This window comes from Ochlerotatus camptorhynchus, unplaced genomic scaffold, assembly GCF_037179485.1.
Source record: "Ochlerotatus camptorhynchus isolate MF236.1 unplaced genomic scaffold, CSIRO-AGI_Acam_v1.1 ptg000361l, whole genome shotgun sequence".
Lineage (NCBI taxonomy): Eukaryota > Metazoa > Arthropoda > Insecta > Diptera > Culicidae > Ochlerotatus > Ochlerotatus camptorhynchus.
In genome coordinates, this window is record NW_027040849.1 from 3,500,500 (window position 1) to 3,622,395 (window position 121,896).

The 121,896-nt window shown below is 39.4% G+C and overlaps 2 protein-coding genes and 1 pseudogene across 5 annotated transcripts; 1 reads left to right on the forward strand and 2 right to left on the reverse strand.

Annotated features, from left to right (window-relative positions):
* The first annotated feature begins 1,449 nt into the window (after positions 1 to 1,449).
* On the forward strand, positions 1,450 to 68,860 carry LOC135709445 (uncharacterized). Of its 4 annotated transcripts, none has more exons than XR_010518350.1 (7): positions 1,450 to 2,507; positions 42,271 to 42,618; positions 42,681 to 42,871; positions 52,075 to 52,241; positions 52,312 to 52,374; positions 58,098 to 60,755; positions 67,653 to 68,860. XR_010518350.1 is itself a non-coding variant. In XM_065231782.1 (7 exons), exons 2-7 carry the CDS (start codon positions 42,329 to 42,331, stop codon positions 60,642 to 60,644), a joined length of 3,192 nt encoding a protein of 1,063 aa, XP_065087854.1. In that variant the 5' UTR covers positions 1,450 to 2,507; positions 42,271 to 42,328; the 3' UTR covers positions 60,645 to 60,795. The 4 variants fall into 4 exon arrangements, 3 of the variants coding, with proteins under 3 accessions (XP_065087854.1, XP_065087852.1, XP_065087855.1); XM_065231782.1 differs by lacking the exon at positions 67,653 to 68,860 and having other exon boundaries at positions 58,098 to 60,137; positions 60,204 to 60,795; XM_065231780.1 differs by lacking the exon at positions 67,653 to 68,860 and having other exon boundaries at positions 58,098 to 60,795.
* Positions 68,861 to 80,409: 11,549 nt separating this feature from the next.
* On the reverse strand, positions 80,410 to 118,948 carry Cht2 (Chitinase 2). The gene is made up of 4 exons (XM_065231851.1): positions 118,435 to 118,948; positions 91,906 to 92,070; positions 81,565 to 81,760; positions 80,410 to 81,495 (listed from the first exon to the last, which is right to left on the reverse strand). Exons 1-4 carry the CDS (start codon positions 118,529 to 118,531, stop codon positions 80,505 to 80,507), a joined length of 1,449 nt encoding a protein of 482 aa, XP_065087923.1. The 5' UTR covers positions 118,532 to 118,948; the 3' UTR covers positions 80,410 to 80,504.
* LOC135709537 (heterogeneous nuclear ribonucleoprotein L-like) lies at positions 89,257 to 90,894 on the reverse strand (annotated as a pseudogene).
* Positions 118,949 to 121,896: the final 2,948 nt, after the last annotated feature.

Here is a 121,896-nt window from a genome sequence, read left to right on the forward strand (position 1 = left end):
GTTTTATGCTCGATAGGCCCAAAATAGGCGATTAGGCCGAAGTAGTTCTCTACCTTATGGCTTATAATAGAAATTCAGTTGTAGTTTGTATAAGGCATGGAATAATCTGGGAAATACAGCAAACTACTTAGAAGTTGAAAGAATTTCCCAGGAGTTCATCGAACTTCCCACAAGTTCAGGAAACATCATATGGGCTCAGTGAAGTTCGGATGCGGTCAATGGATTGGAAAGACGTTCAGAAGTTTCCATCGATTTCACGGAACTGACTTTAGGCTTACGAAACTTTGTGAAAGTACATAAAACTTCAGAGAAGATCAGGAAGCTTTATAGAATTTTAGATAGATTTGATGAAAAGCACGGATTTTTTATAAAATATAAATAATGTTCTCTGGATGTTTTTCAAGACCAATTACTGCTCTGAAGATCTAAAACTGTTCAAAATTCAAATGTCGCCTATCAGATATTCTTCCAAGACGGCAAGTTGATCATAAAATATTAAAAGAGATCTCCAGCTAATAAGAGATTAAAAAAAGTCTTCTGGGTATTTTTTTCAAGACGTTAATCTTAAATTTTAAGAATCTTAAGAAATTTGTTTTACGATGCTTGGTTCATTTGTTACGACTTTTCAAACTACACGATGTCCGGGAAAATCCAAAAACTTCAACTTAAGTTTTCCGGGAAAATTGTCGAAATTTCATAGCATTCTGCGAACCTTCGGCCAATTTTGTCCCTTAATAAAATGAAAAAAATCCTGGATCTGGGAGAGTTGGGCTAAATGCCCCCATATCAATCTGCAAAGGATCCAGCACAAGATCGTGAGAATGATCCTCAACAGTCCTCCGTGGAATTATCCGGAAATTCTGAGGCCCACTAGCTTTAGAATTCTATGTTCGCAAGTTCATATTGCGATCTCGACTGAAGGTTGCTAGCTTCTGCAAAATTGGTCAATAATTCGCTAAGTAGACGTACAACTGGGATAAAAGATAGGTAGTTCAGTCCAGATTTCTCTCATAAGTGGTGCCAGTATATCATTTGTTCTCTTATATTTTGCTCTAACTCGATATCTCGACTAGATATCTGCCTCTGAATTATGTGCATTAAATAAACAATCTTTGTTGATGTACATTGGCCGTATTTATGTTCCTACCAACATAATGTTCCTCCTCAATTTTCGGCACAGTGCTCGTGCCGTGCCTCTCTCAAACCATCAGCAAACCACCAGCAGCACCACTAAAACATCAACCATCAACAGTCACCTCAACACCATCAGCAGTACCGCCCGCCAGAGAGATAGAGAGAGAGCGAAACCCATGCAACGGGCAAAGGAATGTCTGCTGGCCTGGCAGTTAGTAGTTAGCTTCAGGAAACCAGTTTTCAGTTTAGCTCGGATCGTTGCTCGGAATGGAGTTGTAATGAGAACGAAGTTCAGCCATTTCGTTGTTTGTGAAGGTTCGTCGTCGTCGGAATATCGATTCGTGTGAAAAAGGCCTACAGCTTATGATCTATGCGGTGCTCTAAAGGGAGCTATGGGTCCCGGTAGAAGCTATGTGTGATCGATGCTGTTCTAGATTCGTACGGGTGCGATTCATCCAACGCCAATATGCCCAGTGAGAGTGGGGTTGCTTTAAATAATTTCGTCTATGTAGGGAAAGATCACTGTCGCCGTTGCCGTCGGTCGGATAGTAGTTCCTAGTCGTCGTGATCGTGTTCTTTTTTAGCATTTTCATTGCTTAATTATAGTTGTATGACGGGAGGTGCTGCTGCTCTCCTATAAACCTGACTTCTTTCGCGGGAACTTCCTGCACGGCCCATCGGCTGCTCTCTTCTGGTTCCAGATTCGTTAATAGTTTACGGCCTTTCAACTTCAAACGACGACCATGGAATGAATGAGAATATTTTAACGTATTTCCATCGAGTGCTCGCCATTAGTTGGTCAGTTTTGAAACGGTTATAGTTTATGAGTTTGAGAAGATCCCACAGTGTGTCGTGTGTCAGTCCGTTTTCCTAGAGAAGATATTCAATTAAGCCTATTAGTGAAGTGAGGAATGAAGAGCAAACGGAGTGCGAAAAGTATGCGTGTTTGGAATGGTTATTAAATCACTTAATTAAGATAGAAGAGTCTCGTGCTTAGCTAGAGATTGTGCGATCATTCCAAGAAGCCCCTGAAGATCTCGATCCAACTATATACAGTGTGTTGTGACCGTTGGTGTAAAATAAACCAGTTTGGTCATCAAGAGAGGCAGCATCCAGCCACCCGGCTGCGCACCCTGAGAGAGCGGAATGTCGCAGAACAAACGAGAAGAAATTTATCATTAAAAGTTCAGAAAAGGAAATTGAATACGTCCCTAAAAATAAGACAGGAATTTTGTCATTTTTCTGGCCTGGCCACGAAGCACTACTGTTACAATGTAGTGTCCGGATGGTGTCCAGCAGCAGCAGCAGCACATACAGTGATTGGAAGTCCCACGAGACGGTCCCTTCGAAAATCCGGAGAACGAGGATAAAACGTAAGTGAAAGATGTTGAAGAAAAGAAAAATTTCCAATCTATACAAAACGAATGACGACAACGGTCGATCTTCATCACGGAAAAAGGTCTTCTTTACCGAAACTATGCTTTAATGTGTGTATGATGTATGATGCTGCAGGTACCGGACCGACGAGAGTAAACACAGGACACAGAGAAATTGATGTAAAATCGGCCATCGGCCACAATGACGGGCATTTTGCTCGATCCAAACTATCGGCTTGACCCTAAATGTAGGTAGGTACGTGTGCTTTGGACAGCGGACGAAGTGAAGATAAATGCAAATTGCATTTTGTTGCCTTACACAACATTTTGGAAGCCAGCTTGAAGGAGCCGGTTTTTACTTGGATAAAACTGAGTTTGCGGAAGTATGTTTGAGTTTTTCCAGTAATTCTAACGTTATAAATTCCAGAACTTTGCGACGATTGTTATCAAATTTGTCACTATGTTGTTTTCGCTTCATCTCTCGTGCATTAACTCGTACCTATCCATCCGGGCTTATCAGTTCACCCATTTTTAGCCTTTATAAATGAACAGCCTGGGTACATTCATTTCAGAAGACACGATCCTTTTTGACAGTTTTTATGAACAATATTGGGATGTTTTTTTATGTATAAAGATCTATCTTTTGAGATTGTTTTCAACTCATTAACGCCCAGTGATATATTTATAGATAAGTTACATTTTTGGATACTGTCGAAAAACTTGAGCTCTCTGGAATATTCCGTTGTAACTGATTAATAATTTAATTCGGAATTCATTTATTAGGTGGAGCTAGTGGGTATGGAAAACATCGTTTAATTAATTTTTATAGCATATAGCTTTCGGTTGTATAGAAAGTTGCGGTCTTCGGAAATGTTGTTATGGTTACAAAGGCCATAATTTTAGTGGATTGTCTAGGTCAGAATTCTCTGACTTGATGACTCTAGTGCTCAGGTGAACTTAGTGTACATACGTTATCTCTAGACCAGTGCGCAAAACAGTCAGGTTCAATGAGTAATTTTCATATGAATAAGAACAGTCATCCGCCTCATTATTCACTGCCTCGTGAGAGTTAGAATGATTGGGAAGCAAACGAGTCACTGACAGCAGAGCACCCAGTCAGTAGCTCAGTCAACACGTTTATTGTTCCGTGATGGTACCCAATCCTTGTTTTGAATGACTGGGCGTACATTTTCTATGGAAAAATGCCTCAATTACATGCTGTGTGAGCGAAGGCAAGCGATGTGAGTCGCCCCTTCGTGAGTGACAGAATGTTTTTGTTGGCTCTTTCATTGCCTCGTCCTTGACCATTTGGTACACAGGGGAAATGTATGTAATGTCGGCCCAAGTGTCCCTAATTTGGGCCCATACATAAATTCAGCAATCGACTTAATTTTCAATAGCAACCAAAAATATCCATTAGCACCGTCCAATTATTAAATAGCAGATTTTTAGCGATGGGCCCAATCTTACATCCATAGGCCAGTATTAGAGCCATTTCCCCTACGGTCTGGATAGAGCAATAAATTGAATAGAGCAGTGCCTTCACAGTCAGCCTATGCAGTCAATAATTTTACGCTTTGCTCTAGACCCTGGCTATATACATGGTTGCTGTTTTCTGCAATGTTGTGCAAGAGGCCAATACCTTTTGGACTGTGGATAGTTTAGTTCGAATCTCTCTCACTAGGTGGCTCTAGTGTACCGGTAAACTTCTTGTACATACACGGAGAAAAACACAACCCAAAATTTGAGTTTCTTTTACTTAATATTGAGTTCAGCCTCTCACTTGCACTCCTTATTGTTGTCAAAAAAGGAATGAGAGATTCGACCCAACGATATAGTTCCGCCCAATTAGTGACTTTTGAGTAAATTGCATATTCTCAAATTTATGTGAATTAAACTTAATTTTGGGTAGAATATACTCAAGAGTAGGTATTTTTTTTTGCTAGTGTTAAATGGAAACTACTATATGCAATTTACTCAAATTTGGGTTATTAGGGTGAACCCCGGAATTGAGGGAAGAGTACTTAATTTTTGGCAGTTTTTCACCTCCGTGCACAAGATTGACAACTCTAGATCCTAGCGGCACCGGTGGTGTAGTGGTAAGCGTGGTTGCCTCCCACCCCAAAGGGCCTGGGTTCAATCCCAGTCGGCGCCGCCGGGATTATTTTTGATGCATAAAATCTCTGATCACGGGGAAGTAAAGCCGTTGGTCCCAAGTCCATGAGTTGATGTGTCGTTAAGTAGGGCCCAGGTGTGGGTACTGCCTCCCTGGCGTTGGTAGCATTGGTGCTCAGTACAAAAAACAACATCGTCGGAAAACAAATCAAGAAAAAACTCTAGACCCTTGCTATATACAAAGGTGCTAGATTTTGCAATGCTGTTCACTAGACTAAGACCTTCTGAATGGATAGTTTATTTCGGAAATGTTCTGATAGACTTCGTGTACTTGCAGGATCGACATCTCAAGATCAAAGTTGATTTTTTTTGACTTCGTGAGGCTAAGAGCTTTTGAATGGTGGACAGTTTAGTTCGGAATCCTTTCAATATGTGGCACTAGTGTTCTGGTAAACTTCTTATACATGCAGGATCGATATCTCAAGACCCTGACTGTGTCCAAAGTTGCTGTTTTCAGCCATTTTATTCAGAGTGCTTAGAGCTTTTGAATGGTGATCAGTAGGGTGGGTCAACTTTATATGGCGAATCAATACCCCCAGCACCCCGCAGCTCTTTCGATTCCCAGAACTTTTTGCACAGAAGTCGAATCGATTTTCAATCTTCAATGAAGTTGTTCTGTATAAATTTCTAAATCTAAGTGCCAGGTTTGGTAAAAATTGTGTGATTTTTGGTTTTTTAACAAACAATTGAACAGTTTCGGACCGTTTCCCATACAATCGAAAGAGCTGTGGGGGAGTAGGGGATTGTTAAGTTTACCCACCCTAGTGGGTAATTTGTTTCGGAAATATCTCACTACACACTTAATCTAGCTCGGTAAAATCTCCAACAGCCGATTAACTCGGCATTTACGTTACTGATATCTCTGCAAAATCTTAATTGTTAGCTGAGTCTCGGCAATTGTTTTAATGAATCTCAGCAAAAAAAATGGTAGGACTACTCGGCTGTTCGAATCTCGGCGAAAATTTTCAAGTGTGTAGGTGACTCATCAAGATCATGGCTGTATACAAGGTTGCTGTTTTCAGCAATGCGAAGGCCTTTTGAGTTTCGGATTTGGAACTATCTCACTATAAGTGACACTAGTGCTCTGGAAAACTTCGTGTGCTTGCCAAACTGTTTTCTACAATGTTGTTCAGGGGACTAAGAGCTGTTGAATTATGGAAGTAGTTTGAATTTATCTGACTAGGTGGCTCTAGTGTTTATATGAACTACATGTACATGCATTTTTGACAACTTAAGATCCTGGATATGTACAAGGTTGTTATTCTCTGCAATTTTGCTCAACAGCAGAAGGCTCTAATTAAAAACATAGAATACGATTTGAACCACCGTTATACTGAAAGCCGATATTTGAAAACGCAGCTCAAGTTCCAGTCATTTTCCAATTAGTAAGCATGGACCAACAGATCTCATTCCTCTATTTTGTTTGATAATGCTTTAAAATAAAACCACACACACACACACACACACACAAAATAAATAAACAATTATATTACATATTTGATCATAAAATCATAAATTATGAACATTTTCAATACTGATATTTAGAGTTGGTTGGAAATGCTATCTTACATGCAGCTTTAGTGTGGTGATTTATTAGCCAGAGAATGGTCTGAAGAGGATAGGTAGATAGTTCCGCTAGAGTATGGCAGTATGAAATTGAATAGAAGTTGAAAATAAGCGAAAGGCCATTAATGCGACAGTGCTAGTCAAACGCACACTTCTTTAACGCACACTTCTTTACCTAACTCATACATCAATTGTTGAGCAGACATGAAGTATTTCTTCAAATCTACAGGCAAAAAAGTGCACGTTTGACTTCTATTCAATTTTCATCATGCTTGGCATGCACAGTTGTACACACCAACTTTTCCCTCAATTGTTGAAATTTGTTTTTCTTTAAAGTAATTGATAGATAGGATCATAGTTTACTATAAATATGCAAAGAGTAGGTAAATCTTAACATTTGAATCAACATCAATGAATTTTTACACTTAAAGTCCGAGATGTGCAGCGAGCATTTCTCACTTCATTTTTACAACGCAAAAACAAATACAGTTTATTACTAGAATTAAAATTAACTTTTTCTTACGTACCAATTACAAGCTTAAACCACAGACAAACAGACATAACACATTGAATATTTTTCACTGTAGAACATCGTCGCTAAATCATTACTGCCATCTGTTGAGTATCCTATGGTGGGTAGTACGCAGAACAGATGGCGGTAGAGTGTAAACGTCAAACGCAAGGGAATTGACTATGCGCGCCACAGGTGGTGGTACTACCAACTACGATACTTTTAAATTGACCGTTAAATGCTTGTTCGATGAACAACTTGCGAGTGTTATGTCTGTTTGTCTGTGCTTAAACTTTATTCTATCTACTGCTTCAAACAGAACTATGTTTTGTCAACTGTGTGCAAAGTTATTAGCAAATGAGCAGTTCGTGACCAAAACTGTGTATGCCAAGCATGTCCGTATCTATTATGCATGACGAACCAAAGCAAATAGAATCACCTATTGTTTAGTAACGAGTTCTGCCCGCTCTAATTCGTGATGCATACGAGATACAGATTTGAATTATGATCAAAACTTGTAGCTAATAACAAAACCTACTAAAGCTCTATGCATCATTTTGCGGAATACTGCTGATGAAAAAAGTTAGAGGCAAATGAATGTAAATGAATGCATGAAATGAATGTAAATGATTTTCCATGCCTGGTTGTAACCACCGTGTGGTTTTGAGTGATCCAACCACAGCACATTCGAATCGAACGTTATAAATTTTCGACTAAAAGAGAGATTTAGGGTTCATGTCGACTTGTCGCTGAATCAATACCGCATGTCTTGACACTACACACACACACACACACACCATTCGTTAGCCATGAACTAGACCTTTCAATATAACGGAGTTGTAGCTGCGCATTGTTTTGGGGTTTCGAGAAAAGGTATGTGTTAGTGGCGTCAATCTCTTGTCCTGCCATCTGTAGTTCGAACAGGTCTAAAAACTCTCGGCCTATAAGAGCTCTTTTGTAGTCTGGGCGCAGATTTCGCCGCACCGCTTGTGCAATGTCCTCCTCTGATACTGGTTTTGCCAAACTTTTAAACTTCCTTTCAACGTCCAAGAAAAACTCCAGAAAACTTTCGTTCCTCTGCTGTCTTCTTTGATGAATTTCTAACAGTACGAAGTGGTCTAGGTCGGGATGCCGAAATGTGGCTTTGAGGCTTTCAATAAGTTCTGAATAGGTTGTGAACCTGTGTTTATTACTCATAAACCACATCTTACCTTTTTCCCTCAGGGGCTGCCTACTCTGTCGATCGGGAGATTACGTTGGGCCCGCGCCGTCGCTCGCTGCTCTCTGCGTCGTCGCAGGCGTCGGGGCAATTGCGGCAGGGATTCTCCTAGGAATCCTGCGAGCACACGTGGTTAGGCGTACTTCTTTTGGTTGCGGCGCACTTTTCGGACAGAGGTACGAAATTTGATTTCACCACTCGCGCACTAATGTGGACCGTTCTAACGGCCTGTTCTTTTCCGGCTTCTCGGACCAACACTAGGAGCTCGAAGGAGGCAATTATTCACTCCTTCGGCTACCACACAACCGACGGACACCCGCGAACTTAGGACTGTGCACCAGCTCGGTGGCAAATACTACGCATGCCACGTGTAGGTTTCGGCACACTTCGTCCGAACACCAGAGTTATGCACTACCGAGACTGGTTTTAGGATCTTCTGGCCAGGTTACAGGCCGTTTCACTCGCCACACTCGGCGTTACACACGCGAAAGGTAAAAATCCGTATTATACTTTCTATCTCGACTGTATAATTTTGCGCGTCCGTACGGTCACAAGGTTTTCCACAAAAGAGGCCTCCTCAAGCGGTCGGGAGCCTATTTATCTCCTCCCTCGCTCGCAATGGGAGGACTGAACTTCCTTCCACACACGTTTGCCAACCGTTGAGAAGGGGTGGTAGTCGTCTACTCGAGCAGTTTTGGTAGCGGACGGCGCTCAAATAGGCGAGTTTATTTTAAATATTCTAACAATTTCTAGATCTAGCTCCTATCTTACAAACAATTACAATAACAAGTATATTTTAATTTAATGGGACATGCTCTAATGTTACACATTGTCTTCCCTAGAACCTCTTCATTTCATGTATTTTGTCTTCGATGCGTTGATGGCAAGTTCAATCCGCCTAGCTTCAGCCTTCAGTCTGATATACGTTTCCGCGATCGTCTCAAAGCTCCGTGTCATGATGTCGATGTCATCGGTGAAGCTAAGAAGCTGGATGGACTTCCTGAAGGTCGTGCCGCTCGTGTCTATCCCAGCTCTTCTGATCACACCTTCTAACGCTATGTTGAATAGCAGACATGAAAGTCCATCACCTTGCCGTAACCCCTTGGAAATTTAAAGAGACTCGAGAGTGTCACTCCCCGATACTCTAACAACGCACATCACTCGATCCATCGTCACCTTGACCAATCCCGTCAGTTTATCCGGAAATCCGTACTCGTGCAAAACCTGCCGAATCGCGAATATGAACCCATGAATCCCGCCTGGTATTGCCCCACGAACTCTCTTGCAAATGGTGACAGGCGGCGACATAGAATTTGGGAGAGTACCTTGTAGGCGGTGCTCAGCAGTGTGATCGCGCAGTAGTTGCAGCAATCCAACTTGTCGCCCTTTTTGTAGATTGGGCATACGACACCTTCCTTCCACTCCTCCGGTAATATCTTCTCCTCCCAAATATTGGCAATTACCCAGTGCAGCGCTCTAGCCAGTGCTTCACCACCGTATTTTAATAGCTCACCAGTTGCTTTGTTGTTCTTCAGCCGACCGATCTCCTTCTCAACCACCTTCGTTTTCTGCTGCATCACCGTTGAGATGCTCGTCATAGTACTGCTTCCACCTCTTAATTTTATGGAGTGACCATTTTACGGATGTTTTTGATCTGCCGGACGACGGTCCCATGGCTATCTAGGTACATGTTTATGTCACTACCCCAAATTAATGCTTATATCACAGTTCCTAATGTTTTTTGAAAAAAACTGCGGAGCTTTAGGATCAGTTTCATTGGATCCATTACCAGAACCATTTGGGTCCATGTTTATGTCATTACCCCAAATTCTTTCTTATATCACAGTTCCACATGCTTTCGAAAACAACCGTAGAACTCTAGGATCAGTTTCAAGGATTGACCATTTTTAAAGATGTTCTAGATTTTGCGGAGGACGGTCTCATGGTCTTCTAGGTACATGTTTATGTCACGGCCGCAAATTAATTTATATATGACAGTTCCAAGTGTTTTCGAAAAAAACCGTGGAGCTCTAGGATCAGTTCCATACATTGACCACTTTTACGGATTTTTCCGATCTTCCAGAGGACGGTTCGATGGCCATCTGGGTCCATGTTTATGTCACGATCCTAAATTTATTCTAATTTCACAGTTCCTAACGTTTTCAAGAAAACCACGGAGTTTTCACGGATGTTCCGGATCTTGCGACGGACGGTCTCATGGTCATCAAGTCATCAATTTATGTCACAATCCCAAATTTATTTTATCATCTCAGTTCTTAGTGTTTTTCAAAAACTGCGGAGCTCTAGAATCAGTTTCATGGATTGACCACTTTTACGGATGTTCCGGATCTTGCGGAGGACGGTCCCATGGACATCCAGGTCCATGTTTATGTCGAAACCCCAAATTCTTTCTATCATTATTATTATTATTTAGCTTTATTAAGGAGGCTTTCAGCCTTTCAGCTGGTTCGCCTCCATTTCTATCATCACAGTTCCTAATGTTTAAAAAAACGCGGAGCTCTAGGATCAAGATAGTGGATTGTCCACTTTTACGGATGTTCCGGATCTTCCGGAGGACGGTCCGATGGCCATCTGGGTCCATGACGCAAATTTATTCTTATATCACAGTTTTTAATGTTAAAAAAACGCGGAGCCCTATGATCAATTTCGTGGATTGTCCACTTTTACGGATGTCCCGGATCTTCCATGTTTATGTCACGACCAAAATACCTGTTTATATCACATTCCTAATGTTTTCAAAATAAAAACCGCTGGGCTCTAGGATCAGATTCATGAATTGACCACTTTTACGGATGTTCCTGATTTTTCCAGGATCGTTCCGTTGTCTCATGGATCCATTTATGGGAACTATGACTGTATTCTGGCTAATTGTGAACATTTGTTTCCATTTATCTAAATTATAGATCTTGCGCCACTTGCAAAACCCTATAAACACACCTTTAAAAAAAACGTGTAACAAATCTTTTCGCTTTTAAAAAAAGTAGAACACTCTATTTTCATTTTACAATAAAAATCATCTACAGACCCTAGGAATTATAAAAGTACCACTATTTTTTAAATGCATTAAGAAATGGCTGAACGGCGCCGGTGGTGTAGTGGTAAGCGTGATTACCTCTCACCCCAGCAGGCCTGGGTTCAATCCCAGTCGGCGCCGCCGGGATGTTCTGAGGCATAACATCTCTGATCACGCCTTCCTTCGGATGGGAAGTAAAGCCGTTGGTCCCCGGTTCATGAGTTGATGGGTCGATAGTTAGGGTCCAGGTGTGGGAGCTGCCTTCCTGGCGTCGGTAGCATTGGTGCTCAGCACGGAAAACAAGATCGACGGAAAAAACAAACCAAAGGAAAAAAAAAAAGAAATGGCTAAGTTATGCCGTTACACGTTTTTCCGAGGCTTCGTAGTCCGCGTAAAGTTTTTTACCCACCGTATTCGAAATATTAATAGCCCCCTGGTTAATTGGAATGTCCTGGAGGGACCTCAGAAGCCTAGTCAGTAAAGGGCAAAGGGGGGAAGTGACTGTCAAATACGAACAATCTTCGCCTAGCTCACATAACTGTTTCCAAACGACAAAATAAAAATGCAAAAAAAGTAGACATTCCCACACTAATTTCAAACGCAATACGGAAAGCCGGGTTTCAACCAATCGTCCCCAAATTTGGTTTGGGACAAATGCACACGCTTGACGAGGTCAAATTTGCGTTTTTCCGTACAACGGTGACCCACCGTGCTTATGTTTGTTGTATTAGTATTGCCATCCACTGATGCATGGACAGTAATAACAACGAATAACGCCAAAATATAAAGCAATGAATTTTCGAACCTGAAAACTCATCGGTGATTTTTGCGCAGTTGGATTTTACCGAAGACAACAAATCAAGAAGACTGGCAACTCTTCCATTTTCTCATACACGGTTAGAAAAAAGTACCCAAAATTAAGTTCTTTTCACTCATCTCGGCACTATAGTGCAGGAACCCAAAAGTAGGTAAAGCGTAAAGCAAAAGTAAGTTAGTTGTACCCAACAGTAGGTAAATATGATTATACTCCACGTTGGGTTCCCACACTTTACTATCCCTATTGGGTGGTTTTGCTCCTCCGTTTTTGACAACATTGGAAGGAGAAAAGGAGACAAACTACCCAAAAGTAAGTAAAAGTGAACTGGCCGTTGGGTACTTTTTTCTTATCGTGTACGAACGCTATGGGACAGGTACAATCGCGTCATCTGCCGCTTAAAGGTAAATGCTTCGAACGAATGTGATAGCAAAGGTTACATCCTCAGAAGATAGGTTTGCGTATTTGCTCATTTTTCTATGCGTTTCTTCCACCTTCACTCAAGCGCAGCGCTATTGTGTCTGTCGCATGGATTCTGACAAAGTTGCCAGTCTTCTTGATATGATGTCTTCGATTTTACACAAGCATGAGATTTGAGTATTTGAGTTTTTCCGAACACTGCCCCCGGGGCAATATGACTTTTTGGCGTTTAAAATGCCTTTATAACTTCTTTTCCGAGGATCTGTTAAGGAACATTGCTAGTTCAATGTCTGAACTAGCAAACCTGCATGATAAATCCACGAAAATGTATTCAACATTTGTAAAAAGTCACGTTGGCCCGGCGGTGCTTCTTACCCCATCTTACCCTAATACCAACGAAACAGCGCAATCTGTGTGAAAAACAGCCCTAACTAAATGGTTAATTGGAAAATTCTGATCGTACAGTCATCTCACATTCGGTAGGAGGTTTTTCTTTTGACTAATCATTGACTACCTTGAGTGGTTCTAATCTGCGTGGAAGCAAGAAAATTTCAGCCTTTTACCCTATGGACCTACATAGGATCATAAAAATCTCCAAGGGAGAACCGACGACGGTGGTGTAAGCTATTGGAAAGCGAAAACAGGTTGAAAAAAAAATGCAAATCAAGTTTCCCGTCCATGTGCGCGAGGAGTGGAGTTGGTTGAGTCGAGCGAGCGGGCGCACGCACATGCGATGTGGTGTTAATGACTTGTGATCAGGAAACCTGTTCGGGATAAGCTCTCTCTGCTCGCTCTGTTGTTGGATTGCCTTTATCTCGTCTGCCCATGTGATTGAGATGATGGGATATGTATATCGGGCCGGTAAAGAACAAACGTCAAGGGCAATGAAAGCCTACATATTACTTCATAGGTTGGAATATGAGAACACTGACTGTAACGGTCACCATTTGAGTGCTTAGTGCGGTCGGCTCTGAATAACGAACACCTGCTGTAGGGTGGATCGAATGGGGAGCTTTTGTAAAGAGGAGTATCTCAATCTCCATGAAGAGCAATAAAAGATTGTTCATGAAAGTCGTTCGACGGAGGGCACTGTGGGGTTTTTAAGATAACAATAACCGTAGCACTAGGCGAAGCATTCATTGTTGTCGTAAATCAACAGTCATTAGGATTGAAGGTTGGATTTTTCCGTGAAAGAAAGAACGAAATTCAATCGAAGGCAGCTTTTTCATCAGGCAGCAATCACCCTAGCGTTTGTACTTAATTATTTTCTCTGATCCTATTTAAATCCAGAATGAATCCAACATGAAGGAGGAAGGGCAAATTGCAGCAAAAGCGCAATGAAATTTGATGCTCTGATGGTTTTCTTATGGTTTATTTTTTAAAGAGTACATTGCCGTCAAGCTGCGGTCTTACATGAAACATTCGGACGTCTCACATTCAGCCGAGTCGCCGATCAGTTCATGGTAGCATCTCATAATAGTTGGGCTGTTGTAAGTTCCATTTGAATGTGTGGGATGTGGGATAGGTATTTGAATATTCACACATTTTTGGCTTATTTTGATTCAGAACCTATTAAAAGAAAAAGAAAAATTATCGTCGTGTGATGTTTAATTGGAATTTCCATATCATCTTGAGAAAAAAAAAACAACTTAAAACTATCGGACAGTTCTAAGTCCTTGTCAAACATTTTTCTTCTTCAATCCCCGAAGTTCTAAGTGCAACTGAAAAAACATTCTAACTACGTCACCCGATTCCGGATCATGCCATCCACGCTTTGGTCAGACAACATGAACAATGCCAGATCTTCAAACGAAGGGTGAACTGAGCAACACTTGCAAATGCTACCACATCAGCACCCGGCTGTTGCATATATAATGCAAAAAAAAAATACTGCGAAAAGTCATGCAATGGTGCGGGCAGAATGAATTAATTTGCGAATTAAATGAACGTATTTTCTCGAGGAAGCGCAGATGGTTACGCACATATGTTGCCTCTCCGGTTGCCGTCTCTCGTTGGGCTTGTCAGTCACCATCGAGAAGAACGTTTGCCGTCGGCTTCGTCGGCTGGGTGCAGGTTGACTCTTTTTTCTGCAACAATTTCTGTTCCGTTTGCAAACCGGGAGAAGGAGGGGGCAAGAAAAGTTTTTCTCTAATTTGCGGTCTTTGACAAAGACGACTTTCCGAGAGCCCCTTCGCCGTCGTGGTAATACGCATTGCGTGACGAACGATTACTATTATCGCGGTAAATTGCTGTGAAGAGAAGATCATTGTTCTCGGAAGATCGGTGGAGTGCTGCCGAAGAATGATAATGCCACATTATGCCGGTCTAATGATTTTTAGAAAGTGAGCAGAACAACTCAACTGTAAACAATGATGCATGTGTCGGGTTTCTGGCTGCTAATTGTGCGACAATTAGAAGAGAACATTTCCTAACATTTTGCTACGAGATCTAAAGATCTCGAGTATCGTGAACCTTGATAGGTAGGTGTATTACTATTTGTGAATGGACAAATGGAATCTTGGTGCTGATCCGAGTGCTGATCTATGAATGCGACACTGTGACACTCCCTTCGTGGAATCAGGAACTGATCGTTGCAGGAGAAGTAGTAGGATTTTTTACGTTGAGAATAATTATACATTACCACACATTAACATCGCCAACGCCCATGTTAACATGCCGTTTGATCTGTAAAACGCGAGCTCTTACGAGCATGCTGGCTGCCACATTGCTTCCATTTATCTCACGTCTACAGACGTCTGGCATACACTCCTTGGTGCTTTGAGCAAGCGTAACGTAAAATACAACAAATTGGCAACAGGTAACGACTTTTCCAATTGGGTTTAACATGCGGATTCCTTGGGTAAGATAGTTTTGCTAATCGCATGAATGTCGAACGAACTTATAAATTAAGACTGTCAAAAAACACATTGCTATGGGTGAGTCAGAATATTTTTGAATTTTATTAATAAATTAAAAAAAAACTCTAACTAATCCTACCGCTATTCCTACCGGTGCTTTCCGGATAAATCTTAAATATATAACCAGCCCTTTTTGATCTATAAAGAACGGTCGCGAAATGTCAAACATTAAATTTGACGTTCGATGGATTTTATTGAATGAAACCAAAAAAATGTGTGTTGCAAAAATCGCGAAGGCACTGTATAAAAGCATATAACCTTGCTTTATGTCATTGAAAAGGCTAATACTCGTGGTCAACACTTTCTGAGTTCACATAACCTTGGCCAAGCCATGGTGAGTCCCTACGTAAATGTACATTTTTCTTATAACATTTTCATGACAATTACCGATGAGCCTGCAGTATCGAAGGCAATGTCTAGAGTCAGTGAAATACCCAAGGTTGCAAATACTCATTTCAGCTAAAACAATGTTTTTTTTTTAATTATGAAATAATTAGATGCCATGATCATATTTTGAATTGGTAGGATACAAGAAGAGGTTGTAAAGAATGTGTTTGACATATTAAACCTGTTTATTTCACTTCATGAGAGTCACAATCAGCGAGTTTTCACACACACACTCACTCACTCACTCACTCACTCAGTGATCAGCAAATCTCTGATTGTGACTCATAGAACGCAAAATTTATAGGTTTTATGTTTCAAACGCATACTTTGTAACCTCTTCTTGTAAGTTACAAGTAAAACATGCCATCATACCATCTTTAGGTTTTATTTTTCCGAAAAACATTATTTTAGCTGAAATGAGTATTTACAACCTTGGAAATACCCATAGTTGTCCCTGATGATACAACAATATCGGCTGATGTGGTGATAGCAGCCATCAAATCCAGCAAAAATATCAAGGCCGCTGGTGTCGATGGAGTGGTCAACCTTGAGTTTAAAACTTGAATGTTGTCTTCTTCGAGCCCCTCGCAGCAGTCTTCAACAAGTGATTGGAACTTGGCTACCTCCCGGCATACTGGAAGTTATCCAAAGTCATACCAATCTACAAGCCTGGTAAAGACCCTACCAGCGCCAAAAGCTATCACCCCATCAGCCCCATGTCCTTCATCTCGAAGCTATTTGAAAAGTTAACATTTTCCTCAATAAGCAATTCGTGTCTAGGAAAATTCACTCTACCATACACCAACTCGCACGGGTTGGCGGAACAAGTCTGTTTGCAAGACATCTGCCATGGCATTGTTGGGCGTTGAGCAGGCATTCGACAATGTCTGGCATGATGGCCTTGCTTACAATGTCCTTGTTAAGATCATCAAACACTACTTGTCGGATAGATCATTTCAGGACTATCTGATCTCCCTTTCTGTACCCCGTTGACGCTGGTGTTCCCCAGGCTAGTACCTAGGAGACTATCCTCTTTAACATCTTCACGTCAGCTGTTCCCAAGCAGAGAATGAAAACAAAATGAAAACTAAATTTGATATTTTGATATAAGCAAGTTCGTGATAACATATTTTGCCTACCGTGTGGTCGAGTTAACAGTAATCATAACAAAAATTAGATCTAAATGGTAAATGAAGAATATTAAAAAGATAACAAATTATGTTTTTTTGATAACAAATCTATGTATGCGTTTTAATAATTAATATTAGTAATTTCGTCAATAATAAACAAAATAAGTAATCAATATGTTATCATAACTATGGTAGGAAACAAAAAAAACTGAATTAGTTATTATTTTGATATCATGATATCAAATTTAGTAATCTGAATGTTTTGAAGTCTATTGGTTGATATCAAAACAAAACAAAGTGCGAAATATATTAAAGTACAGAACTGGAAATAATCATCCAGTGGTACAAATTACAAGAAAATATATAATGAATCGCTTTTGTCATTATAGACAAATAACAAAAGTTAAAATATGACGAACGATTGAAGTTTATTAGATCCAATAGCATAGAAATAAACGATGTGGAGTTGAGTTAGCAATAGCATAGAAATAAACGATGTGTTAGAGTTTTGTTTTCATGACAAATTCAAGTGGAATTATATTCAATAAAGGAATAGGACACACGAATCATGTAAAAAATTAGTCTACGAATCCTTTAAATTTGTCGAACCTCTTAACGGAATCCCTGTATGAAGAGCTTTGAGTGGGTTGGTTTATTTCCTTTAAATTCCTTTATAATTGCTTATCTTTTGACAGATACGTGTATTTCGTCTACTACTTGCAGACTTCATCAGTGCCAAGTACTCAACACCAACTTCAGTCAACAAGTCGAAATACGCGTATCTGTCAAAATATAAGCAATTACAACAGAATTTAGTCTACGAAGATTCTTATATTATTATGAATGATCAGTTCCTTCGCATCGAACGTATTTTAACAGACATGAATGACCATATTTATTTAGTTGGGAGAGAACTGATACTTAATGAGTTTTATGACAACATGTTTAAATATGAGCCTATGAAAATTAAATTACAATATTCGACAATGTATTAGTATAAGTATTACAGACAAACAGGACGAAATAAATTTAATATCGATTTGTAAATTCAATTTGCTGGTAGATTCATATTAATAAATGATGTAAATAAACACTGTAAAAATCATAATTGTCTTTGTGATGTTCATAAAGAAAACAGCAAGTATCCTGATTGACTCGTAAGAAGAAAAAATAAAAATAAATGTAGATTTCAGTGATAAATGTGAATGCTCTTTTTATAAAATATCAAATTTTGTTTTTAATTATATTTTTTAGAAATATCAAAATAATTTCAAAGTATGAATTCAACCGAAATTAAAAAATAGCATATCAAAATATGTTATCAACATAATTTCTAAAACTATTCGGCCCAACTCCTACTAGACATATAATTAAGTGAATTTTGTTACAAACAAAGAACAATGAACTAACGGCTCCGTAAAGCTAACGCGATTGAGCCTTCTAAAATCAGCCAAACAAATCGACATGTACCGTTTATTGGATCCATCTTATAATATAGCAATGTCAGCAGATTTATGCATTCTATGTGATGATTGATAGATTCCATCGGATTATCACTTAAAAACTATGACTGCGATGTGGAATGATTTATATCGTAATTTCAAATACTTAGTACTTGATAAAACTTTGCTTCGAACGTGGTTAGCGATAGGTAAAATGTATATGAATATTGTCTGATATATTTCATGGTAAAAAACTGGTGATATATAATGAGTGGGAACATACATCTAGAAACTAATGGAAAATCATATAAGTTTGCACTATGAGAAAATTCATTAAAATATGCCTGTTTTCATGATGAATATTGCTCACTAAAATATATATCTTATAAGATAATCATGTATATTTTATTGGAGTAGCTTCCTTTGATTTTTGATGTTCAAAGATTGTAAACAGATCTATCCCAATCATTATATAGTCATATAGATTTGCCTTTTAAGAAATCCACCAGCAAACATTTGTTTTGGCATGGTTTTCCGGGATGAATATCGCTCCCAATAAAAAACATCTTACATGATCGTTCTTTATGAATTATTGAAACAATTTTCAACGATGTTATCGTACACTCATTAAAATGATTAGTCGAACTAAATATTGCTAACAACAATGATACTGTATTGAAAAATCTTTGTTTGTTATTGCTCCATAAGATAAGGGGTTCCGGAAAAGAATGATTGAAAAAAATGATTCTACTGCAATATTTACTTTGCTAAAATTCTAATTGTAAGCCTTCTACACGGCTAATTCAGATTCCAGCACTAGTACTCGAACTTCATGAACCAGTTCCAGGAACTCATATAATGTAGTCGTTGTTTTATTGCACACAGGAGCATTAAGATTTGAATACACGACACCACCGAAACGGAGCATAAATTTGTCAGTGTAATTTTTTTCACTCTAGCAAAACGAGCTTAACGTTGCACTACATGGCATGTCGGGAGAACTGTTCTTACTTCATGCTAATTGAACGAGCTCAATCTTGAAGTCAGCCGTGGCCCAGTGGAATCGAGCGTTGACACCGAAAGCATCACACCTCAACAGTTCTTGATCGAATCCCAAATCAGCTACAATAAATAAGACACAGCTGTGAAAGCTGCCTGATGTTTATTTTTCGATTTATTTTTAGAAATCGATTAAAAATATGTGTCAAAAGAAAAAGAAAATATCATGTGATTTTCACATAAACTTTACCTCAATTGATTTATGACACATATATTATATTGTGGTGAAAAGTAAAGCTTATGCTTATGGGTTTCAAATCCATTTCAGTTAATTATTATAATTTGACCGATTTTCATTTAATTTGACCGATTTATATGACGATCATATAAATGTTACCAAATTATCAGCATTGTAAACGTATCAGATATTCATATAGAATTTACCTGTTACATTTTCAATCATATCATTTTCATTTGATTATCTTATAGCGCAAATTAATTAGACTTCCACATAACAGGAATATGTCATATTGGTTCAGTGTTGTCAATGCTTGCGGATAACCCTGCCATCATCTGTAAGGGTCGAGTGATCCGTGCTCTAACAAGTAAACTCCAGGCAGGCCTGGATGTTCTGCCTGAATATTTCAATAATAGGTGGAAGATTTGTATCAATGCAGCTAAAACACAGTCCATACCGTGTCAGAAATCTAGAAAAAGAAACGTCGAAGGTCACCTTAGTAATACCAACCGGTCAGCACTCTATTTTTTTGCAGAGCATTTCACGATACGTTTCTGATTCAACTCATGAATGAATTTTGACAGTATACTAACGGGTGTTCAATAAAAAATGAGAGCTTTTTCAGTCATATAGCTAGTGTAAAAAACATTTCAACGAATTCAGTATTTTTTTTATCAAAAACATAATGTTTATTCTTCAAAAAAAAAACGTCAATGAATATTGGAAAAGTGGCCCTGGTCAACCGTACGACACAACTTAGTCGCGATGCTCTTACTAGAGCGCTGGACGGCACTGAAATCATTCTTATTTTTTATTGAACACCCGTTATAGGCGGTATAAACACTCATAAAATAAATCACATAACCAGTGGAAAATATCCATGTGAATTTCACATAACTTTCATGTGATCCCATAATTGGAAATTGCACCACTATTTCACATGAACGTTATGTGTCCAATGAAATCTATGTGATTTCTCGTATAGAATTTCTAATGCTATGTGATATTCAGGTAAAAATCATTGTTTTTGTTTTTGGAAAAATACTATGTGCGTTCCTAATAGAAACTAAGTGAAAACCTTTTTTCAGTGTAGTCTAACGACTGTAAGAACCATTATCAATGTCATTAAATTCTGTCAGGCAATCCAACTCCTGTTATTTCGTAAAATGGACTATTTGGCTCATTATTAATGGCAGAGCCCCTAAACAGTGAAGATAAGATTTATTTGAAACGTGATATATTTGAAACCCATCGAATTTAGATCTGAAAACACTGCCACTATATGCTAAATGCACGATTCAACGACCTAATTTGTTTTAAGAACATCTAATGTATTAATTTATTATTCAAATTGTATGACAAACGTTGAGTGACATTTTATGACAAAAGGTCGAAAGGTACAAAAGGTTGAATGGTTCCAATGATGAGAAGCGGGACAAAAGATCGAATGGAGAAAAGGTCGAATGGTTAATTGTTCGAATGGACAAAAGGTCGACTGATGAAATGGGGGACAAAAGTTCGAATGTACAAAAAGTCGAATGATGAGAAGGTCGACAAAAGATCGAATGAACACAAGGTCGAATTATTAAAATAGGGACAAAAAGTTGAACAATTCAATGAGGGACAAAATAAAAAAGATTAATGGACAAAAGTTCGATTGATTCACAGAGGGACAAAAGGTCGAATGGTGGTAAATTTTGGCCAGATGGCAAATAGTGCACATGCAAACATTCATGCATGTAAACTTCTTTTTCACGTTAACTAGCAACTTGTAAGAAATGTTGCTTACAAATATGGACGGTTGCATAAAATATTTGGAATATTTCATGAAATGGCTCTTAACTTTACACGATCTATAATGTAAACTTGTATGATATATGCCGCTCCATTTATGTGCATCGTAGTAACATAAATTTACACTACTATTTCAAATTGTGTGGAAAGAAGACTTGACAGACTTAAGACACCGTTACGTTGAATATTAAATGAATAATCATCAAAATTGTTAAATGTTTTGTAGAGAACGAGCTGTGATTGAAGGAATAATATTGATAATGGAATTCTTGTTTTCCTTGTCAGTGTAACTACACACTTAGAAAAAATCATGTAAATTTAGGTGCTCTGAGAGTGACATATACGAGCGTCAATTTTGACATAAATTTGAGTCATAACAGAGGGGAAATATAGCTCAATCAAACGTACTTTTCGTCGAGCAACGAACTTTTCAGTCTCTTTGAAGTCATTGTTTACAAAAGCAGTTACGCCCTAATTCCAGTTCTATCTAGAATTATTTTTCGAAGGGATAAAGGCTGGGGAATCGAGTGCATGTGGTTTCATACGCCGGAGAGCCTCCTAGGTTTTGCATAGAATGTTTTTTTCACAACGTATATTTTCGTAAAATATTCGAGGGGGGCGACTCTATCTAAAATGCAAAAAAGATTGTGTTTTGCTGTGGCTAGCTATGAATGAAGATTGATTACGATTCTGAGGATTTCCTGCAAAAATATGATGAGCGATGCAAGTAGATGCGACAAATGAAAGAAGATATTTCGAAGATTGATTCGCTAGTGTGAGATTTGTTGAGCATCTAAACTTGAGATTTAGATGTGTCGCCCTCTCGAAAATATTAACATGTTAGAAATGACTGTGCCAAAAAATATCTCACACGGCTAATTAAACCGTTAGCGTTCGGTATTTATGCATTCAATCGGGTTCTCCCTCGGTAGAGAAAATTGTTCGACTGCCTTTCAGATTATCCTTCATTTCTTCTAAGTACTGCTGTCCAGGCATGGAAAATCATTTGCATTCATTTCGTGCATTCATTTACATTCATTTGCCCCTAACTTTTTTCAACAACAGAATTCCGCAAAATAAAGTATAAAGCTTTTGTAGGTTTTATTATTAGCTTTTGTAAACAACTCAAATCCGTATCTCTTATCTATGACGAACCAGAACGAACAGAAGCCACTACTGTTTTTCGGTCAATGTATTTTACATTCACTGAAAAACAGTAACAAGTTCTGTTCGCTCTAATTTGTGATTTGGTTGGAATGATTTTTTCCATGTTTTTTTCCCCTTGGGTTCGCATGATTTTTTCCATGCTTGGCTGCAATGTTGTCCAACAATTTAAATGTGAATTGAAGGTCATATAACACCATAAATAATACTTAGAAGATGGGATCTAAATTTCCTATAAGATAAGTTTGAAAACAAAACACATTTTAGCCCAATATACTTTAATTTTCGAAAAAAAATTCTTCTTTACTGTGGGAAATCTTCCTGTTACTTAACAGATTTTACCATTTCAATTTTTTGCAATACAAAAGTCCTTGGTCGTATTACTTATTTCACCCTGTATGCTTCTATATGTTCAACTCAAAATTCTCTAGTATAAATGGCTTCAATGAGCAATGTCCTCTAGCAAAATTGGAATTGAAGCTAACTAATTACTTTTAGCAAAAAAAAATGCTTGGAGAAATGTACCCATTTGATAATAATACTATAAAAAAACAAGGCTCATTTTATCGCAATATACCTTAATCGTTATTTTTTCTCTGTGCATCAATCTTTTTGTTCACTCAGAAAACCGCTGGTTTCAAATAAAAAAAAATAAAGTGCATGTCCATAGATTTTATTTTACCTTTACATTCCCCTATATCATCCATCCCAAAATTTCTTAGCATGTAATTAAATGGGCTCAATGGGCATTATTGTACAGATATTGTCATGTGAATTCAAGATCACTAAATACATTGACAACATTTTATTTGTAAAAATATGTACTCATTGAACAATAAGATAGCATTTAAGTTAAAGCTGATTTTACCCCAATATACCTTAATATAACTATTATTTTTGTTGTTATTTTCTGCATTCAATCTACTCTTACCGTTCGACATTTTATGGAATTTAACCATGCCACTTTTACCGCATAATCCCCTATATATTATACCTCGCAATCCCCTAATACTTCTTCGATTGTTAAAATTTTACAAAAAATAAGGTTCTAAAGAAACTTTTCTTTAAAAAAATAGGTCAAAATGTGGTAAAATATCATAAAACACATAGGCTCTCCTGTATATGAAACCACGCGCAATCGATTCCCCAGACATTCCCCTTCGGAAATATTATTGTTCATGCCCAATAACCAGCGTCCTTTTAAGATATTGAATTTTGGGTTATTTTGGACCCTTTTTTGCCATAGTGCGATGGTTCCAAAATAGCACTTGTCATTCTATCACAAGTCAACTGTTTAACCACAGACAAACAGACGTAACTCTTTAAATAAATTTACCTCAAATATATCGTCACGGAACTCACTAGAGTCATCTCACGAGCTATTCGCGGAAAAAAGGCTTGCCAAATCTCAAACAAAGTTGAGCGGTTCCATACTAATTAGGGGCGATACTAAATGCCATCTATTGCACTATAGGTCATAATGGAGAAATGATGGATAAAAAAGCTATGTTTTTTTGAAAAACTGAAACTTTTAGAAAAATATCCAAAATATAGCCCAATTTTTCTTTAGACTTGATTTAATGAAAGAAAATTAAATAAATTTACAATGAAAAAGCACTGGCATAAAATATTTTTAAGTGGCACCGTTTTCGAGATGTAGAGGTTTGAATGTCAACTTTTTGAAAATATTGGCAATATTTAGCCCTTTTCAAATGTATTTCGCGATTCTCCAGTTCCAAGAATATTTTTTCCGAAAGGTCGGAAAATTTTCAACGAAACTAATAATATTTAAATTGAAAGTTAAATGCGTGTACGACGATTGAAGCGAGAGAATATCGTCTGTTTGCCTGTGATATAACAGTTTTAATTACACTCAGAAATTTTTTCACTTAGATGTTACATGAAAACATACATAGATTTTTCCATCTAGTTTTTCACGTAAATTTTACGTTTGTCATATGTAGATCGGTTTGAAAGTTCTACTTTAAATCCACATAAAACTCTTATAGGTAGTATAGGCTTTGGAAGTAAATTTCACTTTTTTTTTCATGTAGCATCTAAGTGAAAATTACTCAAAGTAAAAAGATCTTTGCCCAATCCACTAGAAAGCAACATAGATTTTATGGTACTTTCATCTTCTCTTCTTCTCCGCATTTCAAGCTTATTGCATATCGCATATTAGCTTATTGCGTGCTCTCAACTTAGTGTTCTAGATGCACTTCCACAGTTATTAATTGAGAGCTTTCGATGCCTATACCATTTTTGCATTGATATAATTGTGTGGCAAGTCCAATCATACTTCTATGCCCAGGGTAGTCGAGACCGAACCGGGAATTGAACCCAGCCACCTCCAGCATCCCAACAAACAATTCAAAGTCACAAATAAGCATACACATTGAATAAATGCTGTATAACAGTGTACAATGCTGAATAAAACAGGATGTCGAATTATGTGCTGAAAAAAGATCATTGAGATCGGTAGATGCGCCTTTATTCCGCCGTTTGCTCTGATATGATTAATTTCCTTATTAAAAGCTTTATAAACGTTGACTGTCTTCCTTATTCAGAACCAAAAGTTAGATCTAATAACAAACTGAATAAGTGTAATTTGCACATACATTGTCGCTTTAATTCGACTGTTTTCAATTGATTGAATAAAATGCTTTATTAAACGTCTTATAAATGTTTTCTGGCTCCATTATTAGATTTCATTGCATTGCTTTACAATATTGCTGTATAAAGGTGAATACACTCAGCAAAATAGCTCTTATACCACCCAACAAACAATTCAGAGTCACAAATAAGCATATATATTGAATAAATGCTGTATAACAGTGTACAATGCTGAATAAAAAGAGTTGTCGAATTATGTGCTGAAAAAGCTCATTGAGATCGATAGATGCACATTTATTCAACTGTTTGCTCTGATCTGATTAATTTACTTATTAAAAGCTGTAAAAGTGTTAAATGTCTTCCCATTTCAACGCCAGAAGTTTGATCTAATAACAAACTGAATAAGTGTAATTTGTACATACATTGACACTGTTCGACTGTTTTCAATTGATATAATAACATGCTTTATTAGACGTCTAATAAATGTTCTCCAGCTCCTTTATTAGATTTCATTGCATTACTTTACTATATTGCTGAATAAAGGTAAATACAGTCAGCATAATAGCTATTATACCACTATGCGTCCATGTTGTAATCACATGATTTGTAAATGCTTAATAAACGACGTATTAGATTCATTATTCGACAACACTGATTCAATCTAACAACAAGGCGAAATCAGTAGAGTAGTGGTTACCGTTTCCGCTTTCCAATTAGAAGGTCGTGAGTTCAATCCCAAGCTTAACCTTTTTTTTATTTGTGTTCTACATCTAATTAATTTAAATAGTAATCATCGATCACATGACTCACGATAATGAATGCATTTATCTAGTTCAAAAAATAACCTTCCTTGGGATTGGAGTGGTGAAGAGGTAACATTGGTCTCATGTTAAACAACGATGAATGAATTAATCATTCCCACAGGGCCTTGAAGGAGCTAGAGTTGCGATCGGGAGTGCTGATAGGTATTTACTTTCATGCAAGCTTTTATTGATTATTGAGTTGCCCATATGATGAATTCTAGGATAGCTCAGATGACAAGGCAAGCGGCTGGTGATCGGAAGGTACATGGTTCGAATCCCATACAACGACATGTATAAGTATTTATAAATTTTCTAATATCTGTGTGATGCGAGCAACGTCAGAAATAATGGATACAATTACACTTAAGAAACACACCCTTCCCTGTCTGTCCCCCGTCCCCTCTTATTTTCGGGTTAATTTTCCCACAGTTGAATAATCGTTTAATAAATGTATAATAATGTCTAATTAAACGTTACTTCACATGAGAATCAAGCGTATACAGAGCATCACTGTTTAAAAAGGAAGCAGTGATGTCTAATAAACGCTGAATAATCAAAAATTTTATCGTATGAACTCTGTTACAACTCATATAAGTCGAATAAAAGCTTCTCGACATACCTTATACAACACCAAAGTAGTTCAATGTTGTGGTTGAATAAATTCTCCAGATTTGTGTTAACAAAGCCGGAACAGAAGTTGTTATTAAAAATAGATCAAGTACTATTAAGCATGCAGTTGAATAAAATGGCTAAGAAGTCGTTTCTTCAATAGATGATTGTTTGTTGGGATGGTCTTGCTTTGTAGCTGCGCCTTTACCGACTGAGCTAAGGGAGGCCCCTATGGTACTTTCATGGTAAATTTTATTATGTTTTCACTTAAATTTTTACTAAATTTCTTTGTAGCATCCATCCATTGTTAGGAATTTTAGAATTATTTTTCGAAATAATACAAATTGTATTGTTTAGAAAGCTGATCATATATGCCTTATGTTTCCCAGAAACCTCCAACCAGCTGCACTTCCTCTACCAATCTTTCGGGTGAGATCATTGCTCGTTCTAAAACCATACCATAAATAAATGGTGCATCATTTATATCACAATCATAAAACATCATACTTATATAAAAAAAATCAACGAATCCAATGGCATTTGTGAATCCACAACAACTTGTCAGCAATGCACCGTGACACCATGTTAGGTTTTGTTTGTGTTATCACCACTCAGAAATTTTCACGCTATAAATTCATGTAGATTCTAAGTGTAATGAAATTCACATGAAACTTATATATATTCAACTAAGTTTCAAAGCTTATGACATTGATTTTAATACGATTTGTAATGAATTTTATTAATTTTATGTGCTTTACAGCAAATTTTTAATATCTGAAGGTTACGTGTTTTTTTCCAGTGAAATTTATGTGACAAATTTTTTGAGTGTAGCATAGGCGTCCTAAACACAACTCTGCTTTACACGCTATTTCAAAACTTCCCAAATTTGGGTGGAATCCACCCAGATAGGTCAAAACTGAACCTACCCAAAAATGGGTAAACTGTGTTGGGAGTGACAAGTTGACAAATGAACAACATCGACATGAATCCGATCAACATTGTTCATTTGTCAACTTGTCAGTCCCAACACAGTTTACTTATTTTTGGTAGGTTCAGTTTTGACCGATCTGGGTAGATTCTACCCAAATTTGGGTAGATTTGAAATAGCGTGTAGTCTCTCACTTTTCCATACCTTTTAGAAAGATACCCCATTTATGAAAGATTTATTTTTTTCAATATAATAATATAAACATGCCATAGCGAAAGTGCACAACTACAAAAAATCCACACATAAATTAATATCTAAGCCTTAAGAAAATACGTCATATCACCGGAATGGTTTGGAATTTTGGTGTCTCTCAGCACACTAATCTCCAGTAAAATGAAATCAATAAACCGTAACAATGTTTCAAACCGGACAGATCTTCCTCACCTGTGAGCTGACGGTCGATCGCGAATCGATCGTAAATAAAACCACCAATAAGCTGAACAAAAACCGGCCGAAATCAAACCGCAATTCTTTCCGGCCCAAAACGATAATCATCCGCAAAGAGCAAAGCAAAATCAAAATCGAAGGAATATGCACATCAGCGAAACACAAAAGCCAGTAATCGGATAAAACCAAAAAAGTGGAACCTTTCGCTGAATTTACACTGACCGCCGCCGCAGCATCACGCGACTGACAGTACGACGAACGGCTGTTCACAAAAGTCTGTATACAGTTATTCATCTCTGCAAAACCGGTGCGAGAGAGTAGCCAAATCAGGCAGCGTAGACGCCCGGTGGTTCATTCGGAAAGTTGTTGATCACATTGCATTGGCCTTTTGACGAGGGAGTGACACACTTTTCCGTCGACGAATCCCTTGGCCGCGTGATCACTCAGTGACAAGCAGCGTGCGTCTCGGTTGTTATTCCATGTTTTGTGTGAAAACAATCCTATAAACTCAACAGCTTCAAGGAAGGTAATTGCCATGGATGTTCGTTGCACGGTTGCAGCATGACTGCAGCAAAGCCATATTTCTCAGCGTCAGTAAACACAATTCGCAGTAAACATTTAAGGAGGGGGTGTGCGCGGTCCAATGGCTTGATCGTGATCGTACACCGTGCTTGGCTGGATTTATTTAGTGTAAGGTAGGTGTGTATTTGTAATAAAGTTTATTACTTTTATGCCATCTGTGTAAACGACAAGGTGAGACTATGTGTAGCATATGGATTGAAAAGGAAATGTTGGTTTCAAATACTACCTGTGGTCATTCTTAAAACAGTCCTGATAGGACTAGGAACAGTAATTAATAATAATTGAAATTTCAAAGGAACTAAAGTTGAAAAGACGCATCTGTGTCACTTGATAAGTAATAGATGTGAACCACACAAGTATGTACAAGAAATAAAGATCATTTAAAGTAAAAAAAAAGTTTTACAGTCAGTTGTTGGTAATTCATCGAATGTATGTCTCATCTTATGTAATTTTTGTTTTGAAAATTTTAGCTCTGCGGGTAAAAAATTGTTTTTACTCATAAGGGGCTGTTCATAAACAATTTGGCAACTATCCACAGACCATACAAATTAAAAAAAATTGTATCGACAATTTTCTACGCAGGTGGTGGTCATGGTCATGGTTTTCTCCTTTAGTTTACTTAAATCTTTGGGTTTTATTAGTTAGGTAGGTTCCGATTTAACACATTTTAGTTTCATTTTTATACCTGTGATCTTGACTTTTTTACCTATGGGATGAGTACTTAAGGGGGTTAGGGTAACCAACTTGAATTGGACCCCTACATATTTTGGACCCTTTTCATATATTTTCCTCGCTTACTGTCTATTTTCTTCAAATTCATCTGGGTTGATGTTGTAATTACATTCTTTCAATTACTTGCTATGTCTCAAGATCATTAGTTCACCTCAAATTGCTTACAATTGCTCAATTTATGCAGTTTTAGAAAATGTTAACGAAAAAGTTTCATGTTTCGACGTTTGTCAAGAGGAATCGGCGTTAGTGTACTTGTTTTAAATTTGGTCTAAAATATACAATTCAATGATTTTTTTTATCAAATCAGTTTATCTGACTTTGGAAGATGAATTTCACGTGTTTATAAAGATTTCACCTTAAGATTTTACTTTAAAAGTATTAAATAAAAAGTGTCCAAAAAAGATCGTAAAAAAATGTTACCAACTTATTTTGGACACTTATCAAATGAGAATCATCAAAAGAGCGACAAAAAAAATTCCGGTTGGTCGATCGTGCTATTATCTCTGATTTCTGATGGTAAGTAAATCAATCAAAATTATATGAATTCATTGTTTTTAAATATATTTCTTGTTTATCAGGCGATTCAAAATGGGAAAAACGGCAAAACACGTAGAGTGGTCCACTCTGAGTTTTCCTAGTTTTCCTAGTTCCTAGTTTTCCACAAAAGTTTTCCTATCTCCCAAACGCATTTAACTAAGGGGCTGTTCATAAACTACGTAGACGCTTTAGGGGGGTGGGAGCGCTTGGCAGATGTCTACGGTCCATACAATTTTTTAAATTTTGTGTTTGAGACTGTCTTCTACAGAAGGAGGGAGGGGGGGTTGAAATCTCTCAAAAACCGTCTACGTAGTTTATGAACAGCCCATACAAAAAACAATATGGACTGCAAGCATAGAGTCAGGTCTCCGTATTAAGATTTACTTGTGAATGATTTTTTTTTATGGTATGATCAGTTGTTTCCTTATGTTATATTATATTTCCTCCGTTACTCGCGCCAACTTTTGTAACACGAGTACTAACGCGTTGTACTTTGTACAACAGTGTGAGTTTTCCATTTCCATTTTGCAGCCGAGCTACCAATCGATCTGAAACCAACGAGTATTCCTCAAAAAACTTGCTTTTAACTAAACAAGCTAAATATTTATTACAGTTAACCCCCAAAATATGCGGATAATAAAGAAAATGTAAATGGAAACCGCGTAAATGGTGTCCATACTACGAGGGTTCTGACTTTTTGGTTACAACATGGAATATCTCGAGATCCTGACCAGATAGAAAGTTACTGTCTTTGCCAAAGTAGTTCTAGAGATCATAGCCTTTTTGCTGGTGGACAGTAGTTCAAAATTTACTCACTACATAGCGCTAGTATACATGTGAAGTTCTCGCATGTGATATATCTCGAAATCCTGACCAGATAGAAAGTTACTGTCTTCGAAAAAGTTGTTCAGGAGTTCAAAGCCTATAGTTCAGAATTTTTTCACTATATGGTGCTAGTATATACGTGAAATTCTCATATAAAATATCTCGAAATCCTGATCATATAAAAAATTACTGTCTTGGGCAATATTGTTCAGGAAGTCAAGGCCTTTTTGCTGGTGGACTTAAGTTCAGAGTTTTCTCACTTTGCAACGCTAGTATACATGAGGAATTCTCGCATATAAAATATCTCTAGATCCTGACCAGACAGAAAGTTACTGTCTTCGGCAAAGTTGTTCAGGATGTTAGGATCTTTTCGTTGGTGTACACTAATTCAGAATTTTCCCTTTACGTGGCACTAGTATGCGGGTCATTCAGAGATATTTTATATGCAAGGATTTCACGTGTCTTTCAACGTCACCTAGTGAGAAAATTATGTACTTTCCACCAACGATAGGGTTTGATCTCCTGGACAACTTTGCCGATTACAGTACATTTTTAGCAGGTCTTGAGATATATCATATGCGAGAATTGCACGTATATACTAGTACCATGAAGTGAAATATTCTGAACTACCGTCCACTAGCCAAAAGGCCTTGATCCCCTGAACAACTTTGCCCAAGACAGTAACAGTAACTTTCTCGCCACGTGGTGAGAAAATTCTGAACTACTGTCTACCAGTCGAAAAGTCTTGACCCCCTGAACAAGTTTGCCCAATACAGTAACTTTCTAGCTGGTCAAGAACTCGAGCTATTGTATATGCGAGAATTACACGTATATACTAGCGCCTCGTAGTGTGAAATTTCTGAACTACTCCACCAACGAAAAGAGCTTGACTTCCTGAACAACTTTGCTCAAGGCATTTACTTTCTATCTGGTCAGGATCTAGAGATATTTTATACACGAGAATTTCACATGTATACTAGCACCACGAAGTAAGATGTTTCTGAACTATTGTACAGTAAGAAATAGGCTTTGAACTCCTGAACAACTTTGCCGAAGACAGTAACTTTCTATCTGGTCAGGATCTCGAGATATTCCATGTTGTAACCAATTAAGTCAATCCCACGTAGTATGGACACCGTTTACGCGGTTTCCATTTACATTTTCTCTATTATCCGCATTTTGGGGGTTAATTGTAATCAAAGTTTAGCTTTTTTAGTTCAAAACATGTTTTTTGAGGAATACAAGTTGGTTTCAGATCGATTGGCAGCATCAAAATGGCAATGGAAAACTCATATGTGTTGTACAAAGTACAACAGCGCGAGTAACGGGGGGTTAACTTTTATGCATACCGTAAAACGGGGTGTAATTGATCAGCGGGGCAAAATTGATCGCTGAAATTTCTCGTGATATTTTTTCATGTGTAACATGTTTTTCGTTACTAAGCGTACGAATGTATCTTTGTATACATTGTAAAAATATTATGCATAAGTACAATATTCGGTATACTCAGCGATCAAATTCACCCCGCTGATCAATTTCACCCCGTTTTACGGCACCTTCTTTAAAAAATTTCCCACCTAGACGGACCTAACAAATGCGAGATAGGAAGAAGTGACCGTCGTAATTAATTTTAGGCTCATAGGTTGAAAGAACTTCAGCATGTCCAAAATATATTCGTTCCCATTCAGTGTGTCCAAAATATATTATGGACACTGTCCAAAATCAAGTGGAAGGGTCCAAAATATGTGAATATCATGATGTGAAAAGAATTATTTTTCGAGTATATATCAATAAATAAAACATCTAGTGACATTTTACATCCAAGATGAGTAGCTTTCGAGCACAACCGCATGTAAATTGCATAATAATAATAAACAAATAATATTATTTTGACATAAACGTGATCTCACTTCCTCTAGGGGTCCAAAATCAGTTGGTTACCCTAGATTTTGATAAAATTCTTTAGTGGGAATGACACTGATGAAGACTGCACATTGTAGTCGAAATACGTGGATATATTTTAATATCTGAAGGTTTATTGGATACCAAAATTAATTAAGTGGAATTAAATGGAAGATAACCTTTTTTTGCTGTTGTATCTTTTTTTTCATTGTAGTCACTTTAACGCTCTTGGGTCATTCGTGACTTGTCCGGGAGTGATATTTGAACTCGCGACTTTGGCGTGAGAGGTATGGATGCTAACCACTACGCCGTCGCCCCCAACTAAAAATATCTTGTTTGCGATTTATGTGATTTTATATAGCGACCCTTCCTTAATATTCAAAAGCTTTTTTTTATGAATTGATTTATTTGTTCAGGCTCAATCGAATAAACTTTACAGAGCCAAGTTATCATTTTCGTTATACACATTTAATCCTAATCTTAAATCTATAGTTACAGGGATTGAACCGAATACTCGCGGTCGTCTCGAGGTTAGAGGAGATTTACAATTTTATGGATGGGGAGAGGGAGGAGGAGATTTCACTATTTCTAAAACATGAACTTATTTCTATTCAACTTGTTATCAGCTATATAATTTAACAATTATTACAAAAAAAAAAATAAAAAATAAACCAAACACACAAAATACAAACTAAACACAAGGTTAATCAAACTTACAATCTAAGGTTAATATTCTTCAAGAAAACATAAATGAGCTTCATAAACTCCAGATCGCGTCCAGCCAAAACATCCCGAACTGGAACATTAGGTTGTCTGCCTCGAGCCCGAAGGGAATCATACAGATCAGATCTGACTCCACGATGCTCAGCACAAGACCAAATGATGTGATCTGCGTCTTGGTAACCTTGTCCACATTCACAGAGATTGCTGTCCCCCAGCTCAACACGGAACAAGTGAGAGTTTAACGAATAGTGATTGGACATGAGGCGAGACATCACACGAATGAAATCTCGACCCACATCCAACCCTTTGAACCAAGGACTCTTCGACACCTTAGGGATGATCGAATATAGCCATCATCCCAAACTTCCTTCGCTCCATTTATTCTGCCAGCTGACGAGTGACTGTTGACGATAAATGAAGAAAAATTCATCGTAGGCGATTTGTCGATCGTAAATATCGCCTTCCATAGCGCCCACCTTAGCAAGTGAGTCCGCCATCTCATTGCCCGGAATCGAGCAATGAGATGGGACCCATGCAAAGGTGATGACAAAAGATCTTAAAGATAAAGCACCTAGAAGACCTCGTATTTTCATGAGCAAATACGAGGAGTGCTTTACCGGCCTCATGGATCGAATAGCCTCGACAGAACTGAGACTATCCGTAAAAATAAAGTAGTGATCTGGTGAAAGTGAGGCGATGGTTTCGAGCGTATAATGTATTGCCGCCAGCTCAGCAACATATACGGAACAAGGAGCTTGAAGCATTCAAGAGTCGCTATGAAATTCGTTATACATAAATACCAAAACCAGCGGACGCCCCTATTACTTCAAAAGCTTTATAAAAGATCAATTTATTTTTCATTTGGAGTTGAACACAATCCTGTTTAGTGGTAGACGTGATACACGTCTTTCAAAATTTTGAACTCGTTCCGACCCTGAAAAAAATCATAGATTTTAGTCATAGATTTTATTCAGTGCGAGCAGGGGCATGAGCATGAGCATGATTGACCGCCTACGGTTGCTACTCTGTTATTGCCAGACCAGCTGTAATTACACAGAGAACCAATAGACGATGCTTGGGACTAGCAACCATCCTCAATGTGTAAAAACTGGTGATTTCAAACTAGGCAATACCAGCGCCGGCCGCGCCCGAACACAGGTCAAGAAAGGAAGGGGTAGGAATGTGTTGACGTGACACTCGCTTTGATGGAAGCCGAGAACACCTCTGCACTTCCACGAGGAATCACTGGGATGTTGGGTAAAAGGGTTGGGTTGGGTTTGCAGCAGGGTTCGTTTTGGTAAATGATACGCTGAATTGATGTCCTAACAATCATTTAACGCGAAGGAGTTTGGGATTGAACCCACGGTCTTCTGCTCAGTAAGCAAAAACGTTTGCCACTAGGCAGACGAGCTCCTTTTTAATCATCGAGTTGCTGTTATTACCATAACAAATAAAACGATTGACGAATCTTGAATGTGGATGGGCTTGAGATTAGACTCATGATGTTCTGCTCAGCAAGCAAAACCGATTGTGCTAAGGCCACCGAGCCCCTCATATCACATTATAGCGTTACTCAAGTTTTTATGACTATTCAGACCCGGCACCGACGACAACGAAAAGTTTTACAAAAGACACGATAAACAAGCGATCTAACCATACATTTTTAATATGAAAGGATCTGGGACCGCGTTTTTCTGCTCATTAAGCAAGCCACTGCAACCGACGAAAGAGGCCTTTATTAAGATCCATTTTCACGCGACGTTAAATGTTTCGATTTTCTCTTTACGGGTTCAGGTAATCATAACAAGCTATGACCGACGTGACGATTGTTTAATACCTAGTTGAACAAGCTATTCAAATGAAATTACGCTCTCGAATTTTACTTGGCATGTAATGAACAACAGAAATACGCGATAATTCATATTTTCAGCGGTTGGTGGTTAATTTTAAATATACTAAAGGTACTGCCTACGACTACGACTGCGATTACGACAGCGACTACGACAACGACAACAGCGAATTTGTAACTTACTATTTGTCTAGGATAAACGCCTTTGCCCGGCACCTCCACTGGTTCTTCATGTCCGCTATCTTTCACTGTTTGCAAAATATCTAATAACAATTACCTTCCAATACCAATACTTCCTGTATTGCCATGGTCATCTGGGAGGAGGGTCGCATCTAATGCTTTCCCCAGGAACCGTTCACGGCCACCAGCTACTGCCCGTCCAGTCTTGGGCGTATCCAGCGAGGCATCCTTCAGATTACTTACAATCTCCGACACTCAATGCAAATCGCAGGCACAATTACGCTAGTTACAAAAAAACACACCCGTGCAAAGAAACGGATCAAATAAACGTCACTCTCGCGAAAGCACACCCGTCGTCGTCGAACGGCAAAAAAAGGAATCGGTGGGCAATTTTGTGACACGGATTTCCAAAATCAACCGGGAATGCATGAATTTCACCACACCCAACTACGAAACACGTTCAGAAGCACTTTTGGTACACTTTCGTTCGAAAACACTTATTTTTTTTCAAAATAGTTGCGAGTGAACCAACATCATCACCGCGTAAATAAACTAAAATTAAAATTATCACTCGCGATGTCACAAATTTCTGGACCGGGAGAAAAAATCAAACAACGCAGATAGCGTCAAATCTTCTGTTGCTTGCAAACATGATCCATAGATTTTATTCAGTGTGAACACGAAAAAAGTTTTTGTGGAATAACTTTTTTTTCTTTAAAAGTGCCCATCTTGGGATGTATGAACGAGTTGTAGATAAATGGTATGCCTATCTGTAGAAAAAGTTTCAGATTTTCAAAAAAATGCGTTTTTAAGAAATCTAAATTTAAAGTTTTAAAAATTATTTTTTTCAGTGTATTTTTTATATTTCCTTATGAATGCTCATTTTTTTACAAATCATTCTTTGCAACCAGGCTTGCTTCCACTCACTTGCTATAAAAAAAATATTTTCTGAATATTGAAATAATTAGATTTTATAATGATATTTTTTATTGTCAGACACAAGAAGAGGCTGAAAGGTAAGTATTTGACACATAAAACCTGTTAAATTCGCTTTCAGATAGTCACAATCAGCGATTTTACGACTCGCGAGCGCTCACTCTGACTTAACGCTCACGAATCATAAAATCGCCGATTGCAGCACTCTGGAATCGAAATTGACAGGTAGTATGTGTCAAACACTTGCCTTTCAACCTCTTCCTGTATCTAACAAGGACAAAATATTATTATAACATATAATGACTTCAAAATTCAGAAAATCATCTTTTTATAGCAAGTGAGTGGAAGCAACCCTGTTTGCAACATTTTTGTAGGACTTGACATTATTGAGTTATAATTTTTTGAAGAAAATGATGACACAAAAGTTCTGCCCTTTCCAAATGTTGGTCTAGATTTTTTTAATGAAAATAAGTATGCAAAGTTTCTTAAGTAGACGAAATCTATACACTCACAAAGTTTCATTGAAATCTGAGAGGGTGATGCCAACCATTTGTCGAGTTTAGCGTGCAATTGATCTTTCTCGAAAATCACGAAAAACAGAAAATGCTCCCCTGGACCGAGGGGTGCTTCGATCGGCATAAACATTTGGATTCATAAAAGTTAGACAAAAAAAAACATCTCCTCCAAATTTGGTCCGAATATGTAGAGGTCAATTTCACGTGCCTCGGTCAATCGGTCAAATTAACGGGGTTCTACCAACCGGTGCAAACTAACGATTTTAAATTGGCTCCCTACTTGACTATAGGCCAATAGGTCCCAAGCACATCTATAAGCGTACCCTATTCTAGTCGAAATTCTAGTAATACACTACACTGAAAACGTATTTTCGTTATATCTCTGAAAACCGTTTCGTAAAAATGAATATCGTACATACAACACATCTTTCATAAATGGTACGAAACATTCGTTTTTCCTGTCATCTAGCGTAATGTCAATATTACGCCTTATTCGTATAGTATACAAATACATCTTCGTACAATCAAACCAACAACTGCGCTTATTGTCTCCTAAAGTGCTGATTGTGTGTGGGAGATGGGATATTTTTTTTTAGAAATATTGTCGGTTTGACCAATACATGCAAGCTACCACAATGAATCAAATTACTCGTCGCGGTGGTTTTATGTCAAAGAAAAAAAAATACATGCAAGCAGCAGAAAAAGTAAGCGAAATTGAATTACCGTTCCATGAGTGCTTCTTATTTGCCTTTAGCTGCACAGATAAAGCGATGGATAAAGCACAGATCTGACGATCGCAAGGTTCATGTGTCGAGTCCAGCCTGAAGCCTATTTTTATTTTTTGTCATGTTTATACCTTCCAATGATGAAGTTATTTTTACCCATCCTCACTAACACACTCCACATTTTTCGGTTTCCACAACCAACACTTGTGACCCGCTGGTTGGGTGTAGCGATAGCGAGTGTGGCAGTTCTAACGAAACTAGCTTCATACAATGTACAAATCCATTTCGTTGCAGAAAACAACTAATAAATTCGTAGAACAAACGAGTGATTTCGTTGAATAAACGAAATTTTATTTTCAGTGTATGTTTGTTTTGATTCGCTATGAAAGTTTGACAGATAAAATGAGGGGTTCGCGGATTTTCCTATGTTTCGAGGGGTGCATCGCTTAGCTTGGGACCGAAGATAGTACCAGAACTGAGCCAAAAAGTTGAGCACGTTTCTTCGGGACCTTCTAGTCTTAGAGCTACCTCTATGGTTCTACGGTATTTGTATGTATGCTTGTTTCAAGGGCAGGGTGGACTTCCTGTTGATAAACAAGTAGGTGATGACCCGGGGTAAAAAAGCCATCTTTTTTTTCCCTTGATTTATTTTCCGTCGATCTTGTTTTCCGTGCTGAGCACTAATGCTACCGACGCCAGTGAGGCAGCTCACACACCTGGACCCTACCTATCGATCCATCAACTTATGAACCGGGACCAAAGGCTTTACTTCCCTTCCGAAGGAAGGCGTGATCGGAGAAGTTATGCCTCAGAACATGCCGGCGGCGCTGACTGGGATTGCACCCAGGCCTGCTATGGTGAGAGATAATCACGCTTACCACTACACCACCGGCACCGCTAGCACAGCCATCCTTTGGATTATTGAAACAATAAACTCTTGAAAAAAAAATGCTGTAGAGTTCTTTGTTATAGTACAGTCATTAGTGTAAAACACATTTTAGCTTGATAACAGATGAAACGTGAAAATCAACAAAAACACCAAACATTCCCAAGTAACAATCTAAATGCTTGGAAGATTTATTCTTATTTTATCATTGTTTTATCATAGCATCCCTTGCAGCCTGTTGTATTACGGTTTTGTGTGCTTGTCATAAAATCAGGCCTTCAAGTCGAATATAAAACTTTTTTATGACTACTAAATTAAAACTCAGACTTCATAGTTTTAATAGTAGCTGTAAGGTGGCTCTATATCACTGCTTATAACTGCAGAATAAAACCAAAACAAAACATACAATTATGTTTTATGGCATACTTTTTATGACCGATATAAAACTTGAAGCAGTCTTAGACCTTCATCAAATCCTCATTACAACCATCATCTTTATCAGAGGCCTAAGATTTACAGATAAGAAATATACTACAACAATAACAAAAAAAGCTCTGAAAATTGTTACCAATATAAAAAAAAACAAATCTATTGAGATACATGAAATGAAAACCCCTTCAGTGTTTTTAAACACGATGAAAATGAGAATATCGCCATTATGAAACTCCTGGAGTATCTACAGTTATGGGCTCCCTTATTCAACATAAGGCAGAGTGTGGTGAATGAGCTTTTAAAAATATTGAATAAGCGGCTTTCCGATACACTTCCGACAGATCCACGAACCCTTCTTAAAACAACGCAGACAGTTTCACTAAATCCGGTTGGAGATGGTCAGTATTTGCATCACGGCTTCACACCTTGTATTGTAAAAGCTTTTAAAAGATCCAATAAGCATTTCTTACATCTTGATTACAAGAGAAAATAGGAGGATCGCTTGGAATGTTGACTCTTTGACAGGTTGCCATGGTTTTTGTTTTGTTTTGATTTGCTGTACCGAATAAAACCAGTAAGCTATTATAGAGCTTAGATATAACTTAACGTTCTCAATTCGGACTACGAAATGCTAAGATACAACCATTAGGTTTATGTTATGCTATAGAATTCCAATCTAGGAGAATATGTTATATTGAGGTATTTTTAAGGAGTAGCAAGTTATAACGAAAAAAATGTCGCCGTATGAACAAATTTAACACAGTATGAATAATTACGCTTTAATTGATAGGCGATAAAACACTTTCACACATCTATGTATAATTAAATAATAAATGACTGGTTATTGCTCAACAGTAGTAACAGTTTTGTACTAAATAGATAATCTTTTAATGACTCTTTAATGCATGGTGCAAATGCAGACAAATTAAAAATATCCCTATTTTTTAGTATTCATATGGCGCACTGAATTTATGCTCCTATTTGGTATAATAATTACCACAAATATTGCACGGCATGCTGTGATTGGTTTAAAATTGTAATAAAGTCGTTTTATTTTCAATATACAATAATATCAGGTATTATTACCAACTGACAAGGATCATGATCATGATCATCAAACATCGAAAGAATAAAACCACAATAAAATATTTCTCAATATTAACTATCATCCAAAAACCCCAACTTAAAACCTTCAAGGTTGTCAAAATGTTTTGCGTATCATGTTTTATCAACTTCTTCAGGAGCGATTTATGCGGTTGTAATATAGTTTTATGGTAGTCATCAAAAGGTTGTTAAAACTTTCTGACCTGGACGAGGTTTTATGTTTGCATTTTTGACAACCACGTGTAGAGTGTGATAAAACTAACATAAAACCTCCTAAGGTAGTTCGCATATCAAGTTATAATGAATGCATTAAAACTGGGCCAATTGGCCATGACATGGCTGTATAGCGGTTCTCAGGAGGTTGTTAAAGTAATGTGGTCGTCAGTGAAGGTTTTATAATTTGGTTGTATCAACTGCTATAGAACTTCAATAAAACAAAAATTGTTGCTTGGGTTGTGTATTGTGGTGGCCTGCACTTGTTATTTTGTGTTTACGGAATTTAGTGTTTTAGAGCCGTTATGTATATCATTCATCCTGTAAAAGTAATGTTGCTTTTAGGAAAACACAAGTCTGTTCGATGTACTCACAGAGAAAACATATTTTTCTTTTAAATTATGAGGTAGGGGATGACGGGGTAAGACGGGCAACCTAAGCATATAGTAATATTTTACCAAAACTACGCTGAACATATTTTTGCTTTAATTTTCTTATGCTCGTTTTGTAAAAATTGGGTTTGGTATGGCCTGTCATCTGGCAAAATGCTAATATTACGCCTTATTTGTACAATCCACGAACTGAATTTCCCCAACTACTGCTCTTCTTCTAAGATGTCTGTTCATATTTGTTTTGCTTCTCTTTGCTGATATCACTACCTGTTCATATCAGTGCTATTTTTTGTCCAATTGTAGTTCTCTTTGCAGTTGTTGTAAGGCAATGAATGTAACTTACTGAGTTGGTATGGAGCTCAACCTATTTTCCAAATTTTTGCATATTAAAACTTCAATTAAACTTACAACAGCGATAATCCATACTATTTGGTGACCCTAAACTTTCGACCGATGACTTGAATAACTATTGTGTTGATTTTTAGCATATTCTTAAAATTTCAGCCAAACTTTCACAAACGTATATCGATAGGTGTAGAATAAGGGTTCTACTACCCCTTTAATTTCAAAATTTGACCGACCCAATTCGGAGAGAATCAGTTATGAATATTCAGTGCGAATTTAAGAAAATGTTAAAACTTCAGGAGAAGTTTTGGCATACAAAAATTGAAAATCATACGAACTAAATTTCAGTCAATACCTTACTAGGCAGACATATGAGCAACACACATTTACATGTTTTTCACATGGTGACCCCAATCGTATGATTGGGAGTGTATGCTTCGTTAGGCCTATACGACTACAAATACTTTTTTTTTCAAAATGAAGCACATCTGTTATTGTTCAAAAACCACCCAATCTCGCATCCAAGCCGGAAAATAGTAATCCGTACAGCTTAAGTGATTTCGCAATGAATCACGGCAATGAAGCCGGCATTATGGCCGGTGCGTCGTTGGCGGCTTATTGAATGGAACAAAATCTTTAACTCATCAATGAACTTAGAAGATGATGAACCACTCTGTGCGAAAATTTGAGCCAAGACTCGTCAGCTCACGTGTTTATTGGTTCTCCCTCCAACTGTTGATTGATTAATTATTATGCCGGCGCACATGCAGAAGGCAAAACGCTTGTAATGCATTATTGGTCCTACTCGCCATCGATTTATGAGCTTTTATTGAGGTGCTCATACCTTTTGTTTTATAACCATCCATTGAAATCATGTTCGCTTGTCATTAGATTCGGCCCTGAATTAAAAAAAAACTATTATAGCTCAATAATTCCCAAAACCTGAACCTATGATTTTGTCCCATGACCGTAGCTTCTACCCTTGAGGGATATATTTAGTCGTATTTCATGGTGAGATGTCCACCCACCTCGAACATGGTTTCCGTTCGTACCCAGTAGGGATCGGTGATAAATTATCCCGTTTTATACAAACTTGTTTCCCCTCTAATTTCTGAAACGGCTTATTTCTCACGTATCTACCCATGTTGCTATCTGCGCCATGTCTCATGCAATTGGCAATCAAATGCCATAAAAAAGGTCCTAGATACGGTACCTGACGCTGACAGTAACGTTGCCTTGTCATTTTTATTCTTTTTATAATTGTGTAGAAGGAAGAATTTCTCAAAATGCACCACTGTCGTCCAAATGTACCTGGCTTGAGTCAACCCCGCTGAACTTTGTAGCTTCACAGGTTCTGGATAAACACATTTTCCATCCCATACCGAAGGTCACAGGTAGAAACGGCAATCGTACGATGGTGAAGATTGACAATTAGGTATTTGGGACCTCGTTTTGTTTCGTTTTCATGCTTTCCACTCACGGTGCTATAGAAATTATACGCCTTGAACTCTGAAAGAGGGGTCCACCCTAGATGAATCGATTTCTCAAAAATCATCGATTCCCCGAATGACTTTTCACATTGTAATTATTTACAGACGCTTCGTATACTCATTTCCTGTGGGAATTCGCTTTTTAACACGTTGTTCTTATTGTTTTCCTCTCCAACTCCAGGTATCCTTCCGAACGTGGGTGATTCAATGAATGGAAGTAGCGGCAACAAGTAGGTACCATGACGATTCAGTCTAACCTGGACTCGCCTCAGCAGCACCACCGGGTCTTGGATCGCTACCATCAGCATCATGATCCGGCCTACAACATTACCAGTGCCGAGGCGGACGACTACAACAGCGATAATAGCATTGCGGTGCTGCAGCATCATCATCGCTACATGCCATCTAGTTCCAGCTCTTGTGATAACACCAAACACCATCCGATGCAGGGTTCCAGCGTGCCGGGATCCTGCGACGAGAATACACCTAGTGTGTTAGATATTAATTTAGATAGTAAAAAAATTGCCTTGTGAGTATTGCGTATTAGAAAACAAAGTGACAGTTAGTTCTGAACGATGACCGTTGTTTCAGATCCAATCCAAATAATTCGAGACTGAATTCTCCCGCTCGGTTCGAGAACGAGAGGAAATATACGAATCATATAGAGATCTACAGTGATAACACGAACAAACTGGAGGAGGAAATTTCTGAGGACGATCGGGGGCCACCGCTGCCGCCACGACCTGCCCCAAGAACCAGAACCCTGCAGCGAGCTGAAATTGGTGAGCATAAATATAATGTCCGCTCATTTTTCGTCTGTTGCGTTAAAAAATGGTAGGTAGGTGGGTTTGCTGATCTACAGATTTCTCCTCTTTTGAGAAATTGTTCTGAGTTCATGACAAAATATAAATTTTCTCAAAAAAAATAAAACGGAATCATTAATAAAGGGCTTTTTCTTTATAATTCACTGAAATAGTCAGTGCTTTAAAATTATTTTTCGTCATTTCTAAAGCCTTTTTTGCGTATTTTATTGAACATTTTTAGACGAATTTAAGTCATTTTGACTATTCATGGTTCTTTTGGCGCTTATGTGACAATTTTAGCGATTTTAATGTAAATTTGTTTTTTCAAGCCGAACTTAGGTCCTTAGCAGTGTTGGCAAAATCATCAATCAAATTATATTTTGCCGCTAGTGGAAAAACATATCATTTGATTGATTTTACAAGCTTCTTTGATATTGCGAGACTATTCACAGGGTGACCATTAAACTGGGAAATTGGGTGGAACCTGGAAAAACCCGGGAATTTTGATGAGAAATCGGGAAAAAATATATTTCGTCCTCTCTTCGAAAAGGATCAGATTATGGGCCTTGATAAAATTTAAAACCATTGCACAGTGCCCTAGCAGCACACATGTCACTGAACAATTGTTGTTACTTATGTGCCACTTATTCCAGTCACAATCAAGTTGCAGCAGCTTATTTCGATCGAAGTGTGCTGCTTGGGTGGGCAATTCTGACCCAAAACCGTACTTGACGTTTGAGACACCTATTTTTATGAATTAGAGATGAACTAGCCTAAGGCTAAAAATCTCTTAAATAAAGAAAAAAAAAAAAAAAAAAAAACCTATTTTTATGTAAAAAAAATGGTGGGGTTGTGTATAAGGCACGACCGCATGGTTGACGAAGACTACGTTAAGCGGTGTTGTGAAGCTCTCGTGCATTTTTCTAGATATTGATTTAAAATACAGTAGAAGCAACCTATGATTTCGGTCCCATGTACACGAAAACCAAAAATTTATTACAATAAATATTAGTTCCGTTTCCTATCATCCTCTGTTCATGAACATCACAGCGAATGTTAGAAGTTGACCTTGCAGACGATGTAGTGATTTTTAATCTTTTTTATTCCGTGCTCTGTATATGCTTTCACCTACACAAGCAAGCATTTGTCTTGATTTTTATGTATAACATGGTTGAACGACGTACACACTTGCCTCGATTCTCTCCAGCAGAAAAAGCAAACGAAGTCGAGTATGCGAGGGAATTCTTGTTTGCTTTCAGTCTATCGCTTCTTGTTTGCTTTTAGCCTATCCATATCCCGAAGCATGGAGAGAGCAGTGTAGAAAGCACAGGTCTGATAATTGCCACGTTCGTGGTTCCAGTCCCCCAGTCAGCACTTTTTTTTTATCGACATGATTAATTTCACTCACTACTATGTACACTGGAGCCGCTTTTTACGCGGTTTTTTTACACGGTTTTTTACGCGGTTTTTTTACGCGGATTTTGTAATTTACACGGTTTTTTTCACGCGGATTTCGGAATTCACGCGGTTTTTTTTTTTACGTGGATTTTTTTTCTACGTGGATTTCAGAATTTACGAGGTTTATCGTTATACACTAGAGTCGCTTTTTACGCGGTTTTTGCACGGTTTTTTACTTGGTTTTTTTACGCGGATTCCAGAATTTACGCGGTTTTTTTTACGTGGATTCCGGAATTTACGCGGTTTTTTTACGTGGATTTTGTTTTTTTTTACGCGAATATCAGAATTTACGAGGTTTATCGTTATACACTAGAGTCGCTTTTTACGCGGTTTTTTTTACACGGTTTTTTTACGCGGTTTTTTTTACGCGGATTTCGGAATTCACGCGGTTTTTTTTACGCGGATTCCGGAATTTACGCGGTTTTTTTGTACGTATCACCCGCGTAAAAAGCGACTCCAGTGTACACTCCACATTTTTCTTTATCCATTTTCTTACATTGGACCGCAGCTCGATATATTGCATCCTCGCCTCATGGGGTCTCCACTAACATCCTCTGATGATAAATCCCACATAATTGTAAGCGAATCTTACATCCCACGGTTGGGTGTACATATTTTGGATTTCCTACTTAGTAAAGCTTGGTTAAATTCAGGACCTCATAAAAATGCGATGCGAATACATATTCTGTTACATTCGTTTCCTTAATTACAATCAGATATTAGTAAGGCTTTCTTCAGGTGATTCATTGAAGCGTCCAACAATGACCGTCATGACAGCTGATATTCCCTATCACTTCAAGATTTCTAGGGCACAAATCTTGGACGGTTGTGACATCACTCATGAAATTGAAACTCCGTGTGTACTGCACTGCAGCAAACGTGAAGTTCCAGTTTCTTTGTTATAAGTTTTGTGAGAGGTGATATTTATGCTCTTGAATTTTTTATGTGGTAATGAAATTGTTCAGAAATAAGGTTTCCACAGCTATTCAACTTCAAAACGCTAAAAAAATGCACGCAAACAAATTTGGCACCAATGTTATGCAACATTTCGTACTTGATCGGGAATATCTCGATTAGCCATAAATCCCTTCACAACCTGTTACAGCACTACATTGAAAAAATTTCTGATAAGCTGAACATTGCATTAGGTCCTAAGCAAGGTTGCAAAGACTCATTTCAGCTAAAATAATGTTTTTCGGAATAATAAAACCAAAAGATGGTTTGATGGCATGTTTTACTTGTAACTTTCAAGAAGAGGTTACAAAGTATGCGTTGGAAACATAAAACCTGTAAATTTTGCTTTCTATGAGTCACAATCAGCGATTTGCTGATCGCTGAGTGAGTGAGTGAGTGAGTGAGTGAGTTTGTGAAAAATCGCTGATTGTGACTCTCATGAAGTGAAATAAACAGGTTTAATATGTCAAACACATTCTTTGCAACCTCTTCTTGTATCCTACCAATTCAAAATTTGATCATGTCATCTAATTATTTCATAATTTAGAAAAACATTGTTTTAGCTGAAATGAGTCTTTGCAACCTTGGTCCTAAGTAACATTGATCGATGCTCTTCGTCGACTTTCTCTTTCGTTAATAAGTTGAGCAGTTGAGCACGTTTCTTCGTGACCTTCTGGTCTTAGAGTTCCCTCTATGATATAACCGTTTCTTGTTGTGTTTGTCGTATTAGAGATGCTAGATAAAAGCTTTATCGATCTGTGTGCTGAAAATACCTGGGAATGTGTTTAGATGGCCGAGGGGATTCAAGGAGAAAGTCGACGAAAAAAATCTTTTCCATGTTAATTAGGACCTAATGCAATGTTTCGCTTAGCTGTTGCAATGCAAAGAGAAAATTTATGAAGAGAATGGATCATTGCAAGTAGACCCTTTTCAACGCTCACTGTCGAATTTCAGTACCTAGCACTGAAAAAAAAACTTAACTTTAAATGATCTTTATTTCTTGTATTTGTGTGGTTTACATGTATTATTTATCAAGTGACACAGATGCGACTTTTCAACTTTAGTTATTTTGAATTTTCAATTATTATTAATTACAGTTCCTATTCCTATTAGGCCTAATTTAGATAATGACCATGGTGGGATTGGTTTGTTTCAAATTTGAAAAAAGGAGACTACTTATAACTACTATTTACAACTACAACTAACCTACAACTACTATATACACCTAATCTACTATGTACAAATTGCTTCTCAAAGCATGTTCTGATATCTTAAATTTTTGTGCAAATTTAGTCTTACTTTCGTTAATTCTGAAATCTATGCAGCAATGCCTGCCTCTTCGCGTAAATTTGTTATTCTAGTGTCGAAAGGACGATCAAGTACCATCCTCAGCACGCAATTCCGAGCGACCTGGATTTTGTTCCTGTGAGTCTGTGCACATGATTCCCACACCGGAGCTGCGTAGAGGATCGCAGGTGCTATGATTTATTTGTAGACAGCTAGTTTGTTCATCCTTGAGAGGCGGGATCTGCGGCAAATCAGCGGATACAGACACATAACCAAGGTAGAACACTTGACTATAGTTTTCTCTACATGCGAACGGAAGAGGAGCTTTTCATCGAACAACATCCCGAGATAGGGTACTTCGGCAGACCACTCAACCCTTGTGCCATCCATGATTACAGTACAAGAGGGAGCCGGTTTTAGTTTGGGCGATTGCCGATGGAGGAACATGATTGTTTGAGTTTTGGAGACATTGATTTTAATTTTCCACGTGGTGACATAATCAGCAAAGGCGTTAAGGCATCGTTGAAGGGTTGAAGTTTGCTCGTTATTTCGCGAGGCATCCTTCATTTGACGGCTATTGCGGAATCATCTGCGAACAGGAAAAACAAGCATCCGTCTTCCAATGCTACCGACGCCAGAGAGGCAGCTCCCACACCTGGACCCTACCTATCGACCTATCAACTCATGAACCGGGGGCCAACGGCATTACTTCCCTTCCGAAGGAAGGCGTGATCAGAGATGTTATGTCTCAGAACATCCCGACGGCGCCGACTAGGATTGAACCCAGGCCTACTGGGGTGAGAGGTAATCACGCTTACCCCTACACCACCGGTGCCGCTTATTAGAATAATTTGTACAATCTCATTGTAAGGTAACCCACACTTTTACCTAACATGAAGATTGCCGATTCGGAATCCTAGATTGTGAACCTTCGAAAAATGTGAAGATTATTGGCGTAGAAAATATGTTATGTATTAAGACTTGAAAATATTTGAGAGATCTCACAAATTGGAATATTTTCCGATGGGGAATTTTAGCCTATGCTTTTTCATAATAGATTTCACTTCTTTCAAACATGAGCGAGTTTAAATTCTGAGTTTAATTTTTTCATCTGATGATATTTCTAGCTTTAGATTTTTCCATCTTTGAAAAATGTGCGGTTCTTTTGAGGCTTATGTAGTAATGGTTTTTGACATCTCGGATGAACAATGCATCAACATAGGTAATGTAGCTTTATTTATATGCTGCTGATTTTTTTTAGATGAAGATCTGTTATGGCCAAGGGGTATTCAACTCTGCACAACTCTGTGCCGAGTGATTGAGCTGTGCCGAAAACTCTCCCAAGCGTTATGCCGAACGTGCCTATCAAGGTGTAAATCAAAGTATGCCTATCAAGGTGTCAATATTCCATGAGTTTGGCAACCCCGAAAGCTATGACTTTTTTTTATTGTGTTTACATTCTCAATTTCTCTGATGGATCATGGCAAGCAATCAGCATTCCCTTCTGGGACGGGACTTGACAATCGGGTAGCGATTTCGAGCCAATTTGCTGTCAAATCCGAGCCAGTTTCTGATTGGTCGATTAGACAGTAGCAATCGTGGAATAAAAAGGACAGAGGGATCGCATCAATCTGGCTAGCAGTGATGCCGGAATCAATGTTGACGTGAATGGCGTTGTTAATTTTTTATATTTGGGAAAGGAAAGTTGAAAAATTGAGTGCATTGCGTGTTTTAAGCGTTGGATATTGTTGTTTGTTTATGGTTGTTGTGTTGAGCAAAAATGATGTACAAGTTGCTAAACTGCGGAAGAAACTCCGAATAAAATCTAAATTAAAATAGAACAAATATTTTACATTCCTGGCATCCTTGGTCAACTCCGTCAAACACCACGCACAAGTTTCCGAAGGGCATTCTTCAAAAACATTAAGAAGAGTGAGAAGCTTGATTGTCAAGTCTCGTCCCGGCTTCCCTTCACTCTTATTAGAGCGTTAGCGGATTGCGAGGTGGAAGAAGAAGTGCAAGAGGGAGTGAAAGCCACACACATTATTTGTTAAATTTCCATACCGGTGATCCTCGGCAAGAGCAATCTGGGGGGATAGCTTTTTTTTTATTTATTGATTATTTTGCAAAACAAACTTATACCCTTAAACCTGCAACTCTCGCAGGTCATCCTACTTTGATTCTTCGTTGTAAGCTTCGAGATCGGATACCCACGACTGTAAAAAATATTTAGTCCAAAAATAAGAAGCGTTTTCTGGAAAAGCCTCCAGTTGGTGACCTTTGGTGAAAGCATGTGGGCAAGAATGTGAGGGTTTATCGAGGTTCATCCATAGGGGATCCATTTGTTTGATATTGATGAGATTGTCTGGCTTTTCAATTCTCCCATCAATGGAAACCGCCGGGCATTTTTCGGTCGGTAAGTCCAGTCGGTCGGTTTGACCAGCTTATATTTTTCATAACATTCTCAGCGTAGTCAAAACTTGTCAGATGTACAAACAATGTCCTTCTCAATTTCTTGATGATACGATATCAAACTTCTTCAAAATTTCCTCCGCAGCCGGCTTAATTTTGATTTGCGTCTCAACAATGATATGTACTGCGAACTTGCATAAACTGATGTTCAATGTCTCCAGGTTTGATTTTGATTTTCATGGTCGCGGGATCCAACTACTCTGCACGATAGGAAGACTCAATGACTTCGCCGACCGCATTCCGAACTGTACCAACATATTGGGATGACCAGATCTTCCAGGCTTTTGGCCAACCGTAGCTGGAGGTAACCCGTTTAAGCCGTCTTGACTGCCGTATTGACAAGACCCTCTCAACTGGCCACTTGATCAAACTTGATTAAAGTGAAGTCCGAATATAAGCTGTTCAGGATGAACACTCGAGCCGCTGGAATTTTTGCTGGGAATCGAATGACTGAGTTTTACTAGATTACAGATTTACAGATTACTTACAGATTTTTTAGAATGATCCTAGAAACCGGATTGTCGTCCATATTTTTTTTATTGAATCGTTGTTCTATCAGTTTTATGTATGACAAAAAATTCTCTCACTAGTCACTTTTGAGTAAACAAAGTCTTCAATCGAGTAGTCAACCTTAGCAACGATTGACTGAACGTCAACACTCAACAGTGATGCCGTTTTATATTATATTGTTTATGTCCTACTAGTCAAAGTGTACCCCATCGTGCCAAACAGTGTGCCATGATGTGTTTCGGCACAATGTGCAGAGTTGATTACCCCTTGGTTATGGCCTTATTTCTGATGAATCCCATCTTCACTTAGAAAAAATAAAATCACAAATATCAGCTCCAACGATAGCAATATGAAAATGGATCCCAATGTATGCTACAAACATGAAGTTGCATTTGCAAAGCTTGAAGTTGATGCAGTTTCCGTGATTTGTATTCTAGCCCATTTGAAGTGATAGTGCAATTCCGTCATTATGTCGGTCATATTTGGACTCCATAAGGTATTTCCTAAAATTAGAACAACGCAGATGTCGCAAAAGCTCTTAATTTAAACTGTTGAGTAAAAGCCCCTCTCGTTTAATTACTGCCTAAAATAGCATATTATTTCCATTTGGATTTTTGTCAATTTGAAGATAACTACGTTATCCACTATCAATAGGTATATACTTACATATTACGTGATAAAACTGCGGGCTTTGATAATGAAAAATGTTCAAAGTAATCGCATATCCGTCCCATCCTGAAATTCGATCGTTCAGAGGTCAAGTTACAGTTCTGCTTTTTGGATCGCCATATTTTTCGGTAATATAACAAAACATGCCAGTTTCTTTGTAACTGATTTTAACTAGAAAAAAAAATACAAATTAATTTACTTTGATTTTTCACTGAGAATTCTACTTCGTAACTTCAACTGCCATTTTCTCAATGCCTACTTTTTCATATGAGACTGCAGTATAGTTGGCATAAACATCAAAATTGCTTACAAGCTTGAATACAATATTGCAGATTTATTATGTGATATTGCGCTTAAATTTACATGAAACATCGTATACAATACGCCAAATCTAGCGTAAATGACGTGTGCCCCATATATCGCACAAATTTACATGAATTTTTCGTACGGTGTATGACGAAAAGCGAACAACTATAAAAAATTCGGCTTGATGACTCACTCGGCCTAATGGTATTCTGTGATTCAAATTTTTGTTTTAGATTGTTTTACGATATTTTTCAATGAATTTCCAAGAAAATGTTTTCTTGCATTGTTTTTACATTACATCTGATGCAATAGGGGTGCTAATGGCCTTTTCGAGTAGCGGGACTTAAAATTGGTCCCTAAACGTCTCCTTCAAATTTAAAAATCCTTTATCACAGCATCCACACTCCGGGATAAGAAATCTCTGTACTGCCTGACGTACAGTGATAATACAGAGAAACGGAATCACCTCTTCGGTGCACTGATTTTGACACGCGTCTGCGCATAAATTGGCATGCGCTTCCCTCCGGCTCCGAATGCACACGGCACCGTGCGTTCCCAAACAACATACACACTAAGCAAACGAATCTCAGCCATGGAATGCCATCACACTGGCTGTATGCTATTATCCTTGTGCAATCGAACGCCACAAGGATAATGTAACCTGTCAAAACATATACAAACGCATACCAGCAGAAACCTGAGTTGAATGTGTGACCAAAGTCGAAAGCATCGGGGAAAAGTTTATTTCAGCGGAATCGAAAGCTATCAATGGCCAGGAATTTCGTTTGATTCAAGTGAAAATAAGCTACTTCGATATTCCGAATCCTTAGAAGGCCTTCGAGTCATGCTTTTGCAATAAGCTGTGAAGATCTCGAAAGGGTGCGACAAAGATTGCGCGTTCGGATCCGGATCGACTTTGATTGTATAATAAGCTTTTGTGAGTGAGCGAATGAGAAAGTGAAAAAAGTTTTCCAAATGTCGATTGGTGGGACTTTGGCCTTTGTCCTGTTGAATTTCGACATGGAAGTAAAGATTCTTGGACACATTTACTGTAAAGCTCCCGTAAATCCATCGACAACATGCCAATAGAAAGGACAATAAAAATGTCAAAACAGTAATAAGATAGTACAACCTAACAATAGGATATATTATTAGTACGCTTAGCTGATGTTGTGTACCCCGTCGACACCCCCGCCAAGAAGTGCAGTGAAGTGAAAGGGTGTAATGTAAAGAAAAGGATTTGTTTTGTATGAATGTTGGAAGCAGTGTTACGAATTTGGCTTAGTATTTAAACGCCTAGAAGAGTATACTATTTTGTTTTTCACATATAGTAATAAATATAACAAAATGCACGGATATCCTTTCATGCAAGTGGTGCAGTACAGTGTACCTACGTGCACTTGGGCACCTCCACCTGTGGATCCACCTCGTCCCCCATCGGCTACAGCGGGTCATTATTCTACTAGCAACACCAGTATATGTGTCCAATTGTAATGAATGTGATTTCCAAATTTATCCTTCAACAGCGCCCACGACCCCTGGAGTACGGAAATACGTCATATGGTGCCTGATATGTGGCGGAATATCTTGCCTGTTGGGGATTCTGTTTCTGGGGATCTACTTCCTCCTTCGGTCCTATACCAGCACGGTTGGATACTTCGAAACGGTACCAACGTTCGTTCCTGCCACATTGGTATGTAATTTGATTGACTTTAAATTTATTTGGCGATCGCATAAAATGGATTATTTTTTTTGTATTGTAGCTAATGGTAACCGGGATCTGTATTATGAGCCTTGCCAGGCGGAGAAATCGCTATAGTTATTTGGTAAGTATAGTTATTTGTTTACTCAAAATGTTTCAATAGGTAAGTCGTAAGGAACCTAATAGGGGTATTCACTGTGCGCATCGTAAACATATACACTATCGTAAAAATAGCAGGGTCAATTGGAGTGTAATGGAAGTTTACGCATTTACGAGGGTTTATACGTTTACGATGCGCTTTGTGAATACCCCTAATGTCTCAGTTGAGAAATTAGGATCGAAAGATTTTTTAACCGTTTTTAATCTGCAAATTTTTCAATCTGAACCCCGCTAAACTAAAGCCCTACAGTAAAAGTATGGACGTCTGTCAAAAGTTTTTCCAATCGAACCGTCAAAATGCACCGCTTTGCTCGATTGGAACAGATTTTTTTCAGTTTTGTGGTGACAGTCGTCCATACTTTTACTGTAGGGCTTTACGCTAAAATGCACTGTGCAAATTAAAAATGGCTCAAACGTCATTCAGGTCATGGAATGGAGTAAAGTTAAATGGAACATTGCGAAATGGAACGCATAATCAAAATAAAACAACAAATAAGGCTACCAGAAACACACGATTTCCTGATGCTCGTAGGCTTACTAGAATTTCAAATTGAAAATGAACCTCAGATTAGCGGGGGTCAACGGTACTCCTAAATGACACTTTAACCAACCGGTGGAAATGTGGATTTGAAATTGGCTCACTACTAGACTAGCCTATTGGTCCCAAGCAAATCGATTAACGCATCCCATTCTAGTCGAAATTCTAGTACTACACTATGTTTGTTTTGATTCGCTATGACAAATTTGACAGATAATATGATGGTTCGTGGATTTTCCTATGTTTTGAGGGGTGCATCGAATAGCTTCCCGAGCAAAGTCGGTTAACAAAATGAAAGCAAATCGATATTAAAGTTTGCAGTTCCTATCATAATGAAAACTCATTTTGATTTCAATTGTCGCGACAGAAGTCTGATTTAATATTGTGCTTTCATTATGCAGCCAAGACATTTTAAATCAAAGCAACTTAACTTGAAGTTCTGCTTTTAATTTCTTGTTTAAAATTTGATTTAAGTTCATCTGTCGTTTATTTCTTTTGTTTAACATATATTAGTTCATTCGTGACTAAGCCGAGGTGAGATTTGAGATCAAGTCTTTCAGCGTGAAAAGCATGGATGCTAACCATTTATGCCGTGCCCGTATTCAGTTAAACATTATGAATGCAAAACAGCTATTAAATTGATTTCATTGAAAGCAGGATTTGTTTTCCGTTTGATCCAACAGTGTAAAATGTTGCTCTCGTTTTTGCTGTGTTAACCGTTAAGTCAACCAAAATTAAATCAAATGGAGTATTCAAAATAAGCTACATCATAACAGCAAATTCTGATTTCAATTTGTTCTCTAATTTTGCTCGGGTTGGGACTAAAGATAGTATCAGAGCTGAACCAAAAAGTTGAGCAGGTTTCTTCAGGACCTTCTATGCTTTAACTATGGTTTTTGCACCGCTTTGATTATGATTCAAATAATGTTTGAAAATAAAGTAATTTTTGAAAAACAAATATTATTCGTCGTTTTGTAAGCTGATGAACCAGCCTAAAGCTGATTTCACACTGTTTGCCTACACGACAAATATTTGACTCGTTAAGTTTTGCAAAATAATGCATTTTGTCATATTTGTTTGCCTACGGGAAGGTCCATTAATTATGTCACGCAAGTTTGGCCCATTTTCAACCACCCTCCCCCCTTTGTCACATTTTTTGTATGGACCTTATTTTTTTTTGTATGGCTTGTCACAGTTTCCAAAACCCCTCTCCCCCCTAAATGTGTGAGATAATTAATGGGCGATCCCTCCTCAATGTACCAATGAATTGCTTATCATTGATGAGTAGTGCGAGTGTAAATCATGAATTACCGCATTTTCGTAGACATTGGCCAATGCACGCAATGAACTCACGAAAAAATTGACGTTTGAGTGGTGCCGTTTTTACTAAAAATGAACACATTACATAATGCTCGCGTAACTTTAGAAAAGTACCTATCAACTTTTATAAACAACTTATTAAGCCCTTTTCGTGCGAACCGAAGTACGCCCATGCAAACCAACACCATCACCCTTCCCGATAGCATAGAGATAACTCTAAGACCAGAAGGTCCCGAAGAAACGAGTTCAACTTTTTGGCTCAGCTCTGGTACTATCTTCGGTCCCAAGCTAATCGATGCACCCCTCGAAACATAGGAAAATCCACGAACCCCTCATTTTATCAGTCAAACTTTCATAGCGAATCAAAACAAACATAGTGTAGTACTAGAATTTCGACTAGAATGGGGTACGTAATCGATTTGCTTGAAACCAATAGGCTAGTCAAGTAGTGAGCCAATTTAAAATCGTTAGTTTCGTATTGATTGTTGCTAATACTTACACAACTGCTGACGGCTTCGACCAGTGCAACCAGAATAATGCATTTGTATTCTATAGAAGTATAAGGAAATTGAAATAGTGCTAGTTTCGTAATTGAACACAGTTTAAGCAACTAAGTTGACTAGCTGATTAGTTCCAAGTACATCTATAAGCGCGCCCTAATCTCGTACTAAATTTGACAGAGTTTAATTAAGGGGTTCGTGGATTTTTCTGAATTTCGAAGGGTGCTTGAATTATCTTGGGACCGAAGGTCTGTTACAGCGTTGTAAGATATACCGATTTATCGCTATTATCCCCTATTTTCGAACTTGATACCGATATACATATATGGTTCCGCAGAATACCGATTTATACCGATTATTGCCTGTCCACGCTCAAATATCAGAGAAAGCTATTGTGAGAGACTTTTAACGATTTGAATATGTCAAATTTTTGAGCCTCCAAATGCTCAAACAAAATTTCATCTCTAAAAATGCATAATTAAAAACCATTACCGACTTCGGTAATTTTTACCGAACTTTCAACAGCTTAAGTGTTCGGTAACAATCAGTCATTAATGAACTGATAGTTTTAAAGCTTTGAAATGAGGAAAACTTCACCAAGTTTTACCGAAATATCAGCTGTTGAAACTTCGGTAAAACATTACCGAAGTCAGTAATAATTTTTAAGTGTGTGTGTGTGTGTGTTATGCTTGATACTCTTTCGACTAGTGTTTCTATTTCATCGCCGTTTGTGGCAACCCAGTCTAGAAAAAGTTGATAGCTTATCCCGGTAATTCCTGGAAATCGGGAAATATTTTTATCTTTTATGTGGCCAATGAATGTAATTTTTTATCTTTCTTGAGTTTATTTAATTATCCCTTGGAAGTTTATTCCAACTCTCCCCTGAAATTTTCTTCCAACTTACCCAGTAGATTGTTTCCGATTCCTTCCGGAAAATTATTTTTACTTCCCTCGGAAGCTTCTGCTGGCTTCGCTTGAAAAGTTGTTTTGTCTTCTCTCGCAAGTTTTTTTCAACTTCCCCTGGAATATTGTGCTAACATCACCTAGAAGATTCTACCGATTTCCACTGTAAATTTTTTTTGACATCCTCCAGAAATGTCTTTCTTCCGGATTTTGTTTTCCGCAACTTCTCCTAGAAGTTTCTTTCGCCTTTCCCAAAAACTCTCTGGCTTCCGCCGGTAGAAGCTTCCGACTTTCTTCAGAAGTTTCTTTCAAACTACCTCAGGAAGTTTCTTCCAAACTACCGCAGGAAGTTTCTTCCAAACTACCGCAGGAAGTTTCTTCCGTCTTCTCCAGGAAATTTCTTTAAACTTCTACCGGAAGTATCTATAGAATTCTCCCAGAAAATTATTTCTTCTACCTCTGGAAGTTTCTCCATGAGCTTCTTCCGGATGATTTTTTTTTTGAAGGTTTTCCGGCGCTTCTTCTAGCTTTCCCTGGAACCGGATACCCCTGGAATTTTATTCCGATTTCCGAAACCTTCCTGGCTTCCTCTGGATGTGTCATCCGATTTGTTCCGGAAGTTTCTTAAAATTTTCCCAAGAAGTTTTGCAATATTTGTCTTGGAAGCTCCCCAAACGTTTTGCCGACTTTTCTTAGGACTGTCTTCAAACTTCCTCCTTCTTCTTTTTCCACCATTTTTGTATAATTGTGTGGCAAGTACAATCATATTCTATGCCCAGGGAAGTTGTGTAATTTTCCAGCCACCTCCAGCATGATCTTGCTTTGTAGCTGCGCCTTTACAGACTGAGCTAAGGGAGGCCCCAATTATAATAGTAAATACCGATATATACCGATTATTTTAAACCATTGCAATGGTTTAAAATAATCGGTATTTATGTCATGTGACAATGAGAAAACAGGCCCTCTCACTATCACGAGACGAAACTACTTATCATTGGCTTTCTTGTCATTTTCCAATGATCAAGCTCTCATGAGAATAATTCTTGCACGGTTTTGACATCAACATTTCTAACTGATTTAGATGAATTAAGGCAAGCAACCGTATGTAATCTATAGAGTGAATATATTATTAAGATTTCCTCGGAACTAGTAACATTAATAGCAATAAATGAGCTAGTAATTAGGAGTCCTTGGTCTTAGTGTTAGTCTACGGGAACTCTAAATGCAATAAAAAATTGTTTTTACACAATCTATTGCAAGTAAATCGATAACACTACCCAAGTAACCAATAAGCCCGCCAATTCGCCTTTTTGCAATACTAATATAAAGCTTAGCATACCCCTATATGTTAGCCGTGTATCAGCCTTATATTGCAAAAAGGCGAATTAGCAGGCTTGTTGGTTACTTGGGTAACGATGATTGATCACACACCTTCACACTTAAATGCTCCTAGAGTTGCGAAGAAGCTTTAGATTCCTTATAATTGTGCATGGAGACTCAATACACAACTATAGGAACCTAACGCTTCTAGCGTACTGCAACTATAGGAGCGTTTACCCTGGATGGTCGTCAATCATACAAGGTCTGGAACAACAAGTAGCATGCTGGTGTTAGAAGCAAAAATGTTGTAAACATTGCTGAGCAATCGAATGCCGATGTCACGGCAGCACAACATTCCATACTGCGAATAGCAGACGTGTCGTCACAGAAAACAGCTGTTTCGTGTAAAAAGATAAACATTGCGATGAAATACGACCACCACTAGACATTTTCACATTTCACTAATACCAATAAGCTGGATGGGCCAGACCTTGTATAATTGACATGAGACCATCATCATTTAGCCAACTTTGAAATCCATTGTTCTATACAATGTAAATATTAGTGAGAAGTTTCACTAATACATACATTTTACTGGTTGAAAATAAAAAACAAACCGCTGTCAAGTCGAACACTTTGACAGCTGATTTTGTGGTTGAAAATATTAAACAAATCGATTTTACACGACTAAGCCACAGAGAACAGACATGGAGGCTCGAACAAAATTTCTCTAAAAACTTGTGTAAAGATTCCTATTCGACTTAAGTGCCACTAACGGTGACTTCCCCACTTAAAAACCCTCTTTGACAACATGATGGCGCTGGCGTTGCACAAACTACACTAGACACTAAGTGCTAGTAGCGCCAAGTGGCAATTTTCAACAGAAAAAGTATCGATACTAGCGCCAAATTGGTCGAAAGTGGAAAATTTATAGAGAAAATCAGGAGATGCTAACATCACGTAACGGTGACGTTCCCACTTATTTTACACAAGTTTCTGACCGAACTTGAACGTCTGTTCTCTGTGACTAAGCTCACTAGGTTGTATTAGTGAGATCTTACGTCGAGAAGTCAATTAATCAACCTTTCACATTCTCTTCTATTCCAGATCAAACTGTCAGGTGCATGTGGGCTGGCATCGGCTCTAACCTGTGCCCTCGTAACAGTGACCACCACGGTGCTGCACATGAGCCGCCTCCAGGTGCTACGGGAATGTGAATACACGCAAAAGACACGAACCTGCACGTGCTACTCGGTAACAGCCGAGAAGCAAGCCGAAGGCCTCGACGACAACGTAAGATTTGTGTTCGATTCCACCTCCGACTGTGGGGTCGTTCACGGGGCGTTGTACTCTTGCTTGCGGGCGGTCTTTGGCCTATCGGTGGCCGGGGTCCTGGTAGCAGTTTTCAGCTGCATGTTGGTTTATCAATTGCTTAGTCATGAACGCAAGAAAATGTACTGGGAGCAGCTAGAGCTGAGGTGCCGCTCGCTATATTCCGGACAGCAAGGACCTTCAGTGCTTCCATCTGGGCCTATGTTGGCGTCCGGGCGGAGCGGGAACTGCCGATGTTGCGAACAGTGTCATGCCCATCGGAATGTGATGCCATCGGCTTATCCCTGGGAAGGCGATCAGCGATTTTGGGCTCCTGGACAAGCGGGAAACTTTTATTCTCCCAACCCTGGAGGGGAAGAAAATCCCGGTGGAAATAGACTGAATCAAAATGGCAGAAGGATGCCCGGGTGGAGTTGGCCAAGGATGCCCTGGCAGCGAAATGATTCTCAACGCATGTCTCCACATAGTCCGGATTCCCAGTATGGATTCTCAAACAGAACTGGCAACGTTCCAGATCCTGTGTCCATCGCAGCCAGTCAGCCAAGGTACAATGTGATTGAGCAGCAGTATGGCATCTGGGGGCCACCACCCCCCTACAGTGATCCGAACAGTCCAGCCCGAAGAGGCCGTTATCAGTACATCCATCCAGCACAGTGTCAACCAATGATTGAATCAAATGCTCCACCAACCAACATAGCCATACTGGAATGCCACCAACACCCGATGGCAACCGAAAACCATTCCATCCAACAGTTCAACAATGCCACCCAACAAAATGTATTCCGCAATCCGGGTAAACGACAAACGTTTAAACCAGCGAAGGACAACTACGAAAACACTCCGTCGGATAGTGATGGGCCAAGGGATCGTTTCTCCAATACGCTTCCCTTGAGGAAGACCAAGAAACGTGTAGAGGCTGGCGCGAAGAGTATCGGACCGAATCAACCTGCTACGCGAGTCAACGTCCAGAATGTGTTCAACTCAAACTCAGCCAATGGTCAACAGAATTCAGTTGAGACGTCAGAGAATGAGTACAACGAACCGTCGTTACCGAGCAATGAACCCGGCTGCAGTAGTCAACCAGCGCCGGTCCATGCCAAAACACGAAGGGTTAAAGCCGGTGTCGAAAATACCGGTTTCCAAACTGTAGAAGCCCTAGAGGCGGATGGTATGAATGGCAAGATCCCGGAACCAACCGAGTCGGAAGTTTATTTTGCCGATGTGAGTAGTTGTTGCAATATGTCCGTCAAGAATGACAACTACTATGAAGATGCGAACCAAAGACGTAAGAATATGAAGGATAAGAACAAGCAGGTTCATGAGCATGAACAGTTTAGTAAGGATCAAGCCGATGATTACATCGCTCAGAGATTCGGCAAGAGAGAACCATCCGTTCGCAGCAGGTTACCCTTCCCACAGATCATCCCGGAAACGTACGAGAAACCAATAGTTATGCCCCGTCCTTCGTTAATGCACAAGGATATCTCGCGCCAGAGTATGTGTTCTGTTGAGTCGGGTGAGAAGACTGACTATACCGATCTGTCCCCTGCGACTCCAAGTACAAATTTTCCCTCGGTAACATATCCCCAGCAGGACTCCACCAATAACTTCAACGCGTCAACACAACCCGGTAGCAGTAGCGGTGGTGGACCTACGACGTCTATGGGCACTGTAGCAGACTTTACTGCAGAGCCCAACAGTTCCAATTTCATCGCATCCTATCCGTACTCGTCGAACGAGCAAAGCCAAGAAGCTCACCGACGTTCGACGAAGAACCTCCAGGATATCTTCTTGGCACCCGACTCACAGTATGAGGTAATCACGGAATCCAGTAAGTACAATGAAACCACTCCGCTAACTCTGTCCTACATGACCCAGCAGGACATGTCCGCCCAGTTCTCCTATCTTCCGAGCAAGATGCCACCTCCTTCGTCCCGTGAGCATCTCAGCTACCAACATCAACATCCTGCGGTCGCATCGCAACAAGCCCATCAACCACAGCAGCAGCTGAATCCGAAATCCCCCAAAAACCTGAACATCACTCCAATCAAACGGCAAAGTTTGGGGACCAACATTAGCTCTATCATACAGAATCTTAGCGGTAGTGACGCCGGGCTACTTTACCCGGAAGGGCGACATAGCCATAGCCAAAGTTCATCCGGTGGGGCAACGGCCGGCGGTAGCAGTAGCAGTACAGGCAGCGGTGCACCAACTGGACTGATTCGGGATTTGGATTCGACCCAGCAGCCCAACCGGGCGGCGGATGATAGCAGCAACGACGAGAACAATCTCTCCGATCCTAGCGATCGACATCGATTGTGAGATGAAGTGTACGTGTGAGTAGATCCTACCTGCTGAAACAGCACGCACGGTCCGAAGGGGGCTTGATGGTGCGATGTGTGGGTAAAGGGTGTACGCTTCAAAATCTGACCGGTTCGTTTTGGATTCAACTCCGGCATTATTATAGGGCTGATACAAGAAATGGTGTGTGTGTTTGTATGTCTAGACAACCGATAAATCAACATGAATTTACATTGAAATGTTTTATCATAGCATGACCGATTGTTTTCGGAAAACTTTTTAGATGAACCATGAATAAGTGTATATAAGAGTAATGCAGAATTTGACATTTTCGCTGGTTCCAAATCAGGTTGTGATCATCGTCCCAAAGTTTGAACTAATTTAATTTAAAACGGACAGTGCACAAACAATTTAAAATTTGTGTGAGAATTTCTATGAGAAGAGTAAACTTTTTGTTAATATCTTTCTAGAACTTCACATCGATACCTATGCTTGTGTGAAATGTTCTTTTCGACAACTTTACTGAACATCACTTTTCGGTTAAATGTAAGGAATAAAAGTTGTTTTTCCTTGGTTTGTTTTCCGTCGATCTAGTTTTCCGTGCTGAGCACCAATGCTACCGACGCCAGGGAGGCAGCTCCCACACCTGAAGCCTACCTATCGACCCATCAACTCATGAACCGGGGACCAACGGCTTTACTTCCTTTCCGAAGGAAGGCGTGATCAGAGATGTTATGCCTCAGTACATCCCGGCAGCGCCGACTGGGATTGAACCCAGGCCTGCTGGGATGAGAGGCAATCACGCTTACCACTACACCACCGGCGCCGCTGAGAAATAAAAGTTATTAATGGTTCAAGACGCTAATGTTTTATGATCAGACTCAATCAACTGCTCAGCAGGGAACATTGGTATTTCTGGCGCGTTATATAGAGCACAAAAATCATGGCTGATATGTCACTCTGCACAATACAGTGTTGCCCATAAAGCAGCTGCTGGATCATGTCATAAGATTACCAATCGCTTAAATAATTAATTATTTTTCATTTGTCGTTTGACAAAAAACGGCCTTTAACGATCTTTCCTTCAAAAATGGCTATCAAATTTTGTCTCAAAGCAATATTGAAAAAAAATCCCATGCAAACTTCAAATGATTTGTGCACAGTTTATTTCTAACCAAAAAACCTAAACCAAGTTTTGGGAAGCTAATCAGGACGCGATTTGGAACCGTTTAAGAATTGTGCAGCGAAATTTTCAAATTATCAGTCTACATAGGTGCATATATTATTAGGTGGCGAATGCTTGACCTGTTCTGGGATTTTTTTTATCGAGATCAAATAAATCCGTTGCATGACCGTTGAGCCAATAAAGCAAATAAATTGAAACAATAGAGTAAATAATTACCAGCTATATTGTTGAAACCAACTTAACATTGAATAGTATTTCACTTATTTTCGTAATAGAGGTTACTGTCAGCGAAGCTGTCAGCGATTCCATAAATACTGATACGAAAAAAGTTGGGCCTCCTTGTTTATTTTGATACCGTAAGGTACTAGAATATTTTTTTTTTTAAACTGTATTTGTGGCATCACTGGTTGCTGCACCCGAGCAAAGTCCAGCATCAAAATGACAGCAAATCGAAATCGTAATTTGATATCAACATCAAACTGAAGTCAAAATTTGATTTCGGATTACACAATTGATAAATTTGATAATAAATTTTGGTTTAATTTCAGTGTACATTGTTCTTCAAAAATATGTTGTTACAGTTTTGTTTTCATTGCCTTAGCAGAAAATCAAATTAAATACAGTCGAATTTCGCTCGTTGGGCTACGTTTTAGTTGGGCTCCCGTTAGTTGGGCTGTAATCCACCTCAATCGAAGTCAACGGAATGCAATTGAGCCGAAAAGATCACTAAGTAAAATAAGCCATTACAAATACTGCAAACTTTGCCTATATTTTAACTATTTAAAAAATTCGCATGGATCTCTTTACAGGATTCTTCTGAAATGTTCTCAAGAATTTTCTTTAACATAATTTCCTTTCAAATAGTTCTATTCAGAAATCCTCAAAAATAAATTTGAAAATCTCTTTAGGATTCCCTTGGGATTTTCTTTATAACAGTGCAAAAATGCTATACAGATAACTTCTGACAAAAATCATGGAATTCATCCTAAGATTTAAAACGAATTTATTTAAAATTTGCTTGAATTCTCCATAGAATTGTCATGCAATTCACCTCAGAAAAGTCTTAAAAGTCTGCTCAAAATAATATATATTCTCCTCGAAATGCTCTTAGAATTCCCTTGAAAATATACTCAGAATTTAATTGAAATTTTACCCTAATAAATCTATTCCTTTGGTATTCTTCTTGGAACTTTCTTCAGAATTCACTTAAAATTTGTCCTTGAATTATTTTGTAAGAATCCTCAGAATTGAATACCCTCGGATTATCATTGGAATTATCATCGCAACTCTAAAAAAATCGTATTAGAACTTATTTGTAATATTCATTCGAAATGGACCTGGAAATTTGTTCCCAACCGCCATGAAATTTTCCCCAGAACAATCTAAGAATTCAATTATGATCTCTCCTTCATTCACCTGGAGCTCTTCCAACAACTACCTTGGAAATCTTCCTAAATTTGACATAGAGTTCTAGTCGAAACTCTCTTAGAATTCTTTCCAAAACTATCTTCGAACTTTCCTCTAAAATACTTTGGTGTTATCCCGTTTATCCCATATATTTTTAAAATCTCTTCATAATTCGGAGTAGGTATAAAAATTCTCTAAATACTGCTTGAAAGCAGTGCCGTAAAACGGTAGGGCGATGGTAAGCTAAAGTTAGGGCACCCAATTTAGAGGAGGATTTCAGATGTTTACTTTTGACCCCTTTGTTGTCTTCTTCTTTCCTTTATTTAACGTCGGTCTCTGTTCCGCAATCTAGTGTCAATCACCGACGGACATCGATTGCCATCCATTGACGGCAATCGAATGTGCAGGAAGGCAGCTTCCACTCCTGCCTAGGATATCGCACTATACTGATGCAAAATTGTAGCTGGGAAAGATTTTGAAGTAGACCGATATGGTGAATTATTAGATAGACATGAACAAAAATCTTGGTTTTACCATACTAATTCCCATACAAACTTCAAATGGTTTGTGCCATCTCAGTTTCTCACCCAATGGGTTCAAATTTTGAGAGGTTAGTCAGGATACGATTTGGAATCGTTTAAGTATTGTGGAGCAAAAACTTCAAATTTTGCATCACTCTAATATCGCACCCATTAAATCACACATGGGCAGCCCTTTGTTCTCAAGCTTCCAGCTGATCATGTTTACATAAAAAAAAATCACAACTGGTGAATTCATTTGCGTACGAAAACGTCAATGAAATGCTGAAATGGTAAGAGTTCTAAAATTAACAGATGATTTTGGCAGTTTCCAAATTTCGTCGAGAAAGTCTATATAAATATTCATAGAAAACGCATATATTGTCAGATTACAGAAGAACATTAGGGCAGTTAGGCCGCTCGGTTTACAAAGCACCAACTTTTTAAGCTTTCTGTTTAGTTCTTGTTCCCACCGCCTAGAATCTACTTGATTTTATCATTGAAATAGAGTGTCCGTGGGATAGGGTTTCTTGGGTTTAGTTGTGCATTTTATAATATCGAGTAAGCCAGAACTGGGAACCAGAAGAAGATGGGCTATACAAACTAATTATTGACATATGGACTGAACCCAAGAAACAAGTTATTAAAACATTTCATAAATCCAAATAATGAGCATTTAGGCTGTGATAAAACCAAAATTCCTATTTGTGAAATTGGTTTTCCCAAATGTGGAAATAATCCTCTAAATATTTAAATGACCACCAACTGCTCAAAATAGATTAAAAAGGGTAAAACATAAATTAAGGGATGTTTAAACCAGACTAAATTGGTTACTGATCATGATTCTTCAGTGGGAAATATTGATATCAACACTTCAATTGACAAATTCGCAAGTATGAGGAGTCGTAAACAGATTTAGTTTATTCAGTTTAAATGTGTGTTAATATAAAAGCAAGTCAAGTAAATTTAATCGAAAAAGTATTGACGCTAGTAACTATTTTTATTTTTATGTGTGCCTTGAAGAAAATTTCAATAGGTCCCTTGAATTTTGAAGATTTTGTCTGCAATAATCAAATATTTGTTATGTCCGCGATCTCGAAGTGCTTTCCTAAAATTAAAGGCTTGAAACAATCTTGGATTAATCTTCACCATCCAATATTTGGGTCCATTGCCAAAGCAACTAAATAACGTCTTTTAAAAACTTCATATTTCCGCAACTAAAACAAATTTCGAGGTTTGGGGGCCTTGAAAAAAAACTATAAACACTTAGAAAAATTGATCATTTGTCAAGAATTTTTGCTAACCATTTTAAACAGAATTTAAATAAATTTATTTTTATGCTGAGTTAGAGGGGAGGGGGCTATGCCTATAGGGTCTCGGATATGAGTATTTTTCCTGTTAGGAAAGTGTTTTAGGATGATAACATAGACGAGTCACGAGTGCACGGTTGGATTTGAGTTCACTCACTCAAGAAAAAGTGACACAAGCTGCGGGCATTGTTTACTAGTCATGAACATTAATGGTGGCAAGCATCAGCTCGGATTAACTTTTATTTCCGACCCTGTCTGGATGATCTGCCAACTGTTTGCTTAGAATCGTGTTGATTAACTCTGATGTCGACGTCAAAGCAGCTGAATATTCTTGATCAGGATTTAATCCGAGGATAATACCGGTTGGAGCTCACCACCATGAAGGTTCATTGTTCAGCTCCAACCGGTATTATCCTCGGATACACTCACGATCACGAATGACAGGCTGTTCTCCTGTCGACGTCGATGTTAATTAATCCTATCCTATTGTCCGCAGCTTGTGCCACTTTTTCTCGAGTGAGTGAAATCAAATCCATCCCTGCACTCGTCTATACCGGTCTATACCACCGCTCGACAATTAGGTTTTGCACCGTCGGGGTTAACCAAAATCTGATGACAGTTCAGTGGTACTGTTTACGTGGACTTAGTCGATTTTTTCTTGGTAAGGTTCTGCAGCGTGACGTCACGAATTAATTCAGTGTTAGTCTGCTGAACCTTTTTGACAGTTCAGTGGTTTTCGAAAAAAATATTTTAATATTTCCGAATTTTAACTTGAAAATTGTCGAGGAACAGCGCGGTGAAAGGATGTTGCTCGTGGACAATGCAGAAGTGTGGTTTACATCTCACTGCAGTCTGAAAAATTGTCGAGAAAATGTACTCAAGAAAAAATCGTCCACGTTAACAGTACCACTGAACTGTCATCCGATTGAGGTTAACCCCGACCTAGGCGCTTAATACAAAGGTGACACACAAGGAAGAAGAGTTAGTTTGTTTACTAAAATGAACTATGCCCATTTTGTTATGGCAAGTTTTGCTATAAGAAATGCTCCTCGTGTTTATTAGCGAAATTCACATCAAAGGTTGATTAATTGCGTAGGAAATCAGTTTGGCACGGCATTTATGACATTTATGATATTGAAGGAACATTTTTTTGGTATTTTACCTCTTATGTCAGACTAACCAATACCAATTTAGGGTATCGAGATATTCGTTCCTGCTCGGGAGGAACCGATAACTAACCGATAACATATGAATATCTTAATGTGATATGATACCATATTTTGGTATACTTGTGGTGTAAAACCTTGTTTTGATATTATTCAGTTTTCGAAATATTTTGTAAAATATCTAATAAATACCAAAATAATATAATGGGATCTACCAATTTTTAGAGAATAGCACCTACAAGAGTATTGGATTGTAATTGTAATAACAAAATTATTTATTAGTTCGCTATTTGTAAAATTTTTTTGATGTATTGCTTTTGTTATTTTACCTCTTATATCAGCCTCGTCAATTAGGTACTTCAGCGTGACGTCACAAATGAACTAAGTGTTCATCGGCTGAACTAAGTCCACGTGAACAGTACCACTGAACTGTCATCCGATTGAAGTTAACCCCGGCGGTGCAAAACCTTATACCATATTCAGGTTGCCAGTTATACTATTTTCATACCTGAATTTGGTATTAATAAGCTATTTTCTCCTGCTCGGGATAATAAACCTACATTGTTTGAATACGTTTGGAACCAATTTCATACAATAATGATCAGTAGACTGATTTAACAGCATTTATGTGTTACTCGTTTTTTCGAGCAACACTTACTCAATTTCCTACATTTTTTTAGTAACCTTTACTTAATTTTGAGCACTGTTCACTTAATTGTTTAGTACCGTTAACTTACAGTTCTGAACAAGTGATTAGCCGCAGTTTTAACGAAGAAGGGTGAAATCCTTCTCAATTTTGAGTTCGTTGTAACCAGGCATGGAACATCATTTGCATTCATTTTGTGCATTCCTTTACATTCATTTGCCCCTAACTTTTTTCATCAACAGAATTCCGAAAAAATTATGTATGGAACTTTGGTATGTTTTGTTATTAACTACAGCTTTTGTTAAGAACTCAAATCCGTATCTATTATGCATGACGAACCAAAGCAAACAGAATCACCTATTGTTTAGTAACGAGTTCTGCCCGCTCTAATTCGTGATGCATACGAGATACAGATTTGAATTATGATCAAAACATTTGTAGCTAATAACAAAACCTACTAAAGCTCTATGCATCATTTTGCGGAATACTGCTGATGAAAAAAGTTAGAGGCAAATGAATGTAAATGAATGCATGAAATGAATGTAAATGATTTTCCATGCCTGGTTGTAACCACCGTGTGGTTTTGAGTGATCCAACCACAGCACATTCGAATCGAACGTTATACATTTTCGACTAAAAGAGAGATTTAGGGTTCATGTCGACTTGTCGCTGAATCAAAGCCGCATGTCTTGACACTACACACACACACACACACCATTCGTTAGCCATGAACTAGACCTTTCAATATAACGGAGTTGTAGCCAAAAACCCGATCGTACAATGATGGTGCTTACAGCATTGATCTATTGGAGGATATGTTTCAAGAAATACAACACGCAGACGACTGAGTAAAAATCTTTCTAAAAAAAAACTACTGTACCAAGTCCCTCCCTCAGCAGTAAGAATCCTTACTCCATCAGAAAATGATTCGCAGAGACACAGTTTTTTTTTTTTCTGTCAACAAAGTGAAATCTAGCAAGCAGTGTAGGTATTGTATGTATCCAACAACAAATGATAATAATCGTATTTTAGTGGTCTAACGGTAGCGCAAATACATTGAATAGAGTCCAACATGCTTTAGGCTAGCCATTGTTGTAGCAAATTTGGTTCCAAACGAGCTTCAATTGAAAGTATTATTCCAAATCCTTCCAATTTGACACGTAGTTTATACATATATACTTGTTGATTAATTAAATTCTTGAAAGTATTCCAATTGATAGCCAGAATTAGTTTAATAATTCTTTCCGAGTAGTGTTCTAGACCCAGTAAATGATTCTGAAGCTAACCATTATTGTATTACGATTTGCGGCATGTTTCCCCGCAACGGAGAAATAAATAAATTTGGTTGCAAATCCATTGGATACGTTATAATTGACTGTAGCTGCTATATTGTAGAGAGATGATGTAACTTTAACAAAAATATTACAAGAGGCCGATCTCTTTGGTTTAATTTTCAGCTTTAATTTTTTTTAATAATAGGAGAAAACTAGCTAAACCGCCCCTGAGGATTTCAAAGAGATGATCGAATGATTTAAACGGTGCTCATGAGATTAAACCGAACGAAAAGCGAAAACTGGAAGACATATATCAACCACTTTGGGTACGCGCAATTTTGTATTGATTGAATGTGGCATGTACGTTATCAAACATTGATCGGAAAGTATCTGTTATGTGTGGCATCTTCAGTGGCTGAATGAATGTTTACGTTAAATGAACACTATTAAGGTGACGACAAAAAATCATCTCAATTAAAGCAAAACAAAAAAGACATTTCATTTGTTCTTCTGCAATTGGATTTCTAAATGAACGATATTTTAACAACTAAATGATACTCTGTTCAATCGAGGCAAGATAACAATGCATACAAGCAAGTAAAACAATATTAAGCTGTACATATGTTATTTACGATTATTCATTAAGTCTGACATTAAGTAAATGAAATTATATACGCTCATGATATTCTTATACAACAGAAAAAAAACAGAATGTATTAATTTGTTAACAAAATCAATAAAAGGAACGATACAAATGTATGCTGCTGACTAGCATTGAAACAATTATCCGAAATCCTTTTCCTGCTTTTTTAAATAGAATATATTTATTTATTTATACTATACAAGAATAATAGCACAAGTAATCTACTAATGATTTTCAGAGTATATGCTACCGATGTACCTATTAACCTAACTGAAGTAGTTGATGCATAAGTTTTTGAATGTTGTTAAACTTCTTGCTGTCTTGCATTCCCTCGGTAGTTCATTCCATAATCGAATCGAACGATAGCGCATTGATTCACTTAAAAAATGTGTCGAGCATCTTGGAATAATTAAAACACTTGACCTAGAAGATTGTGAGTTAATAAAGAAATTTCGAAGATATATCGGACTTTCGTTTAAAATTTTAAAAGTTTGAATACACATTCTAAGTTTCATGTAGTTGACGAAATCGTAGCCGCGTAATAAATTAGAAAAGTTAGAAATGTGATCGTATTTCCGCAGGTCGTATACGTATCTGGTAACGGCATTAAATACCAAGTTTAATTTCTTTGTATTTGTATTAGAAGTTAAACTAAAGAGAATATCCCCGTACAAAAATAACGGAATGATCAAGGATCTAGCAAGCTGAAGTCTGATATGTTGAGGCGTGGAGTGACGTAACAAAACTAGGGAGTGAAGCGTACAATAAACTTTGCTGCACACATCATTGACTTGAGCATTAAAGTTGAGGTTATATCCTGAATACCAGTTCGTTTTGATCTAAAAATAATAGTTTGTATTTTTGCCCTGTTCAAAGTAAGACCATTAGTTTCACACCATTTTAAGATATTTTCTATATCACTATTTAATAATGATATAGTTTCAGAAATATTATTCAATTTGCCAGAGATGTATAGTTGACAGTCATCTGCATATAAGTGAAATTTACAATTTGATAAAACGTTGGGCATATCATTGATGAACATAGAAAAAAGTAGGGGTCCCACGATGGATCCCTGAGGAACCCCACTCAGAACATGCACGTAATTGGATTGCATGTTATTAAATTCAGCATACTGTGATCGGCCAGCCAAATATGATTCAAGTAAATTCACTGAGGAATTACCAATTTTAAAACAACTAGCGAGTTTATTGCAGAGTTTCCGATGATCAATTGAATCAAAAGCTTTGCTGAAATCTAAGAGCGTCATCACGGTTAACATTTTGTTATCAAAAGCATTTCTTAAATCGTCTTTAATTTTTATAAGAGCTGCAGTTCTTACGATAACCAGATTGTAAAGAACATAGCAGATTATGATTATTAAGATATTCGTTTAGTTGTTTGGATAGAATTGATTCAAACATTTTCGACAGAGCACAAAGTATGCTAATATGTCGATAATCCTTTTCTGTAGTTGGATTGTCAATCTTACCAATAGGAACAATCTTAGCCACTTTCCTTGAACATGGAAATTCTGAAGTGGTTATACAAAAATTAAATAAGTCTGTGATGTAAGGTAGAGTGACACGTAAGGACACTTTCAAAATATTTAGAGGAATGAGATCAGTACCCACAGAATCACATTACTAGTAATACCTCTGAATAAAAAATTAGCAGAAAGTTCATCAACTTGCTCAGTTTCAATAAACGATGATGGGGCAAAATGTGAAACAAAATAATAATTCAATGAATCAGCAGTGACATCGCCACCACCAACATTCATATTTGAACCTTTTAACCCGAGTCGCTTAATATTATTCCAAAGTTTTTTAGCAGGAAGAAATGCACTAAGTTGGGAAGCAAAGTATTCACGTTTAGTGTTTTTAACCGTACGGTTAGTTATGTTGCGTAGCTTAACCAAATTGTGCCATTTTTTAGCATTATTTTTATCGCGTTTCCAACAGTCATATGCTTCTGAACGGTTTTTGAACATCCTGTGGACATGTTGGTTAAGCCATGGAGTTGAAGGGTCTCTTACCAGTTTTCTGGTTAAAGGCGCATAACGGTTTATGTGTGACAATAGTGCATTATTCAGGTAATTCAATTTGTCATTTACATCACAATAAGAATAGATAGCATCCATATTTAATTCTTGTAAACCCCGTATAAAGGAATCTTGGTTAATGTTATTGTAATCGCGATGGAAATAGGTTTCGGGTGTAGTTTTTGAGTTTTTTAATTTATAGTCAATACATATTAAATCCTGGTCACTAATACCGCCAACAGAAGACTGGTAGGTATTATTCACATTGGATGTACAATTTCCTGAAATAAAATCAATTAGAGACGGGGTGCTTCCGGGTTGATGGCGTGTGGGTGACTGATTCACTATTTTAAAAGAGAGAGTATTCAGTTGGTCTAACATACTAAGACATTTGGAAGAATTTACATCTAAAATATTTACGTTAAAATCACCCATTAGCACAACATTAGGCTCAGTAGCCAGTGTTTCTGAGATGAATTCAAAAAGCGTTTTTATTTATTTTTTTTTTAACTCTTTATTTGTTCCAAATTCAAAATAAATTACATTTCATTTTTAACCTAGGTGCTCCAGTTACTACAGTAACTTACCAGCCTTAATTGTTATGATATATATCTAAGTGTTTTTACATTGTTCCTGTCTTGGCAAGTCAGTATTTTAAACAGGTTTTTTTTAACCTGCATGTCAGTATAACAATTGATATCTTAAAACTAAATCTTATCTAAGTATAAAGGTAATTAATCGTTGCAATTGAGGATTGTAACGATTTTTGCCGGAAATTATTAATTATTTTGTTGGACATTTGTGCTAAAGTCTCAACATTCGAAATTCTATGTACTTCGGTTGTACTGTACCAGGGAGGCAACTTCAAAATCATCTTCAGAACTTTGTTCTGAATCCTTTGAAGTGCTTTTTTCCTGGTAAGGCAACAACAAGACCATATTGGCACAGCGTAAAGCATGGCCGGTCTAAAAACTTGTTTAAATATTAGAAGTTTATTCGTCAGGCAAAGTTTGGATTTCCTGTTTATAAGAGGATACAAACATTTTATATATTTATTACATTTGGCTTGAATGCCCTCAATGTGATCTTTAAAAGTTAATTTTTGGTCAAGTATTAATCCAAGATATTTCACTTGGTTTGACCAGGAAATTGGAACTCCGTTCATAGTGACTATGTGACTACTACTAGGTTTCAAAAACGAAGCTCTAGGCTTATGTGGAAACATTATAAGTTGAGTTTTGGAAGCGTTGGGAGAAATCTTCCATTTTTGTAAATAAGAAGACTAAACTTTTCTGCAGTCTGATGCAAATAACACGAAGACTTCTTCCTTTTGCGGAAATGCCTGTGTCATCAGCGAACAAAGATTTGTGGCAACCCTGAGGCAAATCAGGGAGGTCCGAAGTGAAAATGTTATACAATATAGGCCCAAGAATGCTACCCTGAGGAACTCCTGCTCTAACAGGTAGTCGATCAGATTTGGAATTTTGATAATTTACCTGCAGAGTTCTGTCAGTTAAATAATTTTGAACTAATTTCATAATGTAAAGTGGAAAATTAAACTTTTTCAATTTAGCAATCAAACCTTCATGCCAAACACTGTCGAATGCTTTTTCTATGTCTAGAAGAGCAACTCCAGTTGAGTGGCCTTCAGATTTGTTTGAACGAATTAAATTGGTAACTCTCAAGAGTTGATGAGTAGTTAAATGCCCACGGCGAAATCCAAACTGCTCAACTGCAAAAATTGAGTTCGTATTGATGTGAAGCATCATTCTATTCAAAATTATCTTTTCAAAAAGTTTACTTATTGAAGAAAGCAAACTTATTGGACGGTAGCTAGAAGCTTCAGCTGGATTTTTATCCGGCTTCAAAATTGGAACAACTTTTGCATTTTTCCATTCATCAGGAAAGTATGCCAAATGGAAACATCTGTTAAATAATTTTACCAAGAAAGACAAGGTACTCTCTGGGAGTTTTTTGATGAGGATATAGAAAATTCCATCATCACCTGGAGCTTTCATATTTTGAAACTTTTTAGTTATAGACCTTACTTCGTCCAAATCAGTCCCCCAGGAATCATCAAAAATATTTTCCCGAGAGAAAATATTCAGAAAATCCCGAGCAACCTGATTCTCAATAGGACTAGTAAGAACCAAACAGAAATTATGGGAACTCTCGAATTGCTTAGCAAGTTTCTGAGCTTTTTCCAAATTTGTGATCAAAATTTTACCACCTTCTTTAAGCGCTGGAATTGGCTTTTGAGGTTTTTTCAAAAATTTTGTGAGTTTCCAAAAGGGTTTGGAACTCGGGTCTAATTTAGAAACATTATTTTCAAAAGTTTTGTTCCTCAGGGCAGAGAATCGTTTTTTAATTTGTTTTTGCAAATCCCGCCAGATAACTTTCATGGCAGGATCGCGTGTTCTTTGATATTGTCTCCTACGGACATTTTTAAGACGGATCAATAGCTGAAGATCGTCGTCTATTATAATTGAATCGAATTTAACCTCGCATTTTGGTACTGAGGCAGCTCTTGCTTCAACTATAGAAGTAGTCAGAGATTCAAGAGCATAATTAATTTCATCTTTGGTTTGCAAAGGAATGTTTGGATCGAATGTTCGATATTGCTCCCAATCAGCCCTATGGTAATTGAAAGTAGAGCTGTTGGGATTAGAAATTATTTCTTGAGATATTTCAAAAGTTACTGGAAGGTGATCAGAACCGAAGTCAGCATGGGTAACCAATTGGCTACAAAGTTGACATGAATCAGTTAAGACCACATCAATAGTTGAGGGATTTCTTGCAGAAGAAAAGCATGTTGGGCTGTTTGGATATTAATTAGTGTAATAACCTGCAGAACAATCATCAAACAGAATATTACCATTGGAATTGCTTTGAGCATTATTCCATGAGCGGTGTTTTGCATTAAAATCACCAATAATGAAGAATTTAGACCTATGACGGGTAAGTTTCTGGAGGTCACCCTTGAGAAAATTCTTTTGCTGGCCTACGCACTGGAATGGCAAATAGGCAGCTATAAACGTAAGTTGTCCAAATTTTGTTTCAACAGAAACTCCCAAAGTTTCAAAAACTTTGGTTTCAAATGAACAAAAAATTTTATGTTTTATTCGTCTATGAACAATGATGGCAACGCCACCACAGGGTCCATCAAGACGATCATTTCTATAAATCAAGTAATTTGCGTCCTTCTTAACCTTATGGTCAGGTTTAAGGAACGTTTCAGTTATAACGGCAATATGCACGTTATGAACTCGCAAAAAGTTAAATAGCTCGTCTTCATTATCTTTAAGAGATCGAGCATTCCAATTTAAAATGTTTAAAGCTTTAAAATCCATTACTGAATTTTAAAGTCATGACAATATTATTTGCAAATTTTACTCCAGTTTGAATAGCATCAAACATGGAGTTAGATTTAAGCATATCAGAAATCATGTCAATTAATGAATTCTGTAAAAATTCCATTTTAGGAGCAGTAATGCTTCCTAAGTCAAAATTGTCAAAATTTCCGTTAGAACGTTGGTTAGTACGAGGGGGGCGACTCTATCTACGATGCAGGAAATATTATGTTTTGCTGTTGCTAGCTGCGCGTACGCTGAGTAGATAGAAAAAGATTTATCACGATTTTGAACATTTCCTGCAAAAAGATGATGCGCGATGCAAGTAGATGCGAGAAATGAAAGAAGATTTTGCGAAGATTTATTCGCTAGTGTGAGATTTTTTGAGCATCTAGAATTGAGATTTAGATGTGTCGCCCCCCTCGGGTTAGTATTTTGATTTCTACCCGTTGCAATTGTAGCTCCATTAACTCGTTGAACATTGTTAGCAGCGAGGGGAGTAGGTACAGATGAAACATTTGAAGCAGGGGTGATATTTGTACCTACGGGTACGAATGTAGAATTTGTTCCTCGCTGACCGTTGTTAACAGCAGAGGAATTTGTACCTGGTCGGAAACGTGGAGCGTTTCCTACCTGACGGTTAGAACGAGATTGTAGGATCGCTTTGCGAGTCTTACATTCCCAAAAATTGGATTTGTGGTTTTCACCACAGTTTGAACATTTAAATTTCTTACGATCTTCCTTTACAGGACAGTCGTCCTTTGCGTTAGAGGAATCACCACAATCCATGCATTTAGCTGACATGTAGCAATTTTTAGTTCCGTGACCCCATCCTTGGCACTTACGGCACTGGGTGGGATTTTGGAAATTTCCTCCAGTCTTCCTGAAGTGTTCCCACTTCACTCAGACATGGAGCATAAGGCTAGCTTAGGTTGTCTCGTTCACTAGACTTGAAGTGAAGTAAATAAAAATCATTAGAAATCCCGTTGCGCGAATCGCCAGGACGGGATTTCATTTTCATTTTGATTACTTGGAGTGGCACAACTCCAACTCCAACGGCATTCACCCCGACGTCCAATTTGTAGTGAAAACTTAACTTTCACGAAATTCAAAAGTTCCATGCGAAGAGCATGGAAATCGGAAGTGGTTATCACAATAGGGGGAATCTTTTCCTTCTTGGCATTAAGCCGGGAAAGTTTACTAGAATTTTTCTTGGATGATGGATCATTCTCATCATCCGTAAGCAAATCAAATTGATTACTCAAATTAATTTCATCAGAAGGGAGATCAAGAGTTTGCCCCTTTCTTTTGCGTTTAGGCGCCATGGCGGCAGTAAATTTTTATCCAAATCGACTTCCAAGCAGATTACTATAAGAATCTGAATGATCGAAGAGGAATTTTCCAAATCGATATCCAAGAAAGATTACCTAGGGTAGGGTCCAAACAAGGATCGAAGAGGAATAAGAGTTGAACAAGGTAGAAATTTTTTACAGGTTGAGCATTGAAAAGTGCTGTTTAAAGTTGTTGTAGCTTTAGGTAGTAGTAACACTTCCTTAAGCAAAAAGCAAATAGATCCGCACAGCAAGAGAGCACGATGCGGACTCAAAAACCGTTTTCATTTTGTTCAGGTTTACATCGGGTGGTTTGTAAACAATTCCACACACTAAGTTAGCCTTTGTTAACTTAACAAATAAGTATTCGATTTCACTATTAGGTTCAGACTTGGCAAGAACTGAGAACCGGATATTTTTCTTCAAGTAGAAAGCAACGCCGCCTCCACGATTCCGTTTTGTACATTTCCGGTCGGATCGTATTATTCTATAACCCTGCAATTCAACGGATTTGTTGGTGACAGAAGGTTTGAGCCATGTTTCAACTAACCCCAAAACATTCAATTCTGACTGTTCGAACAGTAGTCGATAATTGTCTACGTTACTACAGAGGCTGCGAGCATTATGCAAAGCAAGCTTCATAAAGTTTATCGAATGTTTTCAAACTATAGTTTAGATATCCCCATAGTTTAAATGGTGTTGTTTTACGGTCGGTTCAAAAATTGAATCAACAGGAAATGGAATTGTAGAAATAGGAAAATGGCAAGAGTTAATAGGTACATCGGTATTCATTACTTTCATGTCGGTTTGGTGGAGATCTGGACTTAGTCGTTTTTTGGACGGAATTCTCTAACTTCTACTCACTCTGGCCAGTAGAAAGCGTCACCGACGATAGAAGCCAAATCGTCAGATACGGAGAGCTTGAACGATACGAATGTACATTCTTCGATGTTTTTGTTGCGGGGCACTAGCTTCACACAATTGATCCTCGAGGTATCGGTGTTCGTAACTTCACGCAGGTAATCGATGATGTGTGAAAAGGCGTAACGTAGAACGATTTAAGGGAGTCAATGGATTCACGTCGTATCCTCAAACGGTTTTTGCAAACCACTTTCAAGCGACACTTGTCATCAGCCGACAATGCTACTTTTTCCTTGATTTGTTTTCCGTACTGAGTACTAATGCTACCGACGCCAGGGAGGCAGCTTTCAAACCTGGACCCTACCCTACCCTACGGAATTACTTCCTTTCCGAAGGAAGGCGTGATCAAAGATTTTATGCCTCAGAAAATCTCAGCGGTGCTGACTGGGATATCCTTTAAACAGCTTAACTCATTTGACGCACATATAGCTGTTATGGCAACGACCTGCTGTTGTTCATAATTCTCTGCTTGTCCGTCAAGCAGTACAGTTCGGTTTTTTACTCGCTCTCTCAAGTTGTTCGCTAGATCTTTGTGTTCGCGGTGTTTGGTGAAGCATTGCCCGACTGTTAACGCGACTGCTAGTGTTCAATTTGTATCGAAAAAGCTGTTGGCGAACAATCGGTTCGCCATCCTAGAAAACGGCGATGAACCGAGGGTGGAAAAGAAGGAGAGAGTACCACCGTTCTTCGTAAAAGGATTCCTTGTGGGAGAAAATCGACTTTTACATCGGTAAAGGTCTCAAGTATACCATGCGCCTGTGCACTGATGCTGATGGTCCCAGCGATGAACCACTACAAGGCTGTCAAGGTGTAGCTGAAGCTGAAAATCGTGGAGTAATGATGCACCAAATTTGGTCCCCCTCCCTCTTATAATGTATTTTTTCTAAATAGCTGGTCCCCCTAAAATGCAACGTCATTTATGCATCTTCCCTAAGGGCCTAGCCACAATGATCGATACTCTTCATCGATTTTCTTTTGAAGTAGGACTATGTCTGTGATTTCTATATGGTGGTACACTTTGTGAAAACCAAAAATGGCACATGTAACAAAATTATGATAGATTTTGAACGTTAATAACTCAGCTGCCCCTGGACCAATTTCAATAATTTTATCACCAATCGATCAGAAATATTTCTACGCATGTGCTTATATTAAGACTTTACCATTTTTCAAGATGTCACTATTGAAAATTGTGTGAATGTGCAACTGTTGCTATGATCATTAAAATTATCACCGATTGCCTGCGAAAATCGATTTCCCTAACACAGATTTCAAAGTTGAATTCCATTCGGTCTCACCAAATGGTGTTTATTCAATCACCGCGTCGCGAGTAGTGGTGTTCTCCAGTACACAACGAAAGGCTCCCTGCAAGCAGCTGGCTATCAAGGCTTGCCTCAACCGCTGATCGGATTCAGTTCCAATCACCGTGTGTGGTGGTGTCCGGTCGTCGGCATCAGCAGCAGCAGTGCTTTCGGCGCGTGGTGTTGAACTTTGTTCTCTAGTTTACAACGAAAGGCTGCCTGCAAGCAGCGAGGTGCAGCTCACATGAGCATCCATAGAAAGAGGAAGAAGCCGCACTGCTATTGATCGGAATCAGTAGCTCTTCATGAGTCGCTGTGGGCCATCTATGCCAAGCACGTCACCCTCATTCCAATCAACATACAACCATAGAGGTAACTCTAAGACCACTGGGTCCCGAAGAAAATCATTATTATTTTTGGCTCACTCAGTACCAGAACAACGTCCCCAAGCACTCCCAAGCTATTTCACTCACCCCTGCATGTTCTGCATCAATCCACACACCCCTGATGTTATCTGTCAAACTTTCATAGCGAATCAAAACAAACATAGTGTAGTAATAGAATTTCAACTAGAATAGGGTACGTTAATCATTTGCTTGGGACCAATAGGCTACTAAAGTGGTGAGCCAATTTAAAATCGTTAGTTTCGTATTGATTGTTGATACAACTCACCAGCCTCATCTGTGTTTAACACCATAATAGTTCAGCATTACTCAACCATCACCATCACCATCAACCATTTCAGCATCTATGTCATGCGCGTCAAACTAGACAGACGGAGAGAACCCCGCACAAATTCCTATTCCTACACAAAATACAAGCTCCTGCTGCAGTTAACAAATAAGATTTATTGTATAAGACCACGTAGTCCTACGTCATCATTGCTTACAACCCCATAGGGCTGTCCCTTGTTAGTTTTTTGCTAATAACTCGGCTGAATGGATCAATGAAAATGCTGAGATTTTGAGAATAGCGCCAAAAGCATGCTGTGATGGGTTCAAAACTGGACCATCTAAAATGATCAATTAACATTTCTCGGTGCGTTTCTTGATAATTTTGCTAGCCAAAAAGACCTTTTACAGTAATGCATTGGAAACATTTCGGAAAATTGGATCACTCAACAGCAAGGCCCTACATTTTCGAAGCTCTCAAATGAACTCGAGTTTTGCTTCTATCATACAATGTTCAACGCATCATGTCTATAACACCTAGCTAGACTATCAGCACGAAGCGAAAATGAAAAGACGCACGCTTAGAACGAAAGGATGGCTGTGGATTTTCTCGTCATTGCTTTGCTCATCGCTTCCAATGAAACTAACATCTAACAAACTAATTCAATCCCTTTCACCGACACTCTATCACCGCTCTTTCAATTTGTTTAATATTTTTTGTGTCCAAGGGGTAATCAACTCTGCACACTGTGCCGAAACACAGTATGGTACCATAGAGGTAACTCTAAGACCAGAAGGTCCCGAAGAAACGTGCTCCAATTTTTGGCTCAGCTCTGGTACTCTCTTCGGTCCCAAGCTAATCGATTCACCCCTCGAAACATAGGAAAAACCAATAACCCCTCATTTTATCTGTCAAACTTTCATAGCTAATCAAAACAAACATTGGGTAGTACTAGAATTTCGACTAGAATAGGGTACGTTAATCGTTTGCTTGGGACCAATAGGGTACTAAAGTGGTGAGCCAATTTAAAATCGTTAGTTTCGTATTGATTGTTGGTAATAGTGAGACAAAGAGAAAGATCAATGAAGGCCAAAGAAGAATGCTAAGATGAACCAGTCGGAAGAAAATCTTTCTATTTTAGTGTCCTCTTTCACGGTCCCTTTAATCCAATGAATACCCCCCGTATGCAAGGTAATTTTGTGGTTTTGCTGCCCCCTCGGTAGAGATGGAATTTTGCGCCATTTTTTTTGTTTTGACACCAAAATCAGAGATGTCTCATTTTTTAATTACTCGATTAACAACTAATCGATTATTTTTTGTTGGCTGTGCTGTCATTTTTCCACCAATTAGAGTATAACACATGTTTGAAACGATGGGTGACTTGAGTGTCTGGAGCAATTGATGCTTATATCGGCATGATATAACCGATTACAAATATTTTACTTTTCGGTTCGTTAATCGATTAATTGATTATTCGAATGAAAATCGGCCATCACTAGATGAGTGTGAAACGCCATTTCAAATATAAGGACTGTACATAAATAATGATACAATTTGAAAGGGACCGGGGCTAATAAAAAATTACGTCCTCATGGTAACTGAAATAAACACGAGTGCTGGCTGGTTGGTTAGGCCCTTATGATTCTGAACGCTAGATTTCATTATTGGATCAAACAATTCTGGGCAAATTGAAGGAGGATTATAAATTATTTATTATATTTTGTCGGTCAAGTTGGACACCGGAAAACCCCACACGGGACATTCGATATTACTCTCGTTCTGTATGTTGAACATAACGTCGGACATAGTGTATAGTGCATCATTTTGCGAATACAGCGCACTAATTTTTAACGTAACACATATTTTTAACGTACAGAACAAGAACAAAATCGATTTCCGCGCGTGGGATTTTCCGGTTTTCAACTGTATCGATAATAATTAAGCTTTGCTGTATTTCAAAATTGGGAAATTTTGCATTGGAGAGGGGGGTCTGTGGTATCAACAAATGACGAACTGCCCTTTTTTTCAATCGTCTTTATTTACAGTTTTCTGATCTTAAGACTACCTGCACACATTTACATCCACTAGCATCTACGAACTGTTTTTCCTCCTCTACAAAACTCTGCTCAACACGAGGGCCACTACCACAGTGAGTACACCCGCCCCAAAACTCAACCGCTCCGCACCGCCTCCGGTAACTGGCACTTTTGGTGTCGACCCATCCACATCGTCTGGCAGATTGGAGATTTCGTTCTCCTGGTTCAACTCGTCAATCGCCACCACGATGGCATCGTTGACCGTTCTCAGCAGCTTGTACTTCTCCTGAACCGGAGGTGGGATGTTAAGTTGAATTTTATTTTGATCCCCGAAATCGGCAAAGGTTTCCTTCTCCGTATCGCACAGCCCGTTGAAGTCATCCGTATCAACAGACCAAATCATCAAACCACCCAGATTTTGACGAATGGCATAGCGCACCTTGTTAGCCATCGAGCGAGTGTTATCGTAGATAACTACTTTGGTCTTGTCCCCATCTGGCATGGTGGCAATGGCCTCCGAAGCTTCCGCATCCCATGATACAGTCCAACTATCGGGGCTTTCCTTCAGAGCTTCACAAATTTCATTATATCCCATGAAACCGTTCTCATTGGTCGATGGACCGGCAAATCCTTTGTCGTCCGAATCATCACCAATTCTGGCACGTTTCGATTCGGTCACAAAGGTCCTTCCATAGAAGGGCAGTCCCATAACGATCTTGTTCGAAGGTGCTCCCAGATCAAGCAAATGCTCGATTGTAAACTCAACGTTCAACACGTCGCGACTCTGCAGTGGAGCATTCGGCCCGATTTTCCTGTTCCAACTGCCATTGTAGTCGTAGCTCATGATATGCAAGAAGTCCAAGTACTTGGAAAGATTTTTGATATCGTAGGCCGCATCGATCGTATCTTTTCCAGCTCCGATGGCCGATGTCAGCAAAAGATTGTTTTTCTTGAGCAGTTGACTCAGTTCCTTAACCAGCGAAACGAAATTCTCCCGATCGAATGGTTTTCCACCACGCTGCGTTGGGTATTCCCAGTCCAAGTCGAGTCCGTCGAAACCGAAGCGCCTGAAATGGTGGAAGAATTTAACCCGGTTATCTGATTAAAAAAAAACTAAATAAAAACACCCATCATACTTAACAAACTCCAGCGCGTTCTTGACGAACGCTTGGCGACGTTCCGGATTGGCTGCCATGTTGGAGTATCTTTCGGAACCCTCGTTCCAACCGCCGATCGCAATCAGCACCTTAAGGTGCGGGTTGGAGTTGCGCATACCGATCAGTTTCTCGTAGCCACCCTTGCCGTAGTTGTCTTTCAGGTCTTGCCATGGGTCTGGATAATGGGAAGATAAATAAGTGTAAGTAGGTATACTTTGTTGTCGTTATCTGTAAGTACACGCGTGGGAACAAGTGTTTCTAATTTATGAATAAACAGAACATTCGTGTACACGATTAGTCAGAAGAAGCGAATTAACTTTTATCTTTAACAACGGGCGATGACATGGAAGGTAAATCAAGACCAACTGGTCCCATACAAGTGATAGCGTTCATTTGATACTTGGCAGTTTATTAAGTGATTGAATTAGGGGCTGAATCACCAAATTTGTGTGACTAACGCATATAGCTCGTAATGGATTCTACGAACTGTTCTTTTGAAATAGTCCGTCTACAATGTATGAGGTACTTTAACAGTTCAATTGTATCTACCTAAAAAAACTAATATCTTACGCGAATCTTTCCGATTTAAATGAAATTGTGTCTACGTTTTCAGCAGTAGGGAGCGTCACACACCGGCACATGCACAGGAACACGCCGCTCCGTAAAACCACAGACAAACAGACGTAATTATTTGAATAAAATTATCTGCAAAACATAGTACCGCTAAACATAGGACTCCAGTAACGACATTTCGCGGGCTTCTCGTGGAAAACAAGCTTGCTCGCTGATTCGCAAACAATGTTGCATGCAAGAAAAACCGAATAAAATTATTATTATTATTATTATTATTATTAGGGGAATTTACGTATTCTCGGCAACCTAAGCAGCGACCTTCTTTCTATAGCCTTTTTCTCTATGGAACGCACACATATGCAGTATTGGTTTGTTTACAATCTTTTGCTGCCAGCTGCTCTAACAATTTCAGTCGAAAGAATTGTCAAAAACTGTTTTGAAACGCTTTTACAAAGCTCCAATCTTCTCTAGTGAGAGCGAGTATTGTCGGCAACCAGTTTTTCTTCGGCAACCGTTCCATTTGAACTGCATGTAAATCTGCTGTTATATTATCGGCAACTCGAAATCTGCTACAATTTGTAGTGCGTGTGTTTCATTTCAAGAAAACCCTGCTAGATTGCTTTTTCTCAGTGGTAAAAATATAGTCAAATTGAAGCTGAAAGCATAAATAATCGTTTGCATGCATTCAGCGAAGTGTTTTCGTAAGAAAATCCAGTGAAAATAGTGTTTCAATTTGGGTTGCCGAAAATAGTCTGTCATGCCGAAGCCGTCATTTCCCTATTATTATTATAGTCCATCTGACTTGATAGTCTCAATGAAACACTTAAATCTAAATGTAGTCACTAATTAAAAATTAAAAATTGGCCGACAGCAAACGATGACGAAACCTGGAGGCACAGACAAACAGACGTAACTCTTTGAATAAGTTTTGCTTGAAAACATTGTACCTCAATAAATAGGACATCAGTAACGACATCTTTCGGGCTTATCGTGGAAAATAAGATTGCTCGCTATGTCGCTAACAATGTTGCATGCGAGGTCAACAGAATATATAGAAACGTCAAAGTGTTCCGATGCCAGCGCTGCGATGAGAAGTTCTCGCAAATGATAATATTCAAATCAATCGTTAAATGCGTGAACGATGATCCAGTATTAAGTGTTACGTCTGTTTGTCTGTGCTGGAGGCATTGATGTCAAAGTCAAAGAGGTCAGAGGCTTCGTTGAATTGATGAATCATGGCGACAAAGGAACCGTTTGCAGCATAGTTGGTTGCATGTACTGCTTCATGTAGCAAGGTTCTCGAACGGAGTGTTCGGGCAGGAGCATACAGATTAATGTTGGCCAGTAACTCAGGAACATCATATTCTGCAAGCAAAACTTTAGCAACGAAGACGACCTGCGATACGTTTCGTCGCTTAGCAAGAGTATCCAAACCCAGTAAACGACAGCGGTCAGCATACGGTGGTAAATTCAGCGGGACACTCCATGGAAGATAGCGCAGTGCGTATCTGACGAATTTGCGTTGAACAGCTTCGAATCGTCCACTCCATACTGCTTGGTAGGGATTCCAGACAACACACGCGAATTCAAGAAGTGAGCGTGCCAATGAACAGTAAAGGGCTTTAAAACACAGAGGATCACGAAATTCCTTAGATATCTTGAACATGAATCCAAGCTGACGATTAGCTTTGTCGATCGTGGTTGAGAAGTGGCGAGTGTATGTGAGCTTTTCATCCAACATGACACCGAGGTCTTTAACGTGATCGACACGTTGAACTGCAGTCCCAGCAACGTTATAATCAAACAAAACGGCAGTCCTAGTTCGACGGAAACTAATTACGCAGCACTTTGAGACGCACAGGACCATAAAATTACGTTCACACCAATCATTAAAGATTTCAAGAAGGTTTTGTAGTTCTAAACAGTCGGCATAGCCTCGAACGACTAGATCAATCTTCAAGACATCAGCGAAAAACAATTTACCTCAACGTAGTAGAATAAACGTTACATCGTTCACAAATAAAGAGAAGAGAAGTTGTCCCAAAGTGCTACCCTGTGGAACTCCTGATCTGTTCGAGAAACAGTACGATGAGTAGTTTCCAATGCATACAGTAACTTTACGTTGCACGAGGTACGATCTAATTAATTAATTTATCTTTATTAGGGAGGCTTTCAGCCTTGGGCTGGTTCGCCTCCACTAGGTACGATCTAAGCCAGCTGCAGAAGGAAACAGAACATCCAATTTTTTCAAGCGTTGCTAGCAGAACGTCGTGCACAACTGTATCAAACGCAGCTTTAAGATCAGTGTAGATCGAGGGGGGCGACACATCTAAATCTCAATTTTAGATGCTCAATAAATTTCACACTAGCGAATAAATCTTTGAAAAATCTTCTTTTATTTCTCGCATCTACTTGCATCGCGCATCATCTTTTTGCAGGAAATCTTCAAAATCGTGATAAATCTTCTTTCTATCTACTCAGCGACTCTTCTTCCATCTATCAGCGACTCTAAAGCTGGGTTTAGACTAGGCAATCAAATGATCAATTCAATTGGCTTGAAAAGTTGAGCCTGGTTCAACTTTTTTCAATTCAAGTGAGTTGATCAAGTCAGTTGACTGGCATGGTTTACACGTTCAATTCGCGTTCAAGTCAGTTGAATTCAACTGCCTTGATCCATTTACTTGCCCTGTCTAAACCCAACTTAACAACTTAGATTCAACCCCAAGCGAGGTAATCCCACGGTAGTTTTCCACATTGCGTTTGTCTCCTTTCTTGAAAACAGGGAACATAGTAGAGCGTTTCCATAGTGCGGGAAATTTCTGTTGACGAAGTGACAGGTTGAAGAGCAAGGACAACGGAGCAGCTAAGATATCGGAGCATTTTTTAGGACAGCAGATGGAATAACACTCGGACCTGGTGACCATTTGTACATCTACGGCAAAAACATCCATGTTTACGACGTCGGTTGGCACATCACGGACGGCTCGCTAAATTTCTACTTGCGATGGGGAGTCATTCGAGAAGACGCTTAAGAAGTGCCTAGCAAGCATTTGTCCTCAGTTGTCAATGCTACGTCATTGCCGAGAAACATTTTTGACGGCAGCCCAGTTTCCTTCCTCTTCGTATTCACAAACGACCAGAATCCCTTGGGGTGGCATTGCAGATTATGTTGAGTACGAATTACATACCTCTTGTAAAGAAGCTTGTTGTAGTGGCGATAATCATTGCTGGCAATTGAAAAATTTCGCTTGGTAAGGGTACATCCATAGAGGTAACTCTAAGACTAGAAGGTCCCGAAATAACGTGCTCAACTTTTTGGCTCAGCTCTGATACTCTCTTCGGTCCCAAGCTAATAGATTCACCCCTCGAAACATAGGAAAAACCAATAACCCCTCATTTTATCTGTCAAACTTTCATAGCTTATCAAAACAAACATTGCGTAGTACTAGAATTTCGACTAGAATGGGGTACGTTAATCGTTTGCCTGGGACCAATAGGCTAGTCAAGTAGTGAGCCAATTTAAAGTCGTTAGTTTCGTATTGATTGTTGGTACATCGTCGATGAGTGAGAACACGGAGAGCTCTAGATCGCACTCGTTTCAGGTTGCGGAGAGTAGCGTTAGACCAAGGCGGTTTTCTTGGAGGTAGGCACTTCGGTACTGAAGCACAAGCACAGTCGCGCAAAAGACTATTATAGCAAGCGGCTGCTGTATCGATATCAAGGTCATTCAACACGTTTCAGTTGATTCGAGACAAGGAACGCCTCAGCAAACGGATATCGGTCTTTCGGAAATTGAGCCGAGTGGCAGCCATGGTTTCATCAAAACAAATTTGAGATCCGTTCGCGATAGATATATCCAAAGCAAGGTGGAAATTGTCAAGAGGAACGATAACATATATAGAATATGTAGAAACGTCAAAGTGATCCGATGCCAGCGCTGCGGCGAGTAGTTCGCGGAAACTTAACATTCAAACCAATCGTTAAATGCACAAACGATGATCTAGAATGAAGAGTTACGCCTGTTTGTCTGTGGTAGAACTCTCTGGTGGAATGCCGCGCTTCGACATCGACATCGACGTAACATTCTTCGCAAAGTTCGCCGCCGCTTTTTCATTCTTCGTAGCTGAATATGAAGAATGCGTCTCTTCCTCTTTCCGTGAGTATATCTTCCAAATCGAAGTCACTCAGTCGTTCCCATCGGAAATGACATTCGATGGCAGAACGAGTCATGACATCGTAGGTTCAGTCGCATTCTTTGCCGATTATTTCAAATCAGTGTACAATGCTGTCCCTCCGGCAGACTCTCCGGATTTGTTAAATTCCTTGCCGTCATACGATATACCTTTTCCGTGCCCAACGTTTGCTATAGCAGATGTCACCAATGCGCTGAGCTCCGTAGGTCCTGAATCGGAAAACTACCTCCCGTGTTTATTCGTCGATATTCCGAGGGTTATTCAACCTTTCACTATCGGAAGCTGCCTTCCCGGATGCATGGAAGTTGTCTTCGGTTACACCAATACACAAGGCCGGAAACATTCCTAGCGTTGAGAATTGCCGACCTATTTCTATTCTTTACTGTTTAGCAAAGCCGTACGAGCTTTTGATTCACGATAGAATGTACTCTGCTGCTAAACCCATAGTTTCTCAATATCTACCTGACGTTGTGAAGAATCGTTCTACCGCTACGAATCTGATGGTATATACCGCTATACTTCAGTTTGGAAAAGTGCTGCCAAGTTGACAGTATTTACGTGGACTTTTCCAAAGCATTCGATAAAGTGCCACATGAATTAACTCTGAGAAAGCTCGAAAGGTTGGGATTTGCTAACGTACAATCATTCCGAGCACCTAGCATAAAAAAAACTATAAGGGACAAACCTGAGGTTGTACGCAATGGTGACGTAGGACTACGTGGTCTTATATAAAAAATCTTATTTGTTAACTGCAGCAGGAGCTTGTATTTTCTGTAGGAATAGGAATTTGTGCGGGGTTCTCTCTGTCTATACTCTAGTTTGACGCACTTGACTTAGATGGCCCACAGCGACTCACGAAGAGCTACTGATTCCGATCAATAGCGGTATGGCTTCATCCTCCTTCTCTGGATGCTCACGTGGGCTGCAGCTCGCTGCTTGCAGGGAGCCTTTCGTTGTGTACTGGAGAACACCACCACTCACCACGCTGTGATTGAATAAACATAGTGACATATTGAAAAATGATAAAGTCTTAAGATAAGATGCGTAGAAATATTTCTGATCGATTGGTGATAAAATTATTGAAATTGGTCCAGGGGCAGCTGAGTTATTAACGTTCAAAATCTTTCATTATTTTGTTACATGTTCCATTTTTGGTTATCACAAAGTGTACCCCCATATAGAAATCACAGACGTAGTCCTACGTCAAAAATCAGGACAATCGCTTGCATAGCAACACTCCGTCTTCAAAATCGTTACACCGGTGACGGCACATTTCCCAGACAAAGAACAGCTGACAGCGGTATCGTGACCGGACCGAGGTTTCCGGCCACGCCTACACGAACTAGCGATGCAGCTCCCACGGCTGCGGCTGCTTCTAATGCTATTGCTACAGAAACCGAGGGGGGCGACACATCTAAATTTCAAGTTTAGATGCTCAACAAATCTCACACTAGTGAATCAATCTTCGAACAATCTTCTTTCATTTGTCGCATCTACTTGCATCGCTCATCAAGTTTTTGCAGGAAATCTTCAGAATCGTCATCAATCTTCTTTCTATCTACTCAGCGTGCACGCAGGTAGCTACAGCAAAACACAATCTTTTTTGCATCGTAGATAGAGTCGTCCCCCTCGACAGAAACAGATTTCAAAGTTGAATTCCATTCGGTCTCACCAAACGGTGTTTATTCAATCACCGCGTCGTTAGTAGTGGTGTTCTCCAGTACACAACGAAAGGCTCCCTGCAAGCAGCTGGCTATCAAGGCTTGCCTCAACCGCTGATCGGATTCAGTTCCAATCACCGTGTGTGGTGCACAGCAAAAAAAGTTGTTGAATATTACATCGAAACTGCTGCAACCAGGTCAATCCATCGGTTGTGTTATATCACATTGTACGATGTACATCGATTTCGCGAACAAAATTACATCCATTGATGTAATATTGTATCTGCTTTTTGCTATTACATCATTATTTCATACATCAGCTTGAATTACGTTGATCGATATTACATTTTTTTTTTTGCTGTGTGGTGTCCGGTTGTCGGCATCAGCAGCAGCAATGCTTTCGGCGCGTGGTGTTGAACTTTGTTCCCTAGTACACAACAAAAGGCTGCCTGCAAGCAGCGAGGTACTGCCCACATGAGAATCCATAGAAGGAGGAAGAAGCCGCACTGCTATTGATCGGAATCAGTAGCTCTTCGTGAGTCGCTGTGGGCCATCTATGCCAAGCGCGTCACCCTCATTCCAATCAACATACAACTCACCAGCCTCATCTGTGTTTAACACCATAATAGTTCAGCATCACTCAACCATCACGACAAAACGGTTCCCATATCTAGATAGAGCTGGAATTAGGGCGTAACAGCTTTTGTAAACAATTACTTCTTTCGATGATGTCTTGAAAGCCAAGGCTCGCGCACGCAAATCAACAACCATATTCCAGCTCTACCCAGATATGTTTAAATCTAACATACCAAGCTCTTGAAGGCAACAATGGGGGTGCAATTTCAAAAACCAAAGTCGGTCGCGGCATAAAAGTGGTCTGATTTTGATCCAGCCAATCGATAGGAATTTTTTCTTCAAATCTGTTAAAATTAAGACTTTATCATTTTTCAAACTATCACTGTTGAAAATTGCGCGAATGTGCATCGCTAATTCGTGTAGCCGTGTCTTAAAATTTAGCTTTGATATTGGTTCAATGTTTTCTCCCTTCAATAAGCGGATGTTATCAAGATCGATCTTCCGCCGTGTAGTCTCGAATCGACATTAAAGGACATTACATGGGGGGTGTGTATGTGTGGTATTGGATGGTGCTGACAATGACGATGATGATCGTTGATGTGGGGTGAGACCTGACGAACGAGTTACGTCGTTGCTTTTGCTTTCCTTCTAAGAAAATGGACTCCATCTTACATTGGTTTATCGTGTTCGGATTTGAGAGAGCCGCCCTCCACCGAAATGGACGTCACACCACCGGGCGCTGCTGCCACGACGGAGGTTGTCGCGGCCGCTGCCGACATTGGGTTGCCAGGTGCTGGTGCCATGCACATGCCCATGTTTTCGATGTTGTTCCATGTTCATCGTCTTGGACGAGGAGAAACACAGCTTCATCGGGAATTGTGTGCCTTTGTGATCGATTGCGCTGTGGTTGCACTTCATTATGGCGTTCACCGCCAGGGCTACGCTCGGGAGCTCGACCAATCCGAAGGAGGAACGTTCCGATTTCAGCGGGAACATTCACACTTGCGACGGGTGGTAGTCTTTGGTGGTGAATGCAGTCAGCAGCAGATCCTCGGATATAACGGATGGGTATTGAAGAAGTGGAAAATCTTGCTCGGTGGCAGAAAGCGATTTTTGCTGGCCTGGGTCAACGAAAGGAAGCGATTGTTCTTGGAGGCGCTGTAGCCCTTGAAGCTGATCGAATTGTCCGACAGGGTGTAGGGGTCGGTGGACTCTGACAAGAAATGGAAAATGCAATCTGAATTTTGCTACCATCATTTTCGATTAGAATGTTGTTCAAGTGCTGGATGCTGCGTTCGACTGCGATGGCGTCTCCCATCTGCACCATGATGGCGATACCCTCTTTGCTCTTCAGGAGCTTAATCTTGACATTTCCGTACAGGCAGAACAGATTGAACAGCTTATCGGTGTTGGCTGTGTTGTTATCGAGTCCGTAGACCATCATCACTGCGCCCTGTTGCTGTGCCGTTTGAATGAAATTGGCTGGTCCATTTCTATTTATTTATTCGTCAATCAAAAACGTAGACTGCATAATAACATCATAACTTATGATCTATGATTTCGCAGTTTTTGGAAATATTTTTTTCAGTTTTAGGGGCGACATATTTAGGTCTATCATTTCACAGTATAGATTATAAACAGATATCATCCGACGATCTACCGCGAACAAATATAGATTACGCAATTGACGAGAAGGTACATAAAAATTAAGTCTTGATAATAAATAAGCTGAGTCAATGCGTTGCGAAGCAATATTGTTCACGGAAGAGACCATAGCATAATCTCGGCGCTCTTTCAATGACTGAATGTTGATTAACAAGCAACGAGCTTCATAAGATGGGAAAGGCAATTCTGTCCATCCCAATCTACGTAGTGCATATAGTAAAAATTTCCTTTGGATTGACTCTATTCGTTCTTCATGCTTTTTCATATAAGGTGACCAAACAACACTGCATTATTCTAATATTGGCCTCACATAGGCAACATATAGTGTTTTAATTGTGTAAGGATCTTTAAAGTGTAAACCAAAACGCTTTATAAAATTAAGCATATTGCCTGCTCTATGAATAATTGTGTTATAATGATCCACAAATGTTAGTTTAGAATCTAGAATAACTCCTAAATCTCTTATTTTATCAGAACTTTGAACAATGTGATTTCGGGTCAGTGGTGCGTCCTTCATTAGTCCGACATGTGTTCCGGCCGGTGTTGGTTTACAGTTTTCCGACGGATGAAACTCGGGCGGTGAAAAATTCGATGTAAATCCGTTTTTCCGCCGGCTCCCAGAAGGACTGGTTTAGGACCATGGTTGGTCGTTGTAACGGGGTCGGCCTTCCGCCAAGATGGTAGGATCATAAAGGTAACTCTAAGACCAGAGCTATGTGATAACCACTTCCGATTTCCATTTCGTGAAATTCAAGTTGGCCGTTGGGCTGAATGCCCTGTATTTGCTGAAACCTTGGACGGATTCAAACGTCTTCTCAAGTATCTTACTGAAAACTGAAAAACAACACAAATTTTTCACTTACTACACCAAAACTGAAAGTCTGTTCAAGGTTGTCTTGAAAGGGCTGCCCAGTGGTAAATCTCTGCATCAGACAAAGATGAATTGGAGTTGAGGCAGTCCAAGTAATCAAAATGAAAATGAAATCCCGTCCAGGCGGGCTTCATTTTTGGTAAGCAAATAAATAGGATCGTTTCGTTTCCCATACATTTTCCCATTTAAAATGTCCCGCAAATCGAGAGTTTAACCAAATTTGTTCAAATGTTGTACAGTTCTTTGGGACCTCAATACGCATTGAAAGAGCAGTGGCGAACAGGAGGTTGTAAAGTTGATAATTTGTGCAGGCGGGTCTCGGATACACCGTATACCTCGTCTAATTTAACATCGCAGAATGAATGCAAAATTAAACGAGTTCATGTTCCCCCCAGATGCAACGTAAATTCGTTATGAAGCACCCTAATGTATACATTATGTACAACTCATTTGTAGTACAAAATGATACCCTTCTACTTTAAATATACAGGCCATTGTAGTTGTAATCCACACCCCGTACCTCAATCGATAATTCACCGATAAATCCGGTTTACAGTTCACACGCTTGTTTTCCTCTCCGCAATCACACAAAGAAAGACCATCACAGCACGGGACAGGAAGGCATGTGTAATCCGATACCCGATAGTCTACATTAATCCACATACCGACTCATATGCATTTGGGGGAGGTCGATGACAAGGTGTTTGCTTTCTTCGATTAATGCAATCTGACGCTAAATTTAGGATAGGGATATAGACTTTATACGGTGATAGGTACTTACCAAGCGATTTCATGGCATTGCTTTCGATGTCCAGACCGGCAAACGCGTAGATGGCGTGCGTGCAGAGCTTCGGATCGAAGTGGTCCAAACTGTAGGACGCCGAACCTTTCCGGTATACGGCCCACGTCGAAATGTAGCATACCACAACGCGATCGTGGTCGGTTACTGATATGGGCGATGGACGTACATGAAAGTGTAACAAAACAGACAAACAGAAGAAAATAAGATTTTTTTTTTTTGCTTTTTACTAGACTTGTTTGTTATTGCTTCGCTCAACAGCGGATTATTATGAATCAACGACCGCGGTTGAAGGGAATCGAAAATGCCGGTGCTCTTCTGTTGCTCTCCGTGAATGGATGGAGCATGAGTCATCACTGGTTTTACTTGGTGGAACCAAAAGAAAGTGATGGTGGAGTGGTGGCCTAACGATGAAAAATAAATCAAATGCTGACCGCAATCTGCGGCGGGTGATAACGCTATTGATGGCGAATGAGCTAATTATGACACACGAAGCATGAGGGACAGAAATAAGCAATCAGTGGTAGAAAATAAGCATAAATATAAATGATTTAAATAAGTAATCGGTTCACCCCTGAATGAAATATCAGCTCCATAAAGATTACGCGATTGAACCTGCCAAACAAATGAATGAAAAATAACAAAAACACATTTTTTTAAAATAAAATCACGCATTACAATGTCCTGCTCTTGACCATATTGAACAAAACAAAAGAACAGAATATGGGTGATGATCTGTGAAATAGCACCACAGAAATAAATCAGATGGTAATGCAAATTCAATTAGAGAGGGACGAAAAATCAATTGGTAGAAGTTCCGGTGAATTTGGTGGGTTCACATCTTTTGGCACAAAATTGACTACGTTGGCTCTGTACCACTCCAACACATTTCGAGCGTAGTGGCAGGATACTAGATCAGGTCAAAACAGAGTTGATCCTTTCCCTAATAAACAAATACCATAAACGAACTGTATCCCGGATGGGTAAACTATCCCACAAATGGTTTTGATGATACCCCAACCCGTCGTTAAGCTCTCCTTTATGGTTATTTTTATTAAAGCTCGATTCAAAGTAAATCTGGACGCACGGTTTAATACACCACCGCACCCCAGGTGGTTGGAACAAAAAACGTTTGACAGGCATTTGTGGATGTTTCATTGACGAAGAAATTGGTGAAAAGTTTTTCTCGATTGATCGACGCATCCCGAAATTACGGATCATGGAACTTGAGTAAAGAAAATTAATTGTGCACAAACATCTAGAGAACCCTTCGTGGTCTGCCTCAAAAATAGCAAAAGTGTTAAAATTCCCAAAGTCAACGGTGAGTCTTGTAATCAAACGTTACAAGGATACTCTGAGTGTGGATAGAGCACAGCGCATCTATCATAAAAGTGGCACTAGGGACAAAAAGCTGAGGAGCATGGTGTTGAGGTACGTGAAAAGTATACGTGATTTGGCAAAGAAATACGATTCCAACTTTTCCACCGTGCGTAACATCCTTTCAAGAGAAGGATATAAGCACAAACGAAGTGACAGACGGAGCGGCTCGAAGTTTGATTTGACGCACTTTCATTTGAAATTTTCGAGTGTACCTCACGGCAACACTATCTACTCATATGTACTATCTTAAAGTAGTTGATGCTATTGGGGCACCGCCTGTTATCTCTTTTTCTCTAACGAAAAATGAAAGGGAAAGCCTGTTGTCAAACAGCATGTCACTATGTTGTGTTCATTGTTATCTGCACTTCTTTTGTATAATGGAAGACCATAGGCCGAAATGATTAGGGGTAAACACATCGAGTTAACGTTTGCTTAGAAGTAAACGATGTTGAGCTGTCAATGACTCGCGCTTGTTGGCGGCAATTGTTGCTAAAGATTTCATCAGTCAGTGCTCCTAACCAAAGCCACAGTCATTCGCGACCGAGAAGACATCGTTGTTGGACGCCAAACAGGACCTGCCCGTGAAAAAAAACCAATGATTTTGAATGGAGATTTTTGTTGATTAGGGGTAGGAGGGGCATAGTGAGCATTCCACACTTTGGCTCTGAATCTCCAGCTGCATGAAACAAATCAACTGATAGTAGGTTGATATTGATCCTACCACCAACCAATTTGTTCCAAACGGCCGGAAGACCAAGCTGGGGCATGGGATCCTCACTATTCCCCTCTTACCCCTACCATAAAATCACAACGAAAATCGTGGTATATGAGAAATGTACAGTAAAAAAGGGGGGTTGTTAAGCATCCTAACAATAAAAAAATTGATTTTTCTCGAACAAATTTGATCTCATCAAATTAATTTTCATTGATAATTGTTTCGTTAAAAACGAAATTTATTTTTTCTCCCGTCCAATAATTTAACAATAAATTTTTAATGTGCCCAAAATTCAACCGTAAAAATCATTGTAATTTCGTTATTTAACTATATTTTTTTTGCGGCCATACTCGGTATGCATTCGCTCCTCCGTAGCGGAACCGGAAGCTCTCGACGAGGGCGATCTGAAGGAGGAAAATTTACTCCAAAATCATGTCGAGATCCATCGAATCAAAGAGGCGATCGACGTGCTGGAGGTGAGAATGAAGGAGGATCGGATGGAACCGATTTTTTTTAAATTTATTACGGCTAAATATGCTGTATGTCAAGCGTTTGAGCATGATTGCGGTACGATGCTCTATTCTGGACCGGTCTACTAGACGTGAAAAAACTAGTCATTATACCTGCTACGTGTATCTTGTTACCTGAAGACGAGGAGGGAATCTTCGGATACATGGAGGAGGACTTCAGAAATGAGGAAGCTCATATGCGAGGACAAAAGTGTTACATCTGCAAGAAACGGTATGCAAACGTTTTGTGTTGCGCGAAGAAGTGCTTCCGTTCATTTCATACGCTTTGTGGGATGCAGAATGAGTGCCTGTCGCATTACGTGGATACGTTCCAGTCGTGGTGCGATAAGCACGTAGTGCTGGTGGGTAAGGTGAAATACTCCGAGACCGAAAAGACGAACCACAATAGACAGTGACGACAGCGATTCCGATCTGGTTTCTAGACGAAAGAAACCAACGTCGATGCGAAGGCTGTCCACGTCTTCGTCTAGTTCTTCCTTGCTCGTTTCTTCGAATTACGAATAAATCAGTCTGGAGGAACTGGTCAAGAAGATTCCACTCGAGATTCCACTGCCACGAGGAACTTCCGTCGAAAAATTGCTTCGAGCCAAACCGGTCGTAAGGCTCGAGAAGCTCAGCTCGGAAAAGATCAAATCATTGACTTCTTCGGACAATGAAGACGAAGCATCCTCCTCCGGATCGTCAACCATGTGAAGTTAAACAAAAAGTAGTGCCGAAAATCGATGGTAGAATTGCAGTCGATCAAAGAGGTCATCCGTTCCGACACGGACACGCTAACGGATGCCTCGGTGGGACAGGAAATCGTGCGTCCCAAGACGCCTTACAGAAATCTTTTGAAAAGCTAATTGAAGCTTTTTGGGTCGAAACCCGTCCCACGAAAACGGTCCCTCAGCGAGTCTGATACGGAGTACGTTACAGCGAAGAAAATTAGGTTGATTTAATTTTAATGGCGACCTTCCTTAGACGGCGAATTTTCCAGCGCTAGTCAAGTCTTTCCCACGGCGCAGTAGATTACTGCCAACGGTGCCACCTCAGTGGGAATGCGATTCGAAACCGGGTTGACGTTGATGCTCAAAAGTGAGAAAATGTTCCGGATTTCACGTAGCGAATGTCAGCTGGTATCACGTTGCTTGCAGGTACTGAGGGAGAACCTTCCAAAACTTCTAGTGTTTGGACTGGTGGTATAGAGATTGCTAAAGTATGATTGTGTCAGTGATTTGTTTTCATCGGGAAAATTTTCCGCTATGAAATTTTTTTTTTCCCGATGAAAACATTTTGCGTATACGTATACGTGACGTAGTGTGCGTACGATAAACGTCAGCAATCACTATGACACAAATAATGCACCTGAAACCGACGGAGAATCGCAAGTGCTGTGATCAATGTGATTGGTCAGGCAGAAGGAAACAAGTCAGCACTTTCATTATCACGACGTTCTTATGCATAATCTAGTGTGACGAAACGTTGGATCATGCGTAAGAACACCATGAGAACGAAAGTGTCGACTACATTCCTTCTGCCGCACCTATAGTAACGCACATGGTTCCCGCGCTGACTGTTCCTTACTTTCTCACTCTAATCAAAATTTCCTTCGATGAGTGAGAAAACAGCTCCCCGTCAACGCGAGCGAGAACGCGAGTTGCCAGATCATTGCACACAAAACCAACTTGAATTAATTCAAAACAAAAATACTAACGAACCTGGCGGTGAGGGGCGGAAGGTGGACTAAAATTCTATTACTGAGAACCACATTATTTTAATTATTTTCTTCGGAGAAAGTCGTCTGTCACTTCGTTTGTGATATAAGTCTTTTTGTGCCAGTAAACATCCGAATCGCTCCCTGAAACAAAATTTAGTGGCCAAAAAGCGAGCACGATTACTATACGAACGAGTTTTGACGAAATTTGATGGCTGTATTTTAATGGATGACGAAACATATGTCAAAATGGATTATAAACAAATCCCCGAACGAAAATTTTACCTAACAACTGGTCGTGGGGATGTCCCTTTCAGGTATAAATTTATTTTTGCTAATAAGTTTGCTCGGAAACTAATGATTTGGCAAGGAATCTGCAGTTGTGGCCTTAAAACCAAGGTTTTCATCACATCTCACACCATGACGTCGAAGGTTTACATTAAGGAGTGTCTGAAAAAGCGGATTTTTGTTTTTTTCATTCGGCAACATAAGACCAACGTTATGTTTTGGCGGATATAGCAAACAATGTTAATTTCGTCGCCAAAGAGATTAATCCTCCGAATTGCCCTGAGTTCAGACCGATCGAGTTTTCCCCATGTGCATTTGGAATCGAACCAGACACCTAAATAGCTGTAACCACAAACGAAGTGACAGACGGAGCGGCTCGAAATTTGATTTGACGCACTTACATTTACAATTTTCGAGTGTACCTCACGGCAACACTATCTACTCATATGTACTAGATTAAACTAGGGGGTACCGCCTGTTATCTCTTTTTCTCTAACGAAAATTGAAAGGGAGAGCCTGTTGTCAAACAGCATGTCATTATTCGCTTCTTTTGTATAATGAAAGACGATAGGCCAAAATGATTAGGGATGAACACATCGGGTTAACATTTGCTTACAAGTAAACGATGTTGAGCTGTCAATGACTCGCGCTTGTTGCAATTGTTGCTACAGATTTCTTCAGTCCGTGCTAGAAGCCTAAGTCACAGTCATTCGCGACCGAGAAGACATAGACATCGTTGTTGGACGCCAAACAGAACCCGGCCATACTCGGTATGCTGGTATACATTCACTCCTCCGTAGCGGAACTGGAAGGATCCACCCAAGCTGCCGGATATCAGTTTTGTCTGCTCCAGTTTCTTCTTATTATTCTGCAGAACCAGACAGTGCGAGTACTGGTCGTGTTTGCCAAACCAACCGGTGGAATACTAATCTGAAAGCCGATTTCTTAGGCACGTTGCATTTGTTGCAGTAGATCGTCACTTGCCGCTGCACTTTCATGGAGCGGATTACAATCGCCGTGGCAGTAGTTTCGTCGTACAGATCGATCACTGGATCGATATCAACCCGATAGGTATGGCCGGCATGCTTCGCGTAGTGACGCTCGCTCATGTCACGGGGAATCCTTTCCGAACAGGCGGCGCATTGAAACTTTTGTACGAATCGATCGGGACATAGGATTTGATGTCACGCTTTTGTCTTGTTTTTGAATTGCGGACTGTTCGAAAAAAGTTTAAAACTCTGCAGGAAATTCAAAAATATGAAACTTTTTCTGAACTTGTACAGATAAAGTTCTGTTAATCTCATTTCTTTTTTTTTTCCTTTGATTTGTTTTTTGTCGATCTGGTTTTCCGTACTGAGCACCAATGCTACCGATGCCAGCACTGATAAAAATCCCCTTATACCTTTTGGCAAATTTCCATTGCTGATTATTCATAAAATGTATAAGGCTACCACGAACCAATTTGTTCCGAACGGCCGGAAGACCAAGCTGAGGCATGGGATGCTCACTATGCCCCACTTGTTCACTATGCCCCTCTTACCCCTACCATAAAATCACAACGAAAATCATGGTATATGAGAAATGTACAATAAAAAAGGGGGCTTGTTATGCTAAGCATCTTAACAATAAAAAAATTGATTTTTGTCGAACAAATTTGATCTCATCAAATTAATTTTCATTGATAATTATCGTTAAAAACGAAATTTATTATTTCTCCTTTCCAATAATTTAATAATAAATTTTTAATGTGCCCAAAATTCAACCGTAAAATTCATTGTAATTTCGTTATTTTATTATAATTTTTTTTGCGGCCATCCTCGGTATGCATTCGTTACTCCGTAGCGGAACCGGAAGCTCTCGACGAGGGCGATCTAAAGGAGGAAAATTTACTCCAAAATCATGCCGAGATCCATCGAATCAAAGAGGCGATCGACGTGCTGGAGGTGAGAATGGAGGAGGATCGGATGAAACCGATTTTTTTTTAAATTTATTACGGCTAGAGATGCTGTATGTCAAGCGTTTGAGCATGATTGCGGTACGATGCACTATTCTGGACTGGTCTACTATACGTGGCAAAACTAGTCATTATACCTGCTACGTGTACCTTGTTACCTGAAGACGAGGAGGGAATCTTCGGATTCATGAAGGAGGACATCAGAAATGAGGAAGCTCGTATGCGCGGACAAAAGTGTTACATCTGCAAGGGTTGATGCATATATTATGTCACGCTCTAGGGGGGGGGGGTCTAAGATTTTGTGACAAGCAATGCATTAGGTATTCTTCGATTTAGCGTGACATAATTAATGCATGGGCCCCAAGGAACGGTATGCGAACGTTTTGTGTTGCACGAAGAAGTGCTTCCGTTCATTTCAGATGCTTTGTGGGATGCAGAATGAGTGCCTGTCGCATTACGTGGATACGTTCCAGTCGTGGTGCGATAAGCACGTAGCGCTGGTGGGTAAGGTGAAATAATCCGGGACCGAAGCCTGTGGGATTTGCTACGATGAGATGGGACCGTACAGGAAGCTGGAATCGATTCGTGCTGTCAGAATGTCTGGTTCCATCGGAGCTGCATGGCACAGTTTGCCCAATCGGCGGGGTACTTTTTCAAGTGCCCTTTGTGCAACAAAAAGGACGACTTTAGTCAGCAGATGCAGCAGCGTGGCATTTATATTCCGGAAAAGTAAGTGAAGCAGAGGTGGGTATTTGAATACTGAATATTTTATTTTATTTGTTCCAGGGATGCCTCGTGGGAGCCTGAACCGAATGCATTCAACGATCAGTTGGAACGTCCTTCGGAGTGTGACGCTGAAGCGTGTCGCTGTCGGTATGGGCGAGATTACGATTGCAAGCGTTGGGATATGATCCTGTGTGCAACGTGCAGTTCGACTTGTCGCTACGATCAGTGCATGGAGGTTCCCTCGAAGAACTATGTTTGCACCTTTTGTCTTCCGATTGTTTGAAGCTAGCCGAGGCTTCCCGAAGAGCGGAAGCAGCTTGACGTGCGGAAGCCAGTAGCAGAGAGGGGAGTTCTAGGGGTTGATCTCGTGGCAGACGTCATATTAAATCGGATGATTCAGATTCTGAAGAGTCAGTTGCATCAACGACCAAACGCAAATCTCAGAAAAGACGAACCACAAAAGACAGTGACGACAGTGATTCCGATCTGGTTTCTAAACGAAAGAAACCAACGTCGAAGCGACGGCTGTCCACGTCTTCGTCTAGTTCTTCCTCGTTCGTTTCTTCGAATGGCGAAGAAATCAGTCTGGATGAACTGATCAAGAAGATTCCACTGCCACGAGGAACTTCCGTCGAAAAATTGCCTCGAGCCAAACCGGTCGTATCAAATCGTTGACTTCTTCGGACAATGAAGACAAAGCATCCTCCGCCGGATCGTCGACCGTGTTCGATTTCAACTATCGTGTGAATTTAACCAAAAAAGCAGTGCCGAAAATCGATGGTAGAATTGCAGTCGATCAAAGAGTTCATCCATTCCGACACGGACACGCTAACGGATGCCTCGGTGGGACAGGAGATCGTGCGTCCCAAGACGCCTGCCAGAAATCTTTTGAAAAACTGTTCAAATTGTAGCTTTTCGGGTCGAAAACCGTCCCACGAAAACGGTCCACCAGCAAGTCTGATCCGGAGTACGTTACAGCGAAGAAAATTAGGTTGATTTAATTTTAATGGTGACGTTCCTTAGACGGTGAATTTTTCAGCACTAGTCAGGTATTTCCCAACGGCGCAGTGGATTACTGCCAACGGTGCCACCTCAAGTGGGAATGCGATTCGAAACCGGGTTGACGTTGATGCTCAAAAGTGAGAAAATGTTCCGGATTTCTCTACCCACATTAAGCGAATGTCAGCTGGTATCACGCTGCTTTCAGGTACTGAGGGAGAACCTTCCAAAACTTCTAGTGTTTGGACTGGTGCAGATTGCTAAAGTATGATCCCGATGAAAACATTTTGCGTATACGTATACGTGACGTAGTGTGCGTAAGATAAACGTCAGCAATCTCTATGACACAAATAATGCACCTGAAACCGACGGAGAATCGCAAGTGCTGTGGTGAGGCAGAAGGAAACAAGTTAGCACTTTCATTATCACGACGTTCTTATGCATAATCTAGTGTGACGTAACGTTGGATCATACGTAAGAACATCGTGAGAACGAAAGAGTTGTCAACATTCCTTCTGCCGCACCTACAGTAACGCACACAGTTCCCGCGCTGATTGTTCCTTACTTTCTCACTCTAATCAAAATTTCCTTCGATGAGTGAGAAAACAGCACCATGTCAACGTGAGCGAGAACGAGGGTTGCCAGATCATTGCACACAAAACCAACTTGAATTAATTCAAAGCAAAAATACTAGCGAACCTGGCGGTGAGGGGCGGAAGGTGGACTAAAATTCTATTACAGAGAACCACATTATTTTAATTAATTTCTTCGGAGAAAGTCGTCTGTCACTTCGTTTGTGGCTGTAACTGTGCAGGATGATGCTTCCTAGAAAAACTACAAGAGACAGCCCAATGGGGTTGTACCATAGAGGTAATTCTAAGACCACTGGGTCCCGAAGAAAATCATTATTATTTTTGGCTCACTCAGTACCAGAACAACGGTCCCAAGCAGCCCCAAGCTATTTCACTCACCCCTGCATGTTCTGCATGAATCCACACACCCCTGATGTTATCTGTCAAACTTTCATAGCGAATCAAAACAAACATAGTGTAGTAATAGAATTTCAACTAGAATAGGGTACGTTAATAGTTTGCTTGGGACCAATAGGCTACTAAAGTGGTGAGCCAATTTAAAATTGTTAGTTTCGTATTGATTGGTGGTTGTACGCAATGATGGACTACGTAGGACTACGTGGTATGATATATTAAATATTTGATGTTGTGATTTCGCTGATAATGATTGCTCAGGTTGCTGTCGTTTTGGTCGTTTTAACGGTTAAAATATCAAAATTGAGAGCAAACAAATCTTCCTGTGACATCACATTGAAAACTATTTCTGCTATCAGTGAAAGCAAACTGAAAACTAAATTTGACATTAATTTTTCCTGTTGATAACAAAACAAGTATTCAATTTGATGTTATGCTAAGGTAATGGAATCAAACCCGCAACAACATATTTTTGAAGAGCAAATGTACAGCAAAATGAAAACAAAATTTGTCAATTGCATAAACTGAAATCAAATTAGGACTTCAGTTTGATGTTGATATCAAAACTTGATTTCAATATGCTTTCATTTTGATGCTGGACTTTGCTCGGGTATGATTGCCCTGAAAAGAACCTTTTGATACGAATTTTAGTTGGGACATGTTCAGAAAATTAACTCTTTTGGAAAATGTTGGTGGCCCTGAAAAGGACCGATGGTAGGCAGGCTTTGGAAGATGATGATGACGTGTAGGCAGCTGCGTATTCAGTCGTGGACAGGATGGCAAGGATTTGGTAAAGGAGTCGTCATGTACGAGGAAACCCGAGGTGTGCTGAAGGTGTGCCGAGAAAATGTGATCCGTGATGCCGTCACTGAACACGCAGACAGTCCCAGCCATGGATGTATTCTACGCATCATTATCACCAACAACCAAGTAACAAAACGGCCCTTTTCAGGGCCTCATAGTTCATGTAAGAAAATAGTTAGAGTAGATTTTTTAAAGAACTACAAAAATAGTTTTCACCATTAAGTCGAGGCTATTTTTTCTCATTGATGGCGCTGTTCCATTGATAGTAAGTTCGAAATTTGGAAAAGTGGATGGAACGTATGATGTAGGTATTATGGTCAAAATAGGTCAAAAGAAATCATTCATTATCGTTCAGTTTTGACGTATGACTACGAAATGGAACATGTAACAAATTATGAAAGATTTTGAACGTTAATAACTCAACTGCCCCTGGTCCAATTTCAATAATTTTATCACCAATCGATCAGAAATATGGCTACGCATCGAAAATAATGCTTCCAAATGTTGATTTTCAACAAGAAACTATTGAAAAACTGGTACATGTCTAGCATTGTCCAAAAGCGTCGAATTAACTAACAAATCCACCAATTACTTACATGCATATGCTGCTTCCCCAGCACAGTCGTCAGAGAGTAGTAAGTAGACGAAACAAGTCGAAGTGGCATTTGCCTCCGATCATCGGGAGCGTGCGAATAGGGAGGATAGAATTGCGTAATACTTTGCATCCTCATCGCCATATTCAGAACCACACGCTCCCAACGACCACACAAAATGCTCTCCAGAGTTGTAATCTTGTAACCAAACTTGGAAACAGGGGATACACAAAAAATATATCACATATGGGTCATTCTAGCTCAAGTGGGTACCCCACCTGTGGTCGATGTCACCGATTTGAGCCAAACTTGGCCAAAATGCTTATTTTGAAATTCTGAAATTTTTGATTTTGCTCTAATGTGCCTAGATCCTTCTGGGCTACAACCCTGGATTTTCGAGATTTTTAAAAATTTCAACTTTCAGAAGAGATCCACAACCAAATAAGCTATTCGTGATCTTAGAACGTCAACTTGAAGGTTTTTTAATGTAGATTCTTATAAGTGTAAAAACGTTTTGGTTTTGTTATAGTAACTACAGTAAACATACTGATAACTGGAAGGTGTCCAAATTGTCAAAAAATGACCTATTTTCACCATGCGCGGGATTTTTTGTTTCTTAATATTTTGGACTCAAATTTTCACCACACTTTGGAAAACTCTACTTTATGTGTTTCCAAGGGCAAATGATTTGGACAATTTTTTTTTTTTTGAGATATGGCCAGATGAGTGAGAGGTAGTTTTAAGCTTTTCTGGTGAAAAATCAATGCTATTTCATATACATATTTTTATTTTTTCTTGAATTCCTTCACGCTGATGGCACAATAATATTTTTATGTTATTTTTCACATGTTTTTGGCTGGATTCTCATTCTTTGAAATCATAACTACACAGCAAAAAAATAATTTTGATATCACATCAAAGTGGATGCACTACAATCAACAATCAATACGAAACTAACGATTTTAAATTGGCTCACCACTTTAGTAGCCTATTGGTCCCAAGCAAACGATTAACGTACCCTATTCTAGTTGAAATTCTGTTACTACACTATGTTTGTTTTGATTCGCTATGAAAGTTAACAGATAACATCAGGGGTGTGTGGATTCATGCATAACATGCAGGGGTGAGTGAAATAGCTTGGGACTGCTTGGGACCGTTGTTCTAGTACTGAGTGAGCCAAAAATAATAATGATTTTCTTCGGGACCCAGTGGTCTTAGAGTTACCTCTATGATTGTAGTGCATCCACTTTGACGTGATATCAAAATTATTTTTTTGCTGTGTACCTCATTTATTTACTTCTGTCCATAATTTAATTGTGGTTCTGAAAAATACGTTCAGCCAATACGGGATACAGCCAAAAGGTGAAGTACGATGAAATCTGATAGATTGTCAGGTATATAAAATTACAGTTGTGGATGACAGCTGCTACTAGGACAGCATCGCGATGGGACGGTACGAGTTAGAATCCGACGCGGGTTTACCGGGTTTTCGAATGGAAGGGAGCGATTATTTCACCATTTACCTGCCAGATGAGGAAATATTCTTGTTCAGGAAGGTGACGGAAGTCGGCCTTGACGTAAGCACCACTTTCCTGGCCATTATACTGTGCATTGGACCACTTTTATGACCACTCCCTTCCTTCCTTCGGGCACTCAGACGCTCTTTGCAGGTTCTTATCACACGAAACACAGTCAGTTGTATTTGCAATTTCAAGCTTTTTAGCGATCCATCGGTTGGACGCCTCCGGATTTTGATTGTAAGTGTACAACATTTTTTCACTGACAATTTCTTGTTTCGACTACATGACTGGAACGACTGTAAGAATATCAATGAAACTTGACAGATGTACACACTTAAATTTTTCGGCCGAGATTTCAACAGCCGAGTAGTTCTGCAATTTATTTTGCTGAGATTCAGTAAAACAATTGCCGAGACTCAGCTAACAAATAAGATTTTGCTGAGATATCAGCAAAAGTAAATGCCGAGGTAATCGGCTGTTGGAGATTTTACCGAGCTAGATAAGGTGTGTAAGTAATACTCTATGAATAAAATTCACTCGAATTTTCAGGTTGTTCAGTTACAGAAGATTTTCGGTGTGCCATTTTTATCGAATACACCCTTTAGTTTGTGTTTGATTTTTCCCCTCGTCTTTATTACACTGAAACAAATCTACATGTACCGTTTATTGGATCCATCTTATAATACAGGGTGCGTGACGAATTTTTGCAGTAAATGGCATATTTGAGAAAAAAAATACACCAGTTAGTTATTCTAGCAATGAATTTTGTGCGATTTATTTTCTTTCGCAACATATGGAAGTTGTAAGTAAATTTATTCAAAAAAATTGCCTTCCCTTTCGACGACTGTAGTTAGACGCTTCCGGAAACTGCAGTATGTACGTTTTAAAATGTTTCGATCCATAGATGTCATCACTGCCTTGATTTTAGCTTTTAGCGACTTAAGTGTGGTGTGAGGGGTTCTATTGGTATCCCGTTGGACGACGCCCTATACAAAATAATCCAACGGATTGATATCGGGACTGCTTGGGGGCCAAATTTCTTCCTCCCAAATTTACGAAATATTTTCCGTAAGTCATTTCTGTGCTTTATTAGCAGTATGAGCAGGTGCTCCGTCTTATCACTTTCCCAAGCCTTTTTTAATATTATACACTGTTCTTTCAGTTTCTGTTTTACCGACCGAATTATTTCTTTCATGCATACTCCGGCGCGCAACAAAGCGACAAGGGCTGACAGATTGCTCTCTTGTTTCGACCGAGGGGGGTGACACATCTAAATCCCAATTCTAGATGCTCAAAAAATCGCACAATAGCGAATCAATCTTCGAAAAATCTTCTTGCATTTCTTGCATCTACATGCATCGTGCATCATCTTTTTGCAAGAAATCTTCAGAATCGTCATCAATCTTCTTTCTATCTACTCAGTGTGCGAGCAGCTAGCCACAGCACAACACAATTTTTCCTGCAGCGTAGATAGAGTCGTTCCCCTCGGTTTCGACATCTTTACGTTTACTGAACATTGTTTGTTTAAATCTTACACCTAACAGTATAACCTATCCAGTGCTGCCAAATATATCTAAATCATGATGCACAAGCATGAGAATTACTATTTGAAATTTACTGCAAAAATTCGTCACGCACCCTGTATAGCAATGTCAGCAGATTTATGCATTCTATGTGATGATTGATAGATTCCATCGGATTATCACTTAAAAACTATGACTGCGATATGGAATGATTTATATCGTAATTTCAAATACTTAGTACTTGATAAAACTTTGCTTTGAACGTGGTTAGCGATAGGTATGTATATGAATATTGTCTGATATATTTCATGGTGAAAAACTGTGGGTAGGAACATACATCTAGAAACTAATGGAAAATCATATAAGTTTGCACTATGAGAAAATTCAGTAAATATACCTGTTATCATGATGAATATTGCTCACTAAAATATATCCCAAATCAGCTACAATAAAAAAGAAACAACTGTGAAAGCCACTGCCTGATGTTTATTTTCGATTTATTTTTAGAAATCGATTAAATATATGTGTCAAAAGAAGAAGAAAATTTCATGTGATTTTCACATAAACTTTACCTCGATTGATTTATGACACATATATTATATTGTGGTGAAAAGTAAAGCTTATGCTTATGGGTTTCAAATCCATTTCAGTTAATTATGACCTATATGACCTATTTTCATTTAATTTGACCGATTTATATGACGATCATATAAAAGTTACCAAATTATCAGCATTGTAAATGTATCAGATATTCATATAGAATTTACCTGACTCATTTTCAATCATATAATTTTCATTGGATTATCTTATAGCGCAAATTTATTAGACTTCCACATAACAGGAATATGTCATATTGGTTCAGTGTAGAAATACTCGGCGGAGAAAATAAAATACAATTCGGTACTAGCACCACCTGGTGTGTTAATTCTGAGCTAAACCCATTATCATAAAAAAAAAATTGACGAGGCTCGGTAGCTCAGTGGTTACCGTTTCTGCTTACTGAGCAGAAGATCGGGTGTTCAATCCCAGGCCCGTCCCCTTCCTTGCAATTGTTCACTTTGCCTTATGCTATACCCACTAGTTTTTAATGAAAACAAATTCTTCTTTAACACCGATCGCATCACTTACCTCAGTGTGGGTCCTGATCTAAAAATAGAAATTGGATGAGTGCGCGCGCGTGTGTGTGTGTGTGTTTGTGTATTATAATCGTTCTACCAAAAAACGATCCCTGCGTGTGCGTGCAACCTTTCCCCACATCTCCAACATCCCAGTGATTTCTCGTAGAAGCGCAGAGGATTTCTCGGTTTCCTTCACAGCGAGTACCACGTCAACACATTCCTTCCCATTCCCTAGTTGACCTGCATTCGTACACGGCCGGCGCTGGTATTGTTAAATATTAGATCTCCAGTTTTTACACATTGAGGATGAATGTTAGTCCCAAACATCATCTGTTGGTTCTCTGTGTAATTGCAGCTGATCTGGTAATAACAAAGCAGCAACCGTGGGCGGTCAATCATGCATGCTCATGCATGCATGCTTGCTAAACCCATTATCATAAAATAGGCTTTGTCCATCTCAACAACTTTGCTGAATACGGGACCATCCATATAAGCAGGATCTGTAGATAGTGTTATAGTGATAGTGTAGTCAAGATGGCGTAACCTGATTATGTTTTGATTGAAAATCCAACAGATTATTTAAAAAAAATCAGGTTGCCTAAAAAAGTCTTTGGGTGTGACTGAAAACATAAGAACTGCTCTCAAAAATATTTACGTTCCACAAACTGATTCAAATGTCACCATAACCATAATCTTCCGTCTAGACAAAACGTTGTGGCAACTTTTCCGAAAAAAAATACCTTTCTGGACATCGAGATAATAGGGGGGATCAATTGTGGCCAACTTCCCCTACACTTCATTGGAACTATTTCCTTTTCTATAAATGCTTTTAATTTTTCTAGAAACCTCTTCGCAACCGATCCGAAACGATGTCGTAAAAATCATAATTATCTCATGTCTGCTTTGATCCATTCTAACCCGGACCCCGAAGCTCGATAGAAAACTTTCCTAATAATGGTCCCCACAGAGTCGGGAGCGTTGAACCTGTTCTTGGGAACGAATGAGCCCTAGGTATATCTTCCAGAATAACAACAACCACCAGTTATAAACATGCGTCTTCGTCGCTATCTCCCCCATCTTGGATAGTCGCGCTAGGTCGTTCATCGTTGTTGGATGGTTCACACTCCCGTTGGGGTGATGATGATTAAAATGAGCTCTGCTGCTTAACCTTGAACTGCCCGGCTAGAATTATGTCTGTTTCCTGTTTCTGCTGCGAGTGTGGTACAATTATCACCAACCGCAGCGCAGCACAAGTCTCTTCAAGGAGCGGTTCCCCTCGGGCTTCTTATAGCAAATTTGCTTCATGCTTGATGTTCCTAAACGAGGGCATCACGACGACGCACGCCATTATAAAAAAAAAGTGGATCTAGGGGCGATAAGTTTGAAGAGATGGGTAACAACGAAAGACTTCAACTATGGTTTAGGAATGGTGGATTAGAATGATGAGCTTAATTTTGATTTACGCTGTAAAGGAGGGATTATTAAAGGGTCCGTCCTATAATCTGGATATTGATGTATAATTTAGACATTCTACAATTTATGTCACAATTGCTATCTTTTTATCAAATCAATACATTACTCGGGCAAATAGTCAAATCAACGTAAGTGCTTTTGTAAACAAAGGCTTCAATTATCAATTTATCGAAACTGATAGCTCACCCCAGAGGCGAAGTGAGGGCAATCTGATGCCCCTTTCCAAATTGAAAAAAGGTGTCAGGTTTAGACGTTGAACTGATAAGGGGCTGTTCTACTGGCGTGCACAGGGTGGGGCAAAATTGCCCCTCCTATTTATAAATAAGATTTTTATTTCCACATTTACAAAATTATGATATAAAATAACTTGATTTCTGATAACTTGATTTGAAGGTAAAATAACTTCATTTCATAATATAAAGGCACTGAAAACCTTTTATTGCGTCAATGCCTTTGAGATGGTGCCTGCAAATTGCACCACAAAGGTACATGAAGGGACAAACTTCAATTAAATTTTTTGGTCAAAAAATTGCACATACGAAAAATTGCTGGTGTAAACTGGGAGGGTAAATTGGGCTTAAAGAGGAGGGTAAATTTAAGGTTGAAAAAATTCACCTTCGTGGTGGTAAATCGAAGAAAAAGCTTTTTATTTAATATTTCTGGTGTAAACATATTATCAAGGTGGGGCATCTAATCAAAATGCATAATTCTGGTGAAAAAAATGAATCACGCTAAGGGGCAAATTTAACTGAAAATTTCTGGTGGAAAGTTTGCAACACTGTGGTGAATGTAGAATAGACTGATGCCAAATTTGACTTTTTCGCTCCACAGTGCTTAAATGGTTTCAAATCGGGTCCTGATTAGCCTCCCAAAGTTACAACTCATTTGGTTAGAAACAGACTTCGCACAAGCCATTTGAAGTTCACATGTAAATTAATATGGGAAATCTAAACTTTTTGTTCATTGCCTTCTAGTCTTTTTCCATATTAAGCTGCGAAACAGTTCGATAGCCACTCTTATAGAAAATTTTCTCAGCTACAACTTTGCTGAAGATTGTTTCTATGTAAAACGAGACTGGAAAAAGTTATTAATTATTTAAGAGATTGGTAACCTTATGACATGATCAAGCAGCTGCTCTGTAGGCAACACTGTATTTTGCAGTGAGACATACCTAGTAGCCGTGATTTTTGTGTCCTATTCAACGCCCCAGAAACACCAATGTTGCCTGCTGAGCAGTTGATTGAGCATGATCATAAGACATCAGCGCATTGAACCATTGATAACTTTCGATCCTTGCATTTAATCAAAAAAGTGGTTTTCAGCAAAGTTGTAGCTGGGAAAATTTCCTACAAGAACATATGAAAGCTTTTGAAGCAGACCGATATGGTGAATTATTAGACAGACATGAACAAAAATCTTAGTTTTACCATAATAATTCCCATACAAACTTTAAATGGTTGGTGCCACCTCAGTTTCTCACCAAATGGGTTCAAATTTTGAGAGGTTAGTCAGGATCCGATTTGGAATCGTTTAAGTATTGTGGAGCGAAAATTTCAAATTTTGCATCACTCTAATGTAGAAGCAAGGTTTATTCATATTCCGGTGCATAATTTGCAACGTTCTGATGAATGCAAGCTTCATTGAAAATTTATGGTGAAAAATTTGCACCATTCTGGTGCATGAAGAGGCAAAGTCTGAAAATTTCACCACAAAGGTGCATGTTGAAACAAACTTCACTGACAATTTTTGGTGCACCATTCTGGTGAATGGAGGAGCATGCTTTATTGAAAATGTCTGGTGCAAAATTTACATCGCTCTGATAAATAAAATGAACAGAAAATTTCTGGTGGAAAACTTGCACTGGTCTGGCAAATGAAGGCACAAGCTTTATTGAAAATTAAGCTATATTGAAAATTTCTGGTGGAAATCTGCACCGTTTTGGTGAACGGATGAGCAAGCTTTTCGAAAAAATTTTGGTCTTAAATTTGCATCCTTCTGCTGAATAGAGAAACAAACTTTAATAATAATTTCTGGTGCAAAATTTGCACCATTCTGATGATTGGAGGGAAGCTGCTTTACTGAACATTTATGATGAAAAATCTGAAAATAGGGGCAAGTTTTATTTGGTGGAAAACCTGCAACATTCTGATGATATTAGAAGCAAGCTATATTGAAAATGTCTGGTGGAAAATGAAAAAAAGAACTCTGCACTAATCAGAAGATTAGAGAAGCAATCTTTATTGAACATTAACGGTGGAAAATTTGCATCGTTCTGGTCAATTGAAATTTTCAGGTGTAACATTTTCTGGGGGCAAGTTTGAATAGGTGTAAGATTTCCAACAATCTGCTGCATGGAGGGGCAAACTGAATTGAGAATTCCTGATGTAAAAATTGCACAGTTCTGGTGAATGGAGGGGCAAGCTTTATTGAACATTTCTGGTAGAAAAAACTACAACGGACAACTTAAACTTGACTTCCGAGAAGAACCTCAAGGGTATTGAATTCTGAGGACAGTGAATTCTGAGGAAAGAAAAGATTTCTGGGGATGATTCCATGAAAATTCTGCGAATAATTTCTAGCGAATTCTGCAATTAGTTCCAGGATAATTTTGAAAAGAATACTGAGAAAATCAAATTTTGAATAAAATTCCAAAGGGATGTTGAGGAAAATTTCAAGCTCATTCTGGGAAGAATTTCTGGAGAATACAGAGGAAATTCATCTGAAACTTTAGGGGAATTTCAGTTCCAAGGTGTTCTGAGAAAAAAAAAGTTCCAAAATATTCCGAGAAGAACCTCAAGGATATTGAATTCTTAGGACAGTTCCAAAATATATCTGGGGAGAATTCATAGAAAATTCTGCGGAAAATTTCTAGTGCATCCTGCAGATAGTTCCAAGATAATTTCGAAAAGAATACCGAAAAAAAACAAATTTTAAGTGAAATTCCAAAGGGATTAAGCTCATTCCGGGAAAAATTTCTGGAACTCTAAAGGAATTTCAGTGTCAAGGTGTTCTGAGAAAAAATATGAATAGTTCTAAATATAATTCCAGTGGACTTCTAAGCAGAATTTCCATAAAGCTCTTAGGAGAGTTCTAAAAAAATCCGAGAAGAACCTCAAGGATATTGAATTCTGAGGACAGTTCTAAAGGATTTCTGGGGAGTACTCCAAGAAAATCCTGCGAATAATTTTTAGTGAATCCTAACGAGATAGTTCCAAGATAATTCCGAAAAGAATACCGAGAAAATTAAATATTGATTTAATTCGAAAGGGATTTTGAGGAAAATTTCAAGGGAATACCGATAATTTCTAGCTCATTCAGCGAATTATTCTGGATAATACTAAAAAAATCCTTCTGAAACTCTAAGGGAATTTCAGTTCCAAGATGTTCTGAGTAAAAGTCAAGGAGAGTTCTAAAAATAATTCCAGAGGACTTCTGAGAAGAATTTCAACAGAACTCATAGAGTTGTAAAAATTTCGAAAAGAACCTCAAGGAATTCTGAGGATGGACTTTTTTGCAACTGTACAAAGTTTAAAGACAGATTTTGGATTCCCTAATTGAAAAGTGGGTATTAGTTTGCCATTGAACCTTGGTCTATTGTTGTCGTACTAAAAATTCATCTAAGAATCTTCTCTGAAAATTTCTAATCATTTGTTACCGCAATAAATTCGGGTTTGTTCTTTAAATCATCTTTAAAACATGTTGAATGTTTGGCATCATTTTCTGTCACCCAGAGTGGCGGTACTTTGGGACAGGGTTGACATGCTCAATCCTTCGCACAAGTCGTCATTCCGTTATCAATCCTGTACCCACTTGTCAAAATAGTTTTGTGCGCATTTGTTTGAATCGGTACATATTTTTTAAACCTTTTTAATGATCTTGGCATTTAGGTCAAAATTTGAAAAAAATTGAACTAATTTTCATTGGCTGTCTAAAAGCAGTTTGCATTGAAGAAGATAAACCACAACCGGAGCAAAAAATAAATAAAATTTGTTAAATTGAACAGTAGAAAAACAGTGGTGGGTGGACAGCACCATCCACCACGCACTTTGGAGTACTCCCCCATACCCAAATTAAATGCACCAAAGAAAAAACATTGCCCCTCCTGGCTGTTCATTAACTACTTAGACAGTTTTTTGGGATTCTTGACGTAGACAATCGCCCATACAAAAATTTTAAAATTTGTATGGTCCGTGGATAATTGTCAAACCCCCCCCCCCCCCCCCCCATAAACTGTCTACGTAGTTTATGAACAACCCCTAAGCATGACTGTTTTCTCACCCCAGTTAGCTTGGGTTTATTGGCAACCAAAGTCGTTTGGATTTTCAGAGGCGAAAAATTTCTGGTCACATTTTTCTTCGGAAGGGAAGCAAAGCCCATCAACACATTGGTTCGATATTTAGGGTTCAGTTGGAGTCGCTTCCCTGACGTCATTGATTGGTGTTTACGTGGTGGAACAAATTAAAATAATGTGCCAGGTTTTTAAATAAAATCATTCTCTGCTTGACCGTCAAGCAGTACAGTTCGGTTTTTACTCGCTCTCACGAGTTGTTCGCTAGTTCGTTGCGATAGTGTTCGCGCTATTTTTTCGCGGTTTTTGGTGAAGCATTGCGCGACCCTAGCATGGGGAAACCACCGCGTGTTGACGCGACTGCTATTCCGGCCGGGGAACGATCCCGATCGGACACCGCCAGTGGTCAATTGGCATCGAAGAAGCTGTTGGGGAACAATCGTTACGCCATCCTAGAAAACGGCAATGAATCGAAGGTGGAAAAGAAGGAGAAAGTTTCACCGTTCTTCGTAAAAGGAGTCCCGAAAGGCTTGCTGGAGAAATCGACTTGTACATCGGTAAAGGTCTCAAGTGTATCATGCACCTGTGCACTGAAGGCATCAAGCCCATCAAGCGGATGGTCACAGCGATAAACCACTACAAGGCCGTCGAGGTGTTGCTGAAGCAGAAAATTGTGGAGTATTTCTCCCACGATATTGAGGCGACCAAGCCACTCTAGGCGGTCTTGCGTGGACTTCATGACATGGAAACAGTCACACTGTCGGATGAATTCGACAGTGAGCATTCATAAGGGCGTATACGCGATGATCGATTCTCTTCATCGAATTTCTCTTTGCATTGCTACAGCTAAGCGAAACAATTTTCTAGAATTTGTTCAATGCAGAGTTGTAACAAGTTGTATTAGCTATCAAAAGCAATAGCAAACGTACCGAGAAACGTTAAATCTAGCGAGTTATTAACAAAAGAGAAAATCGATGAAGAGAATCGATCATCGCGTATAGGCCCTTATGCATGCTCACTGTCGAATTAAAGCATTATGGACTCAAGCCAATCAAAACCTTCATGATAAATAATCCACCTGGAAAGGAATTCAACATGTTTGAAGGACCTTCAAAGCACTCGGGCCCTTTTCCACAACGTGGTGATTTGGGAACGATACAAACCAGTCCACTGTGACATCACCCAATGCGCGAACTGCATGCTGTTCCGGCATGGAACGAGAAACTGCCACATGGCCTACCGCTGCAGCAATTGTGGCAATCAGCACGCACCTGATGCATGCGACCTAATGGAGGACGCAGATCCCAAATGTGGTGTAGCACATCGGGCAACCAGCAATACATGCCCGAAGTGAGCGGAATTAATTAATATTCGCAAAAAAAGCCTCTACCAAGAATCAACCTGGCCACAGAAGGGTGCCGCAGAACTTTTCTGCCATCCCTCAACGGCACCAAATTCCGGTGCTTCCACCACTTCAACTCAACAACCGTTTTACTGCTGCTGCATCGGTCCCGCCAACAGCTGGGGTGCCTGACACTCCGGAAAACGTCAGTCGGCAACCTCGGCATCCCGAAGCACCTCTCCACCTCCGGGGCATCGTGGCAGCAACGATCGAGAACGCAGGACACTCTGCTTACAACGGCGGAACTTGTTACACTCGTGACAGAACTCATCATGATCCAGCGAACCTGCAGGACCCGAACAGAACAGCTTCATGCTGCCGTATCCCTCATCAATAAGTATGGGCCGTGAAGCCATCAAAATTGCCAATTGGAACACTTGCTCGCTCAAGAGCAAGAGCATCGACTTCGTTGAATACCTCAACGAACGAAACATCGATATCGCCATCATTACCGAAACGCACCGGAAGGCCGAGAATAACGTCTACCTTGTCGATTTCTGGGTTGTGAGGCTGGATCAAACCAACTTCCAGCTGAAGATAATCGAAGTCGTAGGGGTGGAAGTTTCTACTCCTATCGGCCCATCACCATCGTTGCGGCTTACTGCCCCAAACAAGTCAACACCAGGGACGAGTCGGCAGCAGACCTTCGACGAGATATTGTCAAGCTAACACAACGGCGGGAAAATTTCATCATCGCTGGCGTCCTGAACGCCAAACATCAAGCTTGGGGAAACATTTCTGCAACCTGTGGTTAACCAAGAACTCAGCTCAAACCACTATCCAGTGGTGGCCCAAGTTGGTACCTCGGGGAACCCATTCGAAGCTTCCCGGCGCAACTACCATCGTGTCAAGTGGGCTCAATATCAACACTGTGTCGACACATCCATCGGCTACGGCTATATTGACCACACCATTCGTAGGCAGTACCTGCGTTCTGGTCTGCCTAACTTGAAGACCAATTGTAATCGATTAACAAAGATCATGCAGGCCAGGGTGGTGGATCTCATAAATAACGGTTTTGCCAATAAGATCCGTTCTCTACTAGATTGTGCAAAGCCTTTCTGAAAGCTATCCAGAATTTAAAAAAAAAGAAGCCCAGACCCATTCCACTACTGGTTCTACTCAATCGTCCCGATGAAAGAAGAAGTTGTAGGGTAGAAAACTATTTCGACCTAATCGCCCATTTTGGGCCTATCGAGCAGAAAACTTCAAATAAATCCATGATTTCAGAGTTAACAAGTCAATTATGCGATTGGTACGATACTTTAGTTAATAAGCTAGGAACGAAGCCAATGAGAACGCGTGATATGAAAGTTTGCACCCATTATTCCCAAAAACAAAAGAAGCGCTCCGATCGAATCAATTTTTATCTTCATCCGATAGACCGAAGTGAATTCATTGGCGTTTCAATGGCGTTTCAATGCGTTAGGCCGAGTTTAGCGTCAAGAAGCAGTGTTAGACTTTTGACAATATCTCAACGATTGGTTTCTTTTTATCAAATCTTACGGTACGTACGGAAAGGTAAATAAATTTGGAAGCCATCAGTAATAATAACATTCCGTTTGGTGCTAAACTGCGCTAGATTAAGAAAGACTAAGTACGGTTTGTGCTTAATAGGCCGGAAATGGGGTAGTTAACCCTATTCGGTATCCAGTATCACCCCTGGGTACTTCTATCAATAGACCTTTAATTCAAATTTACATCTACGTATACTCATTGAACGTGGAGACAAATGCGCAGCATCAAAAACCACAACGTACGTTGATTTCCCCTCAAAATCCGAACCGTTCAGGAGCCCAATCCACACGAGATGATTTAGCACTTGCTGTGGAATAACGCTCTACTCATCAAGACATCGAAGGGCACTATAGTTCCTGGTTCCAATGGGTGAAATTCATTATTTCTGCACCAGCACACTAGTTCCCCTCCACTAAAGCTGGCAAAGTGCTTCAGATGGGCAGCTGTCTTGGAGCCCGCAAGATTGCAGTCCACGCACCGTGGAATGGTCTTGGCAAACGTAGCGAACGATGGGTGGACAAAGGAAACAGCAGAACTAGAAAGAGACGTTTCACTTGCTCTGAACATTCTCCAAGGGGTTTCCAATAGGCTGACTGCAATGAGAATGAGAGGAGCAGTTGGATTTGGACTACTCGATGCTATGGAGTCGGCTATACAACCAGAAGAAGCCGAATTGAGCCGCAATCTATCGTCTCCCGTGACTGATTGTGACCACGTAGATCATGCGTGAGAGCTCGATTTAATTATTGACCCCTCACCATCCCTCTCCAACTGGGAAGTTTGGTAAAGAGAGACTATAAAGGCCATTCGTACCTTCCTCAAAGTTGTCTTTGCTCGCTTTCTACTCTCTATATACAATTTTCACACTGCCGTACTCTAACGGATCTATCAACTCTATACTTTCATCTCCTCATCTATCGTATAAAATGACCACTTTAAGTCTGTTATTTGAAACTTGGCATCTTCAACTATGTAAAATCGTTAACTTAACGCAGAAGTAATACAAACATAAATAGTTAAAGTAAAAAATCAGCCACATACTACGAAGGGATGGAAACAAAATCTGCAAGCAAGCGATGGATTGAAATCTGGCAGGACATCGCAGGAGAGGCAGACCCAGGGGCTCATGGCGTTGAGTCCCAATACAAAAACCCGAATTTATCCACCTATGGTGTGATCAGACCCTTCTTACTTATTCAAGTTTATTTATTTTATTGTCATTATCAGTGACCAAGCCCCCCACCCCCGTGTCATCCAGTGACGCTACGCCACTGTCTGGGGATACCCGGAATATATCCGGGTGTAGTCTATTTGGTGAGGCTACCAATCACCTTATCATCGCATTTTAAAATCACATCAATGGGTTTTAATTCAATTCATATTCAAGCAACTTCCCCGGGGTACCCGGAACATGTCCAAGTGTGTCCAATGTGGTCTGGAACACTTAACACGACTTGCATTGATCTTATTTTTGAATTCTGTAGTAATTTGATGTGTCGCATGATGGTTTTGATACGTTTTCCGTTAAATCCAGCGTGAAGGCCCGTATTCACCGGATCTTATTCCGGTTATATCTCCGGAACCGGTTCACCGATTCCAAAACCGTTCGATAGTGTTCAATGAGACCCCAAGACCTATCATTTGGCGTCGAGTTTGTCCAAATCGGTTGAGCGGTTGCTGAGAAACGTGAGCGCATTCATTTCGTTACATACACACACACATACACACATACACACACACACAGACATGTTCCGATCTCGTCGAGCTTAGTCGAATGGTATATGACACTCGGCCCTCCGGGCCTCGGATCGATAGTCGGTTTTTCAAGTGATATCTATACCCTTCTTTGTAAGAAGGGTAAAAATAAAGTAAGTCGTCAAAACTGTAACCTACAGTCGCCCAATTGAATCTAAGCGAAGACAACAAATCAATAAGACTGGCAACTCTTGCATTTTCTCATACAAACGCTATGAGACAGGTAAAATCGCGTCTTCTGTCGCTCAAAGGTAAATGCTTCGAACGAATTTGATAGCAAAAATTACATCCTCAGAAGAAAGGTTTGCTCATTTTTCTATGCGTTGCTTCCACCTTCACCCAAGCACAGCGCTATTGTATCTGTCGCTTGGATTCTGGGAAATTTGCCAGTCTTCTTGATGTGAACTCATTCAACCGTGAAACAAACAGTAAATTTGAAACAAGGTTGAATTTGGTTTGAAATTCTACGATGAAGATTAACGAATTATTAAGTGAAATGTATTCTTCTCAAAATTAGCGGCACCGGTGGTGTAGTGGTAAGCGTGATTGCCTCTAACCCAAGCAGGCCTGGCTTCAATCCCAGTCGGCGCCGCCAGGATGTTCTGATGAGGCATAAAATTTCTGATCACGCCTTCCTTCGGAAGGGAAGTACAGCCGTTGGTCCCCGGTTCATGAGTTGATGGGTCGATAGGTAGGGTCCGGGTGTGGGAGCTGCCTCCCTGGCGTCGGTAGCATTGGTGCTCAGCACGGAAAACAAGATCGACGGAAAACAAATCAAGGGAATAAAAAAATTTTTTTTTTTCAAAAATCAAACACACTTGTCGTTTTTCCGAACGCACGTCACATTCTAAGGAAAATGGTGGGTTTACAAATGTATGACAAGCAATGGATTAGGTACAGGAAAAACGTGATGGGAGGGTGGGTATTAATATTCCCTAAATTTAGCGTGACGTACTTGATGTATGCTTCCATACATATGTGTAAATCTTGTATAACCTGTGGGAGCCACACCTAGGTGCACCTGAGACTGCAAGAGTTGTTCAAAGAATATTTTATGAAACTGCCACCTACCGACCGGTTTCTGGCACACAATCCAACTCATTTATTGAACAGCCGGTTATTTTAATTTTGGAAAGTTTCCGTCGCTTGTGCGAATCCACCACCATCGGTAGATCAGCCAACCACCGTCTGTTGACGGAATGCTTAAGTTGTACATGGTTCCTTCCAAATCTTTTGAACTCACCTACGCTTGCAACGGTTCGACCATTATTGTTGATACAAAGCACTAGCAACACGGCCAGTACAATCCAATTTCGCAGATTCATTGTCGAATTTTTCATGCCGCGCAGCTCGCAATGTTCGATGACTTGTAACCGATATCGATCAACACATTTGATAACGCCCCGTGCACACGCAACTACTTCTGGTCACTGCTCGTCGACCACCACCGGAACGATTCTTCTCGATAGAATTCTTCACTCGATATTGAAAGTAAAAGTATTGCACCACTTTCGAGGGATTGGCACTGCAAATGCCAACAATGCAGCCGCACACCACCGTACAAAAAATAAAAGATCACTGCGAGCTGCTTCAATAATAACCGACCCAGCCAATCGCGAGAGGTTGTGCACGCGCAAGGCTGAGGTGAACGGGATGGCGGAAAACAATTAGCGCTCGCGAATGGATTTCTTGTGTTCCACCACTCTCGCTGCAGCAGAAAACACTACCACCAGCACCGCAACGCAACACAAAACGGCTTTGAGCGAACTCAATCAAAATCCACGTCCACAACGATCCGCGCCGATCGAATTCCGAATACGAACTGATTCATAAAGTGGTTCAACCTGCCTGCCGCTACGCTATTGCTATACCAGGCTATACCAACTCTGTCTGAACTGAAGTATGAAAGGACCTTACTCTGCTTCTGACTTCTGGGCTTCGGCATGGTTGGGGTGGCTCTCGTGGGAACGGCTCGTAAACCGGTTTGCTTTGTGCAGTCCAGAAGCGCTTGCAGACCATCAGATAGATTGGAAAGGTAGGTTAGGTACATGTGCAGAGCGTTTCCTCTATACATTTGAATTTAGCAGGCGGGCAAGCATATTTGGAAAAGAGCGGAGTGCACCATTCATTCATGAGATCTCAGTATTTAGCATGTGCGTGTGAGAAGGTTCTCAACCATATAGGGGACATTTTCTTAAGTTGGACTCCGTGTGTCAGTAACTTGGTTTTATGTTTTATGATGCATCAACGTACAGCGCACGTTGGCTGCTTACCAATCCGAGAGCTATTTACTTTTTTAAATGTCGTAATCACTACGTGAGTGAATTCACTCACATAGCGATTACCATATCAAAAAGGAACTTGCAAAGCATTGAGTCCCTAATGCACTCATCTTCAGAGAGAAAGTTTAAATTTTACAGCTTAAAATTTCTGAATCATTTCACGCAACCAACCATACTGTGACTCATCCTACATATTCCTTTCACTTTTCGATACCACATACCACGACGAACTGGTAGGTACTTGTATGTATTCCTCTCGGCGCTATACCACAGAACAACCAAGAGAACAGCTCGCATCAAAACCTGCTTAGAAGAAGCGCGTAAGCGGAAATCGAAATGCTATCTTTGCTAGATTCTAATCTTTTCAACTTGATCGTTGGAAACCGGTGTAGGGCGACGGAGGTCTAGAACGAATCATGCTTCAGACATAGGGTTGCTCTCTGCTATACGCCTCACTGATCGATGCACTTCCTTTGGATCCTATCAAATCCAGGTTATCGCAGACATTTACGCTGAACGAGCTTTTTCAGTTACTTGACAGTAAGCATCCTTCGATATCAATTGGTTGTTTGTACGATTAATGATGCGGAATGGCTTTGTTGTACAGTGTGCGATTCTAATAGATAATTTTCATCTTCTTTTACAATAAGGTGGGTGAGCCAGTTTTGGCATTAGCTCCAGTGTTTCACCCTAGTGTGAATTGTAGCTAAAAATACAGACTGTGCTAATAATAAGATTACGGGCCTTATTACGGGTGTCACTACACGGAGATAATGAAGTGATACTTAGAATAAGAGCCGTGATTGCCATACAAATCAAATGGGAATCACTTCGCACCGTGACGACAAGTGACAAGTTTTCACCGTAAAATGACATCCGTAATAAGCCCCTGCATGGATTATTTGGGCTCTGGGCGGCTGTATTTCAATAGAGAAACATATATTTAGTTTAAAGGCTTAAATTCAATTCGTAAACATCAAATTCAACATCTAAAACTCGATTCTCAAATATGTCTTCTCAAGGTGGCTTGCGTTCTTACGAGCATTCTTTAGTTCTTAGGCACCGGTTATCAAACTAACGATTGGCTCACACTGTACTAGCCTATCGGTCCCAAGTACATCGATGAATATACCTAAGACCAGAAGGTCCCGAAGAAATGTGCTCAACTTTTCGTCTCAGCTCTGGTACTATCTTCGATCCCAAGCTACGCGATGTACCCCTCGAAACATAGGAAAATCCATGAGCCCCTCATTTTATCTGTCAAACTTTCATAGCGAATCAAAACAAACATAGTGTAGTACTAGAATTTCGAACAGAATGGGGTACGCTTATAGATGTTCTTGGGACCAATAGGCTATTCAAGTAGTGAGCCAATTTAAAATAGTTAGTTTCCACCGGTTGGTACCAGAGCTGAGCCAAACAGTTGAGCACGAAAGTATAGAATTGATAGTTCCGTTTAGATTACGGCATCTCCTCCTCATCTATCGTATAAAAATTACCACTTCAGTCAGTTATTCGAAATTAGCATCTTCAACTATATAAATCGTTGACTTCACGCAGAAGTAATACCAACAATCAATAGAGATCTCCAAGCGCAATCTCACGAACACTAAAATCCAACATCCATACATAAAAATAAAGAAGAAGAAGAAACAAAAAGGTATCGCGATATCACAACTACTTAAAAAGGTAGCGCGCGGTCTCACGCACACTTTTGTGCATCTGGAGAACTCTATACGAAACTAACGATTTTAAATTGGCTCACTACTTGACTAGCCTATTGGTCCCAAGCAAACCGATTAACGTACCCCATTCTAGTCGAAATTCTAGTACTACATTATGTTTGTTTTGATTCGCTATGAAAGTTTGACAGATGAAATGAGGGGTGATTGGTTTTTCCTATGTTTCGAGGGGTGAATCGATTAGCTTGGGACCGAAGAGAGTACCAGAGCTGAGTCAAAAAGTTGAGCACGTTATTTCGGGACCTTCTAGTCTTAGAGTTACCTCTATGGTAATACTAAACATATAGGGGAAATGACGGCTTCGGCATGACAGACTAGTCCCAAGTAACAATTTCCAGTTGAAGAAACGCTTTCGTTTTGATTTTGTTCAGCTGCATGTTGAATAATAATTGCACAGTGTGTTCACCACAACTTTTATAAAACCCTTGTTTACACTGGTTTGGAGAACCTATACAACTGCAACACAAAGGTGTTGTCTAACGTATTCAGTAAAACGTTTACCCAAAATCAATTTCTTGTTGAAGAAACGCTTCCATTGTGATTTTATTCAACTGCATGCTGAATAATAACTGTACAATTTGTTTATTACAACTTCTGTAAAACTCTTGTTTACACTGGTTTGGAGAACCTGTTCAACTACAGCATTATATGTATACGCGGTATAGGAGTAGAAGCAACTTT

Bases quoted from the DNA above. Each gene is read 5' to 3' on its own strand.
- Cht2 (XM_065231851.1), bottom strand. From the start codon at position 118,531: ATGAAAAATTCGACAATGAATCTGCGAAATTGGATTGTACTGGCCGTG. The intron at 92,071-118,434 runs GTGAGTTCAAAA...CGCCCATATCAG, and splicing joins TCGAACCGTTGCAAGCGTAG to TAACCGACCACGATCGCGTT. The intron at 81,761-91,905 runs GTAAGTACCTAT...CCCATTATCCAG, and splicing joins CAATGCCATGAAATCGCTTG to ACCCATGGCAAGACCTGAAA.
- LOC135709445 (XM_065231780.1), top strand. From the start codon at position 42,329: ATGACGATTCAGTCTAACCTGGACTCGCCTCAGCAGCACCACCGGGTC. The intron at 52,242-52,311 runs GTATGTAATTTG...TTTGTATTGTAG, and splicing joins CGTTCGTTCCTGCCACATTG to CTAATGGTAACCGGGATCTG. The intron at 52,375-58,097 runs GTAAGTATAGTT...CTTCTATTCCAG, and splicing joins GAAATCGCTATAGTTATTTG to ATCAAACTGTCAGGTGCATG.